Genomic DNA, 144179 nt, shown 5'->3' on the forward strand with positions numbered 1-144179 from the left:
CAACCCCTTTTTAACCCTGTTAGGGGATGAATTTTCAAAAACGCTGAAATTGCTTTTCCTGTCTTATAGTAATATACCCACATACAAAGTTTAAAGTCACACACTCACAAAAATATTTGATCTCCATACAAATTTTCAACCCCTTTTTCACCACCTTGGGGGATGAATTTTCGAAAACGCTGAAATTAGTTTTCTTATTTTTTAATATAATACATTTTTACAGAGTTTCAAATTCCTAGCTTAAAATAAATCTTGAACCCCATACAACATTTCATCCCCTTTTTAACCCTTTTAAGGGATGAATTTTTAAAAACGCTGAAATTACTTTTCTTGAGTTTTAATAATATGGCTTTATACAAAGACTCAAGTCGACTCTCAATAATATTTGATCTCCGTACAAACTTTCAACCCCTTTTTCACCACCTCGGGGGATGAATTTTTAAAAACGCTGAAATTAGTTTTCTTGTTTTTTACTTTAATACCTTTTTGCAAAGTTTCAAGGTCCTAGCTTCAAATAAAATTTGCACCCCAAGACAAAGTTTCATCCCCTTTTTTACCCCCTTAAGGGTTGAATTTCCTAAAACGTCGCAATTACTTTTTCTTGTAATCGGCTATTATGCCTTTCTAAGAAGTTTCAAAGCATTTGTAATGGATTCAAACTTTCAACCCGTTTTTAACCCTGTTAGGGGATGAATTTTCAAAAACGCTGAATCTACTTTTCCTGTCTTATAATAATATACCCATATACAAAGTTTAAAGTCACACACTCACAAAAATATTTGATCTCCATACAAACTTTCAACCCCTTTTTCACCACCTTGGGGGATGAATTTTCGAAAACGCTGAAATTAGTTTTCTTATTTTTTAATATAATACATTTTTACAAAGTTTCAAATTCCTAGCTTAAAATAAATCTTGAACCCCATACAACTTTTCATCCCCTTTTTAACCCTTTTAAGGGATGAATTTTTAAAAACGCTGAAATTACTTTTCTTGAGTTTTAATAATATGCCTTTATACAAAGACTCAAGTCCCGCACTCTCAATAATATTTGATCTCCGTACAAACTTTCAACCCCTTTTTCACCACCTCGGGGGATGAATTTTTAAAAACGCTGAAATTAGTTTTCTTTTTTTTTAATTTAATACCTTTTTGCAAAGTTTCAAGGTCCTAGCTTAAAATAAAATTTGCACCCCAAGACAAAGTTTTATCCCCTTTTTTACCCCCTTAGGGGGTAAATTTCCTAAAACGTCGCAATTACTTTTTTTTGTAATCGGCTATTATGCCTTTCTAAGAAGTTTCAAAGCATTTGTAATGGATTCAAACTTTCAACCCCTTTTTAACCCTGTTAGGGGATGAATTTTCAAAAACGCTGAAATTACTTTTCCTCTCTTATAATAATATACCCATATACAAAGTTTAAAGTCACACACTCACAAAAATATTTGATCTCCATACAAACTTTCAACCCCTTTTTCACCACCTTGGGGGATGAATTTTCGAAAACGCTGAAATTAGTTTTCTTGTTTTTTAATATAATACATTTTCACAAAGTTTCACATTTCTAGCTTAAACTAAAACTTGAACCCCATACAACCTTTCATCCCCTTTTTAACCCCCTTAGGGGTTGAATTTTTCAAAATCGCTTCTTATCTCTTGTACACTTTACAAATGCAACCTAGTGTGCAAATTTCAACTTTCTAGCTTTTGTAGTTTCGGCTCTGCGTTGATGAATCAGTCAGTCAGTCAGTCAGTCAGGACACTTGCATTTATATATATAGATTAAAGAAAGAAACCCTTTAAACCAGCAACTCCATTATTAACATAAAATAATCTTTTGTACAAAATGAGATTAGCGGTAAATACAAAAACTGAAATTATTCATCATATTTTAACTTAATACACGAGTACGAAAGACGTAATTTCAGAGAGCAATTAACTTAGAAACATAACTCAAGAAAATTCCATCAAAAGCCTTCAAGGACTTGTCTATTTGACCCAAATTATGCGCCTAATCCAATATTTGTTCGAGAAAAGGCAAAAAATTTGGCCCCAATTAGCGTTCGACTCGATTCTAAGAGAAAAGCCCGAGAAGTACACTCGATATACGACGGGAGGGGTTCCGTACAATTAACAAAATATTAAATTGACGCTTTGAAATAACACTCGTTGGGATGGGTTGTTATTAGTGATGACATTTTTAGGGTTCCGTAGCCAAATGGCAAAAAACGGAACCCTTATGGATTCGTCATGTCTGTCTGTCTGTCCGTCCGTATGTCACAGCCAATTTTTTCCGAAACTATAAGAACTATACTGTTGAAACTTGGTACGTAGATGTATTCTGTGAACCGCATTAAGATTTTCACACAAAAATAGAAAAAAAACAATAAATTTTGGGGGTTCCCCATACTTAGAACTGAAACTCAACATTTTTTTTCCTCAAAGCCATACGTGTGGGGTATCTATGGATAGGTCTTCAAAAATTATATTGAGGTTACTTATATCATTTTTTTCTAAACTGAATAGTTTGCGCGAGAGACACTTCCAAAGTGGTAAATTGTGTCCCCCCCCCCTGTAACTTCTAAAGTAAGAGAATGATAAAATAAAAAAAATATATGATGTCCATTACGATGCAAACTTCCACCGAAAATTGGTTTGAACGAGATCTAGTAAGTACTTTAAATTGAATACGTCATAAATCCCCTAAATACGGAACCCTTCATGGGCGAGTCCGACTCGCACTTGGCCGCTTTTTAATGTACAAGTATTTGACACTAAATGATATTGGGTTTCAGGTTGTCGTGACGATTTCACAGTGCATGAATATGTTATGTACTTATGTAAGTTCTTAAGAATTGGTTCAGTGTGTATAAGTTTTTTTTCATGTGTTTAGACCTAGCATAAAGTCGCATCCTTGTCCTTGACTTAAGTTCTTTTCAAAAAACAGAAAACAAAATATTCTAAAAGATACACACTGTAAACAGGTAATTCATTTATGCTTGCGTTCGCTAACGACAATATACTTGGTCAACCAGGTAGAAAAAGGCGGCAAATTTGAAAAATGTAGGCGCGAAGGGATATCGTCCCATAGAAAATTTGAATTTCGCGCCTTTTTTTACTGGCAAGATTTGGTTGACCAGCTATAAATATTTTCTTAAGTCACCTTTTACCTACGTTAGTTGTACCTACGTTTCAGTCTTGGTGAATCTTACAATTGGGTAGGTACTTTCCTCTACTTAAAATAAATTATTTCACACCCTGCACGAAATAAAGCACCAGTTAATTATTAGAAAAACATAGGTAGCAGTTATTTTTGACGACTGGTCTGGCCTAGTGGGTAGTGACCCTGCCTGTGAAGCCGCGGTCCTGGGTTCGAATCCCATTAAGGGCATTTATTTGTGTGATGAGCACAGATATTTGTTCCTGAGTCATGGTTGTTTTCTATGTATTTATGTATTTGTATAATTATATATATCGTTGTCTGAGTACCCACAACACAAGCTTTCTTGAGCTTACCGTGGGGCTTAGTCAATTTGTGTAAAAATGTCCTATATATATTTATTTATTTATTTTTAAATACTAATTTAATAAATTGAATTGATATATAAAAAGTAGGTGAGTTGACCGTGACGTTACTACACACGTTTTCATATGAGAAAATGGTTTTGACAGTTCTAAAAAAGAAGCTGATTTGACTAGTAGGAAAGTAGCCAATTAATTACTGTTCTGGAAGTTACGCCAAATCACATCCAGCCGTGACACTTCCAAAATTTAAAAATGGAACCCTAAAAACAAAATTGCTACGTATAAAGTGGTAACTCAATTACAGCGATGAACCGTTGTCGCTATAGGCGTTCGTTAGCCCGCGAGCATGCGCCATGACCCTAGGTCGATAATGAGACTCAGCATCACACATCCTTAGCTTAACGGTTACGTATTTACATATGTGCATATGTGTTGGGCGTGTGTGTGTGGGTCGGCATTTTTGTTTAACGGGTTGAATGCGTTCGGGATGGTTCGTGCGAAATTTAGAAGACAATTTAGATTTTGCAATTATTTTTGGAAGAATGTTATTTACTCATCATCATGTGCCATGTGTCATGTGCTTCGAAATAAAGATTTTTATTATTATCCCTTTATTTATTTTTCCTCTTACGTTAGGTTATTTATAATATGAATATAAAAGTAAAATATAAAAACACTTACAAAACAATAAAAAATACATATAAACACATTATAAAAAACCTAACCTAGGATGCCGCCGGCAGCGGGGCAGGGCCCAAGCTACCGGTGGTCAGGGCCGCAGAGAGAGGAACCGGCGGACTATCCGCGCCGTGTCCAAGATCACCGCCGACCGATGACCGTGAGGGCCTTGTAGAACCGCCCGTGTAGCACCTTACTCTCCCATGCCGCCTTGCGATCCGCAGTACTTAGTACCACAGGTTTGCGCCAGTTCTCGTTTGCCAAGGAGAGCGGCGTGAGGTTCCTGTCTACTGCCACCACATCACGATGCATCCCACACTCGTTGTTAAGGAAATAATTCCTGAGATTGTACACCTCGCGGTTGTGGAGATCCTTGGCGTTTAAGAAGCCTCGGCCTCCACATTTCCGTGGGATGTACAATCTCATAACCGACGAGCGTGGGTGTAGCATGCGATGTGCGGTGAGCAGTGATCGGACCCTCCGATCCAGGGCGTCCAGCTCGGTCTGAGTCCACCTTAGTATGCCAAAGGAGTATGTGAGTAGGGGCATTACCCAGGCGTTGAAGGCGCGCACTTTGTTGCCTCCTGACAAAAGACTGTTAAGGAATTTTGTGAGCCGACTGAAAAAGCGCTCCTTCACCGACCGTCTAATACCCTCGTCCTCAATACCCAACGATTGTGACATACCAAGGTATTTGTAGGTTTCTGATTCAGAGATAGATCTAAAAGACATTGTCTCAGAAGGTTGTAAATTTGTTGAATTTACAACCCTCCCCCGCTGTACATGCATAACCGCACATTTATCGACACCAAACTCCATGTTGATGGCACTACTGAAGACTTCGGTGGTGTTCAGTAGCTCCTTCAAGTCTTGGTTATTTGGTGCAAATATTATTATTATTCTTTTATTTATTTCTCTTCTTAGGTTGGTTTTTTACAATATGGATATAAAAATAAAATACAAAAACACTTACAAAAACAATACAAAATACTTATAAACATATTATAAAAAAAAAACCTAACCTAGGGTGCCGCCAGCAGCGGGGCAAGACCCAAGCTGCCGGTGGTCAGGGCTGCAGAGAGAGGAACCGGCGGACTATCCGCGCTGTGTCCAAGATCACCGCCTTCCGCCTTATTATTATTATTATTTATAGTCTCGTAGGTTTACCTGAGCTGGAGTGGAACACATAGGGACATATATTTTAGTTTTAGTTACAGTAATATTTTTTGGGAAACGGTTAAATATTTAGGAAAAAAAAATTTAGGATTTTTAATTACGTTGTAAACTTTTTTAAACATAATTGGTATAATTTAATCAATCAACATAATAACACCCTATTTTCAGACAATAATTTTATAAGATGCATCCAGCCAGCCTATTATGGATAGCTTTATCCATCTTTATCCACGTGATAAAATAACTGTCACTGTTTAACACCGTGGGAAAGAAAGTGACGGACACCGTTTTATCACGCTGTCACGTAGACAAGAACGACCATCATATCCGTACAGCGGTATATCTATTCCCTAGACCTGAGCACACTTCAAAACATTTATTATAAAATAATTTATCTAAAGTCTATTTTTTTATTCGGTAGACTGAAATGACAGTTAATAGTATGAACATGAAATGTCATTCCATACTATTAACTGTCATTTCAGTCTACCGAATAAAAAAATAGACTTTAATTAGGTCTAAAATTATAGTTCGGTACATTACAGTAAATGCATAAAGACGGCCATTCATCCTGAGTCCTGAAGCTTTATTAAATTATGACATTAAAGTACGAGTAGATTTAAACAAAAACTATAAGTAGATAACGAAAGTGTATATGAAAGTACCGTAACAGTAACCGAATAAGTGAATATGAAAGACAAAAACTAACGATGTTTGGGGGTAACTAGATACATATTTATATTTAGCCTTTAGTCGGACTACACATTTTCTTTTATTCATATTCATATATTTCTCTTTTTTTCCATTTTTGTGTGTCCGTTTGCCAGGTGGCAAAGGCCTCCTCCAATCTTCTCCATTCTCAAGTTATTCCTGCAACCTGTCTTATGTCGTCATCCCACCTTTTCTTTGGTTTAGTATCCTTTCTGTTTCCATCTCTTGGGTACCATTGCGTGACGAGTTTGCTCCATTTGTCTTTTCCCCTAACCATATGACCCGCCCATTTCCATTTTTGTCTTCTTATCTTTCTATTTATATCGTGAACTTTAGTCTTGTATCTGATGCTGCTATTTTTTACTTTATCTGTTCTCTAGATTCCTATCATACTTCTTTCCATCGCATGCTGGCATATGGAACTAGATACAAAAGGGGCCTTGTGTACATTGACATTTAGTTGGTGAAAGAAAATTTATGCGAGTTGAATATTTACTTGTGGAAGGGTTAAGTCGGACCACCGTTGTGGTATTTTCTTTGCCATGACACATGCTCGCATTACTTATATACCAAGTTATTTATTACTGTTTAGAAATTAAGATTGAATGTTTGATTTATGTTTTTTTTTTGTATATCGTAAGGCCCAAGATACACTTGTAAGTTTAGCTTACGTAAGTAGGGACACAGCTATACTACAGAATGACAGATTAATATCGTTATCTCATTCTAACAAAATAGCTTTGTCCATACTTGCGTAAGTAAAATTTAGAAGTGTATTTTGGGTCTAACGTAATAAGCAATAAGTAATACCTACAGTAGTTGGAATTGAAGTGCGTCAAACCTATTAGTACTTAATTAAACATTTACGATTTGTACACATTGTTTACTAAAACGGGACTTAATCGCGTATACCTACCTCTAATTCCTCTTCTTCAACCTAGCGTTTTTCCGCCAGCGTCCGCTTTCCTGGTCAGTCTTCTCCACTTTGCCCGGTCTTAGGCATCCTCAGGTGTGAGATTGTTCTCTTCCATATCCGTTATCACGACGTCCAGCCAGCGCTTATTTCCAGCCACCTCTAATTAAGTTTTTAAATTAGGAACCTCAGGAGCTTCGAAGACGCCATTGTCCCGTTGGTCTCGGGGAAGATCGACTGGCTAAAGTTGACATCAATCTACCCGCACTTGGTCTTCTTTATCAACTTGAAAACCTAAGTAGGTATACCTATGCGATGATTAAGTCCCGCTTTCGTACCTAAATAATAATCCCAATAATTTACTTAAAGAAGGTGTTTCTCTAGTGTAATTAGCAATATGGGATTTTTTTATTACATGCATGCTAAAGTGCATGCATTTTTAGATAAGTAGGTGACTTAAATTACCTGCATCATTTGAAAACAAGTGATATATTGACAATGAAATGACACTTAATAGTATATGACTTATAATTTATGATTACCGTAAAATGGGGTGAGTAGGGTCAAAACTGAAATTCAAACCTCGATAACATTTTATTTTTACATATGAAAACTGAATGGTGTATATAATAAGTGTTCCGGACGTTTGTATTTTAGTTTTTATTTTATTTTGGGTAGTTTCATTTCATAACTTTGACGATAAAGAGGAAAACCCACCTTACCCCGTAGTGCCTCGTATTTGGGGTGAGAGGGCTTTTCATACAAAGGTGATATTGGAAGATTGTTGGATCGATTTTTTTTTATTATGCGTATTACTATAGCTCCATTTTAAATTGGAATACATTATTTTTGTAGCAGTAGCCTTAAAATCCTTTCTCACCCCCCTCTCAAACCTTCTCTCCCCATTCATAACCCACCTCTCCCCGCGAAACCTACTCACCCCGTAACGGTATAAGACAAAAATGTGTCTAGTTATCAGTGACACGGATTCTCATTTTATCTTTAGCTTGAGAATGATAGAATCATTTACAAAACAATAGGTAGGTAATAAATAGAAATAAATTAATATTATATAAAACGAGAAATTTCCACGTCGCCATAACTCTCGCCGGTCTCACGTCGCAATATAATTAAAATCACGACTGTCCCGTGGTCCGCCCTGGAAGAAAGTGCCCCCTCCTCCCCACGAGGAGGCAAGGGGAGAGGGGGGCAAATGGGAGTCGGCGATTCACATTAATATTCTCCCACTTTTATCTCTATATGCAAACTCGCTCCAAGTTGGTCCGTTCATTGTGGCCGGCCTGATTCTTCCTAGATTTTCCGACAGAACTTCTCCCTTAGTGAATGATTGTGCTGTTTCAATGCGGACTTTTTGTATAGTTACTGAGTCTTTTCAAAATGTTGATAAGTTTCTTGGTTGGAAGGTTTTGTGGAATGGAAATAAAATGTTTGCTGGCTTGGGTAAAAAGTTATTTTTTCGAGACTATTATGTACTATATTTACTGACTAACAAACTTATGTTAAAGTTATTTTGCGAAAGAGTTATATTATAGGTACAAATAATATTAAATATCATTTATTTCTTTTTTAATCTGTACTGTTCTAATTTTGAGAAAAGGGTTCATTTTGTTTTATATGATATAGGTATGTAAAATATATTATGTGGCAAAGGTCAGAAAGGTGACAATGGATACCTATATTTATCATTTTTACATTATAAGGAAAGTCATTAGATAAAAAGAGAAAACGACCCTCTTAACAAAACGCCCTTTTGTCACCCTGATTACCTACTCACGGCAAATGAGATCGCACTCTCTAGAATTTATAATTACGTTTAGAATTTCCATCCGAAGACAAAAATAATTCCGTTAACTACGAAATCCCATTGGTCATCTCACACCAAGAGAGAGCGCGGCGTTCTAATTACAAATAATCAAGCGTTCTGATTGGCGCACCGGGTTCCCCCGTTCTGTTTGTTCTTGGGGAGGGCGTGGCCTCTCGCTCGCTCTTTTAATTAGTGTAAGGAGTAAATTGCTCGTGAAAGAGAGCGGCGCTAGTTTCGCGCAGCGCCACCTCTTATTGGATGTCGGAACTAGCGGGGGGGAGGTTGGGGGGATAGTGTTACGTAGTTAATGTAAGGAAAACACGTACGGCGAGCTTTGTAAGGGAAATGGCTCGGTTGACATTCCCCAAGTTGATGGGAGCGCTCGTAAGCCAAATCACTTGTAGGAATGCTGTGGCCTGGGGACAACAAGTTTTATTATGATAGGAAACGCTTTCCACATATTATATTAGTTGAAGGGATTACGAGGCTTTTGTTTTTATGTAGAAACTAGATGTACGGTAGTAAAAACGTTCACTTATAGGAGTTATAGGTACCAATAGTCCAACTTCCGTGGCCCCTCGGCTGGCAAAAAGAGCATGAAGGAAAATCTCATTTGAACTGTCATTTCCTTGTAATAATCTTGCTTCAGGGGATATTATTATGGTACTAGGATTGGAAACTAGTTACCTAATCCTATTTAAACGGGTGTATTTGATTTTTAATTAGTATTTATAAAAAATAAAAATTATGATCTAAAGAATGTAATTCTAGTTTTGCTTAGCGCCACTTGCACCATTACACTAACCCGAAGTTAACACGTTAAATCTGAAGTTACCATGGTTACCAGTACAATTTGACACTGGGTTAACGGTTTAACCGCTTAACCCCGGGTAGTGGGATGGTGCAAGTGGGCCTTAGATTTACCTCTTTAAATTTTTCATAATTATATCCATCTTGACCTTTTAGCTTCACCCATAAAAAATACAGATTTATTCTATGGCTGTTACTTTCATAGTTTAACTGTACTAAAGTCTTATTAATAAACAGAAAATACTTGAATAAGTATAAATAACGAAAAGATAGCCTTCTTGTTATAAATAATCCATAATATGCGAGATTTCGGTCTTCCCCTAATCTCTGAAATTTGTGAGCCGTGAAGTCTCGTCCTCTTGTATTCATAGACAAATGTACCTAATCTTTGTTTAGGTAAAGATTGTATAATACTTCTATTAAGTAACATTTTAAAAAATCTGCTTACGAGACGTATTTGCATGTTGGAAGTATTAAAGTATGTATCTACCCACAACGAAAAATGCCGCTGACACATATAGCTTTGTATTTTGGAGTAGGTAGGTACCTATAAAAAGCCAGATGACAAACGGGAGGACCTAATATTTTATTTATGGTAATTGTTTAGGTATAGGTTCTCATTAAATTTATGTTCCGACTTTTGACAGTAATACATATAAAACAATATTTAATCTCGAGAGTAAAGCAAAAACATAACTAAGAAAACCTCATTACAATACTAGAAGTCATGTTGTGATAATTTCAACAAAAGGGTAGCGGGAATTTAGATTGTAACATTTTTATTCTAAAAAAAATAGCTTCCGCAGTTCCGTTTTAATTAAAAAACACGAACGTTCCAATCTCCAAATCGCTTAGTTAAAAATCTCATTTACGCGAGCACGTCTCAAACTAAAAACCCATCCAATTTCCTCGTTTCATTATTCAAGCTAAATTCAATTTAAATTAGACACAAGCCGAAACTCTAAGTGTATCATCGCCTTCTTTTTATTGCACCCATCCGCCCCCGCCTCCCCAACAACGCAGCATTTCCAAGCCATTTAATATTAATGTGTATTTTCGTGGAGAAATTCGTATAAAGCTTCCAGACTGCGATACAGTGCTGGGAGGAAGTCGGGCGAGAATGGACAACAGGTTTAAATTTTAATTGTGCAAGACTCTTTAAAACGTGGGCTGTGGGAATAATAATGGCATTAAATTGAAATGCATACTCAAACAGCACTAGATGCTTTTGCTGCCCTGAAGTAACAAAGAAATACTTTTATTTAGAAAGTATGACTTTTACAGAACAAGCATTATTTAAACACCTTTGTTTATTTTTACATCTTTTTTACTTAAACCTGCTTAAACACAGTTTGGAAATAAATGTGAGTGCGAAAATGTAAGTACACAAAGAGAATAAACTAACGATCTTCTGAAAAACTGTACCGGAAACTTTATTCCATATTTATCAAAACCACAGATGTCCCAAGTGAAATTTGCCTTTCAAAAGTTCCAGTCTTTAACTACTCCTACTATAGGTATTCTTTATAAAAACAATGTGTTATTTTTATTCAGTCATACATTAGTGCCAATTCTCACTAACCTCCTCTATGCAGAGACTAGCCGGCCTTACGTTGGATTTATTACTCCTAGTTAGAAGCACTTCTGAAGGCCAAAAGTAGTTCGAAACAGCCATTTCCAATACATAGAGCCCCGAGACAGATTCCAAATACATTAAACACTGACGCCCGAAGGGGTGAAACTATTAAAAATTCCACAAGAGAGTATTGAGGTGTATTTTTCGAGATCCTAGTGTGGCCCCACTCGCCTGAGTGCATGATGCGAATATTAGCGAATTTCGAGAACTTTATACCATTTTTATAGTGAACCGTGAATTGCTCATATTTAGTTCTCAGCATCGTTTTAGATATGTGTACAAGTAATATAACATAGTATGGGTGAAATATAAAACATGTAGGTACCTAGGCTAGGCATAACGTCTTTTCAAGACAGTAATTTTTCCACTTTCAAATTTGTTCTAAGCTTAATAGCATCGTTCGCAGACGTTTCTGCTTGTTAAAAATTAAAATAATGCATTGATAAGTATTTTTTAGAAATATAATTTTCATTCGTAATTCAATCTTTGGTACGACGAATTGTACCTAATGTTTTAAGGACTTTGGAAACAGAAAGGTGATTAGGTTTTAATGTAATCATTTATTGGACTTATATGGACATTTTATTTATTTTAATTGTAGTTAGTTTTAGTTTTATATTTATTGGACTTAAACTTCTTATAATAAGTAAAAGCAAGCATATATGCCTGTGACGAGATACATGTAATGTACCAGTCAACTAAATAGTAATATAAAGATTTCATTTACCTTTTATTGATCAAAACAATGAGAGTACCTGTGTATTTTTCACTTTCAAGCCCCAATAAGCCCTGAACAAAAAATGCATTAACAGAAGCTATCTACGGAGGGCGACAGCGCGTAATTCCTATTTTACAAATGGTGCACAATTTATACGACATCCCAGTGATTATTCGTGGCCCACCATAAATTACCTGAGCGGCCGAGAGGGTTTTGTCTCTGGATTTATAACTGTAATTCCGTAATTGTGAGTTCTAAAAGATTGTCGAATAATTAAAGTGAATTTATTAAAGGAATATGGATATATCCTTACAGAACTGCTGTATTCAAATTTTACGCATAAGTACAGTCAGCAAGACGGCAACAGACGTTGCAACAAACGGAAAAGGCAGAAAACTACGAAAACAACACGATGAACGACTGGTGATTGACAAAACAAAATTCTCTCCAATTGGAGAATAGTGGAAAGTAAATAAGAGGATAATAGTAACAAATTCATATAATCAAATAGGCTACAAAATAAATACAACAATTTATAAAGACAAATTTAGGTATAGTGCGCAAACAAAACTTTGTCCTGGCTCACATTATTTGACTGAATATTTCGATGGGTCCGTTTAGACAATTTTTTCACCCCAGTTACTAAATGCAGGTGTAACAGTTTAGCTGTTGTTTAGTGTTCTAGGCAGTAAAACAACTAGTACATAATAAAAAAACTATATTAAAAACAAAGAAAAACGATTTTGTAAAAATAACTAAAGTTGAGGGTAGGTAGATTAGTAGATCTCAGAGGTGGTTCTTTATACAATTTAAAGCGAGCCCGTATTCACTTGCACGCACTTATGAACGAGTGCCACTTCCCTGCTGTGCGCTTGGTGCTGCGGTGGTTGCGCATGTAAGTGGTGGTGACGTCACGGCCTTGAGGTCTTCACGGGTCAGCAGGGCAGCAGGTGGACTCCGGAGCCAGTGTTGGTAGTGTAGGTGGTAGGAACCCTGGAATTTATCATTATTGGACATTTAGTAAAATGTCCGATTTTGCGTTACTGCCTGCAACATTTCGCCGCGTGAAGGAATAGCGCAAGATGAAAGTGCAGAAAGCAGGAAGGCAAGCTCAAAGCATTAAATAGTGATCAGTGATGTGGTAGAAACATACAAAATCAACTCAGTACTATGGAGTAAGTACTTATGCAGTGAAAACTATTAAATTCAAAACATGTAAAGTGGAATTTATATTGAAAAACAATAATGTTAACCTATAGCAATTAAGTTTTACTCTAGTTGTATTTAATCTACACATTCATTTGGAAATTGCAAATCATGATTTCACTTTTTAGGCAAGAGGGTAGAAATTCATTACGTTACAAGGAACAAAGGAAACCAATTGTACAGAATTACTGCGGCGAAGCGTAGTAAAAGGATCTTAACTACAAATTAATCTAAGCACACACCTTATTAGGAAGAAATAACTATCTAATGATATAATTAGCACAAAGTAGCTATAAAATATAATTTTGCAACACTCACCCGAGCGGGGGAAAACACTAACGCACAAAATAAATTTAGAACATGATAGTTTCTGATGCAATTAATTAATTTTCCGACGGCACATTTTGGAAAGGTTGCACGAGAGCATTATTAAAAATTTAGCTGGAGCGAACACATCGCGCCGCCGCGGAAGTCCAAATGGCCGAGCTCCATGCACGGACACCCCTCGCGCCCCGCGATGTCGATACACACGTCACATACGTGTTTCGCGCTGGATAAGCGCCTACATCACCACACGAGCAAATATTACTATAGAATTATTTATTTAGTTAGGCACTTATATTTTAGTTTTACCTAATATAATTTATTTAGTTTTAAGATTATTCTTAGTGTATTTTTATGACAAAATTGATCATTCAAGGAGCGTCAAGACGCTAACGTTACATACCCCCCTTGTTTGGGAAGGGTTTTACCTAGGTAAAATCCTCTATCGCTATACTGACTCATTAGCTACCCGCCCTGAGCACTAATTTGCCACATTCTTCACACATTTGTACCAATCTGTCATTCTTCGTCTTTTATAACGCCGTTGCATATTATAGTATGCTTCCAGCCTCTTTCATACAGAGTAATTGTATTTTTTTACTTTTACTCGCTGATAGCCAACAATAGATGTTAAAATATTTAGCGGTCTCAATCTTTTATATCTTTGCGGACCTATTTGGAGTATTAATTCTTAGAGAAAAAAAAATATATATATTTAATAGTACAAGAAAATCAGTAGGTAGATACTGTATTTCTTTTAATACCAAGAGATTATAGTAATGAACCTGGTAGAGGTTTCAACACTGTACCCTTAGTTAGTTAAAAAAATTATATATTTAATAGTACAAGAAAATCAGTAGGTAGATACTGTATTTGTTTTAATACCAAGAGATTATAGTAATGAACCTGGTAGAGGTTTCACCACTGTACCATTAGTTAGTTAAAAAATTTATATATTTAATAGTACAAGAAAATCAGTAGGTAGATACTGTATTTCTTTTAATACCAAGAGATTATAGTAATGAACCTGGTAGAGGTTTCAACACTGTACCCTTAATGTATTCGTAAAAAAAAGAATAGTTTTAATAGGAACGCGTGATACTAGAATGAGGCCGACGCAGTCGTTTTTTTTGAATAGAATATTTACCCGTAGAACTAGAACAAATCAATTTAAGGCTCTAGGACCTATAGTTAGTAAGTTTTAAGTCTTTGATGTGCCAAACACTCCTGGCACCAACTTCGTACTTCGTACTCTAACTCTGCCTTTTGCAATGAGAGATATTTAATTTGGTAAGACATGTTTAGTCCGTAGGTGCGTGTTGCAATATACAAATTACAATTAAAAATAATAGCAGAAAATTATTTCCCAGAAGAACACAGAAATAGAAAGAAGCAGAAAGTAGTAGAAATCACTTAAAAACTAGCTAGTTAACAATGATCAGCAAAATGTGGGTAGAAGAAGAAAATTTCAAAAGTAGTAAGTAGCCAATATGTAAAAATATCATTAAGGTTTATAAACACGATTTTGATGATCACTAGGAAAGACTTATAGCTAAAAGAAACAACCAACACCAAAGATTACTAGATAATACTACAGCAAGCACAAGTGAATACGGCTCGAAACCTATTATTGGGCGCCAATGTGACAGTTTAGCTGTTGTTTAGTGTTCTAGGCAGTAAAACAACTAGTACATAATAAAAAAACTATATTAAAAACAAAGAAAAACGATTTTGTAAAAATAACTAAAGTTGAGGGTAGGTAGATTAGTAGATCTCAGAGGTGGTTCTTTATACAATTTAAAGCGAGCCCGTATTCACTTGCACGCACTTATGAACGAGTGCCACTTCCCTGCTGTGCGCTTGGTGCTGCGGTGGTTGCGCATGTAAGTGGTGGTGACGTCACGGCCTTGAGGTCTTCACGGGTCAGCAGGGCAGCAGGTGGACTCCGGAGCCAGTGTTGGTAGTGTAGGTGGTAGGAACCCTGGAATTTATCATTATTGGACATTTAGTAAAATGTCCGATTTTGCGTTACTGCCTGCAACATTTCGCCGCGTGAAGGAATAGCGCAAGATGAAAGTGCAGAAAGCAGGAAGGCAAGCTCAAAGCATTAAATAGTGATCAGTGATGTGGTAGAAACATACAAAATCAACTCAGTACTATGGAGTAAGTACTTATGCAGTGAAAACTATTAAATTCAAAACATGTAAAGTGGAATTTATATTGAAAAACAATAATGTTAACCTATAGCAATTAAGTTTTACTCTAGTTGTATTTAATCTACACATTCATTTGGAAATTGCAAATCATGATTTCACTTTTTAGGCAAGAGGGTAGAAATTCATTACGTTACAAGGAACAAAGGAAACCAATTGTACAGAATTACTGCGGCGAAGCGTAGTAAAAGGATCTTAACTACAAATTAATCTAAGCACACACCTTATTAGGAAGAAATAACTATCTAATGATATAATTAGCACAAAGTAGCTATAAAATATAATTTTGCAACACTCACCCGAGCGGGGGAAAACACTAACGCACAAAATAAATTTAGAACATGATAGTTTCTGATGCAATTAATTAATTTTCCGACGGCACATTTTGGAAAGGTTGCACGAGAGCATTATTAAAAATTTAGCTGGAGCGAACACATCGCGCCGCCGCGGAAGTCCAAATGGCCGAGCTCCATGCACGGACACCCCTCGCGCCCCGCGATGTCGATACACACGTCACATACGTGTTTCGCGCTGGATAAGCGCCTACATCACCACACGAGCAAATATTACTATAGAATTATTTATTTAGTTAGGCACTTATATTTTAGTTTTACCTAATATAATTTATTTAGTTTTAAGATTATTCTTAGTGTATTTTTATGACAAAATTGATCATTCAAGGAGCGTCAAGACGCTAACGTTACACAGGCAATAAAAAAGCTAACGGTTGTTTAATTATTTAAACTTTAACAAATTACGCATAGCAGTTGTCAGCCAACATGTGGGAATTTTAGTGGCGACATCAATACATTTTATTGTTTCCTGTTTAGAGGCAATGAAATATTGATATCGATTGCTTACTTAGTAGACCTGAATGTTTTTAATACATATTGAACTTTACTGAAAAGAGTATAACGTTCACTCTCCAATTAAGCTGACAAGAGAGATAAGAGCTTGAAGGAGCTATATTACCAAACCTACGCAATGACAGACGATCATGTTTAGTAAAGGAGAAGTGGCCAATTCACGTGTAGGTACATAGATAGCTTCCTTGTTCATAACTCAATTGCACGGAGCCGGCTTTCTCTTATGAGGAATAATGCCTGGACCTTTATGAAAGTATTCGTGAATGGAATTTCTAAATAAGTTTTCATTATTTATTTGATTGAATTTGATTCACTTTGAAATAAAAAGTACTCTATGCCCTTATCCAAAAAAAACAATATATACCTGGTCTACCTACTAAGTAAGTGAGACTGATATAAGTATGACAATCAGAAAATCTTTCTAATATCATTCATAAATAGAGTCCTGAGAATTTGCATCAAATTACTTCGCCACTCTTGTGGACAAAGGGCTACTTTCTTATCAGTTTGTAACAAGTAAGAGAGCTTTTACGAGCGAGGTGTGATGAAAAATATTTTGATACTGTTATGCTAACATTTATTTCAGTGTAACGTCTATCTAAAAACTAAACTCCTGTCGATGAAAACTAAACGCTAATACTGATAGCATCGCGAGTTTAAATACGAGTCGTGCCATCCACGGTACACCGCGCAACTAATTTATAGCGGAACGTGTTAATTGCCATAATGAATAGCCGGTATTACGTGACGATGGTCCTTCAATGTTCCCATTCCTTACATAGTCGAACGCGTCTGAGACCAGTATATGTACATCATATGTGATTATACTTTGCTATTAAGGATCTAGGGGCCATAGTTACTCTGGGTGCCCGAATGTTCAATTTTGTATGAATTTGAAATAGGTCTTATCTTTATCTATTTGTTTATGTTAACGCTTATGTTAATTAGAGGATGTGTGCTTCAATGAACGGGTGTGTGGGTGGGTTTTTGAGTGGTTTTATAATTTTGAATTTGGTATAATGTCGAAGTTAATATAAAACGGTTGAATTATTATTTATCAAATAATTGCTAATTTTCATCATAGTCTCAGATTTGTTTTCAATAAATAAAAAACAATAATTCGTGTATTCGTACATACATAATTAAATACGAGTAGCTATGGCTTAAAGACTATTTTAATTCCTAATCAATGAATGCATAAGTAGAATACCAAATACACTAATACACCAAATACAATAAATAAAAGTATAGATAGTCCTGAATCATGGCAAAATACTTACGGCGCGATTCGGGAAATGAATTAGAGCTTTACTAGATATGAAATAGTAAAGATATGTGACGTTCCACGGCAAAAGGTACCATTGCCCCGGCTGAATATTGGAGCGGCGTTAATAATAGCTTAAGCGCCAGCCACCATAAGGTACCTTTTTCCGTGGAACGTCACATATCTTTACTATTTCATATCTAGTGAACCTCGAATTCATTTCCCGAATCGCGCCGTTAGTTTAATACTGTCTTGCTTGACTACGTACCGGTATTATAAATAGCAAGACGATTGCATAAATAGGTAAATTGATAAACTTTTATCTCCCATTGTGATCTTTAGTGTCATTATCTCAGATTCTGCAGTTCATTACACAAACATCTTAACAAGCAAACGTTCCAAAAATATATATACCTCTAAGACACTGACAATAAGGTCGTGTAAATATATTTTTGGAATATTGGCTTGTAAAAATGTTTGTAAACTCGCTGAGTTTCTTCCACCATGTCCTGACGCCCCATAGGTACATTATGGGGCTCAAAGGTAACGCTCGAAATTGATGTCTAAGGTAGCCGCAGCAAAAGTCTTCCAAGTTCTGCCATTGGCAATTAATTCTAAAGGTCACTTAAGTAAAAACTATCTATTATAGACAAGCGCATTGCCACGTGTGCCACCGTTCTCATGGCTAATGAGTGGGGTGCATCTGATTACTAAAAGCTAATTGCCGTGTAATAGCCGCTTAGCCAACGAGTCAGATAAACATCGATGTAATGCAGTCGTTTACAGCTTTTGGAAAATGATACTTTACATCTATGCAAATAAAAGTACGTAGGTTTGTTAAGCACCAAAGGTTGTGTTATTTTTTGGGGGTCCCGTTGTTTCCCACAAAGTTTTAAGTCATTAATGTATTGTTAGTCATATTATCATCAGTCATAAAACTGAAACCGTTAACTTTCAGGATTTTCGTCAGGTTATCCTATAGATGGGCTAGGTTAGGTTAGGTTTGTTTTATGGCAATCCTGAAAAGTGACGCGTTTCTGAACCAAATTAATTATGACTAACGAAAATTCGGGCAAACAATACATTATGGCTTATAACTATTTGGGAAACAATAGAGACCCGTTATTTTTTATAGGACAAAAATCATTGCAGTGTACTAAATTGTGACGGTGCTCTATACAAGTCTTTTGAACTTGCAAAACTAGATATATGCACAGTCAGCATCAAAAGTAGCGGATCAGACTACGCGTCAAAAGTATTACCATTCTCGCTTAACAAAAAGATAATATAGTGTGTTACCAGCATGCGGGCATTTATTAAAACTGATAATAATATGATCCATTAACAATAGATTGCGTGTATGTATCTATATATAGAACAATTATGTTGTAACATAAACTTTTGAACACGAACTGTAGACAGATCTCTATTTGGAAGTGTTCGAGGGTGGCATATACATACCTATATGTACTTTTGGTGCGTTGTTTTACCCGCTAGTATTGTTCCCTGTTTGTACCTGCGCTCTACAACAAATAAACTCGAAACGATTGGCGATTTTTGGCTAGCCCCAATGTCCTGTCTGGGCTAGAATATCGGTGTCAGTATCTGAATTTCTGTCTCTTTTTAGCTGCGTATCTTTGAATATGATGAAGCATTCAAAGCGTTTTCGCCGGATTTTCCACAATTTTCACTTCGCAGGACTTTTGCCACATGATCTATTTTAAAACTCTGTGACTGCTTATTGTAACTTTAAACTTGATTTGACATATTTACTGGCTCCTGTCAGAAGCTTTTTACGATCGATGATCTAATCATTATTCGCGTTGCAGATAATTTGGCTGTGACAGACAGATGATTTACTAACAGCACGGTAAAAATAAAGAATGACAAAATATCATGAATATTAAGTATTCGGTTAATGAAATATCGCCATGCGTAGCTTTGGCGCGGATGTGACAGTTCTGGATATGGCAAGAGAACTACTACGCTCGAAGGAAGCTGTCACATTAAGCTCCAGTCGTAGATCAAAAGCGAACGCGCCTAACAATAAGTAGGTACTATACCAGCTTTAACTGAACTTAATATTATAGGAGGTTCCTTTTGTTCGAAAATGTTACTTAGTCTGTAAAGTATATTTGCCGTAGTCGGGTAAAAAGTCATTTAGAAAAAAAAAAACATTTACTTACTAAGGTAATTTTCCAGGGATTTTATTTAAAATTTCTACGTAATACGTCGTATTACTTTAAACATTCCTTAGTTGCATCAGTCAAGGTATTGTAATTGTTTTTATATGAGGACAAATTAAAAATTATTGTAAAGTTGATATTTTTTTTATACATTATGCACCTTATTCTCACCATCTATTTTCATCATCTAAGGTAAAGTAAACTGACAATTTGTTAGCCCAATTCTGTATTGTACTCATTAGAGTACTAATATGTACTTGCTAAAACAGTTGAAACAAAATGTATAAGACTTTTTTCAATCGTGATTCCAGTAACTGTATCCGCGTCGCCGTATTAATATTGATAAAACTGCTCAGTTTTTATTTGAAAATAAAGGATTAATCGTTGACAGGAAGACCCGGTTCGCATAAATATCTCATTAGGCCAAGATTTATAACTCAAACAGTCACGAAACTGAAAAAAAGTTTGAAAGCAAACGTTTTGATAATTACTTGTCAACATGCGATTGCCTATTCGTGGCTAACTGGTGAATGGTTCATTTTTACTTTTTTATTTTTATGCAATTTGTAATCTTTTGATGACACCTAAATTAGAGAGCTCGCACGAAGCTTGTTATTCAGTGAAGGGTTAGTAAATAAAGCTTTCTGTGTAATTTCATTCTTTATTTATTAGTTGTTAGTTTCTTTTATTACGAGTAATTTACTTTTATTAAATCCATTCCATTATAAGAAAACTCTTAATATTTACAAAAAAAAAAAAAACACATTTTTCATGAAATATTAATTTGTTTAAAATAACAACATACTTACCTACACAGAGAATAATTATTTTTTTTAAAACAGAACGTCTTATGTGTTATTGTTATTCAATCGTACTAAGTTGATATTTTGTCTTACAAAGTATTAGGTTACGATAATCTACCAAACATATTACCAAAATTAAGTTATATTAATGAAACTCCATGAAAACATAATATCGATAAAATGCAAATAAAACATCGTCGTAAAAGCATTTTTATTATATCACCCTCACTAATTTTCGACGCAATTGCGAATGTTAGTTGGCAAAGTGATCGAGTCAAATCAGGTTTCGAATACCTACAAGGGCCAGAAAGGCAGCTGGCCACTAAGGTACGAGACCAATAAAAAAGCTATTAAAATCCGGCTTGATTACGAAGATAAGCAAATACTTGGTGCAGGCAAGGTGACGCTCCATAAGCATGAAAGTCCAAAGCGTCGCTAAATGTTCCAATAACTTATCGACAGCTCTGTCCCGGTTCATTTACATTAAACAAATTGTTAATTTTTCGATAACATCATCCGGAACAGATGGTCAAAGTCATGACAACTACGTTTCATTCAAATTTAAGTCTTAAGTTGTTGAAGTTATGGTTTGTTTTGGGACGGGGTGCATGGAGTGTTTTCAAACTTTTTTTTTTAATTTTGGTGGTAATTGTGGAAGGTAAGCGTGGCATGTGCCGCGGTTATGGGACAGGTTGACCACATGTGGCGCAGTCTGTCGGATATTTTATCCAATTTATTGGATTATGATTTGACGCATTAATCGATTCGAGGCCGTCGTAGTTTTAACGAATTTACAGAAGCCATTGCTGTCAATTGGAATTTTAATTATCTTATTTGAATGGGAATGTTCAAATAATAAATAAATATATACATATTTACAAACATGAACGCTGAAAACAATACACTCTTTTTGTTTGGGCAGTTGTGTAAAAATTAAAGGTTTCGGATATAGAGTATACTCGTGTGTCTACTACCTACATTAGTTCCTAACTGTTATTATCAATTATTAGTGCCTAATAAAATAATATCACACCATTTAGAACATTTTATGTATCTAATAGTAGCTTTAGGTCGTAAGGTCCAAGCTCTCAATACAATAATACCTATGGCGGCTGTGTATTTTATTCCTAAACTGTTCTATAAAACCTGTTATTTACCTGCAATATATTAACAAAGGACTTTCGTTTTTCTCATTTTAAGCGTTGAACGACATGTAATAGTTATCGTTAATGCAGCGCCCACGTACTAAGTGCCAGCTAAATGGTCCTCAGGTCTCTAGTTAGTTGTTGCAAACTTCTAAAATATGAAAATGAGCACCCATAAACAATGTCCACGTGACCTCCTCAACTAAAGTGCGACATTTATTCACATAAGCCATTACCGCGCAACTAAAAGTGCCATTAACATAAAAGAAGAAAAGAGAAACTACTTTCAAACTCAATATCAGAATCTTTTGTGTAGCAAATCTACTCTCAAAGCCCCGGTTCGCGGCCATCCGTTAACACATTGATTATACATCAAGGAAAATAAAAAGGAAATAGCGCCAGGAAAAAACCCGCCCAACGTAACCATTTCAATCAGACAAAACGTTTTGCGTTTTTATGGTGGCACGGCATCGGCGACTATCTCGTTCCGAAACAGATTATTTCTCATTTGATTTATGGCGGCTGAATCTTCCAACGATATTATGTTTTGGTCATCCATTCGATTCCGATTTGAATGCTGAGCGCCGAATGGGGTGGTATGAGACAGGGTGGCTCTCGTACTATATTAATCTCAAATCCATTTGTAGTAATCTGCATTCGATAATGGCGGTTCGCGGAGACGATTTAAGGTTTATTTTACCGTTTTACGAGCAGAGTTAGGACGGTTTAGAGATCGCTAACCGATAGAGGTGAGAGATGAAACAGTAGCGTCGCATTCATTTCGCGGTTGTAGAGCTCTATCCCTCTCGCACGCCCTACGACTGCGGCCCTAGTATCAGATTTGGGTTTTACCGTTTTATGGCTTATTCTTTTTAGATTTCAGCGAAGGCATATTATTTCGATTTTAATACGAGGCATAAATAACCTCGCAACGGGCCGTGACGTAAGGAATGGTGCGTTTAAGGAAATATGCGGAAGTGAGCACTATTTGTTATATTGTAATAGGGGACGTTTGAATTTTTCAGAGCAGCGTGATTCCTTTGGCTTAATTAAGTATTTGAAGCGCTGCCAACTTCGAGCGGGGTCTGCGCGTAATGACTAATAATACGAAAAGAGTTTGTCAGAACTCTGAAGTTATGGCAATAGAGCCGAAGTTTGGGGATGGAGGAAATTCAATCAAAGATAATTTTCCATTGAACTTTTTTAAGCAATTGCCGCTCGAAATTTCAAGAGTGATTTTAAAGAGCGGGGTGATTTGGGTAAGTATTTTGCAACGGAATATTTTGTCGTTGGCTGTCCGCAGCTGGCGAGGGTCCAGTCGCTTGATGACAGCGTATGAATATTTTTGGCAAAATTCGGCTTTCCCATTGGAAGATTTCTTATTTAACTTTTGCTGGAACTGCCTTTACTGTAATATTTTCGTGACTCTTTATGTGAGCTACATGCAAATTGATTATCTTTACACATATTTACCTACTTAACCCCTTACTTCGTGTCATAAAAAAATACTCGTTAAACTAAATAACTACATATTGAACTTTAATAGCTATCAGTTGAATATTATAACTGCCATATATGGCTACAAATGCGGTATTTAGGTATTAATTTTACACTTTCACAAGATTTTATCAAATTTGATTAACACCAAGAATTTTAAAAATAACCATACCTAATCTAGGCTTAATATTAAATGTTGTAAATTCATTTTCACTTTTTATGTTTGAAAAACCCTGGTGTAAGAAAGGTTAACACATTAAGACGCTTACACCTACCTACAGCATGCGCTTGGCTTCCATTTCTACCTATAAAATCAAAGAAAACACATTTAAATTATTATAGATTCACACGACTTCTGATAGCGATTGAATCTTTATTTAAATGCGCGTAACCTCTCCACCTCTGGCGACAGTAGCGGCATAGCTCCTCTACTCGGTAATAGATGTCGCTATACACTATACAGCAGCGCTTAGCGGGCTGTGGTGCCGCCCCTCGCCGCATGGGGCGCCACGATCCTCCATTGTTTTACTCAGCATCACTCTAGCTTCGATAACGCATAAATTCAACGGATTCGAATCTTTTGTTTTATCTCAGTAACGTATGGACACTGCGAAGTGAGCCCGTATGATATCTTGTTTGTTTTACCTTTATTAATGAAATATGTCGCTTGCTACACAGTCGCGGTTTATTTTATTATTTTAGTTACCATTTGTTATCACGACTTTATCTGCCGTAGAGAACAAGGATACATCGAAAAGTAAATTATGAAGGTATTGTTTGGGTCACAATTCTTCAGAGCAGAACAATAGGTAGGAATAATTTTAGCTTTCGGTAATAAATTTCGTATTAACAGACTGTCACAGGTCTAAGGGAGTATTTAAGACGCTTTCATTTCGTTTTTAATTTTGAAGGGTGTCGTTAATCCCGTGATATTGAGTTTTGAGCATCTTTGGGTTGCGGTTCTCAAAGTTGGGGGAAGTAAATGAGCTGGGTGAAACTTCCGCCATTAATAAAGAGTTCGTCTTTGCCAGCTATACGGCGGTGAACAGAACTTTCCAGGTATTTGAGTTAGTAATATAGCACACTTAGCGAAAAGCTAAGAAATCATGGAAAATTACGAGAAATTTATAATAGTTTTATCCCTACTTAATCCTTCAAATTGTCTGCTTTCAAAAATAACAACGCACTACGTAGAACTGTGAACAATGTGTCCATAATTAAAAACTTTAAGTACATACTTAATAACAAATACAAAAAAAATCACCCTATAATAGCTTTTTAATAAAATGGTGATACGTGATTTATTACTACAACGAAAGTTTCAAATGTAAATCCACATCTCGCATTATCCTAGAAAATGTCTGTTGAGGGTTGAATTCATCACGAATCAAAAATATGCATATTTCACGCACGAACGACCCTCAAAAACAACTAACTAGACCTTAGTTAACATTCATACGCCCAATGACATCTAAATATGCAGATGTTAACTTTTCTGTACACATAAAAGGTCATAAGAGACGCGGCCGTCTTAGGAACTTAAGTCGTTTTGAGTACCTACGGATCCTAACTAATCTGAGGGGCATTCGTCACGCGCAACCCTTGACCGGTTGTGCCAATTCTAAATGAACGTAATAATTGAACCCTAAGGGATGTCCTATAGGGTTTAACTAGATGAGGCCTAACTAATTTATTGAAGTTTCTTCAATTTGTAAAAAAAAACTTATTTTTAAATCAAAAAATATAGATATGAATATTCCTTCTTTTTGAGGTTTTATTGTCCAAGATTTCAAGGTACATAGAACCTACATAGAAATTATCCATGTCCAATTTTAGAGCAATCAAACTTGATTTAGAGGTATTTAGGCTATACTTAAGTAGTAAAACATTTCTGCAGTACAAAAATATATAAAGAAAGATAAATTAACCCATCAATAATTCAATTTTTATAAGTATTTTTCTCTTAGTTATAGGTAAGTATGCCGATGGAAATTTTCATTTTTGTGTTAATTAGCTTAAATTTTTTGTTTGTGTGAGATTATTACAAATCAAAATTCATAGCAACCATTAAATAGCAAATGAGTCCAATGCCACATAGACATAGAATAAAGAGAGTCTTGCGGAGGTTTCTTTTTCCATATAAAGTATATGCTACTTTCTTTCTACAAGTTAAACTTCTAATAGGTATGTAGATAAAGAGACAGAAAAAGAGATTAAATGGTCAGCTTAGTTTTATAGTCTTAATAAATACGACTAATAATAAAGTCGGCAACTCAAGCATCGGCCCAATGAACTCAAATCTCATTGTTAATTACAACTACGAAATATTAAAACACGTCCCGCCCTTCCGCTAACAGGGAGGGTGACATAATCGGAGAAACAAATCTGGCTGCTCTGAATGTAAATGACGATGATTAATTTGTTCAACGCAAATGACAAGAAGGGTTAAAAGCCAAGGGTCCCGGGAATTCCCGGAATGTTGGTTTAATTTCCACAGTACCATTTCGTTCCCTGATTGCCTCCGAGTTTGATGGAGTGCGCAGATATTTCCGGGTAGCGAGTTCTCGTATTAATTACGGAGGTATTTGAACAATTGACGTTGGGGAGTTTAAAGTTTCTGTCTTTGATCCCTTTTGTTGGTGATAGTCTTGTTTGATCTTATGACTGGGCGTTGATGTGATTACTTCAAAATTGATATTGTTAAATCGTCCTATCAAACGGGTGAACGTCTGGAATGATACATTTCATTGCAAAGAACCGTAACTTTTCTCTAATATACCATATCCTATATACCTATGTTTTTTAAACACAATAAAATTTCGTTGTAATACCGTGGTATTTCGCTAATATATTATACATATGTACCTTTACAACATGTGATTTTATATGTATTATTTAGAAACGATTACTAACGTATCTATGATTTATAATGCGAAGTGTCTTCGTCTTTTCTTCGCATGTGTATAAATACGTGCAAACTCTGCTGTGCAAATGGTATAATTATTAATGTTCTCGTTCTCTTAATCCTATAATATTTAAACTTGGACCTTTATTCTTATAATATTCTATTGTATCTCTTGAAACCAATAATTACTTAGGTGTTATGTATTAAACATAATCTATCTTTTAAAATAAAGATGGCAAACTGAATGACACCTGACCTGGCCTATTAAAATTTTAAACCTGCATATACCTTAGCTGTGCCAAAAATAAGATCAGCACCGCACCTACGGTTCGAATACATCTAAGCAATATTGAAATAGTTTCCCGCCACGCCCACGGCGAGCTAAAAGTGTAGGCAATCCTTTACCATCGATCGGTGCACGCGACAACATTTGGAATATATTTTATTCGAGCCTCCTGGTCCATTGTGGGTGATAAGATAGGGATTGCATGTGGTGTTCCATCTTGAGATGTCCTGTCATGTTTTGAGGCTTTTCGGACATTGTTATGTTGATTCGTAAATTGAAACGGTTTCAATTACTTATGTATGATTAGGAAAAATTGTGTCTACATTTAAATTGTAATTTTCTTTTGAAATGATACTTATTTCAAGAAATGAGCTCTTCTCGTTCCCGAAGTATAATAAAATTATGATATTGATACGATTATGAAAATGAAAACTGTAACGCACTTACTATTTAAAAAAGTGAATTATACATTCTCACGAGCAAAAATGTGTTCAATTTGTACAAAATAAAAAAGTTAAGTTACATGTTATCAGTGCGTCGCAAGACTAGATTTTTAAATGTAAAGTTTTAGACGGGATTAAGTTATTTCTTCGCCATGATAGATGTAAAACACTCATTTAATAATCTGATTAAAAGTCAGGAGCCGACACGGTGACTATAATAATTGTCGTCGTAGTTATTGTAATTCCGAGCCTGAGACAAAGGTGATTATTTGAAGAGCGCGGACGTGAGATTCGGCTCGAGATTGCGTCACTACTCAGAAACGGATGCTAGGGATGAGCGCCGGTGCACACGTCACAATAAGACACTGCTCACACAACGCCCCGAATTTGTCAACTGAAATAGATGTCATATTTGAAAAGAAAAGTGTCGAAGGACTTCAGTTTTCAGGGCTGGAATCGAACCAGCGTCCTCTGCATTTGCGGCAGACCTGCCTACACCGCTCGGCCGCCCGGGCCGCGGACGGCAGCATAGGTCGATTTTTTTCAAGTTTATATAATATCCTAGGAGATTACGGTGCCCTCTGGCTCTGAAATTTGTAAAAAAATAATCGTTGAATATATAAAAACATTATATAAGTTGAGCTCCTTTTACTTATGTTTCACGTCTCAGGCTCTCTTAAATAAATGAGAGAATGCGCTAATAATGAAATCAAATTGGTTGGAGATAGTTTACCTTAATTAATATACCCTACCAGTCGCACATCCGTTACTGTACTAGCCAATCATTTTCTTTTTTTTTTGCATGACATTTAAACGAATATTTCGTACACACACGAGCTGTGTCGCACTGCCTGTCATTCAGTATACGCCGTTCCTATCCCAGTCAAAAAGGATGACCAGTTCGTTAAAACTAGTGCACGTGCGATGCGATGAGGCACGCTCACTTATTACTGCGGCGATAAGCATCGGCTTAATTCTACAAGAAACGCGTAAACGTTTGTTAGGGTAAGTTCACCCGGGCCTGGAACGACCTCTTTAATATTAGCGGCACGCTTGCTACCGGTTATACGTTTTTTGTTTTAAACTTGTAGGCGGGAAGGTTGATACGAGGATGTCTATGTCGTCGAGTCTTCTTCTTCCTCGCGTTATCCCGGCATTTTGCCACGGCTCATGGGAGCCTGGGATCCGCTTGACAACTAAAGTCGTCGTCGAGTAAGATAATAAAATGATAATTGCATTTAAGCAATGTATAAGATAATAATATTATAGGGATCAGGTAAATAGTTCAATACAATATGTTTCATTGGTACTTGCGGGTAAAGATCCGAATAAATATTTTTTCTTAAACTTCCCGATCTTCTCTGAATAGTTATTACATTACTCGTCGATTTGTCCCTATCAAAAGAATCCTCGTAGTTAAATGACTTTAAAAATGTCAAATGGTTCAATTTAGGGCTACAATTTTTATTTCGTAACAATATTTTTAAAGAAGTGGGGCTTTAAGCTGGGTTTATACTTCTGGTTTTTAATGATAAGATGCAATTTCAAGAAGCACAATGCAATTTTTAACCTGAACTTTGTTTAGAAGTTTTTTTTTATATATTTTCAGATAAGATCCAAGGTGTGCACACAACGACGGAGTAATATTATTTCGTCTCCCTGACTACAGCTACGTTTAATTGTTACGAGTCCGTTATCATGAATATGATCTGTCGGTTCATGGGAACGCGGTACGTTCCGCCATTTTCTAACTCGTGTTTCAACTTTTGTTTCGACTTTTGTCGGTACCATTTTTCCGGTACCTTTGTGTTCTTAGTAATGAATGATACTGTGTAGTCCCGCTTTATACTTTTGTGTCATTATAGTGTTTATTTTCATTGTTAATGTTAACACGAACGTTCTTAATGACGTTTGTCACGGAGATAAGAACTGTAATTTTCTTGAATATAATATCTTGTTAATGTTGTTCTGACCCTTTGTTTTGACTGCTGGTAGCTCACATTGTAAACTTATACAGTTAAATGATATAAAAAAAGCTCATTATCAAAATGACAGTTAGGTAGGTAGGTACTTATAACGTGTGAATCTTTTGAGTTTGAAATGAATTAGAGTGGGTATCAAATTGCCAGTCGTGGTAATTTACCGCTTTTACAGTCTGTGCGGAAAGAGAAGAGTAGAATGTATTGGGTCCCATACATTTCACGACTTTTCTCTTTCCGCACAGACTCTAGACTTGATCATTTTATAAAACATGTAGGATATTTATCTCACATAGATAGGAATATTAATGACTGTTAGCCTGATTTCAACCAAAAGAAGAGTAAGATAGTTGACACACTTGTGATAATTTGATATAATCTATGGAAGCGCAGCTTCCCGAAAAGTGTTTAGTAAGGTACGCTTAGGATTTCAGTTAATAGGTAACTTTAAAAAAATGTTTTTTTATTGAACACTTACGCTCATTTATTTTAAATTGTAACTTACTCCGAAGTATAACTTCAGTGCCTACGTCGACTTGATTTTGTTTACCTATCTAGTGCATTACTTTTCAGTTAACTCTACTCGTATGCGCACTATAAATTTTGACCGCCAAAAACAAATGGTTCTCGAGACAATTCCATAAGGACTTACATATCACTACATAGTATAAAACAAAGTCGCTTCCCGCCGTCTGTCTGTCCCTATGCATGCTTAGATCTTTAAAACTACGCAACGGATTTTGATGCTTTTTTTTAAATATATAGTGTGATAGTAGTAGAACTCGTGCGAAGCCGGGGCGGCTCGCTAGTAAGGAAATAATTCATTATTACTCGTAACGCTTAAGGTGCCCACTGATTAACAGTCCGCCGGACGATATCGGCCTGTCAGTTGTTCGGAACTGTCAAAATTTTGTTCTAACTGACAGGCCGATACCGTCCGGCGGACTGTTAATCAGTGGGCCCCTTTACGCTCTGCCTAAACAGGACGGGCATATTCCAGTGCCTATTCTAGAGCCAGTATTCATATTCATTAGGGTGCGAAACCCCGCTTGATTGCACAAAGAGCTTGCTAATTCGCTCCCGCGACTCTGTCCGCGCTCAGTCTAATTTGCTTAAGCTTCTGTAACGAGTAGTAACTTTTGCCGAGTTTATGTTAGAGGCTTTTTGCTCTGGGAATTGCTGGCATTGTTGAATCGTTATAGCGTCATTAGTAGGTACCTTGACCATAATAATATTATATTTATTATTTAACATTTGTATACTTTTCTTTTTAGTTGGACAGTTTTTGCTGTAAAAGGCGGGGTAACTTTATGGTCGATATCACATTTTTACAAGCCAACGTCCCAAAAATATATTATTTACACGTCTTTTTGTCAGTGTCATATAGGCGTGTAAATATTTTTTTTGAACGTCGGCTTGCAAAGTTTTTGAACTCGACTGTACACTATTTGTACCTAGACCAGCTAACGACTCAAGATGAGATCTGTAATAGGTACTTATGAGCATACCTAAATGGCGAAAGTTACAACATTAGTGGGAACTCTGCTGATAAATAAAGCAGATATATGCAATTGTCATTGCATATCTGCTTTGAATTTCTTCGACTCCCGCTGTAAAACACATTTTTTTTTCATCTATTGGGTACCCTTAGATTTATTACCTTAGAATAATAACAATATTTTATAATATGTATTATTAATGATACTTTAATACATGTAGTGACAAATATCAAATTACGTTTATTTACATAGGCATACATAATTAACCTATAACAATTTGTCTCACAGAGTCGCATGCCAAAAAGGCCCCTAGGCAATTCAATTAAGTAAATAATGTACCTTCATGCCCACTTTATAGAAGCTACATCTAATTAGGACCACACTAAACTTCGTCTATTTATCCCACTTTAATAGATGTAGTTGCCAATACCAAATTACGTGCATTTACATACTACTTCACCTATAACAATTTAACCTCACATAAACACTGACTAACACGGCACATAATGTACCATCGTTGGTCCATCTAACTAACTATTCTTAAACCTTGCTGCATCCACATAAGGCCTACCAATGTTCAATAAACTGTTGCTGCTAGTACGAAAACCAATACTCGTCAACTAACCATAATTATGCCTTAATGTCTATGTAACAAGGCTTAAGATTAGTCAAGTTAACAGTGCAGACGATGATACGAACAACAATGTCGAATCGATGGGGTTCGGTTACGGACCTTAATTACCGAATTAGCATATAAATGATTTCGGTAACCGTTCATTTGTAACTAATACAAATAGCAAGTCGCATGCATAATGAAATAATACGTGACTACACGCGGATGGTTACTTCTGAATAATGGTTTACCAGTTACATGTACATTTATTTTTAACACACTAAAAATATATTATTTTAATATTAGGCTTATTAAATTGTGAATTACAATAAATATATATACGTGCCAAAGAAGTATTTAAAACTTTAGTTTTTTGGTATAGGTCTACCGTGGGTCTTTTATCTAAGGCGGTTGGTAAAAAAGTTGCGCGGTGAATATTATAGTAGAAGGTACCTGAATTTTGGGATTAAAACTAGATTACGTATATACATATTACACTTTAATTAACTACTTTACATAATACATATAGGCTATATGCATATATGCATCCAAGCCTTCAACGAGTCCTTAGCTGACTAAAATAACTTCTTACGCATCAGTTAAACGGTAGACATATAAAACTCTCTCCTCTTTAATTATTTACGGTAAGCTAAAGCTGTTAAACTTACTAGTAGATATCTAGTCTACATAAACTTATTTTAGCAATAAAACCTAGAATTGATTAACTGGAATGCCACCGTCTCAAGCTCATATTTACTATGCGGCGCACGGTCATAAACATGTAGACTTCTTGTTTCTCTATCTACTTGTTTGTACCTTATAGTCAATGTAATAAGGTAAAGAATTGTATACATACATGTTTATGATAGGAACTGGTTGTACAAAGCTGCTGTCATTACTCTTAAGAGCTACACTAAGCTAACGCTAAACGCGTTAAGGTATTATGTAGTTTCATGACGTATACATAGGTAAGTCCTTTTCAGTTTGCGGTGTATTGTATAGTACTTATATACTTAGGTACAGTCAGGCCGCTGTAACAGATTGCATAGTAATGTTATAGATATACCACTTCAAATTTTTTATACGTAAAGTTTCTGCAGTACCGCACCAGCGCACCACCTAAAGAATAATGATATGTATTTACTTATTTATTTTCATATAGATTCGTAAATCCTAGTGATTTTTTACCACTCATGGAAATTTGAATATTATTATTGCTATTTTGGCCATATTGGAAAAATGTTATTAGAGCTATTTAGTTTAACTATTATAGTTTTCTAAAAATCAAATAGGTAGAATGTTTTAAAACGGAGTCCCATTAACGTTCAGATTTTTCCCGACCCGTGCTAACCCACCATATCTTCTCCACACATACTCGTAGACAATAACCCAACTAACGCCAGGGGGCGATTTATGAATTTCGATTGCTCTATTTCGTCACCCAAAAATCTTTGGAAAACGGCGAAATGCTGTTTTTGAAATACGAGCGATTGAAATTGGGAACCTGCGATCGAAATTAAAAAATTGGGCCCCTGGAAAGTATTCTCTATTATGTTTCATCGTCGCTCTCCGTTCAATGTTTCGCAAACATTTACAGATACCAAAGAAAGTGTCGTATCTAATCTATTAAAATCTGTGTAGTTATATATGTACAATGGTTGTACATACCTATTGCTTGTCAACTGTCACGAAGTATTAAAATCGGTGTTTCGGCGGCACGAGCCATTAACTCGTATATTTATTGGCCCGGTGATGCACGAACGCTAGTTAGGGCAGTTAGTTAACTGGTGCACGCATTGGTGTTTGACGAGTATAGAATAGGTAGGTATTTATTAAATAAAATCAAAAATCATTTATTTTCAGGCAATTAAGGCCTATTAGACACCTTACAGACTAACATACATACGAAATAATGTATAAGTAGGAAAAACACGAATAAAATAATATTTTATTTAATAACAAAAACATCAAAACTTGAGAGCGTAATATTCGCCCTCAGTTTGGCGAAGGATATTGCATAATATAACTCTCAACGGTTTTTGAAAAAAAAATATATGAATAAATAAATTCTGGTGTGCCGTATACGTGCCGTCGGTGAGTTTCCAAAATTGCGATGGAAAAAACACTTTAAACTCTCGCGTTTTGTACACATATTTAATTACACAAACGGGTCTACCGCGCCGCGTAATTATATCGCGGTAGACCCGTTTGTGTAATTAAATATGCGATGGAAAAAATTCGGAAATTTCTCATTTTCAGTTCCCTTTGCTTCCTGTGAAATTTTCGATTTTTTTTTAAACTTTACGCAACTTGTACATATGTAACGTTGTGACAATAGCAAGGTTTCGATAGAACTCTATTCCCCCCGGTTTGCCTGCTGAAAGTTAAAAACTCAAACACGAGCACTACTTAATTAATTTCGAAGAAAAGTAGTTTCAATTGCTTGAATGTTGTTAGTAAAAGAGAAAACTAGAGCCATATGATAAGGTGGCTGACATTTCAAAGCATTGGACATTACTCAAAGGACATTACTTTCCGAATACTGCGGTCTATCTGATTAGAAAGAGACAACTAGCTATTAAATCAGCGCTGTGAGGCCAATTAAAACAATTACAAAACCCTCCGTAACCCCTTTGCACATCAAAGGGGTTCACACACGACCCTTAAACGATGCTTAAACTTTAAACCGAGTTTAAGGAAACCACATGAGCTCTTAATTGAAATAGGACCCTTTCACGAGACTGAATTAAAACAATTTAACTTATATAATGAGAAAAGTGGGAACTATGTGGGGTATTTCAGTATGAGTTGCATATTAGCATCCTTCTGCCTACTTATGTTGATAAAGCTTTTAGGATAATTCCGGGGAAATGGTCATAGGTATATAAAAATACATTTCAACGAGACTTTCACTTACTTAAAGTATAGGGAAACAAGCAAAAATATCTTAAAATAAATTAAACAAAACATATTATTAATCTATATACTTAAATGTATTATATTAAACGTAGTTCGTTGTAATGCAATGCATGTTCAATTTATTTTATACATTCATTATGAATTGCATTATTCATTAACAACTAACAGTGTAATATAATTTCATACCGATCCATTTAATGGACATTAACTTGCAGTCAATTTCAGTAATTTGCATGCAAATAATTTCATTGTTCCAAATACTATTCTAACTAAACGAAGTTTTGTTATGTTCGATAGTTTCTCTACTCCGCAATAGATGTCACTACTATACACTAATCACCTCTAAGTAGTTTCACACAAGGACCGGTCCGACCGCTTTTATTCGAACCATAATTAACTTTATTAAAATGACACGTTTTAGTTTTATAAGAGCAAAATATTTTAATCATAAAATGTGAAAAAACTTGCGACACTGACTTAATATTTTTATAGTCCACATGAATAAATTACTCATCGTATTTACATCACAATAGACTTTGGACGAGTTTTACAAACATGCCTGGTAACTTTATTAGTTCACGGATGTGACGTGTTTCGATATTTATGATAAAATGATAAATAACGAGCACAGGTGAGTAACTAAATAAGAGAAACAAGCGAATGAATTATAACAATATATTGTTTTTATAAAAAAAATTTTTTTGCTGTTAGCTGGAAATAGTAGAGATACAGCTACGAAAAAGTTATTTACTTGTATGGAGGTTTTTGCATTTTATTTTACTTCAATAATATTATACTATTTAGCATTTGGTTACAATTAATAACACAATAACTCATTTTCCTTTTAATGGTCGTAGCGATGAAAAAAGGGCCAGACGTTCATCCATCCATACGATATGATATGTCTAGATCACCTAACATGGTGCCAAATGGGGTTAGGAACCCTTCAGGAACAAAACCAGAAAAAAACTCTTACATGTGGGATTTTTTTTTCTACTAATAATTACAGTGTAAACACAACTTGAGATGTAATTTTTAAATTTTTTCCACGTCGGGTGAGATCATGTTACCGGTCGGATGCGCGGGCGCTGCCGTTGTCACGCGCACATTATTTATTTTCGTCGCCCGTAATGAAATAATTCCTGCTCAGGCGATCTATAAGATAAAACTTGTATACTGAGATATGCGTTAACCTAGCAGAGGTATGTATGTAGATAAAGGAACGATCTCAATAAACCCTAACATACCTTGTTTACCCTTCGCAAAATTGCTTCTCTTCGTACCGGCTTTCAAAACATTGTGATAAATATTATCAAGATAAATTGATTTTTCTTAAAGATTTCTGATCGGAATTACCTATAGGATTTAGAAGGAATTTGATTATAGTACACTTATAGCATTTTTTATATTTATAGTGGCGGATAATTCCGAAAGCTGACTCTTACTACAATGGAATATGAGTGATTTTACAATGATTTTCGGGATTACCCGATTTCCGGAATTACCCGAATAAACCTTACTTGTATTTCGACATATAAATAATTCTAAATTGATTTATTTTCTGAATTTACCTTTTAAAGCAGTAGTGTAGGTACATACATACTCCATCTGAAACGGTGTCATTTATGTCTCAATAGAAAACCCTCAAAGCACGTAAGATAAACATAAGTGGTCCCGCTGGCTTGATGCGCAGGTATATTTAATGAATGAGCGAAGCTGCGTAGGCACCGGCCGAGCCTTAATAAAATTGTCGTAAACGCAAGATAAATACAAAAATAAAAAAGTAAGACGTCTACCGGCTTACAAAATAAGAAAATGAAGATTTTTTAAAAGAAAAAGTCAACGTACCCCATTGTTACAACTCAGGAAACTGTAAGTGTAAAAATGAGGAGAAGTAAACTCGTTTTTCTTTTGTTTACTACTTGTTAAGATGTACTTTATGTTAGCTACTGAATAAAGTAGGAGATGGATAAGGTTTTTTAATATTTACCTTAGTAAGAAAGGTTTTATTTAGGGTACATTGTCGGTTTTTATTTTTTCTTCAGACGTATCTAGTCAGTGTAATGTTTGTACCTCGTAATGCGAAAAGTTGGCAGGACCGCGATACGTTTTATTTCGACTTGCTTTTATGATAGCTCGTGATGTGAGGATAAGGCCAGCTTTGTAAAAAAACTGGCCATCTTCCTTCGACTTGGACTTGCCAGAGTTTTCGAAGATGCACAATGTTGTCGGTTAGGCACCTGCGTTTGTCAACCTTTCGATACAGTGAATCCTCCTGTAGCTATAGATTACTTCGTAAGGGCTACCATACAAGAATTTCCTATATTGAATTTTAACCATGTTGTGTAGTAAATTGAAAGAATTTAGTTTGTTTGAGAAATTAAAAAAAAAACTATATTTTGTTAAATATTTTTATGAATATTTGTTTTATGAAAGGTTCTAATTAATAATGTGCATTTGGCCTGTCGACAACGCGCTCATGTCATGACATCTCCGGAGTTTCAATCGTTCATTAGATAATTATGGTGTCGGCGCAACCCGAACGGTTAATTGCTATCTTCATATTTCCCAAAATATTGGACTTCAGCACTTAACATTTCGTATATCAATATCAGATTCAAGAATATAGAAATCTTATCTTTAAACATAACTGAAATCGGAAGCCGCACCGAATCATTTAAATATAAATCGATACGCATTCTAATCGAATCTACATTATTAATCCTTTCACATCGGACTTAGCAATCGAACGGTGGAACTAGATTACTGTTCGTAATGGAGTGCACGGGCAATAATCTTCCTAAACACAAATCAAGACTTAACCTGAACGCTTTCACGAGCACCGTAGGCGGTTCACTAGTTGCTTCCAGCTATTTTAGGCGACACTGCTATCATGTCTGTCTAACTTGCTATTATCTGTAAAACGTTAGGTAACACCTTATCATAGCTCACTTTAAATCAGTTATTTTAATATTTATTTTAAATCCGTTGATCTATATAGTCTTAGAAGGTATACAATTATTTAAAATTAATTAAGGTTAATTAAGGAAAAAAGTGGTTTAAGTTAGAAGAACACTTTTTTCCGAAGTTTGTTCTCCTAGGTAGATAAAAAACAAAGGCGTAGGTACCTTAAACTGCAATTAAACGAGTTTTTTTTAGACAAAATGTAGGTACCCTTTTTTTTTCTTGGCTACGCGTGCTACGACATGTCAATGACTGAATGTCAACCTTTAGTTCGCCGAAGAACTCGACCATGTGTCGCGCGTGTTACGAATAGCTTCGAACTGTCAAAATAGCTAAAATATACCCCGTTTTATTAACACCGGACACAACAATTGCTAGCAAAGTGTGGGATTCCTTACTTCTCTAGTTTATTGAACGTTGGACAGCGCGTGGGATGACGTCAGTCGCGGTGGTCCTATGTCCGATTGTAATTATATTTTGAAAGTGTTTCTCCATATATTTATGTTTTGGTTAGTTTTGATGGAGTTGTCTGAAGTATCGGTAGCTTTCCATGGTTGTGAGCGGTTTATCAAAACATTTGAGGTGACACAATCATAACATGGAATAATTGCTTATTCCATTTACCTACCAAATGCAAAATGAATAAAACCAAACCTTTTTTTTATTTTAAGCCATAATATATTCTTTATTAAATTAGTGCTTCTTTTAAGTGGAAAACTGACGCAATTTCCTTTAATAGCTCAAAATTGATATAAAAATAATTTTACTACGCAGATTCACTTGCTGCAATAAAACATTAAAGTACCTAAGGGTGAAAAAAGTTTGGCATTTAAAATAATTATGATTAGGTTTATCCTTCTAATGAGTGATTGCTACAGAATATTTAAGTAACACCTAGTATTCCTAGTTACCTAAGTTTTTATTTTAACCTCCGTTACAACTTAGTAAACTACTGTTCCAACCTTATAAGGTTATACGAGTATCTTATTTGCTTAACTAAGCCAATAAATTATTAACTATAGCTTTGTGAACCAAACACTATATAATAAGTAATATTCAAAGTTTGACACCTATTGAAAAGGTGACACAGATATTCATTGTCCATAACTGGTCTAATGATTTCAATGAATTGTCCACGCTCTAGATCATTTTAATTATCATCTCCCCGTTCCAATTACTGGTGAATACCAATTATTGGCGGCGAGCATCCTTGGCTAGTCATTAGGCCTGCCAATAGATTATTGATTGGTGCTGATTGTCAGTTCGAACACAGACGGGTCATTTGCATGAATCTCTGTCGGTTTCATTGGACGATCTCGATTAAATTGTACAGAGTAGTTGGATTGTCTAATATTTTTGGGTTTTATTTAAGTTTGGTGTCAATTTTGTTAGCTAACAGTTACAAATCTTCGGCTTCGCGAATGGTAATAGTGAAACTGTGTGCATACGTTAACTTTTCACAATTTCAGTTTTTTGAGTCGTGCAGTATAATAATCTTATGCCTCATGTCTCGTTGAATATCGGTCCCCATCTTAAGGGTCAGCACTTGACTGGAGAGATACTCGTATCTATTAATGTGGCATCACCTAATGAACCTGATGTGTGGCTAGATTATATCCGATTTATCCCACTCTAAACTTATAGTTTCTTATGTACCTTCCCTTTATATTATTACAGTTCCGAGCTACATGACATAATGAACAAAGACTCGATGACACGCTGAGCAGTTTGGCAAAATCGTTGAAAACGCAAGTTATAATCCATCAAGCATATTCTGCAGCGACTGCTAATGAAACAAACGTGCCATAGACTCACATGCACACTATAAACACATTGCCCACCCCTTTGTAGTAGTCTGGTAAATATAAAAAGTCTGCAATACTACATAATAAACCTAAAGGTATTAGATCAAATTAAATTATTTTTTCAGAAAATATTTTAATTAGTTTTTATTTCAAGTAGACACACTACTATATAAATACCTAACCTAACCTAAAGGTGTTAAATACTCGTTTCGGTTAGTACTCTACCCTGTGCAATTAGTGTTCGCCTATACAATTTGTACGATCGAAGTCATGTGAGTTGCGCGTGCTTCAAATTACTGATATTTGATCGTTGATGAGTCGAATTATGAATTTTATTGCCGTTTTATACCTCTCTTTTAAACGTTTACGGTAGACGATTTCCATTTTAACTGAAACATGGCTTATATGGCTTTTCTTTAGGCTTCAGAAAAAACATTATATTTATAAAATATACTGCATAATACCACTTTTAATCCAATGTATGAAATTGAAAAATTACATACTGTATATATTGCTGTAGGTCACAATTTTATTTTATTTTATCAGTTGCAATTTTTCAATTTTCATAAAGAACACTTAAAACAACCTGAGCCCGTACCATGAGTCACTGACAGTGTCAAAACTGACATATACGCTATCGAGAACGTAATTTACTTTCTATACATCTCGTTCGCACTAATATGCGTGTACGATCGAGATGTATAGAAAGTAAATTACGTTCTCGATGGCGTTTATGTCAGTGCCAAACTGATGGTAGCCGTACTGATATGGGATAGGTGAAATAAGTTTAATTAATTATAAAATATACCCCGAAATTCTAAATACAAACCCAAATAAATTATAGGTAAAGGTACTAAAAATCCAAACCTCAATACTTGATCAAAAATATTCCTTAAGTAATGAAACTCTAAACCTAATTACGGTTATTATTTCCCGCCACCGAAAATTACTAATGTTATGAAAAAACTCCCAGTTTTGGACGCCCCATCAATTTAGATTAGTGCGGTAATAACCTACATAGCCACCCTTAGACGATCAAGAAAATCTATGTAATAGTTGAGCTATAAGAAAATTTCAAGCTTATTATTACCATGACGTCAATTCAGGAATGAAATCTCTTGATACTAGTTTATTTGCTAAAACAAATTTTCAACTGAAATACATATAATTCGATAAAAAGAATAACCTAAATTTAAGGAATGGATGATAATCAGTAATCACTACACCTTATAAAACAAAGTCCCTCGCCGCGTTTGTCTGTATGTACCTATTTATATTCGTGATAAACTCAAAAACTACCTACTTAACGGATTTTCATGCTGTTTTTACCTATCAATAGAGTGATTAATGAGGCAGGATTAGGCGTATAATTAGTTAAGGTTTTGTGTTCCCGTGCGAAGCCTGGCCGGGTCGCTAATATTATAATTATAAAACCCAAGGATTATGACCTAACTAATAATAATAATGTCAAACCACTAATGATTGTCCCTTTAAATCGTAGTAAAGAGCAGTGCTGACATTAATTAAAAAATAGGTGCCAATACATATGCTTTTGAGAACCAAGCATAGAGTACCTAGTTGACCCCATTTACAAAGTATTTTTTTTATTGCCTATGTATATGCATCATAAGTTTGTTATAACCGTCAATGTTCTTATTTAATTATTAATGTTTACATACATCTTCATTATCTGTTATTTTTTTTATCACTTCACTATATAGTTTAAAACAAAATCGCTTCCCGTCCCGCTGTCTGTCTGTCCCTATGTACCTATGCTTAGATCTTTAAAACTTCGCAACGGATTTTGATGCGGTTTTTTTTAATAGGTACATAGAGTGGTTCAAGAGGAAGGTTTATGTATAATTTTTTAACCCGTGCGAAGCCGGGGTGGGTCGCTAGTTATCTATTAAAAGAAAGTTTAAGTTATATCTTAAAGTATCAAGCACTATTGATCACAGCACGCTAATATGCACGAGGGTAATATGGGAAGTAGGAGAAGTTAATTTCTGTATGGCCGCCACTGATAGCCGCATTTAATAAATTAGTAAGGTCCGACCTTTGCCATCAGGTACTTTCATTACTTAAAATCAGGAAGGATTTTACTTTAGTAAATTATAAATATATACATATAAGTTTTATTATTTAATATCAACATTGCACCCAGAAACATACATATTGTAAAAAAAAACTTAATCACTACATAGTATAATATTGTCATCGGTTACCCCGATAGTTACTTATGAAATAAAACTATATTAAAACTGATTATATCGCGTATATTGAATTTATACTACATCCCGACGTTTCGAACCCTTTACAGCGTTCGTGGTCAACGGGTGACGGTTTTTTTAAATAGATAGAGTGATTCAAGAGGAAGGTTTATGTATAATTTGTTAACCCGTGCGAAGTCGGGGCGTGTCGCTAGTATAGGCACAGAATAAATAATAGTACTATAGGTATATAAGACAACTTAAAGTGTAATACATAAAACTATTGTTTTATAGTCAGTTTCTTTTGACTCTAGTTGTAAGTACATATGTAGGTATAAGAACACAAATCTTACCGAGTATAATCAGTCTAAAGATCAGCAACTACGCTTAAAGCAATGGAAATGAATCTATGAATCCATAAATTTTGATTGTAGTGTGATTGTCATATCCATGTGTGTGTATTGCCATCACGGATGGAAAAAGTTACAGCCCGATTCTTACAACATTAAAGCAATCATTAAAACTGTAGTAGCCATAAAAAGAGATAAAACGTTTCGCGTGCGCACGTATCATTATCCTATTGTCATAAGGGCTAATAGCTCCACAAGAATCATACAATATGATAATAAAATCGACCTTTTAAGTCTTTAAATTGTCATTACGTGTGCAGCTCGATTCAAGCTAATCAATGTCGTATTAAGAATTATTTCTGAAGTCGTTTGTGAATGCCTAACCAGGGTCATTATGGATAATTTGTAATTGCTACCTGTTTATGGCAATTTTTCTTTTACTTGGGGAAAAAAACGGCTGTTTGTTATTGACTCTAATGGTTGGCGATTATGCACACTTGGGGGTTAAGAAACCAGAAAATACTCCTTTAAATGGACTATTTAACTTACAGTACTTACTTGCCTTTAATAAGTATATATGTATCACTCTTGTGCCGTTTCAAGCACCTGCAATATTTTCACAGATAACATCAGGTTTGGTTTATCCTTGTAAGCTCCAAGTTTAACAAACAAGAAGATGTGACAGAACAGTTAGGTAATATAGGTACGGTATTACCAGTAGGTGTTTGTTTACCTAAAGGAATTATGCATTAATTTCAGTAATAATTTTTAATACTATCAAACTAAGCGCTCCATTTTTTCTTGATATGAAAATTAAAGTACAATCAAGATTATCTAGCAATGCCTTGAAATTTACCGTAATGTAAATAATACCTTGTATAATTTTTCTCATAAAAACTTTTGCTTAAGTCCAAAAGTTTGTAAAATGAATCAGAGCAATCAGCAAAATTCTAATATATTTACTAATGAAAGCCATGGGACTACAACAATTTTGGTAGATACTATTTTATTATGATTAAGATTATGTTAACGTTATTAACGTACTTTATAATACTTAATTTTAATCTTCGTCAGATTTACCTACCGTACCTAATGTATTTATGCAAATTAATTAACATTACATCACGAGGAAAAGTATTATCTTTTATCAAAGAAAATAAACACACTTTCTTGTGTTTTTTGTATAGTAAATCTATGTCAAAATTTGCCTCAATATACCTAAGTATTTTATTAGTGCGTCATTTTATGGAACGTTAAACGTCTGGCAAACTTACGATAGTTTTATCATTACCGAAACTCGCATCGAATGAGGAACAGGCCTCTATCTTTTTATTGTTTATTGCAGTCAACTTTTAATTTGGCTAAGTTTCCGATGCGTGATTCTGGGTCGTTATTTTTTAAACTTTCTGTATTATATTTAGTGAGGGTTCACTTTCGTGTCTTCGTCTAATGTGCCCTATTAGCTATGCTAGGGACGTACTTTTGACACGGACTATAACCCTTGCGATATTCGTGAAGTGAAGGTTATTTTCTGGTTATATGGGGTCGTTTAAATTAGAATGTCCACGTGAGTGTTTGATAGTTTATGTATCACACCCTATGAGTTTTTGGTTGATTGATAATTTAACATTTAATTTTTTTACTAAGTAAAAATTCGAATTTGAGTTTTTGGAACACGAGGAAAGCTTAATATAGGCATAATATCCTTGAGTTTAAATTTATAACAATAATCTAGACACCCTGCCTGTTGACGGCGATCTAGGCAATTTTTTACCCATTGGTTAAGTATTTATTTAGGTAGTAAGTTTTATTATGTTGGTTTTTCTACTCCCGTACTTTTATTTGTCATTTAAAGGGTCGTGCACACACCTTTAAAACCCTACCTTATAGTTGTCAAGACAAGTCTTTAGTCTATTCCCAAAAAAAGAATTTGTGCATACACGCTGTATCTTTTTGGCGATTTTACGATACTTCGTGTAATGACCACTTAAAAAATATTGAATGAAATACAGTGTTGCCAACCTTATTTTAAATGCCATCTCTGACAAATAAGTGAACCATAGACATGTTCTTTTTAAATTTCATTCATTCATTCATTCTTTTCCCGCCCGTACCCTCCGTTTTTGCTACTTCTTGAATTAAAAATATTTGTTAAATTAACAATTTTATTTAAAAGTAAGTGCTTGGTCGTAGAAAAAGTATTGTATGCAACGTTGTTTAACTGAGTCAAAAAATACTCGTGGCGTCTTTATTAACAATTTTCGGCTTCGCCTCAAATTGTTACTCACGCCACTCGCCTTTTTTGACTTCTCTTAAACAACGGTTGCATAAAATACTATTTTAGTTCTGTAGTTAATTAATTTCGTAACGTATCTGTTTTACCATTGCAGTTTTCATAGTTTGCACTTGATAGATAATAGTTTTATCTTCCCTCAGCTATAGTATAAAATTTCACTACCTTATTCAAAATAAGAGATATCTCATTTTCAGGTTTATTTAGTGACAATTCTCACAACAAACTACACGGATTCATGTTAAAAAAGCGGCCAAGTGCGAGTCGGACTCGCCCATGAAGGGTTGCGTATTTAGGCGATTTATGACGTATTAAAAAAAACTACTTACTAGATCTCGTTCAAACCAATTTTCGGTGGAAGTTTGCATTGTAATGTAACACATCATATATTTTTTTTAGTTTTATCATTCTCTTATTTTAGAAGTTCCCCCCCTGTAACTTCTAAAATAAGAGAATGATTATGTTTATACCACCACACATTTATACCACTTTGGAAGTGTCTCTCGCGCAAACTATTCAGTTTAGAAAAAAATGATATTAAAAACCTAAATATCATTTTTGAAGACCTATCCATAGATACCCCACACGTATGAGTTTGATGAAAAAAAAATATTTGAGTTTCAGTAAAGTTCTAAGTATGGGGAACCCCCAAAATTTATTGTTTTTTTTTTTCTATTTTTGTGTGAAAATCTTAATGCGGTTCACAGAATACATCTACTTACCAAGTTTCAATAGTATAGTTCTTATAGTTTCGGAGAAAAGTGGCTGTGACATACGGACAGACAGACAGACAGACAGACAGACATGACGAATCTATAAGGGTTCCGTTTTTTGCCATTTGGCTACGGAACCCTAAAATAGGCTGTAACCCACCCATATAATTATATTTTTATTTTTTCTGATTTGCCACCTATTTAAAATTTAATTTTGACGTACAATATCATGAATTTTAAAGTTAATTATTTCTACATATAAAAAAAAACACTAGACACAATCTGTGTGTATTTCAGCTAACTACGAAGTGAAACTTGACCTGATATTTACAGAACGCGTTTAGTGGGCACTCCATCAGATTTTACCGTAGCCATTATAGCCACGTTCGTGAACAAACAAGCAAATATTAAGAAGTGAGTTGCAATTTCATTGTGTGTTCAGGAATTATGACGTGTAAGAAATCGACATTTGCAAATCGTTTAACGGATGGTAAGGAAATTGCAGACAATTTCGCGTAATAGGCTAGCAGGCGGCCATTTTGTTGACTGAGCATGTGTAGGTGGATTATTGTCTTCAAATTATATTGACAGATATTTATTTTAAGTATTTTACAATAGCTTTATTATGGAATGAAAATGCGCTGATTTCGTTGATCAAGACTGCATTTGAGTACCTAATTGCCTTCCGGCGTCCTGATAACTCTCTGCGAGATTTTTCGTCAGCTACTTAGCTGGTAATAAGTCAAAAAGGTCGCTATCGAGAATCATAAAAATCATGTAATATTATTTTACATTACCAAAACCATTAGACCATTCAGTTTTGACGGTATAGAAATCGCTTTCAAAAACAAATAAAAACAAACAAACAAACTCTTAAGACATTTATTGTATTTTTCTCAAACATGCAATGAAATGTTGTCGCTCCGGGCGTTATATCAGGCTTCGAAGTATCACGTTTAGGGCGGAGCAACTCCAGAGAACCGTAAAGGAATTTCATACGAAATTGAAGGCCTAGGCCGGGAAGTAATTTTTTTTTAAATTCTAATGTAAACATGGGGTCTGTGTCCATGAACAGGCTAAACAGCCGAATTATATATATTTTTTAATATTTTTAGTGAATGAATGGTTATCGGACCAAAATATCCGTGTTAACGCCTGTTATACACGAACGTACTGATATTAAGAATACGAATCTGTATGATTCAATGTGTTGATGAATAAATTTAAAATTTTGTCTATACGTAAGTCACCAGAGACCATAGACAATATTTAAAATCCTTTGCATTTATTTTATTTACAGAAATTAAGATTCTTATTATCAGATTGTGTATAATGGCCCTAATAAGGTCTATTCAAACACTACACACGCGAAATACGGACGACTTCCGTTAAAAAAAAAAACAATTATGGCGGGATTGGAAGGAAAATTAAAAAACTTTTGTTGTGAAGTTGGATTTTTATTATAAAGATTATAAATTTGTTTTTTTTAGTGGTGTATTTTTTTATTTCATTGCATGTTTGAGAAAAACACTATACATGCCTAGCCGTGAAAAGGTCTTGCCGGCTTCGTATCACTATCCGGCCTCCCTACGGTCGGCCGGCTACACCTACTCACCCGGCAAGCCCTTCTTTCCCGGCGTCTGCAGTAATGTACTATTATGATAAAGTACCAATAACATAAGTGTGTTTTGTAAACACTCATAAAACTACTAAGTTAATAGGTGCCTGTATATACCTTAGACAGTCATGCAGCTGCTACAAAGTGTCAGAACCTTACCTTAATTCGCCAGTAAACCTACAAAACGTTCATGCAAAAACAAATTACCTATTCATACCTAACAAGCATCCGCCCCTATATAATAATAAAATCGTATGGTTAAGCTACGGACCGTAACCGGCAAAATAGCTGTGTAAATGTAAAATTGATTTAGCATTCAAATGATAATTTCACTTACAACGGGTGAATTTGTAGCCAGTCTCGAGAAACTCTCTTCAACTTGTAAATACTTGATTGTAAGCGGCGTTCGCACTAAAAAGGAGGATGTTGCTGTATTTACGAGGAGGGGGAAATGGGGAAATAATAATCAGTATAGTTTTCTTTAAGTTTAAATACAGACTTTTAAATATTATATTATACTAGCATTTATTGATAAAAAGGAACAGAATCTTCATCGCTACGTAAAATATATACCTATAAATGTATACTTAAAATCCAATCCAATTATTGGAAAAGAATGTCGGAATCGTAATGTTTATTTCATATTTAAGCAACGTATTATTCCTACTAACAAAAAATATCAAAAGAATGTACTTTCATTTAAATTCAATTAGACTTAGGCTAAACACAAATTTGATAAGCGATTCTACTTATACCTATAATGTAATTGCTTTCATAAAAAAAATCCGGGTAATTTAATTTAAATGTATGTGACGTGATTTTTTGTACCTCATCATTAAAAATGTGTTTAAATAAATCATATTTGTTACCTACTTATGATATGCTTAAAGTTCATATATTTAAAATTAAATTTCCTTGCCAACTGTCAGGCTCCGTTGACATAGCGCGTGACATACTTCAGTGTAGTTCTCATAAATACATACTGCCACCAAGTCAATAACGAAACGTGTCGACCTTTCCAACTACCTAGACGATTGCCATCCAAATATGAATGGTAAATTGGGTGGCATCACTATTATTTATTCCGAAACCCACCCCACATGCTGATTTTATGCCTCCATGTCTTCCTGAACAACGCTTAACAAAAATTCCATGAATGCAAAATAAGCTTATACCGACTAACTCTGTATGAGCCGTAACGACACAGTGATTATCAGCCACTATACTTTTTATACCCACTTTATGACCAAAGCTAACTCGCTTGACAACTACATCAAAACAAGCTTCATAAGTCACTGAAGAATATAAAAAAGAAATAAACACAGTTACGAAACAACTATGTATAATAATTACAGGCAATATAAATACGTTCGACAAAAGCACTACGACCGATATAACACCCGAACGCGTGGCGAAACAGGCTAACTTTTAAAACGTTATATGGCCGGTAATAAAACGCTCCCGTACGAGCACAATACTTGCAGAAATATTTTTGAATACGGAATTAGGTTTGCCAAAAGCGCGGGGAGCAGATAAGGCAAAAAAAAAACAAATTTGTAACGGGTAAAGTTTTTGGAGGCGGAATGTCTCCCTTGGGTGCTGAATCTTCGGCGGCGTGGCTCGTAAAACGTGGGACGTGGGCAAGCGGGCAAATTTGTCCTGAGAGCGACCTATGACGTTTTGATGGAACACTCAGGCCGGCCTCGACGCCGGATTCATATTCATAACGAGAACACTTTGATCGGTGACACTTTCAATCTTAGGCTTTAGGATCTAAGAGGAACGTATATAAATGTATTACTACTTATGTACTTAAATGCTTTGAATTTATAAACATGCTAATTTTAAAATAGATGGCAAAGTAGCTTGTTAAAAACTCTCGTTAAAAGTAATAAGTCGTTTCCGAAGTATACCAAATAACTCGAGGAAAATAATACGGAGTACGAATGTCCTTTGCATGATGCTCGCCTCTTCAAAAGAATGGCACCCGTGTCTGAGCCATCTTGTAGGAATTTTAAATTGGACGAATCGCTCAAATGTAAATGGTTTTCCTTTATACCCCATCCTCTTGGGCTGCCCACCCCCATCTATTGCGCGCCTAGCCAGGCGACTGGCATACCAACACGCGCGCACACATGTTCGAAAGCCTACGTCCTACATCTCCATCCGTAGTAGACCCCTTCGCTTGCATATGTCATTTACCGATTCCTTCTATTTTGCATACGAACGCGGGGAACACAACGGATCAAGTATCATTGGCGCCTTTAAGCTAACACTCACAAATAGACGAATTACACACACGCTCACATTTCATCTCGAGTATACTACAAGGAGTAATGCGAGTGTGAATACGTAAATACGCGTCGAGATCGCGAGTTCAAAAACACAAAACGCAATATGTCTTAATAGTAAAGAGGTGTAGGAAATCTTATTCGGCCCTCTAACAATAGAGTGAGAGTTACTATCGGGTAGGGAAATCTTTGGCGTATATCTGATGATTTTTCTAAATATATGACGGATTTATGTTCGCTATTTACATAGTGATGGGTACCCTTGATTTTGTTCGAAACTAACCCTCGGCTTACGGTTATTTAATCTTGATCGTTTATTTTTATGGATGCCCTAAAGTAAATGTTGAAATAAGTACATACAGATCGGAAACCTTATGATTGACTTAACATAAAATTTTACAATTATTCTAAAAGGTTTACCTACTGTAAAACAAATCTAATTAGGAAGTAATTTTTTTGCTATAGGTAATGTAATCTAAGAAATTATTACTACCTACTAATTATTTTTTATCGCCAATACTCATATTAATATTCCATGTCATACTTCAACCGAAATGTAAGTAACTGACAAGAAAAGTCATAGTAAAGGTCTTAACGGAACTTTAATAGCACCTCCCTTTTTGTCCCCCTAAAGTTTAAGTCATATAAAAGTCTTACCAATATCATCTCCCTTTTTTCTATATAAAAGTGGTGATTTGGTACAAATTAAAAACAATTCGTTAGTTTCAAACAATTAAACAAAACTACCCACTTTGACACGTAGAAAGACAATACAAAAAGACTTGACGTCCCATAAACAGTCGTATAATAGAGTTAATCCCATTGAAATGGGACTGGCATGTAGCCGTAAAGATTTAATGTGTGGGATAGGTTAAAAGCTAATTAATTAAAGCAGCTATCGTGCCCTGCATCGTATCACCGCTGATAAACCAAAGGCTTTACGGAGGTGAGCTTTATTAAAGACTAGTTGTGAGCTTTCCTTGGAAAGCTTTCACTAAATGGCATTCTATATTTACTGTAATAAACAAACAACTGTAAAATTATTTTGTAGATTAAATCTTAAGACAAGGAACTTATATAACCCGCTTGTGTCACCGCCACGACTGATATTAAGTCGAAATTGCGCCTAAACCTATTTTGGAGCTAAACAAGTTTCCTGTTTACTACCTAGTACGTTTTTGACAAATTTTAAAAGATTATATTAAATAACCTCTCAATCAGTGATTTAAATATCAATATATAGATTATGTTTTAGACTTCATTGTACTATAAATACAATGTATCAAGGCCTAGGCGGCACGGCGGCTATAAAACCAAATGCATTAGTTCTGCTATTCGACACTAGATGGCGCTATGTGTCCTCCAGAATCGAATGTGTGCAACTAGACAACGAAAGATTTAAACGCACACGTATTACTTTATATGAATGAAACTTTTTAATATATATTAAATGCAATTTTATTTAATTTTAACTGTTTTTTCACAAACTCTGATGAAAACAGTGTAAGACAAAATGAAAATTGTTCAAATTTCCTCTGCGTAATAAGTCATTTAAAAATAACTTTATTAAAGTATGTAAAAATACTTTTCTCGAGAAAATAAGTTATCGCTTCCCCAGTGAGCTGGGTCTTCTCCAGTTTTAATGAATAGAGCCGGCGCTCCGTACTTTTTCCATTTAAAAGTTCAGCGTGACTTGTTTTGTAACAATCGACACTTTTCTCGAATATTGAAAATGAATAATCTTTCAATATTGATACCGAACAATGGAAGATACGATATTGAAGAAGTTGGATTGCGATTGAAAATTATTCTTAACGTTTTATTTACAAACTAGCTTTTTCTTGCAACCCCGCATCACATTCTATAATCGCGATCCGAATTTGTAGGTGAGGGTGGGGAGGGTCGATCCCTAGGGGACACTTGGTAAACTTCATTTTTAATCAAACCAAAAGAGATACATTTTTTTGCACTGGTAACACTCATTCATTCGTTCCTAACTTCACGTTCTGTCATGGCACTGTATCGGAAAAGTCAGTGGTTCAAAAATGGCGGACGGTGAAAGATTTTCTGCGTACTATATTAAATTTTCGGTAAGCTTTAACTGGATTTATTTTATAATATGAGATGGAAATGATGTTAGTGAGTGTGCTTATTTTATTTGTTGTTTATTGAAGTGATGATTAACTTGGATTACATTGATATACGCGAACACACGTTTCGAGTACGGCACGTTTTATAATCTTACTATGTATGGGGAGACTTTGTCTTTTTCTTCAGGGGAGATATGATTCCGGGATCATGTCACCCCCAAAGCGATCAAGTATACATTGTAATAAATTTACTTACAAAATGATTCATAGTGCTATCATAAATATTTTCTTTTCTTTAGTAAATCATGCCGCAAAAGTACGACCAGAGAAACACTGATTTAAACTTTCAAGGTTTTTGACTCATTATTGTTTACTAAAACGGGATTTAATGGCGTATAATTCAGTTTTTAATTATACAACCGACTCCGAACTCCGAAAACGGAATTATCCCCGTGGCCTTTGAAAAGACTAACTAAAGTTAACATCAACATTTTACGAACTACCCGCACTTGGTCTTGTTTATCAAGTTAAACGTTTTACACACAGGGGATGTTACTCGGTCGACAAACAACACTTATAACGATATTTGGTTTTCAACCGGCGATATTTGTTTTTATGGATGAAATGCTATTTCAATGGCTTTCCGACCTTATGTACTATAGAACCGACGGTCCATAGAAAGGATTTTAGGATTATGCAGCTCAAACACCATCCTCGAAACGTGAGCAGTAAATTTCTAAACTTATTCATTATAGTAAACAATAACGAACTGAGATGGGTACCTTCATAATAACTTTAAAAAATTTAGCTTGTTACAAGAAATTTTATGTTAATAACATAGATTTTTGTTTTTTTTTTTTAACTTTTTTTTTGGTTCAAAAATTGATTCCCTATTTTATGTTGTTTTATGGATAATACGATTACATTGTTTTTTAAACGTATAAGGTTATGGATTAATATGTGTTTGATATCTTCATATATTAATTTTCTGTAGATAAAGTGAATAAATTAATGTAGATACTACCCTCGAAATATGACATTGGCGCTTAAAATCTTTTTACCAAGTGTCCCCAAATCTGGAAGACTTGATCCCTTCGGCTTAGACATCTGATTACCGGAAATACAACTTCAAAGCATGGAAGATGCAATATATATATGTTTGCTGTGTATTTTACAAATTATAGATGCATTGCTAATAGCGATCCGAGTTATATAATCAATGAGAATCTGGTATGGGGAGACATGGTAAAAATCTGTTTACCATGTGTCCCAAGAACCAGGGTCACTTGATCCCCCTAGGATCAAGGCTCCCGACCAGGGGTAAACAAGTCTCCCTTACATAGGGGACACATGGTAAAAGTCAACAGTATGGGTTTTCATTAAATAATGGTCTAATTTATTGCACAAATCTGTTCTAATTCAAACTATTAATGAAGAGATAAATTCTGAATCGTATGGTCTATAAAGTTTTTCAATACTACAAATAGTTAAGAAAATGTATGCTAAAAACAAAAGGGGTGATCAACCCTCCCCAGTTTCCCCTACTCGTATTCGGGATAAAAGGTTCGCAAAATTACCTACATGCTTAAATTCCCAGATAATTAATCAATTATTGATTTTAATACTAAACACAAAACGAAGATTACACAACAAAGTCTAAAAACTATTAAAAACAATTTAATTAAAATTTCCAAATGAACATACATACATTATCTCTATAAATGAATATGATACTGTACAATTATTATTTTTTTCGATACGTATATGTAAGTATTAATTAGATTAACAAAGACAAAAAAAACATACAAATTACAAATTAAATTACAACTAAAGCTTAAATAACATATTAAATATAAACTAAGTATCTTATTAAAATAAACTAAAACTACAAACAAATTAAAATTAATACTTAAATAAAAGAAACTTACCTATAAAATAAAAACCTAATCATAAAAAGAATACCCCATCCAGCAGGTCCGCCTGTGGCATGGTGCCCATTACGCTGGCAGCGTTTCCTCGCTGAACCGCCAGGGCGATTCGTTGCGAGAAATACGCGCCAGCCCTGGGGTCTCCCGTGGCGTCAATCAGCCCTGCCGACAGAGCCCTCACAAAGGCCTGCATGTCGGCTGACCAAGGGCCCAGTGGTTCTACTGCGAGCGCCGCAAACTCGTAGTCCTTAAGTAAGGACGAATATTTGCGGCGTTTGAGAACCTGGGCCTGGTCAGCCGCAACGCCGGCTTGGTTGCGGGTGAATGAATATGATTAGCCTATTCGTTTTGTATTAAGAATAAACTCTACTTTATTGAAACAATCTTGCCGGGAGCTTAGCTATATCGAGAACTAAGTTGCATTTTCATTATCCTACTTATCCGTGTCGTCTCTCGTAAAGTCAGCTTTAAAGATTAAGAGTCAATGATAACTGTTTCCAATCTGTTTCCAACGTGACATAACGAGTAGAAAAAGATTGGAATAGTTAAGTTGAGGAGTCTTTAGGACCTATATGTATATTATCCTGGACATCGATGCGCGCAAAAGTAGGTTTTTGACACCGCTTTAGGGTAACATTCCATTTCTGACCGCAGCTGCACTACTGGTACTGATCGCGTCGCTGTTACTGTCAATTTCCATAGTAAAATGAACAGTAGTGCAGCTGTCGTTGGAAATGGACTGTCTTCTTTATGCGTAGAGGGCATTACAATTGTAGGTTTATGCCTTTACTACGAGGGATTTTAACCTCTTGTCTGTTTACTCGTATGTCATAAGGATCCTGACCGAAATTGTAGTTATCCTTTTGCATTGTTTTTGCTCTGTACCGGGAACCCACAATTTTTGATCGCCACCATTGAATTTCGGTAAAAAATCCTTTTATTTCTATTATTGACTTTGTAGTTCAGACTAGTATGTGCTATTACGAGACCTTCAAGTAGGTATCACCTAACATCACCCGCAGTTAGCTATCCTGATTATTTGTTATTAACTTCTGCCTGCAGCTTCTTCCGCGTCTCCTCTTGCTCTTAAAACACTCGTAGTAACATAATATGAAATAAAACAAAAAGTTTTCTGATATTCTAATCGAGTCTCTCCATAGGATTAAATTAAGCTATCACATTTAGTATCTAAATTAGCTGGTTTTGCGTTACTGAGAAACAAACAAATCTTTCACATTAATAAAATTAGTAGGACATAACGTTCTCTTCAAGCACCACGAACAGGCAAAACAATATACCTACGCCATTTCCAAACATACTCGTATCCCTAACTGCCAGAACTATCGCCGCAAGGAAGTGGCAAAAGGCATTAATTTAATTTTATGGTTTTTGTGTTTGTCACAGCGCGAGTTTAGTGGAGATTTGTAGACTCTCTACAGTCCTAACGAGGGTTCGGGCTTAATAAGTGGAAGGGACGCGAGGAATTGTTTTAATCCTGATGATTTGGGATAATGCGCCGAAGTAAGGATTTGAGAAGTGGATTTACGTTGACAACAGATTTTTTTAGTTAATATCCAAATATAAAACTTAAAATATAATAATATAGTACCTAGTTATAATATATGTAGTAAGTACCTATATAAGTCTATATAGTCTGTAAGGTATTTGTAATATGGGCCTTGTTGCCTGAATTAAATTTCTAAATAAAATAAATAAATAAATATTGTATCTTGCTGATCAAATACATGTCCCTGTACATACCTAATGTTTAATGCGAAAATTTATGTATTTATAACCAATGACACATTGAAATAACGATTTTATTATCCTCCTATATTATATTATTTATCTCACTTTGAACAAGCTTTGAAGAAGCTTGTAGAACAACGATTGTAGGATTGTAGGTTTTATTATTCTCCTATATTATATTATTTATCTCACTTCGAACAAGCTTTGAAGAAGCTTGTAGAAGGATCTATATCTGAATCCCTAAAGTCTTTTCTCCTATCTTTGCATTCCCTAATATTGTTTGTCATAATGATCAGTTGTCCTAACACTAAAAACCCTAATTTTGGTTTTCCTAATTATTGATTACTTATCCTAATGTTATTAAGCATATTTTCTTTTTTGCGAGGGTCGCAGTTCCAACGCTTTTTTTTTTAACATGGGGAATGCTTCTACGCATACCGCCGGGCCGGGGAGAAACCCAGACGGTTATGTGGGACTCGGGGCTGTAAAGAGGCCCCACTACCCACTAAACCCCATGGTGTCCTCTCGCCGCTATAGTTGCGGGGTTACGGGGAAGCTCGCGCAATGCGTCCGCGACCCCGCAGCGGCTATCCTGACTAGGATCCATACCCATTTTTATATCCGTCCCAGTGAAAGTGCTTCGGGACACAAGGTCGCGCTTACCATCTCGGGAGCCAGCGTCATGGGCGGGGACGCCCCCATGTCCGCCGCCCGCTGGCTCATCGCAGTTCTAACCCTAACCTAACCCACTTTTGTGGCAGCAAGTTCTAAAACCTAAACATTTTTCAGAACCTTACATTATGGAAAATAATCGTTATGACAATTGATCGTTAGGGCATGTGCCCATTAGGACAAAGCAGTTAGGGCAAGTGACTTTAGGACAAACGTTGTTAGGGATTCAGAATGACACCCCTTGTAGAACAGGCTTGTCTAGATTATCAATACATCCCTATTTTCGAACTCATAACACTTCAATAAGATAGTTTCCCGAGCATTCCTATCACCCGTTGATCTTTCTGCATATCGTGACCGATGCCACTAAATCATCCCAAGCATTCCAAAAGGACCCCATAAAGGACCCGGCTACATCTCCTTCTCACCTCCTCTCCCCACCATTTATCACCATTTGAATAAATTCAATATGTACATTGAATTCCATGTAATTAATGGTTTTATTCGTTTAGCACTTAAAACGCTTTAAGGGCGAGGTGTCCAAACATTTGTCGTTTCAGTTAATTCAATGGGGATGAGAAGGACGCAGGATATCGCCAGGACGCCCGCTGGGTTTGATCATTAATATTGATTTGTGGTCAATCAAAGCTTGAGGATTTCACGTTTAATGTTATTATTTTTTGTCTTTAATCCTGGATTGTAGTGGAATCGTATGGAGTCGTCTAGATTACAATTGTAATTATTTATTTGTTTTACTTACAATAAATATTTGTTGTGGTGGTGTAAGTAAATATTTGTAGTAGTGTCATAATTTTCGGCATGCCAGCATTTCTTAAGTATTAGTTCAAATTAAAATCAACAAAAAACCTGTTCTTACATTTGCAAACGTAAGGACAGGTTTTTTTAAGAATCTAATTTCAATATCAAATTTAACAAGTGTCTTTAAATTATTTTTGAGTCCTTATAAATTTGCCCTTCTTTTAATTAAAACATAATTATGTTCCTTCCTTTTTTTATTGTAAAATTACGTACCTTCATTTAGTACGGTATAATTATATTAAAATCTGTATTATTTTACAAGTCTAACCCATAAGTCAACCACATTTTAAAACGACAAAAAGTATCATTAAGGCGAATTAATTGAACGAAAATCGTATTGGTAATTCTCAATTGTAAAACTCAAACATTCTCGACTCATTGTAAAAGTAGTCTTCAAAAGTACTCCATGCAACAAAGCCTAATGATGGCTTCAACAAATAAAGGAACACAATAACAACCAAACACGTGTGTACACACTTGCACCTTAATACGATGACATAAGGTGCAAAGACGTATACATGTTTTTGACCATGGCTATACAATCAGTCGATGAGCAATGGCCCTCAGCCGTGGGTCATTAAGAATGCAGTGTCTTATCTAACTGGGTATAATTAATGAAAGTGTGGATCGCTCGCTGTGTATTGATGAGATTTATTGAGCCCCATAAATATGTGCGGTACGTGTTTGTACGGGTTTGTAAAGGTTTGGTTTTTACTAGTGTAATTTGTGTTTTAAATATGCAGCAAAGTTTGTATTTGCCATTTTAATGTAGGTCAAATTCTGTAGCTCCTGTTTCTGCTCCTGTAGCTCCTGTTCCTGCTCCTGTAGCTTCTGTTCCTGCTCCTGTAGACTAGTACAAATGTACTATTCTTCAAAAAACAGGCTCATGTCCAGTCGCTATTAGATATAAATATCTGAACACGCGTCTATTGTCAAGGCGTTAAAGTGCTTGTTCAGGTATTTTTTTTTTATATTTGTCTGTCTATACGTTGTTTTTGTTTATTTAAAGGCTGGCAAAACTTCACTTTTATTTTATTAACAACTAGCGACCCGCCCCGGCTTCGCACGGGTTAACAATTTATACATAAACCTTCCTCTTCCTCCACTCTATCTATTAAAAAAAACCGCATCAAATTCCGTTGCGTAGTTTTAAAGATCTAAGCATACAGACAGACAGCGGGAAGCGACTTTGTCTTATACTATGTAGTGATACTTTCGTGAGACACAGACATATTAAATACATATATTTAAAACAGCTCACTCACGTATTCTCGCGGAGCGTTCTTTGACTTAAAATACTAGCGACTGGTAAAAATAAAATATTAATATATCGTACTTAAGTTCCGAGAAAGTCATTGATACAAGCCAGGGTTCAAACCCGCGACCTCTGGACTGAATGACGCTCGTCTCACATAATTGTATTGATTTAATATCAGGGCATTTATTTTTGCTCGTTATACCTAAGTGTAAGGCCTGAGTGGACGCTCGAAGCGGAGCGTTCGGCGGGGCGTGCAACGTGGCGTCGGGCTCACAAATGATTTGAGCAGCGTGCACTAAGGCCGCTCCTATACGCTTGCATTTGTTTGACATGCACGCCGCACGCCTCGCCCCGCAACTCGAGCGTCCACTCAGGCCTTACACTAAGTCATATTGCAATAGATGGTCGACCTAGCGTCTCAAATGATTGATAGAGTTGATGTGCAACCCTTCGTGTGTACATTACTCAGGCATGGATGTTTGATGGCTCGTGTAATAGGTAACAAGGAACGTGTTTCATAAACTGAAGTTATTTCTAAAATTCAATCTTGAGATTTCAACTTCGGTACGAAATTGAAATATGGTGTTATAGTAGTTTATGTGACTGCTAATAAAGGGAGTTTTAACATGATGACATGTTTTAATGCCTAATTATGTATAGCTACTATACACTGCTTTATCTACGCACTTAATAGTTGTCTATGATGTGTACACAAACCGCATATGACCTCATATGTACAAGTATCAACTACCTACTCGTAGTTTGAGTTTATGGTATGAGTAGATAAAATAATTTAATATATCTATCTAATCTATCTAATCTATCTATCTAATACCTTTAAACGAGCAATTCTTGTTTATTATATATTTATTTATTTATTTATATATATATTTCGGGGATCTCGGAAACGGCTCTAAGGATTTCGATGAAATTTGCTATACGGGGGTTTTCTGGGGCGAAAAATCGATCTAGCTAGGTCTTATCTCTGGGAAAACGCACATTTTCGAGTTTTTATATGTTTTCCGAGCGAAGCTCGGTCACCCAGATATTTATTATAAATACTTAACAAGTTTATATTAACAGTATTATAAATAGTACAGGCACAGTTAAAATCACATTTTGTACCGTGAGAGTAAAAAAAGCAACAATAAATTCTTCTGGTAGCAAACCACTGCCAACTCTCTTCATTCTAGCATTTTTTGGGAGTTTTGGTTTGGTATCACTAGACTATTTTTACGACAACATACTTATTCGAACATATACTATCTTTTTTTTAACTACTTAGTCAAGCCCTTTGACCCAAATGTACGCCAGGAACTTCACTTTACTAAGTTCTAAAGCCCTATCGCGAAAAACGATATTAATCGAAATGACTTTGTCTGCCTCTTTATCGCGAGAATATGCAAGAACTACATAGAGGCAGGTAACGAAATTTCAATTTCCGTTTTTCGCGGTAGGCTCTCTGATATCATTAGATAACTAAATCAATGACATAATATATGACGGATAGGTAACATAGAGATATTGTGCCAAAAATTAAATTATGTTTGCACTTTCCGTAAATCAGTCGAGTCTTCCATTGTTAGGGTCTATATGGAACAGACCCAAGACCTATGGGGTGCAAACTATTATTGGAAATGAGTAATGACAACCAGTCACTGGTATTATGAGTGTGCAGATTCCTTTAACCTTACGTGCTGGATTTTAAATTGTAATTGATGGATCCCTGTTCTTCGATATGAAAAGGTAAAATCAATTATATTAATTAAAGATAAGAAACTGACTTCACGGCGGATGAATGATTAAAACAGAGTGCGTCGATGAGCTGGATTTATAATTTTTATTCAAGAGAAATTGAAAAATTATTATGGTGGTCTGAAGGAAATAAACAGTGGGTATGTTTTTTCAAGTATCTGTTAAATTATGTAAGCTCTGTTAAAAATAATACAATACTGATGTTATCCAGGAAGTCACATATATACTGCCTACTGCCTGCAAGCAAATGTTTTTAACCTTTGCTTGCAATTCTAAAATGATTAGTTAAACTACAAAAAACTTGCATAACACTTATGAAAATAGGACACGGTAAAATGCAAAGATAAAAATCATATTTATGTATAATATTGGTATATATTTATGTACATAATATTAGGCATGGACTTCGACCGACAGGTGCCAACAAAACTTGATTAAATCTATTTACTAACGATTAACATATATCTATGTTGTCATGGTAAATGTTTACTTAATGGAAGTTAAATGTTCTCACGGTATCAAACAAGGAAAAATTTTAATAAATGTGAGTGCCAAAAGAACAATTAAACACAGAAATGACAGTTTAATCAATCATAATAATATTATACAGTTAAAAGGCACCACGCATCCAAGCATAAAATTAACTGACACCTACCTGCTTACTGCTTCTGCCTGAGATAAGGATCGTATGAAAAAAACACATTTTTACCCCAAACACGATTTAGAAAAAGAACAGCTATGATAAGGTGTTCGTACGAGATGACGATTAATCATTATCATTGTTTGACTACGGTTGACAGTAAAAATTAATTAAAATTCCGAGTAAAAAAGACAAAAAGACCAATCAGGTGTCTCGCGAGGGTACACCCACATTAATTCATTTTAACACAAAGATTATTGGGTACGGATGTGTCATACGTCTGTTGTGATGATACTTTTATAGTTCGTTTAGTTTCTACTTCAAAATGTGACCATGCATGAATTTTGTAACCGAAGATTTTTACCCCTAAGTAGGTAAGTCACCAGCTACGATAGTTTTATACTAACCTGCACGGCAATGATTTGTTTTTTGACGTTCGTTGATACGTACAAATATTGTTATTTATTTTATCTACACACATGTCATTAGTGCTCTATAATGCGTTCAGAAACCGTAGGAAATGACAAGCTTTATTACAACCAATTTGAGAACTCTCTTATCTGTGGTAGTAGGAAAATTTGTACTTTAATATACGAGTACATAGGTAACGTTATAGATTTTTGTAAGGTTATGAGTTTAAATTTGAAACAGGAGTCAAAACTCAAGTGGGTCTCTATTCTAGTATCCATAGATATTAAAACAGTTATCGATACGAAACGTCAATTTAGTATGTTTTTTTAATATAAACCGCACGATATTTGATCTCGAGTGACATGAGAATAGGGACTTCATTCTTTTGTCTAGGAATTTAAAAACTACGGATGTGTGACATGCGTGAAAAAAGTTTTCAATCGCCGCCATTTGACGTACAGTTTATCTTTTAGTTCGTTTTAAGTATGTGTTTAGATAAAGTAGTGTATGTAACTGTACATAATTAGGCATGCCTCTCATTATGTAGCAGGTACATAAACTACTATTACGCACAAGTTAACTAGGAAATATATTTATACGCACTAATATTTCAGAATACTTTACAAGTATACTTTACTGTTATAAAATTAATAGTGATTAATAAACTAGGGCACTTTGACTAAATACAGTCCAAGCATATGCAGTTAGTTATGTATATTAAAACTAGCAAATTTTAAACCTAACGTTTCTAAATTCTGCTTTTCACATTCACATTTACATTTCACACCCACTAAACCCCACTAAACTTTTGAGAACCTCGTAAAATGTCTCGTCTCATCTAAACGGCTCTTTGGGCCAGTGCAGCTGTGTTATCTACAACAAGTTCGGTAGCCGATCGGTCGTTTGCCCGTTAGTAATTTGACAGTTCAGATGACAGATTACCACGAAGCACACAGACCACCGGGGCAATCGGCGCTTGCGTCCATCGATCGATACATTTTTGTTTGTGACAACGCAAGAACATAATTGGGGGGCTTCTGTGCTTGATGCGGTTTTTTAATCACTCTAACCTGTTTTACTGTATATAAAAATTAATGACATTATTAGTGTTTCTATAGGTACAATTACGTGGAGCTATTAAAAAAAACCCCGTTTGGAATTATGACTAACGTTTAGTACAAATATGTTATGTCACCGCAGATATTACCATTATTTGAACATTAACGGTATTACCAATATTGTGTTTAGCTGTTAAGTAGTTTTTAGGTTCGGATCGAATAATGAAGTACCTATGCAGTATTTTTGTTTTCCGAATTTATTGAAATGGGTACTACATTTATAGATTTTTTGATAACGGTTCCCAGGAAACTGTTTAAATAAATAACAATACATCTGATCAATAAGACAATGCTCCTTTTTTAAAACAATAAAAAATTGTAACTGACAGGAAGATTTTTAACTGCCGATTTAAAAACATACAAAATTAACTTATACATAATTGGAACTAGTTCACCTGAAGAGTGAAGGTGCAATAGGCTTAATATCAAGCCATGAACATGCTAATCGAAATTGGCAATAACATCCAAACTCCCTCATTCTATTAACTCACAGAGACAACGCGGCGCGGGCGGTCCATTTCGTCAAATACTTATCTAATTTCACAATACGTTTCTAGTAAACCTCTGGTATTTAAATATAAATCGAAAGAGCGGAACACAATGGTGTAATCGATAATTGAATTCAGCATTGATGAACTTTACACCGACCTCCTAGACGTGACAGATTAGAATGGAATCCACGAGGTGAACTATATAGAGCGGTTAATTCTTCGAGAGGATAGTGTTTTTTTTTTATTGCGAATAGTTTTTTAAGTTAACATTACTAAAGCTGTACTATGTGCATGCATGTGGGAGATTTCGGACATTTAAGTTTTGTAAATTATAACAGAGCTTTTTTAAACGAGTAAAAGGTGTTTCATATTTTATATTTATTAGGCTGTAAAGAAAGTTTAACACCGGAAGTTACAATACTACATATTTCAAAATCAATACCCATGGGTATATGCACTGGCATAAATAGAATAGATAGTGAAGGAATAAATTAACACACAATATTGATAAATTTTTCATATAGTTTGATATATTATTTTATTATGTAACACTTATAAGGATAAGGTCCTATTATAAAATAGGTACTATCGATACTAACTTAATTTGTATCCTCTTTATATCTATATCATTAGACGATGGATTGGGCAAGTCATTGGCTGTCGTAATACTTAATGCCAATTAAAAGATTTGGAATTGTGAATCTTTGTTTGAGTCTGACTAATGTGGTCTGTTACTGCCGGACCCCAACTGTGATGAGTTTTCTTTTCTTTCGTAGATAAGTAAGTGGTGCTTAGTGTTATTTATTAAAGTAATGTACGTTACATTTAGAGCAAAGGTTTTTTATTTTCATGTTATACAATTGAATAGTAATAAGTATTTTATTTCAATAATAATGGTAAGTATACATGATTATATAAGATGCTTAAAATCCCTCTAGCTGTGAGGAATGTCCTTAAAAAAATGGAACCCTTAAGAGGATCAATTTCTTGTTCGTCCGTCCGTTTGTCAAGACCCTTTGTCTAAGGAACCCGTAGAGGTTTTAAGCACAAATCAAATACTCATGTATTAGCATACATGAAACAAAAGGGGGGGGGTATATAGCTATACCCCTTGAAGCGGTAAAAAAGTCAAAGTTATCTATAGACAAGGCCATTTACCTATAGACGGAGCTTTCCATGCAATATCTAAAAATAAAAAAAAAATCTAAAATAATTTAATCAATGGCAAATCTACCCTAGATTTGAATTTAGGTCACATGTTAGCCAATATATTTTTCTAAAGTCGTCGTTTACCAAACTTTATTATCTCAAAGTTAATCAAACAGTGTCACAAGACAGAATTGGTTTAGCACATAATGTTTTTTTCTCAAACAATTCCATGTCCCTTAACAAATGCAATAGCCATACAAATGACTCGTTATCTTGACGTAAGCATTCGTTAAAGATGGCGGATTGGGTCGTAGGGGCGCGTAGGGCTAATTAATATAAAACACACAATGGAGAGAAACATAATATCGACGACACGAGCGGTGCCGAGAATGAGTCGGGTAGCGGCGGATGCAAAGCAGGTTGAATCCGAAACATTTACAGGACGTAAGTATAGGGACACAGCTATACTACAGAATGAGAGATGAATATCGTCATCTCATTCTAACAAATAGCTTTGTCCCTACTTACGTAAGTGGGCCATTTTATTTAAAGTTGTCCCCTACACTTTTTTTTTTAATTTGTGAATTTCTATGTTATTTCTACTCAGAATCACGAGCTCTTTCTATCATAATAGGAGAAAAAAAGTGTTCCAAGGTTTTTTTCCCATTCCATTACCATTTTTCATAGACTTTGTATGGCGGTTTCGGAGATCGAAAAATGTATGGAAATCTTGGCACACTTTTTTTCTCCTATTAGGATCAAAAGAGCTCATGATTCTGAGTAGAAATAACATAAAAAATCCCAATTTTGAAAAAAAAAAAGTGTAAGGGACAACTTTAAATAAAATGGCCCAAGTAGAACTTATAAGTGTATCTCGGGCATAAGTAGTAATTTAAATCCGTTAGTACCTAAGAATCTATTGTTTACCATGCAGCGAATTTAAATAGATTGAAGGAATATTTAATTTTGGAATAATCCATTCAGTAGTTTTCAATCTAGAGCAGTTCAAAATCGACTCAGCATTGTGAAATTTTTAGAAATTTTCTTCTGATTTGTCAGACCAAGTAGTGAAAATGTTATAGTATTTATGTTATATATTCAGGTTTAATTTAAATGAAGACATCAAGATCAAGATCGCATGATGCAGTTCGTAGGAGATGCATAGGTATGGTCCTTGTCTAACGGTCTTAAGGGACGCCTATACCTAACTGAAAGTGTACGACGTACGTATCTTCGACTGATATGAATTTATTTTTTTATTTACTTGCCTATAAGTATCTCTGTTTATGTTGCAATTATATTCAGCATTACCATTTTTTTTAATTTACAATTATTAATCTTCTAATATTCGTAAACTTATATTAATTATGTGAAGTTTACTTATATGAAGAAATAATTATCCAAACAATCCATACAAGAGGTTTACACTTATTGTAAAAGTATATAAAACAAGGACTTTTTGCAGAAACTTAATGCTCAAATCGGAACACCCTCTAACTGTGAGGAATGATTCGCGTCCTCCCATAAGATGCCAATTAATGAGTGGCGATCACAAAACGATACTAAGTTCCTCGAACAGTATTACTCATAAACCCATGTTGATCTCGATAGTGCTGGAAACTCTGTATTAGTCATTTAGACTTTCACAACACTACTCAGACGTATTTAGCATTTTGATTAGCGACTGAATCATGTTTAATCTCTAGTTGCGGTTTTGTTAACTAGCTTAATTAAGTATTACGCAATTGAAAGTTTTTATCTTCAACTAAGTGGATACCCTTGTTAAATAACGTATTTCTGTTTTGCTGTTGAGTAATGTATAAAAACACGCATAGGAATAAGGATAAAAAATATTGAATCTGTATGGACCAATATGGATGACAACTCATTCATCGTGTAGGTATGTCAAAATTGTATCTTTTGTAATATTATCTTAACAGAATCTCTATAATCCATAATTTTTTTGTAACCTTGTATAGAAGTTGTTGTTGTTGTTGTTACTCCCAGTGAGTAGTTACTTGCTAAACCTAGTTCCGCATGTACCCAACATTAAGACACGATATGTGAAATGCAGCGCGTAATATATGATGCGATAATTTAGCAGTCCTGCGAAAGACGAGTATCTTTTCTATTTTTAATCGACATCTATGCATACATGGTCGGCCTATACAAAAATGATATACATATTAACACTCAGTCTAAACGGTCATATATACTTCATTAATACCATTTTCCCACGGCAGCTCTCGAAAGGTAACATTAGCGAAATATTAAGCTACTGTTCCGACGACGATAAATCATTTTGTCAACGCTCGGACAGTAATTATCGCAATTAGGGTTAAGTAAAGATTAAGTTGCTTTGTTCTTCGTGGGATTCGGTCTAGTGGCGGTCCACCACGGGCTGTGGAATGTTTCTTTACACGTTTTATCCAGATTTTGAGTTTTTGGTTTCGTGAAAAGAACTATTGGGTATTTAATGTGACGCAATAGTGCGTCTTTTCGAAAGAACAATATAAATAAATACACACTTTGGGAATAAATCTAATTATTTTATCCGGCCTTCACCACTGGAGGGCTTCGTCACTTAATTTTTCTTTAAGGTGGTTCGATTCTCATACAAAATTCAATCGACTTTCATTAAGTAACTACACACTATTACTACATAAATATTTCCGCATTTATCTTCTTTCGAATATTCATTTTTGCTAAATGAATAGGAAAACAATGTTTCATACAGAAATCATGCAAAAATCATAGTTAACTTTTCATCAATTTTACGTATGTGTGCGTCACAAATGTCGTGTACGGATACATTTGCGACGTTGCCATACCATTTCCGACGTTGCCGGGCTGACCACGGCGTGAATTTGAAGTGCCGTCATGTTTAGTGCAATTTTGTTGACCTACCCGATTTTGTTGAATAAGTACCCGAATTTCGTCAGCTTAGCTAAGAACTATCATGGTGCGTTTTGTAAACAGTCGCTTTTTTGCTTACAAACGGAAGGTTCCCGGTTCTATCCCCAGTCATTGTATGCTGGGACATAAATTTTTGTATTTTTTTTACACCTAAATTTCGTATTGTTTTTTTTATTTTTATTTTTCTTATTTTCAAAAATCGATTGATTAAGTATGGGCTAAGCGTATTCGTTTAATTTTTACAAAGATAATTAGAAATTATACTCTACCTAATCTCTTTGATTTTTACAATCAGGACATCCTCACAGCAATAAAAAAGAAATGTATAAAATTTCCTGTGGTTGAAAATAATGGAATTTTGTCTATGAATGAAAAACACAATTATTACTAGTTACTACCAGGTAAGTAAATTATAACTTGATTATAACTTTATTAGAATCCATATTGTTGCATCATCTTTCTTCCTATTACACTAGAGATTTTTTCCTATCATGATTCATGATAATTATATTTCTTTCAGGTACAGGGACTACTACGGATAACAAATATGAAAAAATGTACTGTAGGTACTTGAATTCATAATAAAAAAAAGTTTTCCTTTTATTTTACAATTACCTACTACTTTATTAGAGGCTGGGGAGTAAGGGATTGCTTTACTTGTAGAACAAACTATTAGCGCTTTAAAAAAAACCTGATACCTGACACTTACAAACCTGGACTTCCTTGGGCTCATTCTACTAAGAATCGTCAGTAGGTATTCTCCATCCTAGCATAAAAAGATATCCTAAAATGTCGGTCATTACGTCAGGTTTTAGTATCAAAAATGTTTCCCAGCCTGCGTGACGTAGCGGAAACTAAAACTTCTATACAAATATTTGGGACATAGTTTTTATATTAGCTTCAGGATTCAACAAGAATATGCTAGTGATTCTGAGTTGGAAGAACCCAAAAAGATCATAATCTGTGAAAATCAGGTTATTGATTTTTTTTTTGAAAATGTTGATAAAGTAATTTTTTGATAATAGCGACTCGCCCCGGCTTCGCACGGCTTAACAAATTATACATAAACCTTCCTCTTGAATCACTCTATCTATTAAAAAAACCGCATGAAAATCCGTTGCGTACTTTTAAAGATCTAAGCATACAGACAGACAGACAGGAAAGCGACTTTGTTTTATACTATGTAGTGATAGTGATAGTGATGATGATGATACTGAATATCTGGGGGAAGCGCTGGTGGCCTAGCGGAAAGAGCGTGCGACTTGCAATCCGGAGGTCGCGGGTTCTAACCCCGGCTCGTAGGTACCGTCGTACCAATGATTTTTCGGAACTTTTGTACGAAATATCATTTGATACCTATTTACCGGAACTTATTTATATACCGATACCTATTTTTCGGTGAAAGAAACCAATGTGAGGAAACCGGACTAATCCCGATAAGTTTACTCTCTGGGTTGGAAGGTCAGGGCAGTCGCTTTCGTAAAAACTAGTGCCCATGCCAATTCTGGGATTAGTTGCCAAGCGGACCCCACGCGAGGAAGAAGAGATTGAATATCTGAGAGACCGACCAAAGCTCAGAAAACATATAAAAACCCAAAAATGCGCGTTTTCTCACAGATCAGACCTAGCTAAGAGATCAAACCCCTTATAGCAAATTTCATCGAAATCGTTAGAGCCGTTTCTGATATCATCCAAATATATAAATAAATATATATATATATGTCGGCGACGGATGGTCCCGATGGCGGTGGGCGCGTGGGGGTAGTACCTAGATGTATTACTTCACAGCCAAAATAGTAGGTATGCTACCTACGCATGAAATAAACATTCGGACTCATTAACCATACTAGTGCCTACTATTATTTGAGTACTAAATAATAAAAATAACTAATCACTATTCCAAAATTATTGGAATCAAAATAAAAAGATCACGTGAAACCGTTCAAATCTTTATTTTACAAAAGTAAGCTTCTAATGGCACATAAGAAATCAAAATAACACTTGGAATAAAACACTTAGCTAAACGGTTAAACAACGTGAGAATCTATAAGCTTTCAGAATAATCCTTCAGGTGTAAGCCTTCAGGAACGTAGCGAATTAGGCACGAGCTTCGCTAACGTCCGATCTCTAGCGCGGTCCGATCAAGAAGAAGGAAGCCAGTTCCAGCGGCGGAGCCAACCGCTCCCGCCTCCAATTCAAGTTGGTAAACCTGCCTGACCAGTCTACCAACATAACGACAAAAATGCCTGCTCGTGCCTACGTTCACTCAAGATACTACGTCATCTTGACGTTCCAAAGCCTTCTACCTGTCATTTAGTTCAACAATACGCCAAACATTGCTAATCGATTTTATACAGGCGTCTAACTATGAACTGCAATGCTGCAATACGTCTTTCTGGTGTCTCGCTCCGACACGGCCGTCCTGCGTTACACACGTCCTCGTGTGTGGGTGTATGCATTTGATACTGAAACAAAACATACAGCACAGTATCTCATCGCTCGGTCATTCCTGACCAACAATTTGGGTCTCACTCAAATTACTATTAAAATCAAACTTTGTTATCAATCAAACCAGAAAAAATAATTGTTCAAAATTACTTTAACAATACTCAATTCTCTAGTCAAAAAATAGTCCATCGAGCAACGACTAAATAAAAATAATCATCAGTAATCATCGCCGCTATCTAACGGATACACACCAATAATCATCGCCTCCAACTGGCGGATACTTTCAAATTTATGTGAAAACAGAACAATCCCAAACATCAAAAACACAAGTAACAACAGCTCTAATTCATTGCTCGGCAGTATCACTACTATTGTCGTCAATATCAATTTACAGGGAAATTATCTGGCATTTAAAAAAAAATTGGTCATATGTGATCTAAATTTTTGTAAGACATCTTAAAATAAATAACATTCTGAATTGATAGTTTCAATTTTACTCATATGAACACAGTACATAAACAAGAATTCATTTTTAACAAAACAACACCAGTCCTTCGGTGCATTGCCAGTCCTTCGGCAGATACCAGACCCGTCGTCAGAAGTAACCATCTCAGCCGCGTAAGTGCTACTCCTCGCAAAGAGCATTCTGCACATAAAAAGCAGACCACGTGCACCACTTACATGCTCCGGCACTTCTGATGCGGTCACTAAACAATACCCAGTCCATCGAAAGCAAAACACTAGTGCCCAGTCCATCGGGCGTACTTTCAGTCCATCGAAAGCAACACAGTATTGCCCAGTCCATCGGGCGTGCCTTCAGTCCATCGAAAGCAAAACAGTAGTGCCCAGTCCATCGGGCGTAATTTCAGCCCTACGAAAGTACAAGCTTTCAGTCCGTCGAAAGCAAAACAATGTTAACAGTGAATTCCAAAAAAAAAGAAAATAAAAACAGGTCTTTAAATCATGTTACTCAGAACCATTGGTACTATCAGCGTCAACTGATCAATTGAAACTGAACATTACTGATCAAAATCACTAAAGATAGCTTTCTTCTTTAGCTTTAACAACAGAAACTCGCTCAAGACTTCTATGCAGAAGTAAAACATCTCAAAATAATCCCAACGAAATGGGAACTGCTCACCAGCTTAATAAAGTATGATGCACGCGACCAAGTCAAAGGTGGTGGTGGTGAGGTCCAACCCAAGCACGGAGGCTGATCCTTTCCGCTTGCCGTTGCCGTTGCTGCGGCAGATTGCGAGAGACACGATGTGGTTCAACATAGCTGGCTGTTACTGAAATCATCATTTGCACGGTATCAGGTTTATCATGTATGCAGGCTAAACTCAAAAGGTTTATGAAATGCAAGGTAGCAGACACAAAAAAACATGTTTCCAATGTATACGGGACTTCAAAAATCTCAGAATAAAATTTAAACTTCAATGAGTGTGTTTTATTTCATTCTATGAACAAACAAACACGTGTTCCAAAAATAAGTAACAAGGTAAAATGGGCCAATACGAAAAGTGACAGCATATTAGTTACGTTCGACTGTTATGCTTCGCCATTACACTCAAAATAAAATTCACTAATAAACAATTAGAACGAAACCTGTCCTTTTATTTCCAAATCTCCAGCACAGAAGATACTGCACAGCTGCTTCTGTGCCACGGGCGTAATGGTGTCTGCAAGTTCGCTCGGCTCTGGCTGCAGGACACTGTAACATTAATTTTCATATGCGTAGCTCATGTTTAGAATAAGAATAAGAATAAGAAACCATTTATTGCAACACAAAGAGCATACAGGTTACAAAACATAAGGATTGAAAAAATAAGAATAATTGTGCGGCAAAAGGAACGGGCTCAGCATACGCTGCGTCAGTCATTTCATTACAAATTGCCTGCGCAGCGCTGATTTTCATAGTATGCACGATTTGTGATCTATCACGGCATTACGAGCAATAATTTGTCGCAATTTTATTAATTACTAAACGTTACAGGGTAAAGATTACAAAATCCTATGCATTGGTAAATCAGCAGGATCAATATCTAACGGTGCATTGTATTTTCATGAAAAAAAAAAATATTTTTTGAGGGTAGATGCACAAGTGAGCGATGAAATAATATCACGTCGCGACAGCCAATATTTGATTTTAATTAACAATATGGATTTCACATCAAAATAACTTAAGATCACTTAGATTTCAACGGATTTTAAAAATTATTTGTATTTTCAAATCAATTATTGAGGGTAGATTCACAAGTGAGCGATGAAATAATATCACGTCGCGACAGCCAATATTTGATTTTAATTAACAATATGGATTTCATACCAAAATAACTTAAGATCACTTAGATTTAAATGGATTTTAAAAATTAATTGTATTTTCATGAAAAATCAATTATTGAGGGTAGATTCACAAGTCAGCGATGAATAATATCACGTCGTGATAGCTAATACTTGGTTTTAAATAACAGTATGGATTTCAAATCAAAATAACTCAAGATTGCTTCGATTTAAATGGATTACAAAAATTAATTACAAAGAAACATAACGATCCCAGACATGACGTCACGTAACGACCGCTATGCTCGACTGCCTCAATCATAATTCACAATTTCACAATAATTCTCACCAAATAACAATGAATTACACTCGCCATTCAATCAAGGTTAGACACGTGAGCTTACCTTACCACGTGTTCAGATTATGGAATGTAGGTCACCAGAAATACACCACGCTCCCAGGTGGCTGTGTAAGCAATACATGAAACTCCGCATCGATCCCACTTGCTGATGTCGGCGACGGATGGTCCCGATGGCGGTGGGCGCGTGGGGGTAGTACCTAGATGTATTACTTCACAGCCAAAATAGTAGGTATGCTACCTACGCATGAAATAAACATTCGGACTCATTAACCATACTAGTGCCTACTATTATTTGAGTACTAAATAATAAAAATAACTAATCACTATTCCAAAATTATTGGAATCAAAATAAAAAGATCACGTGAAACCGTTCAAATCTTTATTTTACAAAAGTAAGCTTCTAATGGCACATAAGAAATCAAAATAACACTTGGAATAAAACACTTAGCTAAACGGTTAAACAACGTGAGAATCTATAAGCTTTCAGAATAATCCTTCAGGTGTAAGCCTTCAGGAACGTAGCGAATTAGGCACGAGCTTGGCTAACGTCCGATCTCTAGCGCGGTCCGATCAAGAAGAAGGAAGCCAGTTCCAGCGGCGGAGCCAACCGCTCCCGCCTCCAATTCAAGTTGGTAAACCTGCCTGACCAGTCTACCAACATAACGACAAAAATGCCTGCTCGTGCCTACGTTCACTCAAGATACTACGTCATCTTGACGTTCCAAAGCCTTCTACCTGTCATTTAGTTCAACAATACGCCAAACATTGCTAATCGATTTTATACAGGCGTCTAACTATGAACTGCAATGCTGCAATACGTCTTTCTGGTGTCTCGCTCCGACATATATAATGATTACTCGTTAAGATAACACAAAAGGGACAAAAATAAACAAAATGAAATTACCTACTCGCACCAGTCTTGAACCCCAATCCTCTTGCACGTATTTCCACGAACATACCATAACGCTATTGCAGCATACTTACGTTGTGTGAAATTGTCTACTACAAGCATCACGGAAACACTGTTTGCATGTGTGAGTTATAGTAGGAAAAAGCATGACAGCAACACTCCGTCGACTTTAAAGGGTGGTTTATGAATAATGAAGTATTCAATGTTTATTTTAATAGTTCAATATTTACTTAAAGAGTTCGCTAAACATACTTTTAAGTATACAAATAACAAGACCATTCCACAAAAAAATAAAACATGAAATTTTGCGAAAGTGGCGCCATCTAGCGAGGGTTAAGCTTTGAGTAACCTAGTCGAACCACCTTAATATATGACATCTGTTTCAGTTTATTTATAATAAAAATAAATATTTAAGACATTTATTTTAGAAACAATAGCAAAAAACCTATATTTGCCAGATTTTCTTGAGTTTCTGTCAGAGAGAGAGATTCTTATTTGTCAGATTTTTTAGGTAGCTGAATTATTGGCCATTGAATTATGTAAACAAATATGTACAGCTACATTCGCATAAATAGAAAAAAACAATTGGTAAGATTATCGAGGCATTGTGGAGGGTACGAGCACGCATAATGAGTGTCGTGGCCGCCACATGTTGTTGACAACAGGTGGGAAAAGACAAAGTGGCGGCAGATAACTAGCCGTAGACATATGGGGATGAACGTTATTGCAGACGATGACTATACGTTTATAATAGATGGATAATTTAATAACATTGAATTTTTGTGTCAATAACCTATATTATGACGCCTATATTATTATTACCTATATAGCGCTCGAAGCCAACGGTATGAAGATAAGTAGGAAGAAAACCGAATATATATCCTGTATCTTTGACGGTTTAACAGAGGGCCTACCGCTAACCACGTTCGACGTGTTGCCTCTCTGTCGCACTTGTAAATTCGTACGTAAGTGTGACAGGGAGGCAAAACGTCGAACGTGGTTCGCGGTAGGCGCTCTGATCCTAAAACTGTCAACATCACGATAGGAGACACGCCAATACCCAGAGTGTCGGAATTTAAATATTTAGGTTCGATAGTGTCCAACAACGGCAAAATTGATAGCGATGTAACTCACCGGATCACTACGGGCTGGATGAAATGGAGACAGCTCACAGGAGTCATGTGCGATAAGAAAATGCCACTCAAGACCAAAGGAATACTGTACAAAACAGCAATAAGACCCGCGGTTTTGTACGGATCGGAGTGCTGGGCTGCAAACAAATGCCATCTTAACAAGCTACACACTACCGAAATGCGTATGCTACGATGGTCAGCTGGTGTCACACTCTTAGATAAGATCCGGAATGAGTACATTAGGAGAAGTTTCGGAGTCGCACCAATAATCGATAAAGCCAAAGAAAAACGCCTTAGATGGTACGGCCACGTCCAAAGACGCGAAGAAGACCACCCGGTAAAGCTGGCCTTGAACCTGCCTGTAACCCAGTTACGCGGCAGTGGAAGACCACCCTCCACCTGGCTGACGACGGTCGAGAGAGACCTCAAAGAAGCTCAAATCGACACCAACGCCGCACGGAATCGTGCTCAGTGGAGGATGCGGACGAGGAGGGCCGACCCCAAGTAAATGGGACTACCGGTCTAGGGGAAAGAAGAAGAAGAACCTATATTATGACGCATCACAGAAAGAGTAAATTTTGATGTTCGGTGATGTTATTAATTTTGCAATTAAGGTAAAATTAAATGTCATTTATATTTTATTTATATAATAATAAAATAAATATCTTTATTTCGAAGAAGACTAATACAACAGGTAAATAGAGCTGGTGATTTTACATTTCCCTGGCATTAAGTATTTTGACAAATTAAAAAGGCAAAGTACTTATTAGTCTGTAAGATAGGTAAGTCAGATAAGAAAAGTAAGACAACACATCTACTACGAACAAAAAGATATTATCGACGAGACGTGCAGATATTTTAGATGATTAATCAAGCAAATACCTACAATAACGCGTTTAATGAATAGATTGATTAGTTCCCGCGTCAGAGCAAAAGCACACAATTTGCCTTTGAAATTAAGAAAAACCTACCCAATTTCCCACTTGTCATTCGATAAGAATACTAATTTATATCTCAACATTGTAAAAATTCCCGAGTCATATTTCAAATTAATGAGCTTGGTACCTGACGGTTCAAGATCGCGCTAAGACTTCGATCTAAAGAGCCTGCATTTGCATAAAATCATTAGTAAGCACAATGGTGTGCGGGCAGGGACACGGCGAGAGAGACACCTCACAATTTCGTCCCTAAATAACTCACCTTAATTCGTTAGTTAACCAAGCACAGCATTCATTGCGTTTTCATACAGGCTACATAGAAACACACTTATCAAAATGAATCGATGGATGGAATGTACTGTGAGAGAGCCATAAAATAAGTGACAAAAGAATAACATGGAGCAGGCCACGAGCCGCCTTTCGAATATGATTTATCATCGTTCATTAGGCGAGTTTGTCCGCAACGACAACAGATGGAGCTGATAGCACTTGGCAGGGTGGCCGCCTTGTTATTATTTTTATTACCAGTTTTCAAAGAATAATACTTGTGGTATGCGTCCTTTAATGAACTTCAACCCTTTTTGGATGCAAGATGATGGATAGAATTAATGTCGCGCTCTATTGTTGATTGGAGACATTTTCAATGGAAGCGAACTCACGATTGTGCCTTACAAGTGTCGCTAGATTTTAATCGTGTGTGGCTTCGTTTTTGTGCCTAATGTGTTTTTTTTTGTTTGGATTATGTTCCATTTATATTTTAATTTGTTTTGCAAAAGCGAATGTACTGAGATAAAATCAACGTAACCTTTATGTATAGTGTCCCATTTTGAAGCTTTTCCGAGTTACTTAAAAGGTTATGTTTTTTTTTACTAAATTTAACAGGCCAACTATGAAGAATTAACTGTAGTTTTTGTAAAGCAGACTTATTAAAACTTATTTATTTATTTCATATAAATACCTACATATTTGTCCTCCATACCCAGTGGCAGCCCTATCGATGTGGGAGTACGTAATAAACATTTTCATAGTCACCTCCGCCGCTAAATCCGCTTACCATATTAAATCTTCCTCGCACGCGCAGCACACACCGACATCCTTAAAACTGCATATTTAACGCCGTCGTCAGTAGTGTCCGAAGCGTAATTAAAGGGCTCTCGCGAATTTGCATACTGACTATTAAAGCTTAAAACGTCACAAGCGACGAAACACTAACACTACAAGGAACTTAGCTCAATAATGCAGAATCATCGGGCAATTCTGAAGGTACACACCACTTGGATCGGTATGAAATGTCGCTTAGGATATTTTATGTTTGACAGTTTGCTGCGTTTCTGAGAGCTTGTAGCGCAAATCAAAAAGAACGATGTTAATTAGCATATTGTATTTTGAAAAGTGACGGTTGGCGTGTGGATTATGCCACTCAGCGGTGGGCCGGGTGATTTTTATGCGATTTTCGCCGCGGACGCAGGTTGAATTGACTTTCGGATTGAGTCAGAAAAGGTTAATGAACGGTGTGTAAACTGTTGAAATTCTAGAAGCGTAATAAGGCGATTGATATTTTTTTTTAAGTTTTAAAGAATAAATTTAACAGCTCAATCAAAAAGACTAGTTGTTTTGACACAAACTGTTAAAATTAATTATCATAATTGACGAATATATTTTCAAACAAATAAGCTACCCCGCACAACAGGTTAATAGATGTTAATACCTAAACCACACATGCATTTAATACGCCCCAGTAACGGCCTTTTTAGGGTTCCGTAGCCAAATGGCAAAAAACGGAACCCTTATAGATTCGTCATGTCTGTCTGTCTGTCTGTCTGTCCGTCTGTCCGTCTGTCCGTCTGTCCGTCTGTCTGTCCGTCCGTATGTCACAGCCACTTTTCTCCGAAACTATAAGAACTATACTGTTGAAACTTGGTAATAAGTAGATGTATTCTGTGAACCGCATTAAGATTTTCATACAAAAATAGAAAAAAAACAATAAATTTTTGGGGTTCCCCATACTTCGAACTGAAACTCAAAAATTTTTTTTTCATCAAACCCATACGTGTGGGGTATCTATGGATAGGTCTTAGGTTTCTAATATCATTTTTTTCTAAACTAAATAGTTTGCGCGAGAGACACTTCCAAAGTGGTAAAATGTGTGTCCCCCCCCCCCCCCCCTGTAACTTCTAAAATAAGAGAATGATAAAACTAAAAAAAATATATGATGTACATTACCATGTAAACTTCCACCGAAAATTAGTTTGAACGAGATCTAGTAAGTAGTTTTTTTTTATACGTCTTAAATCGCCTAAATACGGAACCCTTCATGGGCGAGTCCGACTCGCACTTGGCCGCTTTTTTTCTTGACCCGTTAGCAATATCTTAATTCATAGCAATAGTTACTACTATACCTAACTATTTTACACAAAGTATTAGATTTTCTTGTCAGATCATTATGGTTTAAATTGAAATTAAATTAAATTATTGCAAATTACTACCTACTCCATAAAAATACACATATTCATAATAATTTTAGATAGGCCTACTTACATTTTAAATTAAAATTGAAAGTTTACGAAACAATCCGTTTAAACTGAGATATTCAGTCTTGAACTATTTAAATAAGCATTCATTCACACTCCGCATCCACACTAAACGAATCCCAAAGCCAATCGTGATAGCTTTAGTTTTGTGTCTCCGTTTTAATTAATTTGGATCACGAACTCGCCACTTCGGCCGTCACGACACGATGCTACGATCACTGAGTGACACACTTCAAAATGTCACCAAATAGACTTCGGGATTATCAGCGATCGCTACTGGCGTGTCCCTAACATTTCTACAGCTATTGTCTTCTTGGTAAGGTCGGGTGTGTTCTGAAGCGATGTTTATTTGTTGTATAGGTATCGTATCAATTAGCTACGATAAGTTACCCTCAAAAAGTTATCATTCTAACAATTTAATAACGAAGTATGCAACTTTTAAGCGTAAGGGTAATGTTCCATTTCTGACCGCAACTGCACTACTGGTACTGAACACGTCGCTGTTACTGTCAATTTCCATAGTAAAATGAACAGTAGTGCAGCTGCGGTTGGAAATGCACTGTCACCTTAAAGAAATTTCGGCACATGTTTTACCTATAGTGTACGAGGCATCTTCTAAAAATGCTGGAGATTTGGTGTGGTTTAAGTAAGTCGAACAAGGTCTTCTAAGATGGACGTCGACTAGATAAAATATAATATAATATGTCCTCTATAATTATTGTAAACTCTTTATGTTTATAATTAGAAACGTGTCAGATTATACTGTAAATATTAGGTAGTTTCTCTTTCTCCCTTTTTATTTTGTCATTTCAACAAAGTGTAAACAAGTGCGAGTCGGACTCGCCCATGAAGGGTTCCGTATTTAGGCGATTTATGACGTATTAAAAAAAAACTACTTACTAGATCTCGTTCAAACCAATTTTCGGTGGAAGTTTACATGGTAATGTACATCATATATTTTTTTTAGTTTTATCATTCTCTTATTTTAGAAGTTACAGGGGGGGACACACATTTTACCACTTTGGAAGTGTCTCTCGCGCAAACTATTCAGTTTAGAAAAAAATGATATTAGAAACCTCAATATCATTTTTGAAGACCTATCCATAGATACCCCACACGTATGAGTTTGATGAAAAAAAAATTTGAGTTTCAGTTCGAAGTATGGGGAACCCCAAAAATTTATTGTTTTTTTTTTATATTTTTGTGTAAAAATCTTAATGCGGTTCACAGAATACATCTACTTACCAAGTTTCAACAATATAGTTCTTATAGTTTCGGAGAAAAGTGGCTGTGACATACGGACGGACAGACGGACAGACGGACAGACAGACAGACATGACGAATCTATAAGGGTTCCGTTTTTTGCCATTTGGCTACGGAACCCTAAAAACGAATCGAGGATTTTAGCAGCTCTGCTACATTATAAGACGTCTCCTAAAGCATCGACAAGTTGGTTCTCATCTGGGAATTAACGCTAGTTCATTTGTTTGGGGCATGAACTCGCTGATAACATCTTAAAACACGATTTGATTTATACCTTTCGCAAAGACGGTATTAGGCAGGTACCCATGGTAACAAATGGTCATTGTTAAGAAATGAAAGTTTATTGCGAAATAAGCTTTATTTTACAGTTCCATGAATGCTTATTGCTTATTTACCATATTCATATATACATATTTTAAGGTACTTCGTAATCATTTCATGTCTATTATTGTATGTCTATTAGATCTAATAGGCCAGAGGCCTGTCCTAATAGCCTTAAGTAATTAATAATTGATCTCTAAAGATGTTAATTAATTTTTAGGAGCAAAGAATAACTTATTTTATAGTAGGTATTTGTTTTGGTAATGTTTTATTGTTAAAGTGTTTGATGTTTTGGTCTGCACATGGCTTTATGTAAAATCGCAGAAAAAATAGTAGTAGGCATATAAATTTGCGCGAATTTTTGACCACATGATTTTTAAGGATTAATCGTTCTTTTTAATTTTTATTGACAGTAGAACATTACATAACAACGTGCAGCCTTAAGGCGACATTCAATTTCTGACCGCAGCTGCACTACTGGTACTGAACGCGTCGCTGTTACTGTTAATTTTCATAGTAAAATGAACAGTAGTGCAGCTGCGGTTGGAAATGGACTGACACCTTTAAAACAAATCAAGTCCTCGTGTGAGAATTAAGCCTATCGCAACATTCACGGCTCGCAGCTAGTCCGTGCAGTGTTGTAACGTTCCAATTAGGTGCTCATTTATGTCAGGCGTGCATTGTAAACCCATTCATTCGATGGGAACAAAGTCTGATTGTATTTACGTTGTTCGAAAATTAGACTCGGACCTCGCGTGACAGCCGTCGGTACAATTTTAATTGTATTACTATTTAACTCGAACCATTCAATAGATTCAATCGGACGCCCCGATTATCATAGTACACACCCATCGAAGTAAGCCGGGCGGGCACAATGGGAACCGAATGCCATAACATCACCAAACAGTTTCAAAATCTGATCCTATGCATAACGAATCGAGTTGATAAATAGTTTGAATTAACGATTTAATGCGGGTCACCCACAGTACGGTGACGAGGCGGAAATCGTACCTAATGATAATTGAACTGGCAAACACCCTGGGAACTTATTCTCGAATGTGCACTTGACATGTCTAAATAATATTAAAAAGGCATTGGTTCCCTAAGATCGAACATTAAAAAGATATTGTTCTCCAAGTCAATACAAAATTGAAGAAATCACAAAAAAAACACTAAATGGATAATAGGATATAAAAAAACTACGTCAAATCGCTGGCAAAATGATTCTATCCGATCTGTCTTCGAGTCGAACCACCAGTCCTGTTTTTGTGTGTGTGTGTCCTGTCTTCGGCACCAGCCTGAAAAATCAGTAAAATACATTTTGTTAGTTGGATATGTTAGTCTTCTCCCATAGGTAGGTATAAAGTAAGAGCCATAAACTAATTCGTCCATTGGCTAGAAGACTGACTGCTTGCCATATGTTAGTATTAGATTAGTATCAAACCACTGTTTCTGAATATAGCCCAGGCTGGGCTATCGGCCGGTCTCGAAGCTATGACTTGCAATATTGCGCTGGTGATTGTTTTTTTACTCTTGTCTCCCGACACAATCTTTAGCGTTCTGATTAACTCTGGACTATACCGCTGTGCGTTATTGTTTCAAATAACAAGGGTTTTCAAATTGATTTTGGAAAGAATGGAATAAAAGACCCTAATCCTTTTGGAGTTGGTTAAAAAAAGTCATATGAAACTGACAACAACGGGAATTTCAAATGTTTTTATTAACATTTTTTTGTTTATTTAAAGGATCATCATATTGAAAAGAATATAAGCAGATTTTTTATTTTATTTTTTATTTTATTTTATTTTAAGGTTCACCAACAGTTATTACATTGAGGCTTAAGTACATCAATACAAACTTAAATAACATGCTGAATGTATAACTAATTACTGGTAAACACCACATGCAAAAATTAAAAAAGCAAATTCAACAACAAAGCCGACACATTTGAACACCTTATTACTATAGAATAAGGAGCAAAGCGCAACCACGATGTAGACTGGTTAAGTAGGTATATAACTAAATATGGAATTAAAACTAAATATACTAACTACTAATGAATAAATTTCTAATTTTTGTCAGAGAGTCAAAGTGAACATCAAACCTGTTACTATATCTATTGAGTAAATTGCTCAAGCGTGGTACTGGGGAGTTTGACCCTAACACAGTTCGGCGCTGAGGGCGAGACATTGGTTTTATAGTTTTATTTTTTCAGTTACCTATCACTAAATTATCACTTATGGAGCTAAAATGTTTACTTTCTTATTTCTTATTTGTACGCTAATCTGATCCTGTTTTGAATTTGAAATGGTTGTGTTAAGTTTTACAGAATAGATTATTCTTGACTTTCACATTCCTTATGATACTTTAAACAGAAACTTTTACCATAACTTGTAGGCAAGATACTTAATTAAATATTAGTAGAGGAGAAAACAATGCCGTTTATTTTAATATAGATTAACGACCAATGACTTGACACCCCGCTCGCGGCCGCGTCTCCGGCCGGTTATGGTTCCACAAACTTATCTACAACTCCATAAAATGTATTTCAATCAAAAGTCAATCATATTTCTGTAACTTTAAAGATTTCGAATAAAATATGGACGGCAAAGTTATCTTTGTTTAAAGATTATTTTAGTACATTCACCGCATTAAAATTAGTTCTAAATGCATTATTAATATGAAATACTGCCAGCCTCTCTATGTTATAGATTATTGGTTTTCTTTCATTGTTATGTAGATTTCGTTGCAAGATTTATTTGTTTTTTACGATATGTATCTTAAGTTAAGCCAGAGAATGTTTTTGAGATAAGTTTTACCATAAATAACGTCCTCATTATGTGTCACATTTGCCTAAAAAACTGTATGCGAAGTTCATAGACGATCAAGTATTATTTTATTGATTAGTGTTGAGGCCTAGGCTCCGTTCTAGATATTGCAGGGATGCCTAAGTGGATCTTCAATGAAGACTTGTTATTTTAAACTTGTGTACAAAGATTTATTTGTAAATTAAAATGAATGCAGTACAACTAGAGTTTGTCGTTCAATATATTTTGGAAGATTACCGTTGGCTGCTGGCGACGGACGTTATATACGCATCCGATCGTGGCCGATCTTCGAATTTCGGGCGCAATCGGCCGTCCGTGACGTCACATATAGGATGCGTTCTGAACAATTAGTAAGGGTACTTGGCAAAATTAATGTGTTTAGAAATGATTGTCATTTAAGGGCATCCAAAGGCAGCAGTTGAGGATTTAATAAGTAAAAAGCTTGACAGAGAGAGAGTGAGAGAGAGTCAATCAGAAATCCCACTCAGAAAGACGCAAATCTGCAGTACCTATAGTAACTAGCGTTACTTAAAATATCATACCTATATGGAGGAGGAGATCTTAACTGCCGTATTCGAACTTCAAGATATTCACAAGAGACGATAAGTACTGAATCCATTCTAGATACGTTATAGTTTAGATTTCAACTAGTTCTCTTTTGCAGCGCAATTCGGGCAACCAATGTCACTTTTACGTTAGATAGAGTTAGATATCTATTAGATGTGAACTGGATCTCTAAGCCATATCTTGTGGAAATCGTTCAAGAGTATCTCCAGAATCGCGCAAATATCAAATTTGACAGGTTAGATCTTAAACAAATCGTTATCGTATCTTGGCGATGTCTAAAATATATCTAACAGATGTCTATTTCAAAATCCGAATCGGGCCCTAAGTTACGTGTAGAACCTGCCTGGTTTGTTGAAGAGGCAAATATCTTGTCAACTATCTTGTCAAATGGTGAATACCAGAAGGGGTTAATTTACACTGCATCTTACCAAACACTCTTAAAACCAATCAATGCACGCACCGATACGACAACACTGCTCTAAAAAGCTTTAATCACCAATCAGGATCGTCAGTTGACCCCTGACTCGGCGATACTCTCATCGAGCAATTAAAACAATCATCCGAGAGTTGTATCGGATCTGCATTCCGGCCTGTTAACATTTAAAGAGACAATGACAACAAAGGTTAACATTTAGGTATACAGATATACAACCTTTTATAGGGCATGAAGTGGACAAAATAATGTAGTTGCAATCTAAAGTTGGAGATATTCGTTTTCTATGTAATCTTCCAAAGAGTCATGAATAAACTTTATGGGAAGAATACGCAATAGTTACACAAGTGGTTACACATTTCAGTTGGCCATAAGGTCCTTATTTATCCCCCTTATTCATAAAACTTTACGAGCCTGAATTAGTTTAATGATGTTTTATCCCTTTCTTACAAATACATAAGTCAAAGTGACAGATAAAGACAAACGATTCATAGCTAATTCAGGCTTGTAATGCGTTGATGAATAACGCCATAAGTATGTATTTACGTAACAATTTGAAAATTTTGTAATTTGTTATCACGTATCAAAATAAATGAGAGCCTGCTTTAAGAAAAACACAGTATCGAAATGATTGGTTGATTATCACTGAGCATAAAACTGTATGCATGTAGCATATTTGACTAAATATTTTATTATTGTGTTGCTTTTTCAAACTTAATAAAAGTCGCCGGTAAAACTAAAATATTACTTTAACAAATTCCATAAGATATGTTTGAAAAAGCTAAACAATATTCTGTGCAATCGTAAAAGTGCCCAAACTGAAAAGCAACAATGAGGCATTTGATGTAATTTACTGGCCTGTTTTATTTGCTTTAGGAAATTAAAAGTGGATGATACATTTCCAAAGTGTAGGATGTGTAACCAAATACATCATCTATATCCTTTATTCCTTCATACTACGTTTTTTGAAGTATCGAGTTGTTTTAATGTTGCTTGTGCCTTCAACAACCATTTTAGTAAAAATATTTAATGTTTACATTTCATTGCACCAATATTTAATAATATAAGTCGCGGAGAAATAACAAACTCATAATTTCTCGACAATAATGCCGGAGCACGAGAATAATTCCCGCCCACATTTTTAATAAGTGCTGTTTAAGAGTCTCGATAAAAGAAATGTCGCTGGACAAGAGAAGGAATTGAATAAAATAAACATAAAATGACAGCTAGTGTGAGGTGAACGAATCTTTAATTTAATGTTCTTAAGTACTACCGCGGTATTCGGAAAACAAGATCCGTTCTAGACTAGAGAACGATACGATATGTACTAGATACGTTGCAGTTTAGATTTCAAATAGTTCTCTTTTGCACCTCAATTCGGGCAACAAATGCCACTTTACGTTAAAATTTCGTAATAATATCTTGTGGAAATCGTTCAAGAGTATCTCCAGAATCGCACAAATGTCAATTTTGACAGGCAAGATCTTAAACATATCGTTGTCGTATCTTGGTGATGTCTAACAGACATCTAATAGATGTCTAGTTCAAAATCTGAATCGGGCCCCTACCTAAAGGTTGTTCGGAGAAAGGATACGTTAATTTATAGAAACAGACCCCATTATAAAACTGGATTTAGTTTGTATACTGCATCGTTGGTTGCAAACGAGCGTAGAATCCGTTTGATAGTAAAGTATTAAAAAGTGTCACTTGCGCGTGGCTGGTACTTTGATAAAATTTTTGAATAACGTTAGGAAATCCTAACAAGGAAGTTCATTTCATAGATAGAGCTTTCAAGAATAATAAACAAAACTTTGTTTGTTGGCGTACTTAGTTAACTTGTATGAATTGGTTGTATTAATTGGTTTGATTAAATAGGTCATTATTAGAAAATAAAACCGGCCAAGTGCGAGTCGGACTCGCGCACGGAGTGTTCCGCACCATCAACAACAAAATAGAGCAAAAAAATCGTGTTTGTTTAGATCATTTGTGAAAATTTCAACTGTCTAGCTATCGCGGTTCATGAGATACAGCCTGATGACAGACGGACGGACGGACGGACGGACGGACAGCGGAGTCTTAGTAATAGGATCCCGTTTTTTACGCTTTGGGTACGGAACCCTAAAAATCTAAAGGATGACTTACGCTAGACCGGGCCGGGGCCGGGCCGGAGCTTCCGGCTCTTCGTTTTCTATGGAAAGCACCACGTGGTCACCGATCAGCCGTCATAGAAAATGACATGTCGGACGCCTTGACCCCGGCCCGGCCCGGTACAGCGTGAGTCATCCTTAACATCTATAATAAAGATCACATACGTTCGAAATTTAGGCCATACCTTCATTTTAATCTACAAAACCTCCGTTCCTACACCACACAGTGTATTATAAATAACGTTATTATTATACCGGGTGATAACCACAGCTTTTCAATACGATAATATAATTTCAAAGGCAATGTGTGACCACGACTAACATTATCTTGGAGGTAGATAAGGTGCGTTCGATTATGAATGCCCAGAATGCCTAAAGCGTTAAGGTGAGTGCGCACTGAAGCTAAAGCTGCGGACTATTATTCCACAAATTTTGTGTTAGCAAAAACTTGTGGCGTGCTTATATTTTACACATATAATTGCCTTACATACTTATATTGTATTAACGAACTAACATACAAAAATGTAACTTAAAGCGACTGACTAATCCTTGAGCGCACATTAGTCTCGGAGTTAGTATTTAAGCTGCTCAGTAACTTTTCCGGTTAATAGTTTTATTAAGAATGTATTGTTATTAAGTCTTAAGTATAAAAAAAACTAAGCTGAAGTTAAAAAAGTTACTGAAATGAAAAAAAAAAAACACTGAATATGAGGACATTGGTAAGTAATTATAGCATAGGTATGTCATTCTTACAATTTGAAGTACCCTGACAACACCTATTTACTTAGTTTAAATTCTGCCAGCAAAGCAATATTTGTTGCACCCACATAATAAACAAGTGAAAATCACAACCACAACAATTTCTTCATCACTCGAGTTACGAGTGCCAGTACCCAAACACCTTAACTTTGATGAAATAGTCCCCTGGAAGTGTCGAGGCTTTTATAATTTGTACCGAGCGCAGCTCAGTTACATTGATTTGACCACAAAAATCAATATTAGATACAATAGAGGTTCCGTAAACGTAATCGTGTGAAAGATTCTATTCAAACTATTCATTTCATTTCTGCTATTGAGTTGTGACCCTATTGTCTACGTGGAATTGATATTGAGCTATCGTTTATTACAGGATATCTACATTTTAACCCGTTCGATTTTGAAAATAGTTGAGTTTGTTGGTGATGGGGAGGTAATCTTTCAGTTTCAATGAGAAACCTAAATCCATTTGCCAAGTACATATACCATTACCACTGATCTGACTGATCTACTTTATCTGTCAATTCACTTGTAACCTATAGGCTATAGCTATAGTTAGGTAAATCAGCTTTGAAATTCCAAAGTTACAAATTTCTATGACCTAATGAATAGTAGGTTTACAGCGTAGCCTTGGTGCAGTGTTGGCTATCATTTTAAAATAATTTACGATTACTTACTTCAAAATGCAAATTGATGCAGGCAGGGTTGCTATAAGTCAGAGTTTCCCATGAAATGTTACGATTTGTTGGTCCTTGATCAGGATTGTGCTTGGCGAGTGTCAGAGTTTTTTATAAACTTCAACTAACCACATGGAGCAAGTTTGGAGTCGGGCAGAACAAAGCGTAGTTTATGCTGTGGCATAATATGAGAGCGAGTCTTTACTCGCCCCTTTGGCCTAGAGGCCTCCGAAGGGTTTGGTTTTAAAGGGCTAAGGGACCAATTTGGGGATTTTGGAAAAATGGCAGTCCAGGAAATGTCAAGGGTTTTAGAATGAAGTCCGGACTTTTGTCAGGATATTCAACATTTTCATATGACAACCTACTGGCGATACAGGCACAAAGCTACAGTGAACACATAATAGAGGATTCAAAACTTGTCTGTACGAAAACAACTACATTGTAGGTGCCTATGCTTTTTATTGACCACGTTATATGTGCAGCTTATTGCTATTTCAGCGAAATAATATTACTGCTAGAGAACAACTGTAAAAATAGTTTATTTAATTAACTTTGTGTCAAAACATGCCTAGAAATTTACAGAGAAAAGCATTAACCTCAGTGTTACAGCTCAAATTTGCATCAATTTCTCCGCTAAGGAGTATCAACTTTAAATTGTCACTTAAAGTATTACATTGTTGCGTAGACTTTCGCTAATATTCCTGACATTTTACGTGTAATCCGGGTTCAGCATCGTTGAAAGGTGAATTCTAATACTTTATTACTCCAAACCATATCGGTTTCCATACGCGTGAATGTGTAATTAGACAATTAAATTGTATTTATTGCCGTTTTGCATACAATGTTGCATGGTAATCCGGACGCGCTAGGACCACCCGCGGGTCAAACCTAGGCAAAACCAGCTCAAACCAATGCGATTAAGTATATGTACTTCATAGCAACTAGAAGAGCCATGAGTCCCGGACAAATATCTTTCAGTTTGCTGGGGTTGTTAAAATGGCGTGTCATATTCGTCACTCTGCACTACATACACACAAAACACACACTAGGAGCCCGATTCAGATTCAACGATTAGTTATGGGGTTGGACTGGTTTTGATAAGACGATTGAAGATGCATGCGAAATGAAATGGAAGTCGTGTGTGAGACGCGCGCCAATCACCAAAACGATCGTCAAGATCGTGTCCAAAACCAGTTCAGAATCAAAACAAATTGTTCAACCTAGATCGGGCTCTAGGTATTCTTGAGAACTGAGTGACTGTTGTTGGGCACTGTTAGCGAAAAACTTCACTTTCCGAGAAAAAAGCGACTTAAGACTTTATACAAGTTTATTTGGCTAAGTTTTAGAAAAGGATTGTAGTTAGGTCGTGTGATTATAAAATATATCTACTGTTGCCTTAGAGGATATAACCAAACGGAGTAGCCATTAGCAGGCGTTCCCCTCTGTCGAAAATAGGCGGCCAATGGTCATATACAATGTATGGACTGACGTTTATCTGACATGTCTATTTTTACGTTAGGCATAGATTTGACGTGCCCCTCCCCCGCAAAAATCGGCACATTTTTTTGTATAGAAAATTACAAACAAGGCGTCTCCGTTTGGTTATATCCTCTAAGACTGTTGCTACTAACTACTAACGAAACTAAGACACATCTAGAATATCGCTCATCGTTACCTTATTTCTTCAGTTGATACTAAACCTATTTCATTAGATCCTTTTTATATCTACTAATAAGAATGTTAATATTGTACAATATGTCCCTATGGAGAACGAAGCTGATAAGACTACGGAAATAGCGTCTAGTGTGTTCCGTAATCTTACAATTAGTAAGAGCTTATTAAACACCTCTCAATATGATATGAATATTATGAAGTGACTATACACCGTGTTTTTTTTTTTGATTTCCGTTAATTTCAAGGGTGCATTCCTGAGCTTAAATCAAGTAACTTTCTCAAAGACACCGATATTCTAATTAACTCCATTTCGGAGATAATCAATAATTTATTTTTTTGCTATAAGGCCTCTACAAGCGTGTACACTTGCCTTAGGTCCGGTTTACATATTAATTACTGTTTAGAATGAGTTCATACATTTGCTTCTAAACTTAAGTACAATCTCGGTCGATCGATGTTCGAAATGACATTGATATGTCAGAGATTTCAATTGTTTGGTTGAGATAAATGTAATGCCCGTGTTACAACAACGCTGTATGCTACATTTAATTAGTTTTTAAACAAAATTTTTTTTATTTGTAAAATAGGCAAAAAAAATTTTTTTTGTTGAAAATTAACTATGCCATTTATTTCTCTTAAACGTACTTAACCATACCCCGAAGTTAACGGAATTCAATAAAAACACGGTGTATACTGCCTAGATCTGTCATGTAGTAGAATGGAAACAGGTCTAAATTTGATAAAAATAATAAATCAAATAGACAACACAAGTCACGTAACATTACTGCCTGAGGGACTTGTTGTACAAAATGAATATATATAAACAGTTATATTTAGGTAGGTAAATTGAGCATGCGTTACTTTTAAATATTCTTTAGCATACATGGTTTTAACACACGAACCATAGTAATTGAATAGCTATTATATTTTTTTAATTTAGCAATGTTCCTCGCATAGGTATCTCAAGCTGTGAAAAGAATTCCAGAGACATTTTCAAGAGACTACAGTGCTTATGGGACACTTCATAAAAGAACTATACAGTTTTCGAATAGTCAGCAATGCGCACATGATGCCCCTTGAATAGAAAACGTCTTTGGACTACTCGTTGTTTGCTATCGACGTAGTATTAAAAAAATACTTACCCAAAATCTTACCCGATACAGTGAAGCTCGGTACAGTCACGTGTGCCACATTCGGGCTGACCCCGGGTCTCGCCGCATCATAATTACCAGTGAAATAACCTGATTGTGATCACTGCACTCACACACTCATGCTTTATATTTGCTACGCCAGCGGTGCCTAAACTTTTCGGTGCTAGATTTTTTGATATTTCTTTTTAGTATACGAGTATTCATTATGTATGTACGTACCTATGTATAATTGAACAAAAGTCAATGTCTCGTTAATTAACTTGGTTACGTTTATTTATACACTAAGTAAAAACTTATGGTTTCCCACTTAAGATCTCAAATCGTGAAACAAATGCATAATTAATACTTTGGCCCAAAACATAATAATTTAAAACAATTTTTTTTATTCAAAAAATGTCATCGCATTTTATGGCATGGCAGAGAATTGGCAACAATAAAGTTATAGTTAGGCAATATAGTAGATATACCAGTGGTTAATACTGCATAATGCCTTAGATTTGGGTCAGTTTTGCGAAAAAGAGTATGCATTTGATTTTACATACGAAATATAAATTGAAAAAAGTTTGAGCACCTCGTAAGACAACAATGAACGTACTTACACTCAGCCATACTAGTGTTGTGATCACACATCTCACATACCGACACATGTCCACCATTTTGTCTAACCGGCTGTTAAATAGCCGCGCAACCCATCGATACATCAATCAAACAAACAAACACGTATCATTTGAGAATCATTCCTTTTTTTCGCTTCAATTAGATCTTTTGTGGCGTACGTACAAAACGGACATAAGTCTGAAATAAAATTTAATGGGTCGTTAAACATCTCTTAAGTTTGGTGGCTATTGTTGTTTTGACTATTGTGTTGGAGTGAAACTGTGTGAATGGTGCGAGACTAAATACGGGGCCTAATATGCGCTTCACGATTTTACTATAATTGATAATTATATGAGTTTTCTTTGGGTGTTCTGCGAAATTCACAGCCATTGAAGATGCAGTATAGCAAGTAAAAAGGTTATGTTATCCTACGACAACACAACAATGCGAAACGTGGCGATTTCAACCCGCACCGCGAACATCTTGACAAACAGCTCATAACATAACAGTAATATTTCATATGGTCACTATCGCAGTTGCATGTGCAAAATATTTAGTTTACATTGGAATATTTGTTTTGCCAAAATACCTTACATCAGATTAATTTACGAACTTAAGATTCTTTTTGTCACTATTGAATACTCGTAAGGTCTCATTTTGTTCATTTAGTTAAACGCAATAGAATGGAAAAGTACATTATAAGACGTTCAAACCAATAACGTAAAAAATGTTTTATGGGGACACGTGTCTTCACACATTTAAATTAAACCAATACAATAAACCAAATAAAATTATAAATTTGATTAGTGAATAGTTCATTGACATTTGACAAAGCAGTAAAAATATCGGATTCAAATCATAATTAAGTCTCCAATATTAGACATAATTTATTAGCGAATATGAGTCTCATTCGTTCGTTTGAGTTGTTTGATTTCAAGTCAAACGTCGATCACTTTAATTGATCATTCAACGTGGCCAGGGCGAATGGGAAATATTTAAAATCAGACACTTAATCAATTTAGTGATCACAGTGGGAGCGCTCAATCATACGGTTTTCGATCATAGAGTTTTGGGGAAGACTACACAATGGTTCGAAAATATTCAAAATATTATGTATAAGGCCAACAAGGGCATATTTTCTACAGGTGGTTTCATATTACATACATAGTTGATTTTTTTTATCCTAATGCATCGCGTATACCGAAACACACAAAACCATATGCATATGTACATTTTAGGTTAGGTTATAAGTGTAAGTAAAACATCAGTTACAGAGTTAATATTTTTGGAATACCCAAAATGCTCCTCATATTTAGGCAAAAGCTCTGCGCTGATAGTTCGCAAATTTTGCTGTTCTTTAGTATTCCCAATATTCTTATGACACGACAAGGCGACTGTGAGTGTCATAGTGAATTCAGTAAGGGTTTAGGAAATCCCTTAGTACCTAATTCCGCATCTACACCCACCGTGGCCGTCACTGTCGTCTCACAATTCGTCAGCATTCGTCGGTAAGCAATCTTTAGCCGATTGGGCGCGCCCTTATCTGCCGTTTATGGTTACATCTTAAAAAAGATTTATGATTACCCACGCCAGGACGAAGCCACAGACACTTTAAAATAAATGACAAGGAGTCGCTTCCAATTGTGATGGAAATGCTTTCTGCAGTAAAATTAAACGATAACCCTGTCGTTTAGAGAGATTTAAATGGCTTAGGAGATTTTATTGGGACGCTGGGTCGTGATCTTGTCCCATTTTATGTATCCCACCTGAGAAGCGGTTGTTATGAAATGTTTCTCGTTTTGAAATGCGTTCTATTTACGTCAATGATGCGCATAAAATGTAAAGTATGCCTCATTATACATACTAAATTTAAAAGAAATAATCAACACTAAAACTTTGTGTAACCTACTTTTAAACAATTTCATAATGTATCCAGAATAAACATTCTAGAGCGTAGTCTGTTTTCAGCAACACACAACCCACACATACACACAACCATACAACTGTTTTTATCAATTTAGTGAATTGGCTGACGCCAAACATAATTGTTTGTCGAAGTATACTAAACTTTAAAATAGGTTCTCTATAAAGTATCCCAGTTGTAATTTTTAAAATATGTAAATATGTATTTTTAGATAAGAAAGTAAATAAGTAATTATTGTGCACCATAAAGTTAAACAATACACAGAAAGCGAAATACAAGCTTAAATCTAGGTAACAACAGGCGGCTTCCAGACAACCTTTGGGTAACAGGAAAGTTAAGCACTTACAACTTAGTGCCATTATAAATATAATAAATTAACAACCCGAAGACACTAATATTTTTATAAACTTTAAATATATACATACAAATACAATATCAAGCAGTGTTACCTACCGCTGCATCTCTCAGCTACTTAAATTCAAATTTATGTATAGATACTTCATACCTACGCAATCTCTGTGTAGATAATTCAATCAAGTACTGATTATGCAAGAAGATTGACTAATTGGTACTCCGCTTAGTTATCTGTACACCTGGTAGGTATGGATACGGCTTCGTGGGCGGGAGACCTCGGGTCAAACGAATTCATAGTTAAAAACCCGATCAAATGACGTCATATTTTAACACGCCTCGCACCTCACGTTAAGGCCAGAGGAGTAGCGGATGACTGATGACTTGCAGTAGGTGCAGTTTTACTAGTAAAATGCATAAATATTTTATATTATCTCAGTAAGTAGTTGTGTGATAACAAATCCAATTATTTTATTGATTATCATCAGTTGTTCTATTTCTCGGGGCTTTTATTTAGTTGTAGGTATCATGCAATGTTTTGCTAAAATTAAATAAGCTAGGTGTTGGGTGGAGAGGCGGATGAAAGAAATAAATATTATATGTAAACGTTTGTTTTATTTTACTAATATCGAATCAACACAAGATCATACATTTTTCCAGTTATATATCAGAATTGACAAATAGCTAAGTGACACACTCTTTAACCTTTGTAGTGGTGATGTGCCAGTATCTTCATCGATCTCCAACACTAGGTTTGTGTTAAAAAAACAATGCAGTATTATAGTGTACATTTACCTGATCTGATGATGAGTCTGTACCTAATTAAATTACGCAGCTTTAACAAAATCGACCTTATGAATATTTTCCTAATAGTTTCACTGGGTCGGTTATGAAGCGTGCCTCTAGAATATTTTTTACGGATTCTCACACAATCTACATGTTTCTATTACCTTTAAAGAAAGGTTCCGTAGCCAAATAAGCTAGGTTTGTGTTAAAAAAACAATGCAGTATTATAGTGTATATTTACCTGATCTGATGATGAGTCTGTAATTAAATTACGCAGCTTTAACAAAATCGACCTTATGAATATTTCCCTAATAGTTTTACTGGGTCGGTTATGAAGCGTGCCTCTAGAATATTTTTACGGATTCTCACACAATCTACATGTTTCTATTAACTTTAAAGAAAACGAATAATTTAAAAACTGGACCATTTGTGAGGTACAAATCTACAGTAGGTATATATCGATTATCTAAGGGTCTGTATCACAATGTCCAAGTCCTGAATAGGCTACTTGGCGCTTATACGACGAATAAAGGCATCGTTGGCGTTTCACAATCTTCAGATAACCTTAATGTAGGTGATAATTGTTGCAGGAAGTTTTATATGGCAGTTAATTAATTTATTAATTAGCTATCCAATATTTTATTACCTACTCAGACTTTGGGAAACAAACTCAAAGTATTATATAAAACGCTTACTTTATGGCCGCGCTTATCTTGTAATGATCGAACGTTGATTTAACACGCCTGTTAATTTTATACAAACGTACCTACATTCGTATAAAATTTTTATGTTAATGTCACTCACGCCTCTGAAATGGGATAGTAAAGTGAAATTTGAAGAAAAATTGGTGAATATTTATCATACAAAAAGTAACAGAATCAGATTAATTAAGACATCTACAGTATCTACACGAGGTGGGTTTTACATATAATCTATTACGATCTTGTATTTATCACATAACTTAGACGCCTGGTTGTGTGTTGACTTTCTAGCAGAAGATAGCTGAGATTTCGAAGTAAAATTTAGTACATTTTTTTTTATATTCGTACGTAACCAAATTTAATTTGAAATAATTAGTCGCACGCTTCTACCAGTCCGTAATTATCCAGTTACCAGTCAGTTTAGTGGTAGACCTACACTAGTTTACACTAGTATACCAATTTTCAGGGGCGCCAATGAGTTTTCAACTGGCATGGCAGTGTTGCGCTCTACCCACGTGCTTGCCCCCGCGCAGTTTATCACGCTGCTCCCGCGCCGACAGTGTTTCGCACTTCGCGCACGCGCTGTGGGGCGGACTTGTGCTGGTCGGTAAAGCATATTGGATTTTGGTAGGTCAAATTTATTTTCACTACATAATAATTATTATTTATAATTGTTGATGTATTTTTTTTTTTTGGCTTGTATGTAAATTCAATGTTGACGTGTGAAAGTGCCCTTGTGGTCTATTTGCTGAATAAATGCTGAAGTTTGAAGTTTGAAGTATAAATGTTGTGGTTTTTTTGTTTTCGTTATCTAAATAAAATAAATTTAATGTTGCTTTACAATTTTTACTAACACAAACAAATAGGTAGGTAAAATTGATTTTATTAAGAATCGGAAACTAGACTCCAAATCTCTTTTTTCGGAAACAGAAGTGACAACTTTGGTTCTAGTGTGTTATTGACTTTATTATGTTCAGACGTTATTATCCAATGAGATACATCATTTATCTAGAGCATGTAATGATTTATGATAATATATATGATTTATTTAAGTATATCACAATATAAAAATTCACTTAAACTTACACAATGGTAAATTCATAGGGATTAATATTGTGATTGTCAGTTTGTTTTACATTATAAAAATAAAAAAATAACAGTGTAACAGTCATATGTGTGTTTTATTTTATAATTTATAAAATTGAGGTAAACTTCAAAATCCCGCTCTGTACAATATCGCACCAAGCGACACCCGCGGCCGCGCCGTGTCTCGCCGGCCCACACTGCGATACCGAGTGATCTGTTTATACCGAAAAACTAGGTACCTTCACTCCTACTGGAAGTGTTGTACGCTTTTTGAATATTTTCGTCATCATCAACATCAACACACAGGGTACAGTCAGCAGCAGAAGTTGCAAAGCGGGCGAGGTGTTAGAAATTACCTTGATACGATATTCTCTTAACTATAAAGTCGCGTCATGATCCTTTTTACACCTTGCCCGCTTAGAAACTTCTACGGCTGACATACGGTATTTAAAACGGGGTATTTATCGTGTATATAAGTATTTGTTTTTCTATGTTCCCGATATTTCCTAAATTGTGGTATGTGCACACACCATAACGTGGTCGCTATGCTACCTTCTGCATATCTCTAGCGATAGTTATAGTTTAAAGAGGTGAACTTGTAATTTTGTAAGTATGTCTGTGATAGACCACTACTGAGCATATTCTTCTTCGAAAACGTTGCTTATTCCCGGACTTGCGCCCTGCTCTCTTCCAAGAGTGACTTGCTTTTACCATTTATTCTATAGGAAATGGAATAGAAATCATGGTATCCGTCAGTAGTCTGTCTGTTCGGTTCGACGTTCTTGCTATAGACTCATTCAGTTGTACCCGACTCTGTGTAAGAACTATCTCCGCATTGTTTCATTTTACGACGTGTCTTCACTATTGTTACTATGTTTTGCTATACTTTTGTTTTGTTTTAATTTTATTTCAAGGTGAAAGTAAGTACATATTACAATTTTAGGATTTAAAAAGGAGCTTAAAGATTCGTTTGGTACGATAAATATTAAAGTACTGAATTACTTTATTTTGATAGTGTGGGTTCTATTCATCTGAAAGAAATGTAAAAACTGAAAGGTAAATAGTATAAGTTATTAGTATGTATACCTAAATTCAAATGTTTTACGTTAAATCTTAATGAATGTTTAATGTATTCTAATACTGAGTACTTCCATTCATCAGGCTTTATTCTTAACATATCCTCAGCAAAATAGGTATAATAAAAACGCTCTGAGCGTATTTCCTAGCACTGGTAGCATTGAACGAACTCGTTCAATACGTTTTTTACACCTCTTAGGCAAGAGTTGTGTCAATTTAGCTCCTGAACACGCAAACAACAATATTTTACGCACAATGTCAACGTCGCTATTTAAAATACCTGTAAACAAATAAATGGGGCCATTATTTTAACTGTGTTTTAACTGTTGTTTGAGAATTCCGCGTGCACCATCGTTGCTAACTTCTGGAATGTAATGAGGACTTTATGGCCATACTTGGAAGCGTGTGGCTCCATTTCCACGTTCATCAATAAATATACGCAGTAAGCGATAAGTAGAATAACGTTTATTAAATAAGGCATAATATGCAAGAGGAAACTATGTGCAAAAAACAATATTTTAAATATTTATTGAATAATATATCTGACAATGTATTTGCAGAAGTAAGCATCATTATTTTTACCACTTTCCTGTGATACTGTTACTAAAAAGTGCAATTCAAGTAATTCCAATTTAAAATGCTAAAATATATTGCAATCAATTACATGGGTAATAAAATAAAATACTTAGTTAAATATATTATATAAACACCATGCTCTCGAAACACTTGGGATTAAAAAACAATATTATTTAATCCCCAGTCAAAGTATCGTCTTCATTTTATCAAGCTGCAAGTGTCGATATATTGGTATAATGTCCATGTCTGGGTACTAAAGAGTGCGGTTCAGATAGCCATGTGGATGTACCCGCTTGTTAACGACGCTACATCCAAATAAATTTGTAACCAAATTAGTCCCAAGCGATAAAATTTATTCGAAATCCACTGAGAGGAGTAAAAATAACACATTCTCTGTCGGATTAAAGAAGAGATATGAGCGAGATACGAGCTCTGACGCCTCTTCCGCCCGTTTTTAACACTTTCAATTAATAAAATTGATTTTGTTTTTTAATTAAGGCTCCGAAGGCGTCTTGTACCCGGATCAGGTATACCTCTTAAGAGAAGATTTATTTTATTGCTCGAAGCACAGTATTTGGACCGTCCACTTGGTCGCGAACGGCCGGCGCTCTATGTTTTTACGTTTTATTGTGGAGTCTTTTATTAATGAAATGTTTTACACCGTTATTCGACGTGCAGAATAATGAATATTCAAGTGCTGATATTTGATAGTGGGTCAGCTGCAAGCACTTATTTTATAAGACCGATAAATTCAGAGGATAAGTGTTATCACTAATCGTTATTAGTTATTCGTCATAAAACTTAAAAAGTGTCTTAAATGAAAACATAATTTATATCTTACAGTGAACATCATTATTAGCGTATGAAACAACGTGCCAAAAATATGTGCCACCCTTGAATACTTTTCCAATTACAGATTTATCTCGATGTTCACGTTCAAAAGCATCTGCAACAGGATAGATAAGTTTTTGGCAAAAAATTCATTTTTGGTACACGCTTTTATCGCTGACTGTACTTTTCTTACGACAGACAACTAATACTCATCGAGACAATTCTAAAAACCCCTAACACAATTAGGTTGCGTTGTTTCATCACAGAGTTCCTATGGCCACCTCCTGTCTCCATCATCAGATCAGCTCTATGGTACCATAATATTGCATTGTCACCCGACTTACATGTATGCAAAATTTCAGCTCAATCGGAAACCGGGAAGTGGATCAAATTTAACTTGCAAGATTCCATTACATAGTTACATACAGGTCGACCTAATAAAAGCGTGTTAATAAATATATCTTTTTGTTAAGCTATCAAAGAAGTAGATAATTTTGCCAATGATATAATCTGATACACTACTTTTGATGCTGACGTTTAATCGCAAAGTTACAAATAAAGACAAACAAAATTATAGTAAAATTGCTTCTGACAGACGTTTTTCAATATTGGCTATAGACTTTTACCTCGTTTCTTATTTAACCATCAAGCTACGAGTATGCAAAGGCAAAATAAAGAACGGTGATTGTAGAGAAAACCATATAGCCACTCATTAATATTGACTAACTTTGCAATCATGAGAAGTGAAAAGGCATATATCAAACCAAAGCTTGCTGTGAAATCATCCCCAAATTATAGCAGCCCGTATAGCCCTGACGTATTCTTAAAAAAGAAACGAATATAATTGTAATCAGTACAAAATCCATCTGCATAAACCCCGACAATGTAACCCTCCCGTGCCTATATTGCTAATTACAGATCCAAAACGAACGTAGCACGCATGAACGCATACTCGCCGGTTAAATGTATGAACGAATCTTTATGGCATTCGCCTACTGATTTACATATGAATGTGTAATTAAAGCACGGCATGAATGTAAAACGTTTAAGCCCTTTCTATTTTAAAATATTTTTTGCTACTGCGACGGGGTATTAATTGAACTGATTTTTAAATAGGATTCTTTATTTTTCTCTCTTGTATCATACCTAGTTAAAAATTAATCTCTTAAGAAACACTATTTATTTCTTTATACCAAACAATGTTCTATGTAGAAAAATTACTAGTCTGTCTGTATACACAAGTAGATGATATACACATAACATTTTTAATTATTTTGAAATCTATAGGTACTTATCGTAACTACGCAAAGTAAGGGAGAATTTATCTAGTTTTTGAAGAAATATTATTCTTAAAATTAATTTGGTGAAACCAGTCGTAATACATATATGATAAAAACTGTTCATATCCTTCCCTGGGCCTAAAGCTATCTCCATACCAAATTTTAACTCAATCGGTTCAGCGGTTTAAGCGTGAAGAAGTAGGTAACAGACAGACAGAGTCACTTTCGCATTTATGATATTAGTAGGGTTTGGAAATTGTGAAATATAAAAAATGGCAAAGTAAATAAACAGTCATATTTTGTCTATAAAAGTGCCGTAATATTCAAAACTCATAACATGAATAAAAACCGTACTCTAATGGTACCGACTAAAAAATGGAAACTTCCATATTTCAAATATTTTTAAAAGCCCCGTTTACGTTCTGAAATACGCAATAAAGTCATTGAATAATCGCATTTGGCTGCGATAAAATAGAGTCCGTTATAACAGATAACGAAATCACATGAACGTCCCCAGCTCTGTAACAAAGAACAACTTCAATTACAATATGGCATGCGAAAACACGGTCAAAGCGAGATTGCACTTCGAAACAAAAGCCATTGAGAGTGAACGCAACAATTAGTCGAATCACAATAATTACAGGACGCCATTGAAAACGATAGCGTCATTGAGTTTTTTTTTTAAGAAACAAAAGGCTTAGCCCTTTTGGCACGTGGTCCACCATATGCCGGCGGAGCGGAGGGTGCGTTCAGAAGTTCTGATACGTAAGATTTTTATTTACATGAATTTGAATAGGTCGAGATTTCGTATGGAAACATTTCTAGGCGCATTAAAAAACGATTTGAACGGATACTTTTGCTTAAACTAGGGGCGGATTCTAATGTTAAGTGTTTTAACACGTCAACAATAAAATTGATTTAAACTTTCACGATTTTTACACATTATTAAATTGTACAACGGGACTTAATCGCGTATCTAAATTTTTACTTTCTAAATTTTTTTTTATTTTTTTTTAGATACGCGATTAAGTCCTGTTGTACAATTTAATAACAATAAAATTGATTCTTATATCATTCCTTTTGAACTAGGTACTGCATTAAAATCGAAATAGTACCTACCTACACTACGATTTCACAATGCCAAACTTCTAGTTTGTACTTTTTGGAATTATACATTTTTCTGACAGATCCTTATCATTGCTTGTATCAAAACCACCCCTACACAGTGTGATTGGTCAAAATATCGACATTTGCTAAACAAAAGCAGCCGGGGGGCATTATTATTACAAGCTCAAATCCGGTAATTATCGCTGAGAATAATTATCAGTTTAATCCTCGTACAATAGAACAGATGTGACAGCACCGGGCCACTCCACGGCCACTGTATCGTTAATAATTATTTAGGGTTCTGTAAAAAGTACCGACCTGCTACATTTCGTTAGGTACGCGGATTTTACCTATTAGAGCGGTTTCGCACTACGTCCGATCCGAATCCGATCCAAATCCGTGAAAATATGGTCCGAAGTAGCCGTAGAACTATTTCTATGGTAAATTACGCACTAGATCCGTCTGATTTCTTTCCGAAATCGGATGACGGAGTGCGTAGATTACCATAGAAATAGTAGTACGGCGACTTCGGACCATATTTTCACGGATTCGGATCGCACGTAGTGCGAAACCGCTCTTACCTAAATGGTTTTCAGTTAACTGATATTTGCAGAGAAAAGAACGCGATCTTGGTTAGATTTACCTTTGTAAATCTAATAAGTCTAATATCTAAGTATATATAGTCTAATATCTTTATATTCATATTTATAAGTACCATGCACACAGCCAAGACATCCTCTAGACTGAGCATAGTAACGCTACCCCCTCTGCCACTCATACGGTAGTTTTACTCCATCTTCGAGTCAATCCCGTGCCGTGATTGGTCCGTGTCTTTGAACGGACCAATCACGGCACGGGATTCGCTCACCTCGTCCCCCCGCACCCCCGTATTTTTGGCAGCATCGGTTTCATGAAATAATTGCTCTAAACTCAGTCTAGAGGATTTCTAGTCTATGACCATGCATTATTATGTGTCAATTTAAATTTTGTTTTGTAGTAACGTAGTTAATTAATCATGGTGCAACGATAAAACAGGGATAATAAATAATTACTACCTTTTTAAATCATACAGAGCTACGTACAATTCGATTAATTGAATTACTCGAGGAAAGTAATTTTTAAAAAGTGATTTGAAAGAAGTGTATTACTACCTAAACGTTTATCCGGTTTTGAATTTACTACGGAACCAAATTTGTTGAACGATTTACGCTTGACTCTTTTTTCTCTTTTCACAAAGCAAAGCCGTCACTCAAAGGTTTGTAATTAGCCGTCGTAGTTAGTACGGATTTCAATGAATGGAATTATAATACGAGCCCGTCATCAACTACATACAGAACGTCCTATGTGTCGTGGACTCTTTTTAACATTACATCGTTTTAAGTAAAGTTGTTGATTGTTACCTAGCCAGGAGCGGTGGAGAGCACTTTAGTTTTTGTGACAAAATTCTTTAACTAACAAAGTTTAGCAGTTTGAGTACATTTGATGTAAGAATGGGGGGATGGTATTTTTCGACAGTGCTATTGTATACATTTTTGTTTTACGGTGTGACAAAAATTTTACGCGTATCCTTATTTAGGTAAAGTTTATTTGATAAATAATATAAAAAGAGAGAGAGATGCCGAAAAAAGAGAGAGATGTTGTGGCTGTACAGATCTAGCAAAAGCAGTAATAAAGAGTTGAAACAAAAAAATAAAGTAGCATTTAAATTGTATAGCGCTAGACTACGGAGAATTATTAATCTCACCCAACGCTCGCAAAATGATAATCATATAAAAACTGCAGACAACAAAATAAAAGCGACATGGCAGGTCATAAATAAATCTAAAACTTTTCTTCCCCGAGAACCAATTCAAAGAATAAAAGTGGACGATAGGTATATAACAGACCCGACTAGTATAGCAACCGCTATGAATGAATACTTTGTAACAGCGATAAAAGAATCGAAACAAAATACACAAGCAAAGTGCCACACCCTAAATATAAATAGGAATGAAAACACAATATTCTTAGCCCCAACTAAGGCTGATGACGTACTTAAAGTTATAACATGCTTGAAAAACACAAAAAGTGTAGGATTTGACGACATCAGCACAAAAGTCATAAAGTATGTAAGCGGCTGCATTGCAACGCCCCTGAGTCATATAATAAACTTAAGTTTTGACACAGGTATATACCCAAACCTATTAAAATCAGCCATTATTATACCAGTCTACAAAAAAGGTGATAAAGAATGTCCTCAAAATTACAGACCCATTGCGTTATTGTCAGTGTTTTCGAAAATAATAGAAAAAATAATTTATAATATTATGTATAGCTTCTTAAATAAATATAATATATTAATCAAGGAACAGAAGGGATTCCGTAAAGACACTTCCATCAATGTCGCCATCTATGACTTAGTTAAATTAATCATTAGTAGTTTAGATAAAAGGAATCCAACATGTGCCATATACATGGACATGTCTAAAGCTTTTGATCACGTAGATCACAAACTTTTAATTGAAAAGCTAAGTAGATATGGCATCCGTGGTAATGCTTTAAATCTTTTAAAGTCTTACCTCAATAATCGAGAGCAACGTACGGAATTAACTCAGATCTGTACTATCACTAGGGAAGAAAAAAGATATATATCAACTAGCATGACAATGGAATATGGCGTGCCACAAGGGAGCGTCTTAGGACCCCTATTGTTTTTAATTTATATTAATGACATCACCAGTAGTACCCAACATCCAATGATACTCTTCGCAGACGACAGCACAGTATTTATAGAACATGATCAAGCCCGTGACTTTGAATATGATATCAATACAACTTTTCATAACATTATTCAATGGCTTGTTGACAATAATTTAAAAATAAATTTGGAGAAAACGAATTTCATGCAATTTACTCAAAGAAAAACAGTTCCAGATATAAGCATAGAATACGAGGGGCAAAATATTTACAAAACCCTAACACAAAAGTTTTTAGGGATTCACATAAACCACAATATGTCGTGGGAGACGCACTGCTCAGAAGTTTGCAAAAAAATGTTAAAATTTTCCTACGCTCTATATCGGTTAAAGAAAACAGCTGATCGTAGTACTGTCCTAACAGCCTATCATGGATTTGTTGCATCCACTTTACGATATGGGATAATATTTTGGGGAAACTCAACATACAGGAATGTGTTATTCCTAGCCCAAAAGAGATGTATTAGATCAATATGCGGATTAAAACGAGTGGAAAGCCACCAGACCCTTTTTAAAACATTAAACATTTTAACATTGCCATCTCTCTATATATATGAGTGCTGCGTATTTGTTAACTCAAATCCTGGTCTTTTCCAAAGTAGAGAGCCCCCACAAGGTTTCAATTTGCGTCCTAGGAACCCTGGTGTTCACCTAGAAGCTTGTCAAACTAGCCTTATGCGCAATAACATTGTAACAATGGGCCCAAAGCTGTACAACAAATTACCATCTGACTTCAAAAGTACTAGTCCAAAGAAATTTAAAAGGTTATTGCGCAAATTTCTTTTGGAAAAATGTTATTATAATGTTCAAGACTTTTTATGTGATAGCAGTATGTAATGAGATAGTGACATTTAAATTATTACATCATTATTCCTAAATTTAATTGAATATTAAACTGACATTGTAAGTTTTTATTACTAGTTATAGGTTGGTATATTATGTTAAGGTCAGTTGACATTTATATTTATTAAATTTACTTTTTCCAGTTTGTAAGTTATATTTTAATTGTAAATAATTGTATTACTTAGCTATTTTTAAATATCGTAAGCCGGAAAGGTACATCATAGCTGCTGCATTGAAAAAACACCCTAACACCTGTACTAATGTATTTACACCTATGATGACGAAATAAAATTATTGATTGATTGATTGATTGATTGAATATATTTCGTTGCTTCGAACACTTCACCGGTTTTTTTACTGTCAGTTTTTTTTAGAATTTCTTATATGTTATAAGGTTATCTTTAACTTATCCTCGTTACTCTGGATCTCGTTCAAAAAAGGAAAGTTTACTTCCTCTCCCTTAACATAACGTCAATTTTACCTTCTTGTCATTATTAAGCTTTATCAAAATCACTTATTATGGACCATCAACTTGATATTAGGTAAGGATTTTAATTTAAAATAACAAAATCCAATAATTTATCAAAATGACCATTTAAAACGAACTAATAACCCGTTTGAAATATAATCACAATAGCAACTCGACACACTTTGAATACTAAACGAGATTCATACATCGACTTATCACTTCATCTCCAACCCTTTGCGAAGGGCATCATTAGGCGAAATAAGACCATTAACAGTCCTTTCTCTTAGCAATGAAAGGGTTGAATCGGCTTTATTCTATTACAAACGCTTACACGCGCAATGTAATAAATACGACTAGTTACTTTTCCAACCTCAAACTCAGTTTCTCTTCGTTATTCAAATGTGAACTTACTTCGCAAGTACTTAAGTTCACTTTTGAAGAATATGATTGGTTAAGATGTGAGGTTGTTGTGATTATTGGTCGGTATGAATGTTGAACAACGTGGATTACGCTCCGCCTGGGGTCAAAATATTTTAATATGCGTCAGAACAATTTGTGAAGGGTTAATTGGCATTGTGAAATTGTGGTTTCGCAGACGAGTATATTATCTCTTAACGAAGCAAGTGTAAGTACCTACAGTCATGAACTGCAACCAGACTGGTATAAATAGTAACTCGTTATTTTTTCGCTATTTATTTAATCTTGTAGATATATATTACATTAAATCTTACACGCAAATTGCACTTTAACTTAGCGTTATTAGAATGGTCTATCTATTTTTAAATATAGGTACAAGTACTTAGTTGCGGTAGGTTATATACGTATTATTGCAACGCAGCAAAATTGATTTTAATTATCAAAACTATGAGTTATTTTTATTACTTTGAAGATTGATATAAATGACTGCATTTATTCTAAATGCATCCTATTTGAAATGACAACGAATTTGATGGATTATAGTGTACAGTCAGCAACACTGTTAGCCTAGCACCTCTGAACCATAAAACTTTAATTAATTTGTTGTAGATATCTTTCTTACGTTTTCTAAAACAAGTTAGTTGTTTGTGGTAAAGTTCGACTAATCTACGTAATATTTGTTTTATATATTCTAGGAAACGACTAAAACCCTAAACTTTCTAAACCCTAATCAATATGATCCCTCGCGTATCCAGCTGGCGGATTTGAATAATGAATTTCGACGTTTTTTACACTAAAAAAGTAATTGCATTACATTATCGCCCCAAACCTAATAACAAACAAGCACCCTTTTGTTTGGCGGCTGAAAAAATTGCTTAAGGGCTGAAGTATGATAATGATCATTTTTTTCTTCAACGGCATGATTGCACCTAAATGAGGATCAAGACAAAAAATATGATAGGAATTAATCTTGCATCCCAATCAGGCGCTATGCAAATACGGCAGATGTATGCGAGGCCCGTGCCGTGCGGTACGGTAATGGTTTAGGGGCTCGCGTAACTGAAGGTGTTACAGTAGAACCCGCTTAAAACGATTCTGAGGGGACCTAGCAAAAAAAGCGTCTTAAACGGGAAATCGTATTAAATTATAGTTCACTATAATAACGGTGATAATGAGCGAATGTAAGTAGGTATAAGTGTAGGTAGGTATAAGTTCACACGCGGTTAAATAATCTAGGAACACTAACGATAGTTAACTAGAAAATCGTGGAGTAACTGACTGCAAATAAATCTGGGAGCGATAGCTTGCACTCTGTGGTCCATAACGATCAAGCAGATGGCATCGCATTCTCACGCACATAAGGACCCGACAAAAGATATTAGACGAAACAAAAAACCTAAGGTTGGTAATAAATATATTAAAAAATGTTGGCTAACGGCGGATTGCATAACAATACGACGGTTATGTCAAAAACACAAACGTGTAGATGGTGCGTAACGGGACGGATAAGTAATATATAATTTTAGATGGTGTATTAAGCGGGATGTGAGTCGTATTAACCGAGAAAAAATGTATGAAAACAGGCCTAAAGTTGCAGGGACCGGCGTAAAATGGCGTATTATGCGGGAAATCGTATTAAACGTGATCGTATTAAGCGGGTTTTACTATACTTCACTATTAAGTAGCTGATGATGAATAGAAACACGATTTTTAACATAACGGCGGGTGTCATTGAAACTCGGAGTGTTACTAAGTGTTTTACGTAGCTGCTTTTTCCTTGAGTGCGAACAGATATGTTTGACCTAGTGTTGAGAACAGAAGTTTCAGAAATCAAGATAAAGAATAAAGAATTTCTAACGGTACCTTAGTCGAATATATCTTATGTTTAATTAAGGTAGTGGAAGAGATCGCTCTTTAGCGATAACACCACTGTTGTCTACCGTGGTTTAAGTTATGCTTAATTTGTATGTCATGTTATTTTTCATATTGGTGAGCAATAGGTACCTAGGTAGGTAGGTAGGTACATTACAATAGGTATGGGAGGTGAATTCGTGAATGCTCCAGATCGCAGGCGTTTGTGGCCCGAACCGAAGGTGAGGGCCATAAATATGCGATCCGGGGCTTTACGAATTACCACTCGTGGTTTGTCTAAAGTTTTAGGTCTTGCTTTGGCCAGGAAGTGAGTTTTTCTCAGTAGCGGGGAGAAAATCCCACTTACGGGCCTAGGGTGACGTAAATAATATTTGTATTGTATTTTATCTACTTATACGGCTCTCTAAATAGGTGTAGAGAGTCGTATTAAGTACTAGGTGGCCAGTAGGTGCTAATGACCGCACGTTTCGATAAAAATCCATATTATGGTTTCTTTTTCCAAATACAGAACCTCCAATTTTACAAGCGCTCCTCACTTTATAACGTTTTCATTAAAACGCAGTTTATAATTTTTAAGCTGTTTATTTATATTTACCGGTCAACCTGCTAATAATATTGATAGCGTTTTATAAGGAGCGCTTAATCAGACATTACGCTGCATGCGTACAGTCCACTTCACAAACGCATGGACATTTTGCAACTCGTTAATGCTTTTGCTTACTTATACATATTTAGGAGTTTGGTATTGGTACCTAGTATAGGTATTAAATAAATCGAATAATTTACATATTTCTACATTAAGCTTATTAGAATATAATATATCTCCAAAAAAAAAAAAGCGGCCAAGTGCGAGTTGGACTCGCCCATGAAGGGTTCCGTATTTAGGCGATTTATGACGTATAAAAAAAAACTACTTACTAGATCTCGTTCAAACCAATTTTCGGTGGAAGTTTACATGGTAATGTACATCATATATTTTTTTTAGTTTTATTTTATTTTATTTATTAAAAAATATTGTTTTTTTTCTATTTTTGTGTGAAAATCTTAATGCGGTTCACAGAATACATCTACTTACCAAGTTTCAACAGTATAGTTCTTATAGTTTCGGAGAAAAGTGACTGTGACATACGGACGGACAGACAGACGGACAGACAGACAGACATGACGAATCTATAAGGGTTCCGTTTTTGCCATTTGGCTACGGAACCCTAAAAAACATTCATTATATTTTGTTCAAATTACTGACACATACATTTTAAAATTGTACACATTATATTTCTCCTACCCTTTAAAACATATCACCCAGTAAAATCCGGACAATTAAATAAAAAAAATGCATTTGATTCAGAGTTGCGGTAACTTATTATTACATATTTTCTAAGGATGACCGCTCGAATGTTCATATCACGGCAGTAAATTACAAGCAAATACTTGTTTGGCTGTGAGCACTCGACATGTGTCCTATCATTAATTATTGAGTAGTCGGTAGTGGAAAGTTGGGCGTAATAATGATGTGTGCTATCCAAAACAATCGACAGTCAAGTGGACGCCATTGGCGTTTCATTCATAACAGTAATGTTCCGTTTTTGACCGTCTTTGAAATGGGCATACTCGTATTCCTACTATTTATTTAGTGGAAATGACGAAAGATCAAATAATTACCTATTATTATACCATCAGACAAGACATCCTCTAGACTGAGCATAGTAACGCTACCCCCTCTGCCACTTATACGGTAGTTTTACTCCATCTTCGAGTCAATCCCGTGCCGTGATTGGTCCGTGTCTTTGAACGGACCAATCACGGTACGGGATTCGCTCACCTCGTCCCCCCGCACCCCCGTATTTTTGGCAGCATCGGGTTCATGAAATAATTGCTCTAAACTCCGTCTAGACGATTCCTAGTCTATGCCAGTATGTTAATATTCAACATTTTAAGACTTCAAAATGCTTAGTATATTTAATAATTATTTTGAACATATTACAATACCATACTCTTTATTGCACAATAATTAGGTACTTATGCAAAGAAACATAAATAAAGATAATTAGATAGACGTAACATCATACGGCGGCCTTATCGCTTATATTATTAGGTACATCCAATGTACGAAAAAAAAAACAAGTTGTACAGATACTTTGTTTTTAAAGTCATGTCAGTAATGATCATTTAATCAAGCATAGGTGAAGAGTGGAGCATACCACTAAAACAACCGGGTGGTCCAAAGTACTTACTTTAGAAAGGCTTAATACAATAAATATAAGCCGACCAAATTAACTAAGCACCTTATTTTGTAGACTAACACATAGGCCAGCGGCTTAATCTATTCTGGCCTCGTTGTCTCTCGAAGGAGAGGTGTCTGGCCGCCACCGTTGTCACACCATAATGCATTAGCCATGTTTTAATTCTTAATGATTCACTCATGAACGAATGGATGAATGAAAACGCGAATGATTTGAACAATTGAATTGCTGGGGATTGTCGAGAATGATTGATAAGGTGTGGATCCTATCAAATATATTTTTCCTATTATTTTCTATTCCATGTTATTGAATAGGGGCGAATTAAGAATTATTAGCGATCAGTAGGGCTAAGATGGCCGGCTCATTAGCATTTGTCACTATGGCTGACACGTTCTAACAAATATGTAAGTGCGAAAGTGACGCATGGCAGGATTGGATTCGTCAATCTATAAACTCAAAACAAAAACGGCCGTTTTAACTTTGGACGTATAGATTGACGAATCCAGCAACATAGAAACTAGTTTGATGTATTCCAAAGGTATTTTAATACAAGATACAGTACGTAGCGGCCCCCTTTTTTTAAATATCTTTCGTTAAATTGAAATAATCACGATTATTTAGCAGTGGCGCTAGTGTGCACGTTGATGGGCTCTTAATTCCAACGGTTTTTCGAACATTTGCCCCTGAAATTAAGCCTTCTACGCTTGCGCACCGAAAGAGATACATGGAGCGACCGCGAATATCGCCAACATTTTAATTAATATTACGTCTACTTATCTTTTTTCATAAGTACTTCATTATACTTATTCAAAGATTCAACGAATTTTAGATCCTTTCTCATTACTTCGGCGGTCTTCAAATATTACTTAGATTTCATCCGAGTAATTATTTTTACAATGACGTAATATTTTTTCTTAGATACCTATTTGTTTTCAATCTAATACATTTTTAGACGATGATTGATAATCGTGTCCAAACGTTACGAGCACCTACTTGCTTTTTGTTAAACAAATGACTCCTATTAACTCTCATTTAGATCTTTTTAGCATTCAACAAGAGATTGTTTGCCAATAAAAGTTGCCTATAAAATTAATGTAGATTTAGCGAACGGGCATACGTGTGATAAATTAAAACAAATTTATGAGAGACTAAATCAAGCGCCTAACGATTGAACTACAATTTGTTTGTATTTATACAAATATATATTGAGTTTTAATTAAGTGAAGTCGTTTGTAAAACTGATTATGCTATCAAATATGAATATATAGTTATTTTATTTTTAATTGCTTATAAAATCGAATTTGGGTGTTAAGGTTCAATTTCACGTTGTCATCCAAAACAACTGACACTGTTTACAGAATCGACTTAAATTTTCTGTTAAAGTATAGAATTTATTATCACAAAGACGATCTATAAATTTAATTTACATAAGGGATTTTATTCGAGTTTTTATTTCATTATTGTGGCTTCTTATAAACGTCTCGGGGATACTATTTTAGTTTTTATTTGTAAGCGAAAGTAAAGATAAGTATAAAAAGCTACCTTAAATAGTTGTATAGGGTGTATCTTTAAGTGTCGTGTCTGCCGCTTACGTCGTTCTGTATTTCCATATTTAAATGCGCAGACGCCGCGGGGTGTCAGTGCCGGCGATCCTCGCCCATTGTATTCAGAAAACGATCTCCTTACTCTTTGACATTCGCTTCTAAAAATTATAATCTTAAATATAATTCATTTACTAATTTTGTGTTCGATATATAAATTATTTTACTTGCCTAATAAAATGAGCGTTTTATATGCTTTTAAGAGTAGCCTTTTGATTGTGTAGGATTATTCGTTAAACACAAAAATATAACGTACAAAAAGTATGACACTTTTGTAAATGTAAAATTAAGCTTATGACGGTTTAATACTGTTGGAATCGTTAGCACAAATACTCACTAAAGTACTCACTGTAAACTAATAAGTATTTTACTTAAGCAGTTCCGCAGACACGCAGATTATTTTTAAGCGTCAGTTCAAGTAATTCAAATCATAATGAAAAACATCAGCGTGCGCGTCCTCTGATTCTCCTTATTTGTGAAAAAAACCGGCCAAGTGCGAGTCGGACTCGCGCACGGAGGGTTCCGAACCATCAACAAAAAATAGAGCAAAACAAGCAAAACAACGGTCACCCATCCAAGTACTGACCCCGCCCGACGTTGCTTAACTTCGGTCAAAAATCACAATGTTGTATGGGAGCCCCACTTAAATCTTTATTTTATTCTGTTTTTAGTATTTGTTGTTATAGCGGCAACAGAAATACATCATCTGTGAAAATTTCAACTGTCTAGCTATCACGGTTCGTGATAGCTAGACAGACGGACGGACGGACGGACGGACGGACAGCGGAGTCTTAGTAATAGGGTCCCGTTTTTACCCTTTGGGTACGGAACCCTAAAAAGGGGTATAGACAGCAGTAGCAGATCGAGACAAAACATACACTCTAACTAAACGTAGGTAGATAGCAAAATGAACTACAATGCAGAGAGAGACAGATAGTGAAATCAAACCAAACTTAATCATAATCACAGATACGATCAAAAGTCTACAGTTAAATAACATACAGAGGGACAACAATAACATTCCCGTGCGTTCGATTAATGACATTAGAGTGTTCGTAGAGTGACACACCTACACCTACTTAGTTGACATTATGTAAATACGGCCCCACTTTACATTGTTGTACTCATTATACTGTGGAAGATTCGTTAGGTGAAGAAACACATGTTGTTTTATCCGATCAACTATCTTGTTACGGGTGAAAGAAAGTTCGGGACGTAAAACCACATAGGTACTTACTTTTGAAGTTGATAAATAGAAAATGTGAGGCAGCTTAATTAAGCTGCGTAGTGATGCATTTTTACACGACTGCCCAAAAAGGAGTGTTTTTATAGGGTTTAAGTTTGTAAGTATGTACCTATGTGAGTTTCTTAGTATTCCACCATAATTTCCGAATTTAACCAAAATAAATTATTGAGGTATCATTAGAACCCTTAGGTACGTCATCCTGAGTTATATAGGCTATGTGACGTCATATTAAAAACATTATGGCGGGGTCAAGAATGACTCACGCTAGACCGGGCCGAGACCGAGCCGAAGCTTCCGGCGCTTGATTTTCTATGGAAAGCACCACGTGATCATCGATCAGCCGTCATTGAAAATGACGTGTCGGACGCATTATGCCGGGCCCGGCCCTGTCTAGCGTGAGTCATCCTTTAGTTCGCCATATTGCTAATCATGTTTTCTTAACAGAACTTTTGATTATCGTTTTATTTTCTAAAGACTAAAACCTTCCAAAGCGCCACTTGCCAATATACTTTATATTTATATTATAATAACAGTTTTATAGATATTAACATCTTAAAATGTTCAAAGAGACATGAATGTTCCTCGCGTAAACCTTTATAATACAGCTGTCAACTACACTACCCTACACTGCACTACACTAAAATATATCAACGACACTTTCGTCCGACCCATACACATCAAAGATACATCTTAGCTCGCACAATGAGATGATTACAATCCGTTATACGTATCTATAGAAAATAAAAAAAAATACCAACAAGTCCGGAATGCGCTCGTGGGCGAGAGAAAACAATTGTTCCATCCTGCTCTAATTTTAAAGACACACCCGATAAGGATCTTGAATGATTTGATTAATTCGTACAATGAATAGGTGGGGTTTGTTTTTTTTTTTGCTGACGCGTGTCGATACTAATCAATTTCTGTTGCCCTAAGTTATTAAACAGATTGTATTCATAATTTAATAGTAATTTTATGTTGTTTTAAAGGTGTTTAGTGGGGTAACTTTATGGTAAAAAATTAATAAGGGCCATATTTACCGAACTGGAAGAAATGGGAAGGTTTTATTATACGACTGTATGAACTTGAACATGATTATTTTTTGGCATGCCATTTTGGAATTGGAATGATACGGTAACCTTCTGAACCTTTTTTAATGAATCGTAAAAATATTAGACCGTAAGGAACAACTCTAGGGGACGTTTCCAAAAGTAAGGACATCTACCCCCTCAAAGTTACAGGGCTATAACCGCGAAAATCGAAGTTCGCAAATTGCGGGCATTTTTCTCTGTCACTCTAATTACGCCTTCATTGGAGTAAAAGAGAAAAATCCCCGCAATTTGCGAAAAACGGTTTTTGCGGTAGCCCCTCAGAGATCTGACAAACTGAATCCCACGCGGATGAAGCCGCAGGCGCAACTAGATACAAATAAAAGGGGCCACAAACATTTCAAGTATACCAAAGTATACGCCTTCCCCGCATTGTAATAGTACCAATTGAAAACGAATCAAGCAATTATACCTGCCTTGTTGGTACTGCAAGTTCCCATAGTTTCGACCGATTAAGTGTGTAATTGTCTTGCAATTAGAGCAAATCGTGCTGGCGTAATATCTGCATGTGCTAATTGCGAGGCTTTGGCGATAATTGACGGCGAGACTGGCATACTGGTTGGCTAACTTCAAGCTTGTTGTGAACATTATTTGTCAAAATTTGTTCAAATAATTTTATACAGAGGTAGGTAAGTACTTACTCTTTTATAGCCTCGTAAGACTCAAGCCAAATTTTGCGCTTTTGAATTTGGAACTTTCTTTTATTTCTATATGAGTTCATTACTCGAATTTAATTTGTACTTGTACAAGTACGCGGGGACTTACGAGGATAGACCTTGAGTAGTGCAGTAATTTTCCTATATCTATTTAATTGCAATGCCCGCGGCTCTTATAAAATTTTTGATTAATTTTAACTTATGTGATGTCATTAGATTGGTTCTACATATTTTGTAGGAACATAATGTTTTAATACCTATCAGGAGGTACAGCGTGTCAAGTAAATAAAAACACAAATGTTCGTGCCTCAAAAACATTACCCTCTCTTCTCTGTCAGTCGGATAAACCATAGATCCCCTTGCAAAATATCTCTGCGCAGTTTTCTATGCCGATTCACGCCAGCCGTATCAATTATGGTAATTCCTCGTTTAATTTCCTGGGCTGAATTAACAACAGAAGCCCTCGTGTAATAAATCACATTTATTACTGGAACTTTTAAAATTCTTCATTCGGAAGTTCATTAAACGCAGTTCTTATATTTGTTTAACGGAGTTTTTAGCGTTATTATGACTAAAAAATAAAAGTTAGTTCTAAAGAAAATGTTGAGGTGACTTTTAATGCCTATTATCTGTGGTGACTTCTTAGTGAATATTTACTCATTATTAATGATATTATCAATTACCTTAAAAATCTACTTAAATACTTATAGAAAGTTAATTACGGTAGGAATCTACGAGTACAATCTTAAGTACCTACTTTGATTTTGAACATACATAATTATAATATAGATATTTTAACTTAACCTAGTTAAGATGTAATACTATGACAAAATAACTGTAATTTTAGGGTATATTTATGTACAATTACCTATAAATTATTTCATGATTAAAAATGTCTGATATTCAATAAAATTTAAAAGAGGACCAATCAGTCTACTTAAAAATAACTAATTTAGTTTTAACTATATGCACCTAAATAATATAGAATACCGACTCGTGTGAACCAATCTTAGTCGCTTACAAGTTAACTTGAGCGAAATTTGCACCTAGTTAACACTCACGCGCAACTGAACTTGTTAAGCTCGAATGATGCTTACAACTTGGGTTCTGTAGACCTTGCTGAAGGAAGTCTCAATTATCGTTTAATCGGTACAAAACGTCGGTAAAATACACGGATTTGAAAGTTCCATTCTTGACTGCGACTACTGCAAAATAAAACTCATGTACTTAACTTCCTCAAGCTTTAATTATTCCCATTTTTACATGCTTTATCAAGCAAACTTTATCCGTACCAAATATTTATTTCCACAGTGTGTATGTAAGTACACGAGATGTTAAAACGGCCAAAAAACCAGAGTAAAAATGTATCGGAGTTTTCGGTAAGTAAGTATTCTAATTCTATATTAATAGGGATATTGTTTGACATATTGGTTAAAGACACGAAATGAAAATCCGAGAAAAATATAACTGAGTTACCAGTCTTACACATCACAGTCAGCATCAAAAGTAACGGACTAGACTACCCGTCAAAAGTATCTAACATTTACTAATAGCTTTTTAACAAAAATATATAAGTCCCTGTGTATAGTAAAATTAAACTATGAAAGATACTTTAGATCGAGACCTGCCATGCATCACTTTCGCACTTACAAACTTGCTAGAACGTGACAGACATGATAACAGGTGATAAAAACTAACCATCTTATCCCTACTGTAGTAGAGATACATCTCTATTTATTTTGTGAAATAATTCCAGGATGGCAGGTATTTTAGGAGCGTTGTTTTATCCGCTACAACACTATACTATAACTCAACATACTAAAATATTAGTATAAAACTACAATTATACACAAAGGTTCGCAAATTTGCCTAACGCACTATAAAAATTGTACAATACAGTGTTTAGAAAGCAACGAGCATGCTTCCCCGTTCGAATTAAACAGTCTTAAACACAATTGAATTACTTGAATTTTCTCGTCGACTTTCCGAGAACAAAAGCATTATTAAATACGTAATTATTCACATTTGCGTGGCGTGCGGGGTTTTAATTCAGTTCTCAGACATATATTGTAATAGACTCCGAATAGACTGTTGAGACTTGAATTAAGATTCATAGGTACTCGTACTCATTTATATATTACAATCTATTTTTTTATGTTAGACTAAAGGAAACAGTTAATTGAATGTTACAAAGAGGTATAGCGACTGATTTGCTCGAGTATCTCTTAACCCTAAATATACTTAAAGATGTTTAGGCAACAATTGACATCATTTGTCGTCTTAATTATTTTCGATCAAACATCTAAAACAATAATCAGGTGTAAGGCCAAAACATGATCCAGACTTCGGTACATGTTTTTTCGGCAGCGTGCCCCAACTTCTACCAAATCAGATAATAACCATATGTAGAATATACTTCTTCAAAAATGTGTCCATAAATAAGGCAATTTAAAGCTAACATGGTGAATTACATTTTAAATAATGTTGAATTCGGATTATATATATTTATATTTGTGTTGGCGAGCTCTCAATATTTCGGCACAGGTTGCACATGTCATGCCATCTTCACGGACTAACAGTAGCATCGGGGACTCAACAAAACAAAAATACATAGTTAAATACCTCTTTTTTAGGGTTCCGTACCCAAAGGGTAAAAACGGAACACTATTACTAAGACTCCGCTGTCCGTTCGTCCGTTCGTCCGTTCGTCCGTCCGTCCGTCCGTCCGTCCGTCCGTCACCAGGCTGTATCTCACGAACCGTGATAGCTAGACAGTTGAAATTTTCAGAGATGATGTATTTCTGTTGCCGCTATAACAACAAATACTTAAGAAATACAGAATAAAATAAAGATTTAAGTGGGGTTCCCATACAACAAACGTGATTTTTGACCGAAGTTAAGCAACGTCGGGCGGGGTCAGTACTTGGATGGGTGACCGTTTTTAGGGTTCCGTAGCCAAATGGCAAAAAACGGAACCCTTATAGATTCGTCATGTCTGTCTGTCTGTCTGTCTGTCCGTCTGTCCGTCTGTCTGTCCGTCCGTATGTCACAGCCACTTTTCTCCGAAACTATAAGAACTATACTGTTGAAACTTGGTAAGTAGATGTATTCTGTGAACCGCATTAAGATTTTCACACAAAAATAGAAAAAAAAAACAATACATTTTTGGGGTATCCCATACTTCGAACTGAAACTCAAAAAATTTTTTTTCATCAAACCCATACGTGTGGAGTATCTATGGATAGGTCTTCAAAAATGATATTGAGGTTTCTAATATCATTTTTTTCTAAACTGAATAGTTTGCGCGAGAGACACTTCCAAAGTGGTAAAATGTGTGTGTCCCCCCCTGTAACTTCTAAAATAAGAGAATGATAAAACTAAAAAAAATATATGATGTACATTACCATGTAAACTTCCACCGAAAATTGGTTTGAACGAGATCTAGTAAGTAGTTTTTTTTTATACGTCATAAATCGCCTAAATACGGAACCCTTCATGGGCGAGTCCGACTCGCACTTGGCCGCTTTTTTTTGTTGATGGTGCGGAACCCTCCGTGCGCGAGTCCGACTCGCACTTGGCCGGTTTTTTATGTGTTTATAAGGTGATTTAAGTGCTCTATTTAGAAACACGTCTCGTATTCAGTTCGAGGGAACATCCGATTTATACTAGCCGAACTAATTGCTGGCGTGGGTCGAAATAATTTTGTTTACTGCCTTTTAAACGATAGTAGGTTGAACCTGAGTTGTTTTTCTAAGTTGGTCAACCGTTTAAGGTGCTTCAGAAATTACATTTATTTTTAAATTTATGTTGTCAAGGATTAACAATAACTTACTATTTGTACGATTTTTCTACGCAAAATGAAAATGTAATTTGAAAACTCATACTGTATCTTATTTTAAATACCATATACAATATGCATTACTACAATGATAACAATTTTATGAACCATGACACTTGACCCTGTATGAGATACATAATAATATGTACCTAATTGAATTTCCTAGAGGTAATGTTTGTTTGCAGGTGCGATACTCGCATATTTCTCAAAATCTAGGCGTTATGGCTCATTTGTGTCCATGAATAATATCAGTTAAGTGGCCACGATTACTATTCCGTGAGGTACTTAGAACTTTATACCCATAATGAACACTAAAATGACTCATCCCATTCGGAGGTCACAAATTTCTTTACTCGCATCGCACGCAGAATACTAATAAAATAAGGAAAACGTTGTTCTTTTGGTTTCTTAAACTGTTTGTGGGTTTGACGGGCATTTTAATTGCGCACTCCTTTCTAAAAATACGCGTTAAGCTACTTTTTTAGGGTTCCGTACCCAAAGGGTAAAAACGGGACCCTATTACTAAGACTCCGCTGTCCGTCCGTACGTCCGTCCGTCTGTCACCAGGCTGTATCTCACGAACTGTGATAGCTAGACAGTTGAAATTTTCACAGATGATGTATTTCTGTTGCCGCTATAACAACAAATACTAAAAACAGAATAAAATAAAGATTCAAGTGGGGCTCCCATACAACAAAGGTGATTTTTGACCGAAATTAAGCAACGTCGGGCGGGGTCAGTACTACATATAAGGCCCTGAAAAAAAGATTTTTTTTTATTCGACGCGGCACATTCTACGCAGATACCGGTTGCACATTTTACATATTTATTTTAGACAAATGTGCAGGAAAACTATAAAACGTATTCATTAAGCAATACACGTTTAGCTAGTTTGCCAGACTATATGAGTCAAACACGGCAATTGTAAATCCCCATTTACTCAATTTAGATTACTCATTATTATTTGCTAGCTATACATACAAATTAGGCTTATTGAACAAGTACCTACTATCCTGATTGTTTAATTGTAACCTTATTTTGATCAGTGGGTAAACAGTCATAATTCAAACATACTCAGCCCTAACATAAAATGAAACAAATACATATCTACAATTCAAAATACCTCCAATAACACTACTAAATATGTACTACATATAATTATATATCTATACTTAACTATCAACCGCCGATGGACTTCGTAGAAAAAACGAATTTGGTACCATATTACGGGTAGGTACCTTAAATGAATTTTAGGTTATAACCGCGCATTTTTTTCATAAGGCCGAAATGCGAATTTCAATTTTTGTGTCTCTACAAACCCTCGCTTATCCTGCCTGTTTATCTTTCACTCGCTCATTTTTAGGGTTCCGTAGCCAAATGGCAAAAAACGGAACCCTTATGGATTCGTCATGTCTGTCTGTCTGTCTGTCCGTCTGTCCGTCCGTATGTCACAGCCACTTTTCTCCGAAACTATAAGAACTATACTGTTGAAACTTGGTAAGTAGATGTATTCTGTGAACCGCATTGAGATTCTCATACAAAATAGAAAAAAAAACAATAAATTTTGGGGGTTCCCCATACTTAGAACTGAAACTCAAAAAAATTTTTTTCATCAAACCCATACGTGTGGGGTATCTATGGTAGGTCTTCAAAAATGATATTGAGGTTTCTAATATCATTTTTAGGGTTCCGTACCCAAAGGGTAAAAACGGGACCCTATTACTAAGACTCCGCTGTCCGTCCGTCCGTCCATCCGTCCGTCTGTCACCAGACTGTATCTCACGAACCGTGATAGCTAGACAGTTGAAATTTTCACAGATGATGTATTTCTGTTGCCGCTATAACAACAAATACTAAAAACAGAATAAAATAAAGATTTATGTGGGGCTCCCATACAACAAACGTGATTTTTGACCGAAGTTAAGCAACGTCGGGCGGGGTCAGTACTTGGATGGGTGACCGTTTTTTTGCTTGTTTTGCTCTATTTTTTGTTGATGGTGCGAAACCCTCCATGCGCGAGTCCGACTCGCACTTGGCCGGTTTTTTCTAAACTAAATAGTTTGCGCGAGAGACACTTCCAAAGTGGTAAAATGTGTGTCCCCCCCTGTAACTTCTAAAATAAGAGAATGATAAAACTAAAAAAAATATATGAAGTACATTACCATGCAAACTTCCACCGAAAATTGGTTTGAACGAAATATAGTAAGTAGTTTTTAGGGTTCCGTACCCAAAGGGTAAAAACGGGACCCTATTACTAAGACTCCGCTGTCCATCCGTCCGTCCGTCCGTCTGTCACCAGGCTGTATCTCACGAACCGTGATAGCTAGACAGTTGAAATTTTCACAGATGATGTATTTCTGTTGCCGCTATAACAACAGATTTAAGTGGGGCTCCCATACAACAAACGTGATTTTTGACCGAAGTTAAGCAACGTCGGGCGGGGTCAGTACTTGGATGGGTGACCGTTTTTTTGCTTGTTTTTTTTTTTTGTTTGTTTTGCTCTATTTTTTGTTGATGGTGCGGAACCCTCCGTGCGCGAGTCCGACTCGCACTAGGCCGGTTTTTTTTTAATACGTCTAAATCCCCTAAATACGGAACCCTTCATGGGCGAGTCCGACTCGCACTTGGCCGCTTTTTTCTTTACTATGTATAATAATGTGCTGTTATAGAAACACGGAGTTTAAATACATTGTTAATCTAACTCAGGAAATTAAATGCGGAATTAGCATAATTGATTACGATTGAAGTGAACTGGCGCAAAAAACTGATCGGGCCTGCAGGGGGCGGGTCGCGGCCATCGCTGGAAAGAAATATGGCTATGTACTTCTCATAGTTATAATTGTAGCTAGGTTAAGTTTGTGGTTTTGCTGATTTTGCATGTTTTACTAGCAATCCCATTCATTCTGTAGCCTCACTTGTTTTATTTTAAACATCATGGTGCCAGTCAGTTATATTTAGAACTAAGACTAAAATTTAGTTTTTGTTTTTATAACTTATTAAATATTTATGGTCAGGGTAACGAGATAAGAAAATTACTTATAATAAATCTCACCTAAGAGCATCCGCGAGCACGTCTAGTAACTAAAATATAGTTGGTGAAACCAATTTGTCAGTAAATAGGATCAAAAAACTATACTCATCCTTTTATTTTGGGTGCTAGTACTAGTGTAAGACAATAATAGTATGATTCTCTCTGTCTATGTTTGAAATGAGACAGTCCTTTGACACACAATATAAGTGACAATAAGTGACTCATATTAATAAAAGCACATTCTTGATACATGCCAGAATAAATAAATGGTGCCTAATTGAATTCAAGTAAGACAGAATAGTCGCACATTACTTAGGAACGGGCAGGGCAGTGGTATCTCTTAACTCAATACGTTTACTACAAATTCATCAAATAACGCAAGCTGCTTAGCATGACGGGCCAGTATCACATTCTTCAATCGGCAAAACACATTTTAAGAGCCAATAGGAGCTAAGATTGAAATATTTTAGGTAAATATACCCGTCTCGCTAACGGAAGCGGCTCCTAAAACTAGTGCGATAAGGACAAGGTGAAAAATCCTGCGTAAAAATATCAAAAATCGAGGTTTCGTACTCGACTGTTTCCTCCTCCAAAACTTAACCAATCGTAACCAAATTTGGAAATCTAAATGATTATGACATTATCTGTGTCGGACTGTTTTGGTTTTTTGACTAATTTATGTCAGTTTTGAATAGCACGCCTCTCATTGTGGCATAGTCAATTAGGCCATTTTGGCCATTTTTGAAGGGCTCTAGCGCCTTAAAAAACAAAAATATCAAAAAAAGCAAAACGGTCCGACACAGATATTGACAATATTAATCTGTGTTGAAAAAATCATTGCTCTAGCTTCAAAACCCACGGAGGAAACTGTCGAGTACGTTTGTATGGAGAAATGACCACTCCTGTTGGCTCTTAAGAAATGCAGAATTCGATGTACACCCACGTTATTGTAATTTACGACTCACCTTGCCGGTATTGGATTTCGCTTCCACCACCACTTTCATTTAGTAATACGAGTAGTACTGAATTTAATTTCGCTATATTAAGTCAAACAAGTACTTCATACTCGTACGAGTATGTATTTATGACATTCTCCTACTTATTTTAATTTTTAACAAGCAGAAACGTCTGCGAACGATGCTATTACTTTCCAATATGACTGTGAACTCCGGTAGCCATTTAAGAAGTGTAACACTCTTACGGTAGTTTCGCTAGGGTCCCCTTGACAAGATTTGCTGGCTGTGGATGAGGTCTTGGTGGCTCAGATGGCAGAGCACTGGAGTATCGATCCAGAGGCCGTGAGTTCAAGTCTCAGCCAAGACAGTAATTTTTTCCACTTTTAAATTTATTCTCCTACTTGTATTTTACCTACTGGTCTTTGGTAATTTATATGCTAACGTGAATTATGTCCTATATCATAACCCTTTTTCGCTTTAAAAGGAGACACAATTCATTCTTGCCTTCTTACTACAACTATTTGAGATAATTTTGGCGTCCTCAATGTTTTTTACAGAAAGTTAGAAATTCATGTTGGTGATATTTTATATCCCCTATCCTTACAACAAAATGTCTGCCTCACTTTGCCGCATTTCAAGTCAGGTAATAACCGTATGACACCCGCTTGCAAAAGTGCATGGCCACTTTATGAATGAATTCCATTTATAATCTGTCCATACAATTTTGCAGCTCGCTGTATATCTTCAAAAAATGCAACCCCCATAAAGCGTTGAAATATCTAAAACCACTTACCACGATATCCTTATTGCGATTCTGTTTAAAACCTTAACTGCATCGCTAAAGGACGGAGCTAAGTAACTTATATAGCTCCGTCCCTTAGCGATTTCATTTAGGTTCTAAACGGAATCGCAATAAGGACATCATGGTAAGGCCTCAGGTAACAAACAACCTTACAGTTAATTCGCTCTAATCCATCCACATAATTATTATATTCGTTTGTTCGCCCGAATACGTTCTGCGACCCGAATGCCTAATGAGTTGAGCTTTCCAAGTATTAGGTTGGCACTTATCGGGCGTGCCATCTGACTATTATATTACCAAAATACCACTTTAAATGCAGCCCAGTGTAATCCCATAATTAACTTAAATGCAGGCTATGTAACATGAACTGGAAAATGCATTTTCTATTGCGAAAATTCTGGCGTCTAATGGACGTGTACCGCCCGGTGAATTACAGCTTTGTGATTTATTCAGTGTTGTGCTGTTTGGAAACAGATGCTTCGACATAAACCATCAATTAAAGAGTCTATAGCAAGTAACCCATACGTAGTTAATTAATTATGATACGAAATGCGAAAAAACAGGTTAATCTGAAGAAATATTTGTTAGTGTCAGGTGCGTAAAAAAACAGTAAGCACGTACCTACTTAAGTACTTAAAATATACTTAAGGCAGAGTAAAATGACATTTCCCACGAGAGCAACTGATCCACGAGCACCCTAGATGAAAGTATCCTGAACAGCAAAACAGACCATTAGTACGTACAGATTACTTATCATTCTTGCCCTTGGAAATTTTGACTATCATACAATTTTATTATGTTTTATTACAGTAGGTACATATGGTGCTACTTTACCGCCTTATCGCGGTGTGTACATATTTACTTACTGTAAAACACAATACATCTCTCCCTTCGATTCGATTTCCTACTTTTCGCACTTGTATTCATTTATCTACATGGGAGACTCGTAGCAAATCGTAAACACGATATGACGCAATACAAGCCAATCTTTATCACACATGCGTTTCCATTTGCGTTATATACAATAACTTAAACAATTTCTAAACCAATATGAATTCAGGATTCAATTCAATATTGCGTAGTTTTTCAATTAACATAATCTTCAATTGGCTCAAATGTGCAACAAAGCTTGATTCATATCTGACATAGAACTTTCATTAGCAATAAACTAAACATTTAAACGCTTCATTTACACGTTTATTAATGCCATTCCATGCAATATACTCTGTGTCCTCCTTGTGTGTGTGTGTGTTCTTCCTTGTCCTCGTAAGAACATAACATTCTAAAGCTACATGTGATCCTACTATTTCTGTATTTGATGAACATTTTATGCAAGTGGGATCGTTGCGACCTTCAGAGTCGTAATACTAACTAATTGTAATAGGCTCATCCAATATTCCTATTATACAGTGTTACTATTAGCATTGCTAAATCTCCGTTAAGCCATCAGTTATGATAGTTCCCGACTATATAACGAAGTAAATGTCATTGGACTACGTATGAGCTAGAAACCTAGGGCCCGATTCGGATTTTGTAATAGATATCTATTAGACATCGCCAAGATACGATAACGACATGTTTAAGATCCTGTCAAATTTGACATTTCCGCGATTCTGGAGATACTTTTGAACGATTTCCACAAGATATTACTTAGAGATCTAATTCACATCTAATAGATATCTAACACGATCTATCGTTAAAGTGACATTGGTTGCCCAAATTGCGCTGCAAAAGAGAACTAGTTGAAATCTAAACTATAACGTATCTAGAATGGATCTAGTACGTGTCGTCTCTTGTGAATATCTTGAAGTTCGAATACGGCAGCTATCCAATACAAGAGTGCGTGTTCATGTGATTTGAAATCCTAAAATACTGCCACGTTACCCGTGCCTTCATACCGGGCACCTACTCATTTGCATACGTATATCGGACACCCACATCGCAATATCGAATAATAGCCGGATCAAGTGTAATTAAATCGTCAATACACGAACCGTATAGATACGACCGGCTTACTAACACCGTCGAAGATGTTGAACAATACGAAAAGACAGGCACTGACTACTCAAGTAGATTAGTTAAATTTCTACGCATAATATAATATGTTTATCTGTACTCTATGTACAGCAAACTGCAAATTAGGTCAGCAGCAGCAGCATAAATGGAATACATATTTGTGGTTGATTGTACCTTTGTTGACTAATGTGTAACTCAGGTACCAATCAATCGCACAAAAAAAATGACTAAATGCAGATGCAGATATTGTTTCATCATATTTTTTATTGAATATTTACAGTATCTTCTGGCATTACTGGTATTTCTTAATTGATGATACAATTCCTTGGTATAATTAGCACGTATTCAATTAGAACAAGTATATCTGCAAGGATTCGGTTAATATTCAGTAATATTTAGCTTGTAGGTAAGTAGTTTGGCCACTTCAACTGGAAAGTCTCCTTGTTCAAAGCTATGTGGCCCAGCGGTTTTGCCAAAGCAAACCGCGATTAAACTACTAATGAACGGCGTAAGGCTTCCAAGTAACGGTGGGTGATGCGAAACATGTGCTATGAATTATTGATATGCTAACGAATCTAATGCTACATATGTCTTCGACAAAGCTTAATCGATTGTCGTTCAACACTATTTTGGCAAGATGCCATTCGGGATCAATGCCAGAGTTTTTTCTATTGCAAGTGTTAAGTTTTCGAGGGTTTTGAACGTGCTTTAGGCTTAGATTTGGCAATGCTTGCTGTTTATTCCTCTTTATAGATATAAATGAGGTGATTTTGTGAATTTCTGGCGCTGCAAAGAAAAAAGTAAACTGAATGAGTATAGTATTGTAGGTATATTTTAGATTGTCGCAAGGAAGACCTGAAACTAATGTTATATGTACCAGGAACACTTCAAGCAAGACACGTGCTACAACATAAAACAAAACAACATTCGTACCAACGATTAGACAAAGACTTTTGACGGCGCAAACGCTCGTTTTTGGGACAATCATTATGAGAAAATCTTACAAATGACTAAAGCAGAGTAATAAAGAGGTTCATAGATGCGTTCCGTGGAGTTTGGGACAACACTCACGTATGTGATGGGTATCTTAGGCGGAATAAAAGTACCGCTTCGCTGTGAGATGCCGCCGGGAACTAATTGTTTGAGTTGGCGAAATGTAGCTAGATTTTTTTGGTATGAAACATTCTAAGCATAGTCGTTAGGTCACTTAAAAAGAGCTCATGGGAAAAAGAAATAAACGTTAAATAGGCGCGAATCTAATAAGGATAGCTTACGATATGACTTTCAAGGAGAATTGGATGACAATGCATTATAAAATCAACATTTACCAAAAATACAAGCTAAATATTTTAGTCAGATACCGACGTTCATAAAACAAGAAGCAAGGCCTTGTATATGGTTTCTTGCACAAGTAAAGTGAAAAAAAAAAAACAGATACGACTTTAAACATGAAAACTGATTTCAAGATGTAAAAATAATTGTACGCCTCTATTATATAGGCTAAATACATGATACAATGTTATAACATATATCATAATATATAGTTTGGTATACCAAAACAACAAATACTCGTAAGCAGCTAAATAATTTTGATTTGATTTCATGATCATAAAAATTCAGTATGATGAACTTGTAGGTGACATGACCTTCAGCTTACCCTCAGCTATTGCATAGAAACCCAGGTTCCGTTTCTTATCTTTGAACTACAAATAGCCGAAATGCTCTAGGGCTTTTAAGAATGTTTAAAAAAGTAAATTAGAACGGCATTCTATGTGTATTCGGTGTGTATGCTTATATAGGTAGACAAATACAAGGCGTTAAAGCAACGAGGCCCTTGCTACAGCTTAATTATCGGATTCCGTAACTCCTACGTTTTTTGTGTTGGTTCGTCAATTTAGTCATTGAGTTTGAAAATTATCTAAAGTCATTGACCCGTGTGTATGTCATCACATTTGTTAACGCCATACTACCTAAAAGTCTTGCAAGCTCTAATTGGAAATTAAAATTATCAGTATTATGACTATATGTTTTTGTTTAAAGATCAATTAACGAAATAAAGCAAAGTTTTCAGTTTTCTTTCATTTTATCGGAAACAAGTAAATAGGTAATAGGTAAGGAAATAAACCTACTTTTAGGTTATTACAATATATCTATCCAATTAACAATTTTGTTACTCAAAGCATTATATAAGGCAAATATCACAACGATAAGCGAATTAAAGATAGATAAAACAATATAACGGCTTGAATTGCGCCAAGTCGGCCTGTTTCAAGCCTTATATGGAAAGTAAATTGTTATAGACACCGCAACTAGCTTTGCCCTCATCACGATTTTTTGCCATTCGATACTGTACTCTGTTTAAAAGTAACAGAGTGTTTTTTATTTAGTGTTAATTTGGCGGTTTTGATCATAGATCGTTGCGGCCGTTATAGTGCATATTTGGCACCGTACCGCCTTCAAGTGTACCGCTAAGCACATGTACCCACTGTACGATGATAGCGTGACTTGAATTACTAATGACTTTTGCCATTTCTATTTCTAGAGTTATCATTTCGTTAGTACGATTAAGTTTTTTTGGCTGAAGCGCTGGTGGCCTAGCGATAAGAGCGTGCGACTTGCAATCCGGAGGTCGCGGGTTCAAACCCCGGCGGCTCGTACCAATAAGTTTTTCGGAACTTATGTACGAAATATCATTTGATATTTACCAGTCGCTTTTCGGTGAAGGAAAACATCGTGAGGAAACCGGACTAATCCCAATAAGGCCTAGTTTACCCTCTGGGTTGGAAGGTCAGATGGCAGTCGCTTTCGTAAAAACTAGTGCCTACGCCAATTCCTGGGATTAGTTGCCAAGCGGACCCCAGGCTCCCATGAGCCGTGGCCAAAATGCCGGGACAACGCGAGGAAGAAGAAGATTAAGTTTTTTTGGCTAATTCAATGACAGTTTGTTCATCTTACTATGAACCAAAGGTGACATTTATTTAAATTTGTGTCCTAGCGTAAAAGGCTTATGTAAGTTAGAACACGATTCATTTTTACATTTAATATTAAAATAATGCGGTTCTACTAATTAACAACTAATATTATAATTTTGACCACATAAAGTTAAGCTGTATATTAAAAAATCAAAACATATAAAAGAGACCTCTAATCAGAAAATATTTCAATTGGTTATCATAGAACCTGTCAGCCTATTATCATCGACTTACTAGCGTTGTCCTAGTTTTTGGCCACGAGCCACGACTAAGAGGAGCCTAGAGTCCAATTGACAATAAGTATGTAAGTTTTTTAGTATGTACGTACATTTCATATACTTTGGTACCGTTGTGGAATAAAACGTTATCAAACATTAGGCTGGTTAAAAAACGCTAACTACTGACCAAACACTCGCTAAAAACAATAGCGTTCAAAATATCTTGATCCTCACTGTATCGCTTGACTCAGCTTCAAATATTTAAGACTCATCTACTATAGGCAAAAGGCAGGCTTTAAATTTTGGTCAATAGTTAGTCACCATTAGCAAAACATTTGCTAGAACAATAGTAATACTGTGAGCAACACGTATCGAGCACCTGTTTCTATAACGCGGTCAAAATATCTTGATCCTTTTGATATCGCTTGACTCAACATTCGCACCACATCGCCCGCAGGACATTCGCGCGATCACGCCATCTAAGGGTTTTCGAACACTGCCTGATCATGCACCATGATCAAGAAATGTCTAACACTGCACCATGATCAAGAAATGTGTATGTATTTCAATAACACCATTTTTAGGGTTCCGTAGCCAAATGGAAAAAAACGGAATCCTTATAGATTCGTCATGTCTGTCTGTCTGTCCGTCCGTCTGTCCGTCTGTCTGTCCGTCCGTATGTCACAGCCATTTTTTTCCGAAACTATAAGAAAAAAAAACAATAAATTTTGGGGGTTCCCCATACTGTGAACTGAAACTCAAAATTTTTTTTTCATCAATCCCATACGAGTGTATCTATGGATAGGTCTTCAAAAATGATATTGAGGTTTCTAATATCATTTTTTTCTAAACTGAATAGTTTGCGCGAGATGTCTCTACTATTACTTCCAAAGTGGTAAAATGTGTCCCCCCCCCCTGTAACTTCTAAAATAAGAGAATGATAAAACTAAAAAAAATATATGATGTACATTACCATGCAAACTTCCACCGAAAATTGGTTTGAACGAGATCTAGCAAGTAGTTTTTTTTTAATACGTCATAAATCCCCTGAATACGGAACCCTTCATGGGCGAGTCCGACTCGCACTTGGCCGCTTTTTTTAAACTTATTATACAAGATGCTTACGAAGAACCCGAAAGATTTTAACAACGCATTTCTGAGACCAAAAGAAAGAAAAAAATGTTATATGACTTTAGGTAAATTTCGCAAAAAAAAAATGTAGAGCATTAGTGTCTAATTAAGACAACGAACATGTTTTCCAAAAATGGACTACCTACGGACGGAAGTGTCGATTACTGTGTTACGAAGAAATTTACATTGTTTAAAATATTTTACATACGTACGTGTACGACTGTACGTTTACTTGTAATGTAGGTAGTACTTAAGTACTAACTACTGAGTTATTAACCAATGCAGTGTTTTAAAAATATAAATATAAGTAGGGACAGTTTTTAACACACAAAATACAAGTACAATTTCGAATTTTAAATAAAAGCTGACTATGTAATATATATATGTATATATATTATAGTTCTGGTGCAGAATGTTATAACTAATCGATAGTGTGTATTCTTCCTTATGATTACTATTCACTGTCCGACCTCTTGTAATTATAAAATATGCTGCGTCCGATGCCCACAGACAGATGGCTCGTTGTACTCATTTTATACGACACCTAAGGTACGAGTATTGTTTTTATTTCTACATTTACGGAATTTAAAACAAGTGAATGTCTTTATTTCTAATTCTGCGCGCGGTGCGATTTTTTTATTATTTTGTGTTGCTAATATCGTGATACTTGGAAGAAATTGTTTGTGCGTTAGTCATTATTTTATTAAGTTATTAACTTTTATTAAGGTATGGGCACATTTTTCAACTCATATTGAGTTTTTATAAAAATATCTGTCCATGATATTAACGTAAAATATGTTGCGAATTGACTTGACCAAATTTACGAAGCTCCTTGATCAAAATTAATATTTGTATAAATAACCAAAATTAAAGCCTCCAATGTATGTCACTCTAATTTTAGGTGTTCCAAGTACGTTCTGAAAGGAATCTTAATTACGTTTAATTCCAATATATTGTCTTAAATCGCAAGTTGTGAAAAAATGGGTCCACTAACCTTAATATTAAATAAATATGAGTATTACCGTAAGCGGACGCAAACATTCCACATTCAGCTTAGCATATCCCTTAATAAATGTAAGTATGTCTCTATAACAATGCCATCACGATTAATATCTGAGCTCCCACACTGAGGGCGCTAATATAGAATTCTGCATCCAAGCCGCACAGTTACGCACACTATAAAATCCATTTCGCGCATCCGGCTCCGCACTTACGCATTCAACGCACAAGCGCCATCTGTGACAAGAAAGCGCATAACCTCATTAGAAACCTTACACAAATTAAAGTGGGCAGTTTATCTAATAATTTTATTATACATATTCAAAAGGGCTACAACAGTAATGGTCGAATTGACCCGCATTTGTCTTTTAATCGTCCAATTAAAATTTGGAGTCACGTTCTGAAGAGACAATAGCCATCTTTGTGGGGGCAGCGTCGGTTGGCACATTGGCAAGTCGAGCTTTCCATATTAATGTTTGTTTGTTAGCAGTAAAACACGTACCTCACATGACGTAAGCCTCCAAGCATGTGGTGGGCTGTATGGCACTTTCAATGGGCTAATTTTGCCTGTTCTGACATTTTTAATCAATTTTCTTATTGTCCAAGGCTTAAGATCAGGATAAAGACTGACAATGCCGAAATGCAAAGTTACGTAGCACGTCCCTACGTCTTTTGAAATGCAAACACTTTACTGCTTTAAAGGTGTTGCAATGTTTTTATGTTCATTCGGGAAAAAGAACTTACAAGCGATTTCCTTAAAACATTAGTATGTTTTCATAGCAAGTAGGTATTTTAGGGACAAATGCATCATCCTCATCTCAAGTTTTTTTTTGCTCTAAAGTTGATTGGTCGAAAATTAATTAAGGCAATTGAAACGTTTGCCGTTGCAGCTTTAATAAAATTTAATAGATTAATCACGTAATTATTTAGGTATTCCTTGTAAAGCTTTTTTGCATATTAAACCTTGTACATATAAAGTGGGTACTGTGACATTCATACTTGCGCAATGGTGTTACTCATTAGTAGTTCCCAATTGTATTGTTCCGAGAACATTAGGGCCGTTGTTTACAGAAATGGCCGATTCCATGCCGTTGAATATTTTATAGGTTGTCGATAAACTAGGGCATTATGATGACACCGCTTAAGCAAAGCCTAGGAATTTCAACTATTTTGACTATTGATTTAATGTAACATTTAATATACCTATATAAATCTTTAAGACTGCAACGATGATAGGTATCGGGATGAATGGTTGGGGAAAAGCAATCCTATATTTGTATTTTAAGTACATAGGTTCAATGTTTTAAACAATACTAATTAACATTTTGATGTGTTTAATTTCAGTGTGAATATGAAAAAAGGTAAAAGTATAAGGTTATGATTTTATTTCGCCATATATTTCAATAAAATTTATATTTCCCATTTCAATATCACGTAACTTACAAATATATTTCACTAAAGTGTCATTCAATAGAACTTGCGAACTATGTAAACAAAAGTTACTAGTAATTTGACATTCAATGTCAATTTTAGTATGGCGGTTTGTTTACATAGTTAGCAAGTTCTATTGAATGACACTTTAGGTAGATTATCGGCCAAAAGATTGTTATGTCTGCAGATGTCGTAAAACCGATCTAGAAATTTCACTGACCCAAAGAGTCGAAGAGGTAGTCATCACACCTGCCAAGTGTCCTTCGAAACGTGGGCAGTACTTTGATTCATACTTGGTGATCGTGACGATTATAAAAGAAAAACTGGTGCCGTACATTACATACTAAAACAGACGTATGCGTTACGAGTTACTTAGTAAAATATGACATTTTGGCTTTCAGATCGGCTTTTGTTCCGCCGATCGTAAATGTAAATAAGTTAAGACAAGACAGTTGTTTGGTGTCGATGTCGTTTTAGGTAACACAGTGTTAACCAAACACATGTAATTATTGTACGCATAAAGCATTTATGTCGCTCTAATTTCGCTTCGATTCCTACTTTGTTGCAATAAACGTTTATTCGGACATCGAAACTCAGATTCAATCGATGTCATAAATCATCTAGATTTACTACCCTTTGTAATGCATCTGAAGTGAGATCTGGGTTCTACGAGAGCGTTTTAATTTACGATTAGCTAAATAATAAATTACAGTGTAGTCAATCAACACATTTCAAAATGACCGCACTACATTGTTTTATAATGACCTCATACGTACAAAGTTCTTCATTCTTCTTCTCCTCTTTATGTATAGGTACTTTTATTTCGGTATTAAAGCTATAGAACCTGACCTAAAACAAAACCTACTTGTACTTTACTTGTATTACTACTTTTCAAAGTTCATTGTTCCACGTACGACCACAGTTCTCTTTTCTGCGCACGTACCAACACTAATTAAGTGACTTTTAACAATAAAAAGCCTTATTTACGTTCACACAGATTACCAGCTGGACTATTTGTACCACGATCCGACTCGCATTCGAAAACACCGATAACACTAATAAAGTGTTTTTATTGTTAACAAAAGCACAGGGTGAGCGGATAGGGATGTCATGGAAAGCATACAGAGTAGATTTTTAATAGCCCGATGTTCGTTAGAATGATGAACAATCATTAATATTCTGGGAAAACGGGGCGGTAAACTGTTGGGTTTATTTCTCATCAAACAGCTACCGTTCTGGCGATCTCACATATGCTTTACACGCCTTAACCGTTTATATATTCAAATTTAATTAACATAGCGTGACCAGAACGAGGATATACGTAGTTTTAACCAGTTTAAGATTATACGAAAGAAGCCCTTGAGAAGTATAGTCAAGAAGTATTCTCAGGGCACTCTCAAAGTTGACATACTTATATTAGGTAGTTAACAAGCTTTAATTTTTGGATTATGGATTAAACCCATAATCAGAAATGATTTAATGAACAAAAAAAACACCCAGAACGGATATAAAATAGATGCAGGTAACCTTGTAAATCAAATTTATTTATATTTTATTATACTTAAATAAATTTAATTATTTCTTTTCAACTTTCAAACAAGTAAACATTTTTTAATAATATTATATTACAGTCACCTAATAAATTAAAAGAGTGTTAAGCAAATTGAACGCGTTAAACGACACAACTTACCCCATAAACTAGAGGGTCATTACTTCTTGGATTTCGCCTGGCTGACTTATAGTGCTTGTATCTCATGGCATTTAATTGATCCGGCCCGTGCCCCTATTCTATAATTAGGCGCGTGTCTGGACCAATTTTTAGATCAATGAAATTGTAATCACGGCCAATTCAATTTATATCAGCTTAGGTTTTTTATACATACAAGCATTACTATGCTTAAACCTAAACCTAAGCTTTTTGAGTCCTTAAAAATAAACAAAAAAATATCATAGTTTGCGTCTTGGTATTGATTTTATGGAACTAACATAAAAACATTCGTAATGTTTGTGTTTAAAATTGGTTTTTTATCCCGGTTACATTCTCAGTTTGTGCTACTAATTTGGAATCCTTTCTCCACTAGCTAGCATTAATTACTTACGTAGCAGATTAAGTTTCTTCTTGACTCGATTACGCGCTCGTCTTAGTATAAATTTTGATCGCGTTCGAGTCACAAGTCACAGAATAAGGTTGCGGTCGATATTTCTCGTTTACTTAATTTATTTTCCTCTGAGAGGTGTCTAATGACCTGCTGCGGGTGGCCTGAGTTTTTATCGCCCAATACACGATTTGACAAACTTTTGTGGTGTTCTGTATGCACATCTCAAACCTTTCAAAATATAGCTGATTTACTTGTTGAATGAAATTGTTTATAGGGTCAATCAGTAATACCTATAAAGAAAAATAATTTAAAGAATACTTGTTATTTACCTTTCATACGAATGACACTGATGTTTTTTGTGCGCATTACTAATTAATAAAGCATGTGGCGTCGCGTGCTATTTCTATAAGAAAAATATAATAATTTGAAAATAACTCACGTTATTAGTATTCATTCCGGATTCATATTTAAAATATGAATATGGATTTAAAAGTTGTATCAGAATGTATCTACATTTTTAAGGTTGACAGAAAGTCATATAACGGCTCTAATAGTTTATCTAAATTATGCCTTATTTTAGCCGTAGATAATCGAAATTTGAACAATAAGAAGTAGAATTCACCATGAGTTTATTTGTTAATTGAGTTGAATTCATTAACAAGATTTATAGCGGCGATTTGTTCCGTATTAGTTAAATAACAAGGAACCACTACCACAATAAATTATTAAATATAGGCACGTGAACGTGCATTGATAGAGTCTGTAAATATTTTTGGCACGAATGATCATAATCTTAGAAGGCAGGATAGAAAAGACAAGAGAAGAAGGGAAATCTAGAATAACTTATCTTAGCCAAATAAAAAATGATACGTCGTATGAGGAAATTAAAAGACTGGCACAAGAAAGAAATGATTGGCGATTACTCCACTGACAAGAGCAAAGCTCTTAAGTTATGATGATTTGTATTTGTATTTGTATTTATTTATTGTATACTTGTACATGTACTGCATACATCTGCGAAGAAATTCAAAGGTGTATGTGAAGCCCCCAATCCGCATTGGGCTAGCGTGGGGACTATAGCCCAAGCCCTCTCGCGCATGAGAGGAGGCCTGTGCCCAGCAGTGGGACGCATATAGGCTCACATTATTTATGTACAGTACATGATGAGCATGTGAATCATCACATCATCAGATGATGATCATAAATTAACTGTTATTTGTTAAACGCATTTTTCAAAATCAAGAAGAGTAAAAATTGTTGAAAGAGATCATTCATATAAGAGTACCTACCTAGAATTTCAAAAGCCAATTGTATGTCAAGCTCTAAAACGTTTTAACCTTTCCCCATTTCCTTGGAACACTTATGCTCAAAAGTTCACCAATGCAAACGACGATATAAGATGCACAAATCACAACGGGTTTAAATTCCGTTGATTGGCGACATGATTGTAATCCCAATGTGACAATCAGACACTTAATTGCTTCTCTGTCTAATTCTAGGAAACAACTACTTAAATCTATTTTATACGAGTAGTCATCGACTGTTAACTATCCTGCTGTCGAGGCTTCGAGACTTGACATTTGTAAAGTTTCATTCCATTTTACGATTGACATTAAAACGGCGGTAGGTGATGACACTGGCTTTAGTTGGTGTAGGTAATATATGCGACACGTAGATCTAAATAATAACTTAAATATTTCATCTAATAGCTAATCTAATACCTGCTCATCCCGCAGTGGCTTGTTAGCTTAGTACTTCTTTGATTTATTTTAAACATCTGAAACTTATTGCTTCTTGGACATACAAAAAAATTTGAACGTTTAATTTAAATAGGTTCATCCATTTGGGAGCAATGCGATGGCGCATCATACAAACAGCAACACTCTTAACGTAACTGTACATCGGTAAACGTTATTACAAAAGGCATAAGGTCGACCGATGTACAGTTAACAGTGTGGGCTATGGTACACTTAGAATGTTAATCTAGGTATAACAATGTAGATCGAATCGAACTTACAAAAAATTGGCAATTTGATCGCGCTAGTGATAGGTATTTAGTTATATTAGTGCGAGCGAGATACGCTGCAAGTAATAATAGGTAACATTATCAAAAACAGTAACATACCTACTTAATGTTATAACCATTGAAAGATCAGTTTAGTACCCACTCGTACTAATTAAAATAAACATAAAAAAATATTCCAACCAGTGATGTGATTGTTATCTTAATGTGATTGTTTTGTCTCACGTTACTAAAAACCGCAATTAGAAGATTCAATAATATCAATAACGCAAAGAAACACTTATGCATATTTAAATACACTTTTAATATTTTTTCATAGTTTTGCAATTTTAAGCTTTATCACGGAAGGTATAAAGTTAAAAATCAATGGTCAAAGTTCTACATCACGGTCACGCGCGTTATTGTGTTTATTACACTGGCATAGCAAATGTATTTTAAATCTTGGTATTACCTGCTACATAAAGAAGATACTGCACAAAACTTACTGGTTACAATTAGTACCAAAGGCCTAGATTCATCTAAAATTGTTTTTTTCTACTCGTCGACTGCAATGCTTGAATTAAGACTTCGTAAACCAAAGTGAAATCGCATACTTTTTCACTATGGGACCTCAACTCAACTATAATATTCATTTCGATACAGTTTAGGTAACTATAATATTCATTTTGATACAGTTTAGTCAACTATAATGAATTGACCAATCGAAAGCTCGGAGCAAGTACCAGGGCCTCATGAGTTACGAGGAGGTGTCGTTGAGCAACCGGCCGGGGCGGGCCGCGGGGCGCGGGGGCCGGGTCGCGTACGAGTATGAAGGTATCGCGGCTGCTCGCGCATCTTAGCTGTATACTTTTGGTTTTTTACCTACATATAGTATGATTCTTCTACTAGTTTTAAGTATTTTTTTTTGTTGACTCGTAGAAAAAGTATTGTAAACAATAGTGATATAATCAAGCTTTTCAATCTCGTACCTTCCTTAGGCAACTCAGCAAGCTCCGTTGCCTAAACACGGTACTCGACTGAAAACCTCTCCATTATATCACGATTGTATAAAATACTATTAGATTATTCTTGAGCGCAAGTATTTGACATGTTAGAAATGTATAGCTTCACGGTCACTACCACTTTCTGAGAATTGCCTGACACAAACTAGAAGCAAATTATAGGTAACCCATTATCTATACGGAGTTTTTTACAATATTTAGCCAAATTTGGGAGGTGATTAGGTTAGTCTTACTAAGCAACTTTTATTTTTGAACCAACCAAGAAATCGTGAAAAAAAAATTTGGCGCTCTGATATCAATCAAAATGTACCTACCTATGAATCAGACAATAATTTTTTCGCGATTTCTGATTTGGTCCCATGATAAAAGTTTCTCAGTATGACCTTTATAAAGTACTTGCAAAATTTAGCTAAGGATTGAAAAAACAACCTGTACAGTGTGCATGTACCTACCAAATTTCTAATTTATTCATAAAATTAGCCGTAGCAAGATCTATTAGCATCCAATTCTGAGAAATGTCTAGAACCAATTTTAGAAGGCGCTAAAAGCCGAGGCATGCATGAAGTAATAAAAAAAAAACTTGTCCCATCGCGAGGTGTAAAATAAACAGTCTGAACGCCATTAAGACTCGGTCCTTGGGTTGTATTAATTTGTATTTAAGTGTATTGGACAAGATAAAGTAAATATATGGGTATGGCACGGTCGGGTCATTGAGGTAGTATTACGTGTCGAAGGCAATGCAATAGCGATAAAGTTTAAGGCCCAAGATACACTTCTTGTGTAAATTTTACTTACGTAAGTAGGGACATTTTCATGTGTCATACAACATAATGAGACATGAAAATATCGTTATCTCATTCTAACATATAGCTTTGTCCCTACTTACAAGTGTATTTCGGCCTCGGGCCTTAGAGTGCAAAAAGTGATTACTTATTAAAAGTGGATATTTTTTTATTTGCAATTGTCTTTAGACTTACATTTCTGAATTTGAGACGTCGTAATATAATACCCCGTTTCTTTTTTTATTGTTACTTTTTAGTTGTACCTACTTAACCTATTTAAGATAAATTGATGATCCTTTTGCACACATTTTAATTGAAACAAGTAAGTATGTAAATGTAGGTATCAACATTGATTTACTGACATTAGAACTTTGAAATTGCTGATATTTAATATGCTTGGTAATTAAACTTAAGTAAATATTTACGTACCTATAGTATGTTTAAGCTGGAAGATTAAAGCTTTTTAAAACTTCAGGATTAACGGTATTTATTATTAGCTCTTCTCATTCTTTTAATACGTAATGAGGCTTAAGAACGAAAGTGTGATTGTATTGTTAACGGGACCTGACAAGCCTCTTCCGAGGTTAAAAGAATACTTTCTTTTTTAATATCCCTTCATTAAAATTATTTTATTCGATTAATTTTAAAATTATTGTCCTAACTATAGAAAACACATTTAAACTGTGTAAGTATGTAATTTAATTATTCGTAAACTACAATCGTCTTATCGTCTATGTAAGTAAGTTATAATTAACAGGATGTACTTACCTTTCTAAACAAACGGAATAAGGATGTTCCAAAGATTTACAGCATTATTAACCAGTTTTTAAATAATGCTTTAAGTAGTTATAAAAATTAGAGTCATGCCATTTTAGGCGATTCTCAGAGATGACGTTCGGTGCCTGACTTCGGTGCCGAATTTTATTTTTTACTTATTTGATACACAACTTTATTTCCTAAAATCTAGCCTTAATATAAAAAATATTGGTAATGGAGGTCTCCATTAGAACCTTATAGTTTCTTTGATATTCGAGATTTAAAAAACACCGCAATCATGTGCACTGTGCAGGCACTGAAATCAATTTGCGTCACCGAATTCAAAAATGCTTACACAAAAATCACACTTCAATTTTATATCTAAATTATATTATATTCTTATTTGATGATAAGAGATGTAGCGAGGCTAATGATATAGCATAGCTTACATAAATTTAATAAATAGTACCTTTGTTTACTCAAGATTTTAAAATAACCAAGTTGCGGCTTATGAAACAACATCTCTAGAAGATATCCCACACTAATTGACTATCCTCATACAATAGGGCGATGTATGGTCCTGAAACGAGTTTCAGACATGTCGACCATAAATTCGCACATAAGTGCTATGAAGAAGAAAATGTTTGTTTCACACAATCCAACGGCACACTCATCAAAAAGAAACTTATGTTACCTACACCCGATAAACAAGATACTTTTGAGTGGTGTTCAATGCTCAAAAATATTTAATGCACTTATAAAACAATGTAAACAATACGGAAAACGAGTATTTTGCTAGACTTATAAATATGTAGTATTTTTGAATGACAGAGGTTTAAAGCGTGAACTCCCTCAATTTAAAACTATTTGAAGTTGTTGACTAATGCTTAAAGATCAAATCACCTATTAATTATGATCTCCTGCACCCTCACACACTTGAGCTAAATTGTAACTCCGATATTTAAACATAAATAAATACATCAGTCATTGAGGCTTGTTAAAACATTGGCTATGTTGAATTTGTGTTCATGGCTATGCTTTAGAAATATTGATCAGTAGGTACGTTCAGTGCCTTTGAAGCAATATCGACAATAGAAGGCCACTTTATTATTAATCCCTTGTTTTGTGGGTGCACCTTGCATAGTATGTAAAAACACAAATTATTTTAAACGAAGTGGGATCTAATTAACTGCATTTATTTAATATGGCTGACACGTTTAAAGGTATCGTGGTGTAGGGTATCAAGTGATACAGAGGACAAATTCACATAATATACTCTATTCGTTTGAAGATAAATCAAGACAACAGCGAAAAGAGAGAAAGAAACATTGGGTCTACGATTTTCAACATACATCTTGTGAAAAAAAAACACTACTCATTGTAAACTAGTGATTTTGTTTACTTATACTATGACTTAATTTACGTACAAGCATAGTTTTACGTTTATAAAGCGTATCTTGAACTTTTTAGGTGTGATAAGTTAGAAAATAAAGTACAACAAACTAGTTTACAAAGCAGGATTTGAATTCGGTGATCACTTTCTTGATATCGGTGGTCAAAAAATCCACCGAAACCAAGGAAATCAACACCAGTGATGTCAAAATTAATCGCTTTTTAGCAATTAAAGAAATAGTATGAATGATACAGAGGAGATGTAATAATGATGGGTTTAGGTACTTTCAAGGATTTCTTAATCACTTGCATAGCGATAAATGCACTAAAACTGTGGGAGAAAATTGCACCACCGATCTCAAAAAAACATAGAACCAAATCCACCGAATGACAGAGAAACATTTAAAAAACTACCTTAGTATACTGTGACTGCACCTCTACTTTATTCAACGGTTAAGGCACAACTAAAGCATACTTTGTTTGAGCCACTGAGTTCCTGGTCTACAACTTTGTAAGAGTACCGACATGGTTTGTAAATTACACCGAAATCAGTCAATAGCCCGGGACACATCCTAAATTTAGTTTTATTCAATGTGTTGAGCAAACACATTATTTTGATATAAAGAATATGATCAGTTAACTAATACCTTATGCGTGAACACCGATAATAACTCCGACATAATGCCCCACCTTGAGTAATAATTTTTTGTTTCAAAAAATCTGGGCGCGGGACACGCCCACCGAACATCATTTTTCGCATTTGGATATTTTTTTAATGTATTATATAAATAATAAATAAATAGTTTGATAGTGTCCCAGACAGAATATATGCTGAAAATCATGCCTGAATTAATTCAGATTTATTGAACAGTAAATTCAATAACTTTTTGCCCCGGACACGTAAAAATGGCCCTCCTGAGAAATACCCTTTTCTCATACATAAATTAAATAAATGCATGGACCCTCTTAACAATGTTTTATTCTATTTTGACATTTTCAATTAATACTTGTAACAAATTTAAATGTAAATTCAGTAATTGCACCGATAAAACGCCATTTAAACTAAAAACGTCCTTCCAATTAGTGATATTTAGTTAATGCATACCTTAAGAGTTTTGACCAATTTGTCAGTAATTAAGGTATGGTTTAGTTTATCTTTATTCATTATTTATTTGGTAAACACTGATAAGGAATGGTAGTACTATCAAATAAGAAAATTATGATGCGTTCGCGCAGGCGTCACGTTCTTGCACAGTGTCATATTTAACTCGACTCAAATTAACCACTATAAGTCGACCTCAAGTTTCTTAACGATTATACGATATTTTTAGGCAAATACTGACTTGGTGAATACTGGTTGGCTGGTCACAAGCAATGAAAATATATAGCCTGAATAGGGATGATGACACATGTTGAATTTTATAACAAAATCTAGTAAAATAGATAGCAAACGAGCAATTTATCTCAATAATGTGGATATTAAAATAAAATATTGAAAAATTACAAAAATACAGGACCTGAAAATTTCAAAATTTGAGTTTTTTTTTAACTTCCAAAAACGATAAATGTAAGGGTACCATTCGATTCCTTACATTTCATCCAAAAAAATATTGTACAGCAACTATATACATAAAAGCAATATTTCACCGACAAAAACGCAATTTTCTTGTTTTGTCCATACTACAAGATGGGCTCCCAGAGACCTTGACGTCACGTTCCCTTATCGTTTTGTTTAGGGCGTTTCGCGAGTGAAGTGCGACTTTTTGACTACAATTTCTGACTTTTGTGTTACTTTAATGCAATGGGTCCCATATAGACATTTGATCCTAAAAACAAACCCGATCGATTGAACCCATAAATGAAAATTAGTCATGTAGCCTTTGTTACCGTGAGACCACAGTTTTGATAATATTCACCAATAATGTTCAGTTTCAGTTGAAAGCAACATAATCTCGCAATAATATTAATAATGAGATGTAGAAAACGCAGCCAGCCTTATGGGGACCCTTCCACAGAGATCGGACCGGTCACCCATATTTTATTTTATTATTTTTTAGGTATTAGTTTTAGTTTCGCAAGTAGTTTTAATTTTAGGTTACTTTTTATTATAAAGTTTGGTATTCATTATGTTTATTGTTTTAAACAAAATACACTTTTATTTAAAAAAAATATCAACATTTAGCTTACTGCATGGCAATGGTTTGTACCAAAATGACCATATCTGAAATTTAAAAGTGCTTGTTGGCTAAAGTTGAATAAATAATATTTTTAAAAAGTAAATAGTTACTTAAATACAAATGAAGGGCTTACCTATCTTAGCATCTACTAAGCAGAAGTAAGATAAGACAACTGTTGTGTAGATATATTGCCACCTTATCCTTATTTCAAGTCGAGTAAAAAGGGTTTCAATAGGAAATGGATAAAAGGTAGTATTTACGAAAATTACTAATTTAGATAACCTAACCTAAATTCACTTCAAAATATAACCTCGCCGTCATCGAAAAAACATGTTTTCGTCACGTTAAGTATCTGAACTATACGCTGCTTTAGTAAACTTTCAATGATAAATAAGAATTAAATCTATTATAATACCAAACACGTTTGTAAACTAACAAACATAAATGGTGTATTATTTATGATCTTTACCCAGAATCATGATCTTTATCACTCAAAAAATAAAATTCATAATCCTATAGTACGATCGCTGACTCAAATCACAAAAATTAGTGTAAAGATATGTATTTGTATTTTTCTCATAAGAGTTAAAATTAACGCCGGCTCATTTTAGACGAGAGAAATTAAAACGCCTTATCGTTTTTTATGTGGCACTTATATTGATCGTAAAGTTGGCTTGAGATACCCTTTTAACAGTTTTAACTGTTGATGCAGGCGAGCCTGCAGTGGGATTAGGAACCTATTACATTTTAACTTAGGACGACTTATGTATGTATACCTAATTACCTATAATATTTAAGCTACGTACCTACTTTAAACTCGACGGTGATTCATCATCAAAAATATTCTTTTGAATTTTGGAACAAATGCATGAAGTACAATTAATATAATAAATTTATCACACACTACTTACTATACGTGAAAGACATCACAGGCAACATTTTTCACCAAGTAGTTTTATCATTTTCTAGTTTTTTATAATGTGGAAAGACGTTAACTGTCGGAGATATGCCAACAATTCCCCTGGTTGCACTTCCATATCTATCTAGCCTTTCATACACACATGCTTGATTAAGTAAGTACCTGGAGGGATTTTAAAAAACTATTATGTACTCGCTTCTCAACAATATAGTCTCTCTTTATACGAATATAATTGAAGATCAAACGAACTTACCAAGTGAAGTTCGATCGAAATTATGTGAACAGCTTCATTCGACGCGATTTATAACAACCCACCCTCTAATTATAAATATTGGGCACAATATTAACGCCCTACCCACATTAATGTAGATGTGAAATAAATGCGTTCAAATTAGTCTGTAAACAAATGAAGTAAAAATGGCGGTTCCAACCGTCGCCAGGTGGGACTAGTGGAAGGGATAACTTTTTCTTTTTAAATGTTGCCAGTACAAAACTTTAAAAACCGTGCAAGGCTGATGCTTGGGGATTGTCGGAGATATGCCAACAATTCCCCTGGTTGCACTTCCATATCTATCTAGCCTTTCATACACACATGCTTGATTAAGTAAGTACCTGGAGGGATTTTAAAAAACTATTATGTACTCGCTTCTCAACAATATAGTCTCTCTTTATACGAATATAATACATTATGAAGTGTTTGGAGGAGAGCAAATTAAAGGACTCCTTGTCAGATAACCCCTAACCCCCTAAACCCTTGTCACTCTTTGATCAAGTCACCAAATGAACAGGACAGTACCTAGAAAACACTAGACGCTGCACCGGCACACTACTTACTTGACTCAATGACAAGCCGTATTTATTCCCCGAAAGTGACATAATAGACTGTTGTATATGTATACGTAGCTATCTATAGCGGGTTCGGTGCCTCGACCCCTACTAACACTTTGCATAAATAAAGGTAGTGTAATATCAGCCGCCGTTAGTTTCACTCGTCCCCTGTCACATACCGAACAGTGGCGACGAATCTACCCGCGTTTATAAAAAAGTGAAAAGTATAATGTCTCATTTTGGAATTTTAACAAGTTTTGATCATAATACGGGAACGTGGCAGGTGTATAAAAATCGGTTGTCGCAATGGTTCATCGCGAACGATATAACCAAAGACAGCGACACGACAGGAGCGAAGCGGCGCGCGATTTTGTTGAGTGCACTCGGCGAGGCTACCTACAAGTTAGCGGCAGATTTAGCCTTGCCTAAATTATTACATGATTTGCCGTATGAAGATATTCACAAAATTTTGGATGCACACTTTTCTCCAAAACGCTGTGTTTTTGGTGAAAGATTTAAATTTTATTCAGCTGTGCAAAAGGAGGGTGAAAGTTACACGGAATGGGCTGCAAGACTGCGTGGACTGACGGAGCATTGCAGCTTTTCAAATCTCGAGGAAGCATTAAGGGACCGTTTTATAATGGGAATGCTATCCGGGAAGGAGCGCGAGAAGCTGTTTGCCTTAGAACCTGGCAAAGTGACCTTGGCGAAAGCGGTGGAGTTGGCGGAGAGCGTGCGCAGCGCACGCGCAGGAGCTGCCCCGGCCCAGGCCTCGTCGTCACCTGATCAACTGTTCAAGATCGCTACAAAACCTAGTGTTAGTGCTAATGCTAAAGTGAAGTGCGCGGTATGTGGTTTTAAAAATCACACCACAGAGCAGTGTCGGTTCGCTAACTACACTTGCAGGAAGTGTAACAAAAAGGGTCATCTGAATAGGATGTGCAAAAAAATTAATTATGTGGAAAACGAGAGTGTCGGTGAGAACGGCGATGACGGTGAGTTACTTAATATTCGTACTGTTAATGGGGAACCAATGACAGAAATAATTGACGTCAACGGGGTAAGAATGAAGTTTCAGTATGACTGCGGGTCAGCGGTTACCGCAATTTCGGAACAGGTGTATTTACAATATTTCGAACACGTGCCGTTATCCCAACCCAATAAGCGGTTACATACTTATATAGGCGGTAATATTTGTTGCGTAGGCATCGCCCCGTTAGTTTTTTCTTTTTGGGGTAAACCTCATACGTTTGACGTTCATGTCATCCGTAATGGTGGGCCACCAATTTTAGGTAGGGACTTTATGGCTCACTACGGTTTAGGAATTACCACACCCGTTCATTTTTGCGAATCGTCAAATAACTTTTTAGATATATTACAAAAACAATATCCCGCTGTTTTCTCTGACGAACTAGGCACTTTTAATAAATATAAAATAAAATTATTTTTAAAAAGTGACTCGAAGCCCATATTTTTTAAAGCGCGCCCAATGGCCTTCGCATTGCGCCAAAAAGTTGAAAACGAATTAGAGCGATTAGTACGAGTAGGTATACTAAAACCGGTCGAGTACTCGGAGTACGCGTCGCCGGTAGTGCCGGTATTAAAACGCGATGGGTCTTTACGGCTTTGCGCAGATTATTCTGTCTCAATTAATAAACAGCTGTTAGTTGAACAGTACCCGTTACCCACTGCACAAGAGTTATTTACCAAATTGCATGGCGGACAGCAATTTAGTAAACTAGATCTCTCACAAGCGTACGCGCAGTGCGTTCTTGATGATGAATCTCAAAAACTCACTTGTATCAACACGCATAAAGGGCTATTTCTATATACCAGATTAGTATATGGCTTAGCAAGCGCGCCGGCTATTTTCCAGCGCGTTATGGAGTGCGTGCTGGCAGGTATGGACGGAGTTTTATGTATGTTAGACGACGTGTTGGTGACAGGAGCTAACAGGGAGGAGCATTTAACGAGGTTGCGGGCAGTACTTCAAAGACTGCAGGATGCCGGTCTAACCTTACAAAAAGCTAAGTGTGACTTTTTCAAGGACGAGTTAGAGTATTTAGGATACACTATAAACAAACACGGCTTGAAAAAGTCACCCAAAAAAGTTGATGCTATTGTAAATGCGCCTACCCCGACTAATGTTGCAAGCTTACAGTCATTTCTGGGCTTAGTAAACTACTATAGAAATTTCGTACCTAGTGCATCGTCACTACTTAGTCCGTTATACCAATTGTTACAGAAGGGGAGTAAATGGGTTTGGAATACTGAACATAACGACGCCTTTATGGCCATAAAAAAACATTTGAGTTCAGATCAGCTGTTGGCCCACTATAATCCAAACGCGACCATAATTTTGACCACGGATGCATCCCCTTACGGCCTTGGGGCTATTTTATCACTTATTGATGATGACGGCGTCGAACGTCCTGTGTCTTATGCTTCTCGAACGCTAAATGCCGCCGAGAAACGTTATTCCCAACTACAGAAAGAGGCCACGTCAATAATTTTCGGAGTCCGTCGTTTTCATCAATATTTGTATGGTAGGACGATTCCTTTTGTTTTGCGCACTGATCATAAGCCCCTAATATCAATATTCGGTCCATACAAAGGAATTCCAGAGGTGTCAGCAAACAGATTACAACGCTACGCTATGTTTCTATGTGCATATAATTACACAATAGAATACATACGTAGTGCTGATAACAGCGCTGACTACCTCTCCCGCGCAACCCTGCCCGGTGACTCATGCACCGGCTCGCAGTCGGGCCACGAAACCAGCGCAGGGGCAGAGTTTATTGACGATCGGGCTTCATATATTAACTTTGTCGTTGATGATACATTGCCGATCACATTCAACACTTTGCGTGAGGAATGTATTAGGGACTTAACTTTAAGGCAAGTGATAAAATATGTTCAAGACGGGTGGCCTAGGAAAATATCTGATTCAGATATACGGCCTTATTTTTTATGTAGGAACCAACTTTCAGTTGAGAACGGTTGTCTTATGCGAGGCCATAAAATAGTGATACCGTCAAGATTGCAGACAAAAATATTAGCTGAACTTCATAAATCACATTTAGGTATAGTCAAGTGCAAAGCGGAAGCACGGAGTAGGTTATGGTTCCCGGGCATAGATAAGGCAATTGAAAGTACTATTGGAAGTTGCCTTGTATGTTCGCAACTCCGGCCAACACCTCCCCGTGCGCCATTGGCTGTATGGCCCTACCCTCAGCAGGTTTTCTACAGAATACACACAGATATACTCGGACCGGTAAATAATAAGTCGTACTTAGTTGTCGTAGACGCCTATTCTAAATGGGTAGAAGTATATTTATTGAACAATACAACTTCGAATGCAATTATAGCTAAATTATATGACTTCATGTCAAGATTTGGTCTTATGCATACTCTGGTTAGTGATAATGGCACTTGTTTCTCGTCAAATGAGTTTGCGCATTTTTGTGCGGTAAATGGGATTTCCCATATAACTTCTCCCG

General features: G+C 35.6%; 2 long non-coding RNA genes across 2 annotated transcripts; one reads left to right on the forward strand and one right to left on the reverse strand.

Moving 5' to 3' along the window:
- Positions 1-3389: 3389 nt before the first annotated feature.
- On the forward strand, positions 3390-81931 carry LOC134652139 (uncharacterized). Its single transcript, XR_010097163.1, has 2 exons — positions 3390-3433; positions 81772-81931. It is a non-coding gene; the product is annotated as an uncharacterized LOC134652139 (long non-coding RNA).
- On the reverse strand, positions 44249-77276 carry LOC134652136 (uncharacterized). Its single transcript, XR_010097160.1, has 2 exons — positions 76863-77276; positions 44249-44393 (listed from the first exon to the last, which is right to left on the reverse strand). It is a non-coding gene; the product is annotated as an uncharacterized LOC134652136 (long non-coding RNA).
- Positions 81932-144179: the final 62248 nt, after the last annotated feature.

Source organism: Cydia amplana, chromosome 11 (assembly GCF_948474715.1).
Source record: "Cydia amplana chromosome 11, ilCydAmpl1.1, whole genome shotgun sequence".
NCBI lineage: Eukaryota > Metazoa > Arthropoda > Insecta > Lepidoptera > Tortricidae > Cydia > Cydia amplana.